Source organism: Prionailurus viverrinus, chromosome B1 (genome assembly GCF_022837055.1).
Source record: "Prionailurus viverrinus isolate Anna chromosome B1, UM_Priviv_1.0, whole genome shotgun sequence".
Lineage (NCBI taxonomy): Eukaryota > Metazoa > Chordata > Mammalia > Carnivora > Felidae > Prionailurus > Prionailurus viverrinus.
The window spans coordinates 186334596-186478200 of record NC_062564.1 but is presented as its reverse complement, the minus strand read 5'-3'; the positions used below and the strand labels follow the sequence as shown (position 1 = coordinate 186478200).

The following is a 143605-nucleotide window of genomic DNA, read 5'->3' as shown; positions in this document are numbered from 1 at the left end:
CTAGGCCTCATTAAAAGTGACATCCCGATTTCTGATCCCCTGTGGAAACCGAATGGAAGTGGCTGCCTACTTTGGGGATTTGGTGGACACAGAAGGGGAGCCCTCGCTTCCTTAAGGTCAGCTGGCAGCGGCAGTGGTGTCACCAACAGAGGGGGGGTAAAGGCACTGAATGGTGGCATGATGAAGAGGTCTGAATGGCAAAATCCGAGAGTCTGTGCCCAAGCACATGGGAGACGGCAGCCCAAGGACTGAAATAGGCGGAAAATGCTGTGATGAAATGGAGGAGTATTTTCTGCAACTAAGTAGGCAGGGTCATGGAAATAGTCCCTTGGGTCACCAGCCCAACACCTTCCTTTGATAGAATACACACATACCTCTACCCAGTCAGTGGTGATGCTCACTGTATTTAACCACTGTGCTACTGTATTGACAAGGACCAGTTCAAAAGGATGTAGCTGGCCCTGGTGCTGAAGCTTCCAACTGTAGACGAAAGTCGCCGGTGACTTGGAAAGGCTATAGAACACTTTTACAAAAGAGACAAGGGGGCAATAGGGTTGTCCGTGATTTTCCCAACAAACCACAGATTCATTCCTGAGGCCAGTAGAACTTTCAACACCAATGCTTCTGAATTCTGAATTTTGATGCTGACGTTCTTTCTAGAGAACAGAGGGAATCAGATTTTCTGGATGTTCTGCTGTGTCAGGAATTAACCCTCTAGTTGCAGGGCACCAGGGAAGTCGGTGAAGCCCCAGAGGAGGGAATGGGTAGCTGCCGGTAATAAGAGGAAAATAGAGGACTTAGGTCAATTGTCTATTTACTAAGTAGCATGAAAATACTCCAAAGTTTTGAAAACCAGGGCAGCTGGGTACTGATGCACACCAGTCTTACACACACGAAATCCATATACAACGGGCGTGTCCCCACCCTGATGTCGTTTCGTGACAGCATTTAGATAGCAAGCTGAGGCTCTGCCCGCCCCCCCGCCCCCCGAATTTAGCTGGGGATGGGATAGGTGAGCAACCATGCTTCAATTTAGGCTGCTTCCCGTGCTCGGACATGGGAGGGACATACCTTGCTCCACAGGCAGGGAAGCTACATGAGTGAGACCCTGGGCTACTGCCCCTTCCCCTTGAGTTTCCAAAGAGAAGCAGGTCCACATGCCCCAATTCCCATTTTAGGGCTGTACTCTTCCTTGCCTAAAAATAAAAGGTTGACTTATTTTTAACTTTAGCTCTTCTGCTTCTGGGCCTGCATGAATGCGAGTTGATTCGTAGCTGGCAAAATGAAACTATTTCCATGACCACAGAAACCCACTCAAGGTCCCGACAAATCCAACCCACACCCTCCTGCTCCCAATCAATAAGGCTGACTCAGTTTCCTGCTGACTCACAGCAGCCCTGGCCCTATCAGTCAGCTGGTTCCACAGGTTACAAGTGGCACGAGGCAGAACACAAGGTCCCTGGGAATCAGAACATCACACAGGGCCACTACGAGAGACTCAGAAGGAGTCCTCGGACTGCCTGCACTGTCCTCATGGCCTAGACCTCCTTGTTAGGTTGAGCATTTCCAGGGTGCACTCTGGAATGAGAGCTTGAACAAGAGTGGCAAGTGCCAGGCCAGCTGGAAGCACAGGGCTGAGATTGTTGTTGAGCCAAAGGCGTCCCAACTCCTCATCCGTTACGCGAAATCAAATACCTTGGGATTTTCATGCAACCTAATGGTCAGCTATTTAGAAAAACTGGATTCTAGATGAAATCCCCAGTCACTCTGGAAGAACATAAACTCTATTGCTGGTGATGTGGAAGGGCTCTAACGTGCTTTACATAAAGGGGAGAAGGGATAATTAGGTTGTCCATGATTTTCCCAATAAACCACGGATTCCTTACCGCGGTGACTGATAGAATTCTCAACACTAATCTCTTTTAATTCCGGGTTTTGATGCTGGGGTTCTTTCGAGAGAGCAGAAAGAATCAGATCTTCTTAAAGGAATATATTCCCGGCTTAAGATCAACCTTTTTACATCCACTCTAGTCAATCTCCTTGCACAATTAACGACACTCATTCCTGCTGACAAAAAGGGTTGATAATCTTCTAATAAAAACATCCAATGGCAAGATGATGGAACAAAATACTTTATCTTCTCATAATTCTTAATTTTAATAAAATCCGCGGGCTCTGGGAGGAAGACTTACAAATGACAAGTAAACGGTTAGTTCCTCTTGGAGGCAGCAGCCAAGGAATTTCGGTGACAATCTGTAACCATACGAGAGAAACACGCCTTCAAAGGCACACTAAACTCCTGTCTCTCCAACCTCAAGATGACGTTTTTGAGTAACCCCCAACAACTGTGAAACTGTGATGGTTAACTATATGGGTCAGCTTGGCGGGACCACAGTGGCCAAATACGTGGTCCCAACATTATTCTGGATGTTTCTGGGACAGTGTTTGTGGATGGGACTAACACTGAAACCAGTGGACCTTGAGTAAAGCAGGTCGCCTTCCCTAAAGTAGGTGGGCCTCATCCACCAAAGACACCCCTCCAAGCAAGAGGGACTTCATCAGCAGGTGGTATTTAGACTTGGACCACAGCATTGGCTCTTCCCTGGTCTCCAGCCTGCAGTCCCATCCCACAAATTTTGTCACCTCTGTAATCACATGAGCCAATTACTTAAAATAAATTTCCTTCTATGTGGATACATATCCCATTGGTTCTTGTCTGGGGAATCCTAACTAATACCAATGTGTTTTCCTATCTCCCTAATTTGATTCCCTTCTTCTAGTCTCTTCACGGTCGTGGCTGAACAGTGGAATCACCAAGGGAGCTTTGAGAGACTCAGATGCCCGTGTCCCCCGACCACAGAGCCTGATTTGATTGGCAAGGGCTGTAGCCTGGGCATCAAGGTTTTAAAAGCCTCCCAGATGATTCAAAAGTGCAATCATGGTTGAAAAACATTTTTCTATGTCCGTTGGTCAAAAAATCTAAGTAAGAACTGGGCTAAAGTCTTCAACTATCCTATTCTTAACCAGCTGAATGGATCCTTTTGCTACAAATCACATGTGTATCAGGCTATAGAGCAGGGTCACAATGTCCAGGGAATGGATGTTTTTCTCATCAACCTACTTGTGAAAGCTCTTTAGATCGCCAGGTGTGAACCACGTTACTCTGTGTTAACACAAATTCCTGCCTCCAAGAAGAAAAAAGTGCTTTAAAATTTCATCTCAAAGTTTGACATTAATTTTTTAATGCTGGCAAGTGGAGGGTTAATTTGCATCCATTTTATTCACGAGGAAACTGGGGCAAAACCAGACAGTTTCTTTGCACAGAATTCTTCCTAACACCATAACTGTCCAATGAAGGAATAAATTGCCTTTTGAGAATTTCTTCCCACAGTGAATCTCATGAAGTCATGGAACCATGTCTACGGCTATATTTGCACATGAGCAAAAATGACACACACACAAGGTTATCCATTAAAACCAGGTTTATGAAAGTAAAAGACTGGAAACAACCTAAATGTCTACCACGAGGGACTGGTTAAAAAATTATGGTGCATCCTAAAATGACATGCTATGCAGTCATAAAAGGGAATGAGGCAGTTCTTCATGCTCTGATATGGAACGATCCAGTTGTGTGTTGGAGGTAGCTTGGACCAGTTCGTAAGGGCGGATTATTAGCCTGTGTTCCTAATTCTGCAGTCAGTGACCTCACACAGCTTGACATTGGCTATGGCGGCAGTTATGTCATGGGAATCTGTACATGCTACCCCATCCAAGCCCTCCTTACCCCGTAAGCGCTGGTGCTAAACATTTATTAGCATATCACTGAAAAGATCTCCACCACTTACTGTCAAGTAAATAAAGCAAGCGGGAGTACAATGTGCCTCGTGTGCTAGCAACTGTATAACAACGGGGGACACTACATGTTAAAAACCTCTGATTCTTCAATATGTAAGTACAGAATTACCATATGACCCAGCAATTCTACTCCCAGGTATATACCCAAGAGGAATGAAGACATACGTCCATACAGAAACTTGTACACAAGTATTTGTAGCAGCATTAATCGTAATAGCCAGTAGATAAAAACAACCCAGGGGCGCCCGGGTGGCTCAGCCAGTTAAGCGTCTGACTTCGGCTCAGGTCATGATCTCGCAGCTTGTGGGTTCAAGCCCCTCATCGGACTCTGTACCGACAGCCCAGAGCCCGGAGCCTGCTTCGGATTCTGTGTCTCCCTCTCTCTCTCTGCCCCTCCCCCGCTCACACTCTGTCTCTCTCTCTCAAAAAAAATAAATAAACATTTTAAAAAAATTAAAAAAAAAACAACCCAAATGTCCATCAACGGATGAATGAATAAATAACTGTGGTATGTGTGTACAATAGAATGCTATTTAGCCGTAAAAAGGAATAAAGAACAGATACATGCCAAAACCTCGACAACATTATGCTAAGTGAAAAAAAGCCCAAAAGAAAAGGTCATATATTCTGTGTGTGATTCCTTTTATGTGATGTATCACACACGGAGGCAAATCCATAGCGATGGAAAGCACTTCAGTGGTTACCAAGGAATGCGGGAACGGGAAAATGGGGAGTAATTGTTACTTAGCGGTGATTTTTTGTGGTCTTTTTTTTCTGGGCTGATGAAAAAGCTTGGAAACTAGAGGGAGGTGGTGGCTGTACAACATTATGAATACGCTAGAGGCCAGTGAACTGTGCACTTTAAAATAGCTATATGTAAACTTCAATTTTTGAAGAAACAAAAAAGACCTCTGGGAGACTGCACATAGAAACAGGTAAACTCATCGTCTCTGGGGAGGAGAATGGGGTATTTGGGAACCAGGGCGCAAGGGTGAGTTTGCCTTGTATGCCTTTTTGTACTTTATTTATTTTTTTAATTTTTTTTTTAACATTTATTTATTTTTGAGACAGAGAGAGACAGAGCATGAACGGGGGAGGGGCAGAGAGAGGGAGACACAGAATCTGAAACAGGCTCCAGGCTCCGAGCTGTCAGCGCAGAGCCCGACGCGGGGCTCGAACTCACAGACCGCGAGATCATGACCTGAGCCGAAGTCGGCCGCTTAACCGACTGAGCCACCCAGGCGCCCCATGCCTTTTTGTACTTGAAAATGTCGAAGCCTGTGGCCAAGAGAGGCTATGAAGATGCAGCGGGCATATGCACACCCTCTACAAAGTGCAAGATAAATAAGTAAAGCATAAGTTAGTGGCAGATCACAGTTGGCTCAGAATCGACAAACTAAGGTCCTATCTCAGTTCTCCAAACACTAGCTTCCCGGGCGCCCGTTGGTTGGGTTAAATCTCCCATATTCCAGCAGGTGGGAGTATCTTCTCCAGAGGGCAACTGGACCTCTGGATTTACTCTGCCCCGTGAATGGAGGACGCAGCAGAATGCTCGGGAGGCCTGGTCATGGGGTAGGTGAGGTGGATCTGGGAAACGGCCATATGTCCTTGGGTCAGGCACATGATGTCTGTGAGCCTCAGTTTTCTCCTCTGTAGAGTGGGGATGATCAGACCCGCCTTTCAGAATTGATATGGCAGTGGTATAACTAAGATAAAATACGGGCATGTCTAGTATGTGACAGGCACTCGACGCCATCAATATTCTTTCCCAGGAAGACGGCGGTGCTGCAGGATTCTGCCGCTCAGGAGAATCTTCCTGGGGACTTACCACGAAAATTTGCTCAGCCTTCTTCGGGCAACGAGTCCAGCTGCTAGCACGACCTTTCTCCAGTATCTATGAGCCCTCCGTTTCTTTTGCCTTTACAAATCAAGACTATCGTTGAAGTAGAGAGGGAATAAAAAAGTGACAGAAGTAGGCTCCAAAGAGTAACTGGGGCTGAGATTTATTGAGTGCTTACCTTGGGCCTCGTATTTTACGTGTATTATTTGTAACACTTACAACAGCCCTAGAAGCGATAGATTTCAATTTTCATTTTACAGGACACAGAGGGTTAAGTCACCTGCTCACGGTCACCTAGTGCGAACAAAGTTCCGAGCGGAGACTGGAGCCCAGGCGTGCCTGACTTTCCGCTTTATCGCACCCCGCTATGGAACCCAACTTTCAAATTCCCAAAGTCAACACTCCTGCTCTGTGTGTGGGCTTAGAACAGAGAATGCAGACGAAAGCTGGAAGGGGCCCAAAAGAGTATGGAGCCTAACCCCCACTTGACAAGGGCCTCTGCTTAGACATCCCTGCTTCGGTGATGGGGAGCTCACCACCTCATGTGACAGCCCCTTCCATTTTTAGACAACCCTAATTACTAGGAAGACTCCTAATGTGCTATTTGCCACTCAGGTTCGCCTGCTATTTTCATTACAACCTCATACACCCTGATGAGGCCATCATTAAGACGCCCTCAACTGAAATCCGGAACCCCATTACCTCCTGGACTTGCAATAAGGCCCCTAACACCATTGCCAAATAAAGCTTCTCCAGAACATCAGCATTGCAGACAAAGTCATGAAAGGGATGTTGATTGCTGCTTCAAATGAGTCCGGGATAGGTGATTATCTCTTCCTGAGAAAAGGTTATTCTGGGTGGGATGTATTGTCACTCGGGACAGAGGTATACGTATATTGCAGGAGTTTAAAATAATCAGAGTCGTGTGTATGCGACGCAATTCCTTGGTTAATTAAAATGCCGGGAAAAGCAACGAAAGCTGATTTTTGTGTTTCTCCTTTTCCTGGTTTTCAGCTTCTCTGGCAGTTTTCTGTGAGGGCAGTCAATTTTAGATGATCAAAAATGAGCTAATGTCGCTCGCTTCCTGCACCATGAGCTTACTGTAAGATCGAACAACCAGCAATGGAGATGAAAAACGGACAGGGATTAGAACGGGGGTATCCGAGGTCTTCCGGGTGTGTGAGCCGCGCTCATCGGATTCTCCGCGGGGGGAACACAATATGTTTACGTGATTGTGTGAACCGCAGGAAGCGAAAAGATGCCAGGGTCAGAAGAGTGATGGGGCCCCTCTGGGATTTCAGGTGGCAAACAGGATTGAGAATCTTAACTTTAATGAAGACAACAAAAATCGCATAATTAACACACACTGTTAGCACCTCATTAGTCTCCCGGGGCGTAAGTTATGCGAAAAATAATCAACACGTTTTGCTTGGATAAGGTGCTCTTGCACGTGGCCACGAAGTCAGCCTTGGCCAGAGCAGAGTGAGGCCATCCCTCTAGCTTTCCTCCAAATGCTCAAGAGCAGGCTTTGCCTTCATGCCGCAGGACGGATGATTAAAAACACATGTGGGGGGCGCCTGGGTGGCGCAGTCGGTTAAGCGTCCGACTTCAGCCAGGTCACGATCTCACGGTCCGTGAGTTCGAGCCCCGCATCGGGCTCTGGGCGGATGGCTCGGAGCGTGGAGCCTGTTTCCGATTCTGTGTCTCCCTCTCTCTCTGCCCCTCCCCCGTTCATGCTCTGTCTCTCTCTGTCCCAAAAATAAATAAACGTTGGAAAAAAAAAAAACAAAACAAAATAAATAAAAACACATGTGGAACTACAGAGTGGGAATAAGTGCATTATTGAGTCTCTCTGACTCTGAGCCAGACTCCAAAATTGCACGCAACCCTATTTCACCACCCGGCCTGCCTCCTGCGTCAAGGCTGTCTTCTAAATAAACGTGACGGGGGCGGGGGCCGGGCGCTGGTGCTGGCTACGAGGCAAGTCATGAGACAGGCAAGGTTTGTTCAGCCCCTTCCCTTCCCCTCCTCGTGGAATTCAAACCCGAATGCTTTGACCAATGGCATCTGGTGCTGCTCCAGAAATTCTGAGCTCAGGGAAGCTGTGGCCATGCCTTGAGCACCTGAGGCTCAGACATCCAGCTTCGTGGCAGCCCCAGCCGCCCAGTGGTGGCAACCTCGAGAAGGAACCCAAGTTTCTAGAGGGCAGCCTCTATTCACGCTCAAGGTAACCAGCAGCAGTTAATTCACGGACCGAGACGAACCCTTCTCATCTGACCTTCTCGCTGTCTTTAGAAAAATCCTACATTACAGAACTTCCTTAGTGCCCTAAAGAACTAAAGATAAATACCTGGGCCCGTGTGGCAGACAGGGCTAGCTGCCTACCTAGTACACATCCTCCCTTCCTTCTTAATAAGGAAAACTCAATTTTGTTAGGGTAGCAACACGTTCGGCTAAGAGCACTTGCTCTGCCAAATTCTGAAGCGTCGAGGGATGCCCCGTGGCCACGAGGCATAAGCCAAAGAAGCCTGGGAAGTAGGGGGCTGCTACTCCTCCCCTTTCTTCTTCCTGCCTGAAATCAGAGTCAACATCCAGATGTGCAAAAGCCACGGCGCAGCCATGCGGCAACAGGCGTGAGGTCAGAAGTCTACACGCGGGAAAGCCCTGTGCCCTGACGGCAAAACGGAGCCACCCTGCCGGCTCTAGACTTTGTGTTCTATGTGACAAACATCTAAGTGTTTCAACAACTTTTTATCATATTTTCCGTTAGTTGCAGCCAAAAGCCCTCCTTGGCAGTCACTCTTGGGTTGAGCTAATTGCAAATTGCAGTCTGAGTTCTGGTGCCCAGAGGAGATAAGGGAAAAAACATTTTTTGTTGAACACCGCCTGCATAAAAGGCCACTTCCTTGCAGGGTACGCTGTGCTAGTTTGGGCTCCAAATAAAAGGAACCCCTGGCTTGCACTAATGTACGTAACAAATCACAGAGTGAGAAGTCCAGAGGTAAAAAAGACACAGGTGCAGAACCATCATAGCCTCAGGGACCCAGATTATTCCATCCCTCCTCTTGGCCATCCTTGGGGAACCCTGTGTGCCAGTTAAACTAGACTAATCAGAAACTTTCCCTGCTGAGCTCCTGCATCTTGTTGGGTAGAGCTGGATACCTGAACAAAAGGAAAGGAAACGCAGGGATCGATCAGCCCAGGGAACCAAAGTGGGCTCTACACACATGTTGCATCATCTGCGAATGCAGAAAACCCCAAAGTACAAAATGATGACGATGATTCTACCAGCTTACTGCCAACGTTGGTTTCAACACTGTCTGGCTGCTACTTAAAAAAGGAGGGCTTGTTTTCTTGTCCATTCAGCTAACATTTATGGTTCCAACTGAATGGTCTAATTCATTCATCCTATTTGACTGGTCTCATAACAGGAAGCAATTAAAGCTTCCCAAGGGACCAAACAGTCTACTTGTAAAAAGGGAATATTTGAAGAAAAAAACCACAATTCCTACCTTCTTTTTCCTCCCAACTGAGTCACCTTCACTCTACTAGAGCGTGCTAAAGTCGACCCAAACTCTGTTCAAGTGGAAAGAAAAAGATTCCAAAGTCTGTTTAATAACAAAGCAAAATCATGGTTGCTTATTGGAAATAGTTTTTTTTTTTTTTTTTTTTTTTAGTGTGGAGCTAATGTTCTTAGGAATTTCCAGAACTGGTGCCTCACTGGGAATGGATGTGAAAAGTGATGACAGGATCACATGATGTATAGGCAGCTTCGCAAGAGTTAATTCCTCCCCAGAATGCTAATCTGCTAACGCATAAAGCCCCATGGTATTCAGTGGAGAACCAGGGGAGAACAAGTTGTACCAGGAACCGCCTGCCAGACGGACAGAGCCAGGACAGGACAGAGAGGCACCTGTGTTTTCCTTTGGGGAACCCTGTCTTTCCCTCTCTCCCCGTGTGGTTCTGGTGTGCTGGCCCAACTCCTGGCTAGAGGGATGGGTCTATGACACAATCTCATATTCCAATCTCAGGAGTTGGTTCTGATGGGCAAACATGACCCAAATAGGTTCTGTGAGACTCAACCTGGGACTCTGTTGGAATTATCAGGGGTTGCAGAGCTACTGGAATGTAAGCTCCTGGGGTTTTCAGTTACATGAACAAATAAAACCCCAATTACTGAATTTGACATGAGTTGCATTTGTGCAATGTAAGGAGATCCAGTTAATACAAGAAACACAAAGTGCCAGTCTCTTGAGTCTTAAAGAGGAGACAGTCACCCGTGACTATATAAAAAAATTAATTTTATACTCACAACTGTCTCCTAACTCCACCCTAATGTCTTCGTCTATTTCCTAGCTCAGTGTAGAAAATGAGACATCCTCAAAAACAAGTGATAAAATTACACAATGTGGTTACCATATGCCACACACTCTCTTATCACTTTTACATCCGTATCTCCTTTAATCCCTACCCGATTCCGGTCTCTGTTCTTACGTGTGAGAACCCCAGGGTTCAGAGTGGGCAAATGCTGGGAGGGGTGCCAACTCAGTCAGCATGAGGTCAAGAGCAGTGCTCTCACCTCTCCTAAGGTCTCAGGGAGAGCGGGTCCAGCTAGCCTCAGTTGTTTTTACACCTCAACAAGACACCCAGCCCCGCAATGAAGTCTTCTCTTTTTACTCCAGAATGCTGGCTCATCAGAGGTCTGATCTCAAACGCTGCAAGACTGAATTTTAAGGACCAACAACGTATCATACAAAGTTCCATTTGAATGACTTTGCCTGGAAAGACTTTGAACTTGAGGCTATCCTCACACCAATGAGGTCAGCCCAACAGCTGCCAACCTTGTTATCAGGCCATTTACAAACGTTTCTGCTTTCCAAATGTATTAAAGTATAACTTACAAGCAATAAAATGCATGATCTTTGGCAAATGTAAACCCTCACGTAAGCATCCCACATTCAATATTCTGTATATAGAACACCTCATCACCCTAGAGAAACTTCTCAAGTCCCTCTGCAGCCAAGTCTAACACACTCATATCCAATGCCCCTGTACCCTAACCCCTTCATGATTCTGATGATAATAGATTAGTTGAGCTGTTCCAGGACTTCATGTGAACAGAATCATACAGTATGCACTATTTTGTGTCTGGCTTCTGTCACTCAGGGTTAAATAGTGTTGAGGTCCATCCACATTGTTGTATGTGCCAACAGCTTTTTATTTCTGAACAATATTCAACTGTGGAAATATAACACATATGATCTATTAACCTGCTGATGAACAATTGTGACGTTTCCAGTAGAACTTACAATTAAAGCTCTTACATATACTCTTGTGTCTTTGTATAGACATACATTTTTGTTTCCCTTGAGTAAATATCTAGGGGAAAAAATCAGATCACATGTTAAGTATGTATTTAACCCTATATGAAACTTACAGTTTTCCAAAGTGGTTGTACTGTTTTATACTCCCACCAAAATGTATGAGTTTTAGTTAATCTACGTCCTCACCAACGTTTACATTGCCAGTCTTTTTATCTTTAGCAGGCACCCTGATCAAGTGGCATTCGGTTGTGATTTTGTTTTGCATTTTCACGATGACCAATAAAGACACTTATATATCTTCTTTTGTGAAGCCACTGGTTAAATTCTTTGATCTGTTTTTAAAATTGGGTCATCTGGGGCGCCTGGGTGGCTTGGTCGGTTAAGCGTCCAACTTCGGCTCAGGTCATGATCTCAGGGTCCGTGAGTTCAAGCCCCGCGTCGGGCTCTGTGCTGACAGCTCAGAGCCTGGAGCCTGTTTCAGATTCTGTGTCTCCCTCTCTCTCTGCCCCTCCCGTGTTCATGCTCTGTCTCTCTCTGTCTCAAAAAAAAAAAAAAAAAAAAATTGGGTCATCTTTCTTCTTCTTCTTATGTTCTGAGAGTTCTTTATATATTCTGGATACAAATCCTTTGGTAGATCTACGTATTAGGAACATTTTCTCCCAGGCTGTGATTTGTTTTTTCAGTTTCACAGGGGTGTCATTTTTACTTAAGATGAAGTCCGTTTGTCCATTTCTTCTCTTATGGCTTCTGCTTGTCGTCCTCCTATTAAGCAATCGTTACCCTCTTGAGGGTCACAAAGATTTACCTCCTATTCTAAAGTCTTACAATAGTCAGGTAGTATTAGTCTGTGAACTTTTTTTTTTCAGAATTATTTTAGCAATTCTAGATCCGTTGCTTTTCTACGTACGATGTGAAGCCACTTCTTCAATTTCTACAAATAAGTCTGCTGAGATTTTGACTAGAATTACAGTCAGATAATGGACATCTTGACAATACTGAATCTTTATCATTCGTGAATATGGAACACCCGCTTTTACATCTACGTTAATATCGCTCAGAAACATTTTGCATTTGTGTGCATTTTGTACACGTTAAGTACAGAGGTCTTAGATTCTTTCCCAAATTTATCGCTGAGTATTTTCTTCTTTGGTGCTGTTATAAATAGTATCTATTCTATCTTCAATTGTTTGTTGCTAGTATATAAAGTTCCAACTGATTTTTATTTTCTGACTTTGTATTATATGACCTTAAGTTCTCTTGTTATTCATAGTAGTGTTTTTTTTAATAGCCCTTCGACTTTCCTATGCCGATAGTCGTGACGTTTGTATGTTTACTTTCTTCTCTCTCAATATCCATGCTTTTTATTATGTTTTTTTCTTGTCATATTGCCCTGGCTAGACTTTTACTACAATGTTGAATGGAGGTGGAGAAAGCAAATAACCTTGCCTTGTTCCCTAAGTGGAAAGCGGTCAAGATTTCTCCATTAAGTATGCTAGTACCTGTAAGTTTTTCATAGCTGCCTTTAATAAAATTGAGGAAGGTCCCCTCTATTTCTAGTTTGCTAACAGTTTTTTATCACGAAAATAAAATATTTTTCTTCTTTATTCTGTTAATGTGGTGAATTGCATCCGTGAGTCTTCAAATGTTAAACCAATCTTGCATTTCTGAGATAAATTGTACTTGGCCATGATATATTTTCCACATATATTTTCTGGATTTCTTTTGCTATTATTCTTCTCAGGCCCATGAGGGATATTGGTCTATCAAGATTTTGGGTTCAGGGTTATGCGAGCCTCATAAAATGAAGTGAGAAGAATTTTCTCCTTTCTTCTCTGCAAGAGTTTGTGTAAGTTTGGTATAACTTCTCAAATATTTGATAAGCGTTTGGTAGAATTCACCAGTGAATCCATGTGGACTATACTTTTCTTTGTGGGGAAAAAAAATTTTAATTAGAAAATAGACTTTAAATATATGGGGCTATGCATTTATAACCATAAATATGGGGCTATGCATTTATAACCATAAATTTGTTCAAAATATTTCCTTATCCTTTTGTTAGCTATAGGACATGAAGTGATATGCCTTTTGTATTTCTCACAATGGTAATTCAGATTTCTCTCTCTTTTAATTAGGCTTGCTAGAGCTTTATCAATTGTATAATCTTCAAAGAAGCTACTTTTGGCTTTTTTTAACTTTCGGTAATGTTTATCTGTTCTGAACTCCATTGATTTACGTTCCTATTTCTTTCCTTCTATATACATTGGGTTTAATTTGCTGCTACTTTTATAGCTTCATAACATTTAAACCTTTGTATTTTTCTAGGCATTTAAAATTATACATTTTCCTCTCAAAACTGCTTTGGCTACATCCCACAAATTTTGGTGTGTTCCTTTCATTATGACTCACTCAGAAATATCTTCTAATTTCTCTTATGGGTTCTTTGACCCACAGATTATTTAGTGTGCATGATTTAATTTCCATGCATTTGGGGATTTTCTAGATCTCTCAGTGTTACTGATTTCCATTTCTTACTTCATTGCAACCAGATAACATACTCTGTAAAGCTTTCACCTTTTCAAATTTAATGGAACAAGACAGACTAGGATACGGTCTATCTTGGTGAACATTTCGTGTAAACTTGCAAAGAACACTTATTCTGAATTCTTGGGAAAATATCATTTCAGTCATGTTGGTTGATAATGTTCAGATAATCTAAATACTATTTCTTCTATCAACTAGTAAGAGGGTATGTTAAAAATATGCAACTATGATTGTGGATTTATTTCTCTCTTTAGCTTTGTAAGTTTTTGTCTAGTGTATTTCAAGGCTTTGCTATTAGAGAGATAAACACTGAGGATTATTGTCTTTCTGATAAATGTGCCTTTATCATCATGAGCTGTCCAATTTCTGTGACCATGGCAACAGTCTTTGTCTTGAAATCTACCGTATCTGCTATTAAGACAACCATGCTCATTTTATGCTTACTGTTCACATGGTGTATCTTTTTTCCATCCTTTTACTGCCAACCTATCTGTGTCTTTATATTTCATATGTAACTCTTGTAGGCAGCAAATAACCCTAATGAACTACTTCTTAATTTTTTTTAATTAAAAAAATTTTAATGTTTATTTGTTTGAGAGAGAGAGAGAGGGCCACAGAGTGTGAGGGGGGCGGTGGGGTAGAGAGAGAGAGGGAGACACAGAATCTGAAGCATGCTCCAGGCTATGAGCTGTTAGCACAGAGCCTGATGTGGGGCTCGAACTCACGAACCGGGAGATCATGACCCGAGTGGAAGTCAGATGCTTAAGCGACTGAGTCACCCAGGTGCCCCTTAACTACTTTCTAAAAAATGAGAGGTATCACGTGGAAATCTGAATCTCTGGCGTCTCTTGAGGAGTGGAAGATCTGGCGGTAATGGGCTGCATTCCAATATGGCAACACATGGTTGGGCCGCCCCTGCCCCCAATAGACTTGGCATCTTGCGTTCTGCCCACGCACCGGGGGCTGGATTGCTATTTTTCAATGAGCTGCAAATATTTCTTCAGATAAAGATCTCCACTACAATATGAAGACACGAGGTAAATAAGAAGGCTGTGTGTTTAAAGGCAAAAAGGAAAGGGCATGCACTTGGCCTATTTTATTCATTGTATAACCTGTCTGGCCCCCACAGGCATTTGAATTTTCAATTCCTGTTACAGTAAATATTCAAGTTCCGTTTGAGATGATCTAACTTTGAGGCTTAGAATTAAGAAAAGGGAGGCTGGTTTCAGGCTATGCATAGCCATTTTCTTTTACAAATAGCTGCTCTCAGCTGCAAAAGCAATTTCAAGTCTATACTAGTGATTATATAATGAATATATGCTCACAAATGAAAAGACAACTTTATTCTGATAGATAAAACCCAACTAGAACAATGCTCTGATTATTAAGCATGTCTCCATAAGTAAAATAAAAGAGTTGAGCCAATAGTTAGATCCCATCTCTTTTGCCTTGGCTTTTGAGGGAAATAGGCCAATGAGAGATAAATGCCTGTATTTGATGTACGTTTTGTGGAGAAAGACCAACGTGAAAAGCTTCTTACACCGCGATGGACAAAAGTTGAGGGAAACACTCAAAAAGTTCCATGTCTTGGTCCCTGGTTGGAGCCACCAGTAGATCCTCTCACCTCTCCATTGTGAGCAGAATGTCATAAGACCCGACTTTATCTCTCCTGTTCTTTCCAGAGAGGGCAAGGTGGTGCCCTGTACATCTGGGCCAGGGCCCAGAAGCACTATGAGGAGGTTCATGACTTTATTAGATTGCTCCAAAATTAATTCAATTTATTAACTACTCTAACTGTCCCAATCTTCCAGATGCTGCTGCCCCCTTCAGTGGGCCTGGTGGGCGACAGTGATTTGGAAGCTCTGATGGGGGTTCCAACGCACTCCCTTTGGAACCATCACTGAAGAAGGGCCAGAACCATATTGGATTTGTTTTCTGAATGAATCACATGGCTGCTTCCCTATTTTCGTTCCCGGGCCTTGATTCTAAGGCTTTTTGAATCCTGTTAGCATGTAGATTTTCTAATTTCTCTTCTAGAACAGAAGCTGAGTCAGAGGACCTCTCTTTTCTCTATAGCTGCTTCCAGCAACAATTTTCCATAACCCTAGCAGTAGAGAATATTCTATCGCCTTTGTCTCTAGATTTCACTCTCTACATGTCGTGACCTTTGGGCTTTTTGCATAAGTTCCTGAGGAGTTTTTCTGCCCATCTTTTCTGTTAGTTTGGTCATTCTAGGGTCTTGAGTGAGGACAGTATTGCTTCTTCAGGGTGAGGTTGCAGGGTGTGTGTGTGTGTGTGTGTGTGTGTGTGTGTGACAGCATGGGAAAAGTGAAGAGATGGTGAATGGAGCCTCATAACTGGTGAGGTACAAGGTCAAGAGCCTGACAGCTCAGCCACCTGGGCATGAGTCCCTCCTCTGTACCTATAGGTATGACACTGGACAAGTCAGTTAAGTCCTGTGAGTCTATTTCCTTATCTGTAAAATATGGGAGTGACTATATCCTCCCTACAGGACTATGCTTTGGTCTCTCATATATAGGTCTCTCCGAATAGACTACAGGCTGCTTGAAGGAAGGCTCTGATTTCTACAAGTTCCTACTCATGATGCCCACCGAAGGGTCTGGCATCTAACCATATCAGTTGGGCATGAATTTGGCTGCAAATAACAGAATCTCACTAACAGGAGAACGTATTTGAGGTTTCTTTTCTCCTAGAACAAGAAGACTAGAGCTGCATGGGTGTTGGTTAAGGTGCTCAGTGGGGCACTGGGTTTCATTTAGTTTTTTTTCTTTTTTTCACCACGTTTTCCATGAGGTTTCTGAGGACCTAGATTCTTTCCATCTTTCCCCTCTGTTGGCTTCTGTTCTCACTCTTGCCGACACGTAGTCCCAACGTGGCTGCCACGTCGTTAGACGTCGCACCCACGTTCAAGGCAAGAGCAAGAGGAAAGAGGCACCAACCATTTCTGCCCCTTTTAAAATTCTGCCTTCCCCAAAGCGACATCAGGTTCTGGATCTCACTGCCGGATTCCTGGGTCCCATGAGTGCCCCTGGGTGAAAGCAAGTGTCTGACTTTCCAGCTTCTACAGTGGGGGGGGGGGGAGCAAGAAGAGGGAGGGGCAGGTGTGGTCGTCGCGCTTGGCAAGTATTTTTTTTAAAGTATGACGAGAAAGTAAGCTGAAAATGCTTCCCTTTTCCCAAGAGGAATACACTGTGCGATTATTTTGAGGAAAGAGGCACCACGCCCAATGTGCTTTTTGGTTATTCACGCTGCTATCTTGTTTTCAGACGGTAGGTAAAGCAGGAATGACCTGTTTCCTTTCGCAGATATGGGCAGGAAGGGGAACCGGAGGCAGGGTCAGGGCGTGTGCAGAGCTTCGCCTGGAAGGGTCTCACTCTGGTGCTTTCCTGAGAGTAACTTCCTTCGCACACCCTAGCCTTCTGGTCGGAAAAGGCACCGCTGTCGTGTCCTGTCATTGGTCATTCTCGTCACATGGCCAGCCAAGTGTAATTAGTTGAGAAGGTCCTGGCTCTGACTGGCTTTCATTACCTCCTGATTCGCACACATTGTCCTGACCTGTGAGCGGAAGGGTGACGCGTTCACAGGGAAGAGGAAACTTGCCAGAATGCTCCACGGACCCAGAATGCAATCTCCCTTCTTCACTGAGGAGCGGGGCTAGTCACGGGGACGCAAAGGTGCACACAAATTGTGTAACAAGTGCCCGGCACACAAGAGCCACTTTAATAAATGCTAGATGCTATTAGTTTATTGCTATCACTAAGAATGATGCTTCTTTGCCCAACCTTACTAACAAGGACCTCCTTGCCCCTGTATTACCCTGATGTGTTTGGACAAAATGACCTTAGACCCTGTCATTCCCTGACTCTGTTTCCCTCCCTCTGGGGTGTCTGGGCCAACCTGAGGCAGCCAGACACAGTTGGGAGTCTTCTCTGGCGTGTCTAAAGTACTCGGGTTGGGTTAAACTATCATCACACAGAATTTGGCCTTTTAGGGACGCCACCTGGAGACCCTAGTCACTGCTTCGAAAAGTTTTCTCCTCGTGGGAACCGCTTTATTTCCTGGTGGAATTTTGTTCTATGCGTTTTCTGAGCACAATGAAAAGGAAACTATAATCGGTGTCCCTGCACAAAGGAAGTTCAAAGTTCTCTAGCAGAGATCTCTTCTACACAGACAGGAGTACCTCGGACTGCATTTTCTAATACTGCTGCTTTTACAACACTCCCTGGATTTTTTCGGTTGTTGTATTAGACATTAACCGACGTGAAAAGAAAGAGAGGTCAGCAGTTCAGCGTCTGGCTGCAAGGCAGTCACTGATGCGAGGAGACAGCCGTGGGGGGCCGGCTCACCTGCTGTCTCTTTCTTTCATCTCTCAGCCTGCGAGGTAGTAAAGTGTAACTATTAAGGAGGCAGGCTTTAGGGATCAGAGTCTTGAGCTCTCGACTTTGCCACTTTCTAGGCTCTGCAACGTCGGGCCCCTTCCGGGTTCTTTCCGAACCTCATTTTCCTTATCTACCAAGTGGGCAAGCTAACGGCCCATCCCACACCATGAATACAAACGTTACATAGAATACCGTATGAGAAAGTGTCCCGCAAAGTGTTCAGTTGCCAGTTCGGAAAACCCAACCCAGACAACTTGAGCAAAATGAGAACGTATTGACTGACGTAAAAAAACAGAGCTTCAGGTACGGCTAGATCCAGGGGTGCAAACTCTGCCCCTGAGTCACGATTTCACTCAACTTTTATTCCGCTTCCCTCCACGTTGGCCCAGTCTTCAGCTGGGTTCTCCCCCAGTGGGGGCCAGGGGGTGGCTAGAACTCCAGTCTTTCTAAAAGTCCTGGCAGAAGGGGCATTCCATTTCACTGGCTCTGCGTGGATTATCCTGGAACCAATGCAATGTTTTGACGAGTCACAAGCCCACCTCTGGAGTGAGGGATGAAGTCAATTCCACCTGCATGGAATGCAAATGCAGAAAACTGAGGTGCCGTTGCCAAAGGAAGGGTGGGGGCGAACAGAAGATCCCAGAGCTGGCTGCCCGCCAGAATGACCACCTTGAAAAAACAAGCAAGCAAACAAACAGTTCTAGGAAGCTGGCAATTGATTCACTCAGCCTCGGGTGGGGCCCGGAATCTAAGATTCTGAACAAGCTTTCAGGCTGCCAGGACTAGTATTTGGGTCTCTAGGGGCCCTGTCCGTCCCTTTGCAGCCTCACTCCTCCGCACTCTGTACTGGGTGGATCTGTCCCTCCCGGACTACGAACCCCCAGAGGGCAGGGGCTTCTGCAGGTTTGGGCACCCAGCGTGGAGTGAGCACCCACAGAACATTGGTTGAAGGAAAGAAGGCTGGAGGGCGGACAAGCAGGCAGACAGGACTGCCTTCTCCCATGTGGGCTTTTCTGGGAGGGAAAAGCTGCTATTTCAGGAAAGTGCTGCCGTGATTGAGAAAAGATGATGGCAGCAAAGGAAGGAAGGCCACTGGGGGGGCGGGGGGGGGATGTGGAAAAGGCTCGCGGTGCCCTGGGCCGCACACGCTCCAAAGACTTCTCGAGAACTTTAATAATAAAGCGACAACAGTGATGATGATTGCTGAGGAGTTTGATTGTGTGCCAGCCGCCGGGTTGACATCATATCACCATTTTACAGATGATGAAAGGGAGGTCCCGGGGTAGCTGGTCCGGGAGCAAAGTCAGGATGTGACACAGCGGGGCCTGGGCAGCCGGAGTGCACGGCCTCCCCACCCTCCTGCCTCTCACCTCTCAAAGGCTCTGGGACGAAAACACCACGTGTATCTGCAAGGGGCCCATTCCCTTCTTGGTAGCATCGAGCAAAAATAAGTCAACAGCTGAGGAAATCAGGGAAGAGCTAAAGGCCGCTCAAGAAAGAGACCATTGTACATCTCTCCAAACAGGCTGCTTTCTGTCTCCTTCTTATCCCCCTGCTGCCGGCTGAAGGTCACTGGCTCCGTCTGGGCGCCACTCAGTGGAGTCACAGGAAGGAACAACTGGCCAGGGAGCCCGGGGGCTGGGGAGGGCGGAGGTGGAGGCGGGTGGAGTCAGAGGAGGAGGTGAGGCAATCGGACGACTAGGGACCTGGCCTACATTCCTTCGCAAAGTCAGCCCAATGGCCTTCTTTCCTTCCCGGCCGTGACCACTCCCCTGGGCCGGCTTCCCCTCGCTGCCCCCAAACAGCCCGGCCTCGGGAGCCAGCCTGCATTCCTGCGAACGCTGGGTGCAGCTCCCCGCTTCTCAGGAGGAAAGCTCTCTTGGAAGAGCGGGAAAGGTGGGTGCCAAGTTGGAGTTTGTTTCCTTCTTCCCGGAGCGCGTTTTTTGAGTCTGAAACTGGGGCGGGGCATGGGGGGGGGCGCTTCTTGGGAAAGCGACTGATCATCTAATGACAGAACCTGGCTGCTGGGGAGGGGCTGAGCGGGGAGGTGGGGAAGGGGTGAGGGAGGCCTCCGGGGAGAAAGGAACTGTTGTCCTTTGCACCGAGGAGGCCAGTCCCAGTGGACTTTAGTGTCAGGAGTGATCCCGAGTGAGGAAGGCCGCCTCTCCCAGGACCTCCTCCTGCAGAACCACCTGCTTGGTTGGCGGAGGCACAGAGCGGGGGCTCCTGGCCGGTTCAGGCTCACGTCCAGGGCTCCTTCTGGGAGTGGGCCGAGGGACCGGAACACGGGGAAGGTGTCAGAAGGGCCACCGTCTTCCCAGATCCAGACCCAGGAAGGAGGCACAGGCCTGGTGGCTTCCTTTGACCTCTTTCTCCAACGACCTGTCTCCCCTTCCAGACCAGGCACATAGCAGGGCCCCCCGAAACCACTTGGTCCTTCACAGCTCGATCTCAGGGGGACACGGTGTGTGTGTGAGAAAAGGGAGCCTCCCGGGGACCGGCCTCAGGACGTAGAAGCCCAGGTTGAGAACCAAGGAGTCCCGGCTCACCTGAGGTGGAGGAAGATGCTTTTTCTCTCAAGAGAAAAGGATCTCCTTAAAATGTTAATTATTACCCAGCCAATTCTGAAAAAAAGCTTCATCGACACACCCCGCGCCATCTGTTTTTGTTCTGTTTTTAAGGAAGAGTTTTCCAACTGGCAGAGCCCTCCTGGGGGGCAGGACGGCCAGCGGGGCTGGGGCAGGCAATGATGGTGGACAGCTTGAGGCTGAGGCCTGGGACGGTCCCCCACTTCCGCTCCTGCTCCCTGGGGCTCCAGGGCGGTAACCCCATACCAGGCCATGTCTGAGGTGGTGGTTCCCTGGACCTCACTTTCTGGGCCACTCCTCCTGGGAGCCCTTCCCGGGCATCACGTCCTCCTGTCACGGCTTCAATAGCATCTCTCACCTGATTGTCCTGAAACTTCTTTTTTTTTTTTTTTTTTTTTAATGCTTATTTATTTATTTTTGAGAGAGGGAGGGAGAGAGAGAGAGAGAGCATGAGCAGGGGAGGGAGAGAGAGAGGAAGAGAGAGAATCCCAAGCAGGCTCCAAGCTGTCAGTACAGATCCCGACAAGGAACTCGGTGCCACAAACTGTGAGATCATGACCTGAGTTGAAACTGAGAGCTGGATGCCGAACCTAGTGAGCCACCCAGGTGCCCCTGTCCCGAAACTTCTATCAGCAGCTTCCCTCTGCTCGCTACGAGTCGCCGTATACTAGGAACTTCCTACCAACCAGGCTCTATGCTAAGTGCCTTCGACTTGAGAGCCATTCGGTGTGGCGGCTAAACCTTGGCTTGGACCACACACTTTTAAATCTTGCCCTCCGCTATTCATTGTGTGACTTCGGGCGAGACACTTGCTTCTCTGTGCCTCAGTTTCCTGCCCTTTGGAATGGGGATAACAGTGACACCTACCCCATAGGGTTCATGGAAGACTTACACGAATTAACATATACAAAGTGCTTTTTAACAGCGCTTCTGTGTGTTTGATAAATGTTAACGATTCGAACTGTCTCCCTGAAGTCTCAGCCAGCCCCTGAGGTATGTATTATTATCCCCATTTGCAGATAAAAACAAAAAACAAAAAACACACTGAGGCTCAGGAAAGAGCTGGAGCCCCACCAGTTTTCAGTCCGACAGTTACTCTGCCTAACTCTGCAATAAAAATAACTAAACCCTCAGAGAGTAAGTGGCAGAGGCAGGCTTCAGACAGTGAGTTCCAGAACCACCTTCTTGTACTCACCATACTAGATTGCCTTTCTGTAACAGTTACGGAAAGAAAAAAATCCTCAACCCCAGAGTCTGCTTTTAAAATGGTACCTGCTGTGGGGCGGGAGAAGACCCTTGAAAGTGCCGCTGACCTGATCCCTGAGGATGCACTTAAAAATATGAAACTGGCCTGCCATATAATACCTCACTTAATCCTCGCCGTGATCCTCGGTGACATTACCCTATTTTACAGGTAGCTAAGACAGAGCCGGTAACTCCCCCACAATATCGCCATGAGCAAACGTCAGAACTGGGATTTGAACCTGTGTTTGACTCTCAAGCTCTGGCTGGGTCCCAGAATCTCTGACGGAGCTTTACAAAAATAATAATTCATGCCCACTGAATCAGAAGCTCTCGGGCAAGGCCTGGGCACGTGACTTTTATGAACCGGAATGTGACGTGCAGTCGACACGGAAAACCCCTCCCAGTGACGCTGCCTTTTCCAAGTGCCAGACCTGTGTTTCCAAATGTCTACCAAACACCCCACGTGCGTCACCGACCAGACTCTCACCCCCGGGGGCTCGGCTGAACTCACCCTCCCTGCTGTCCTCTCAGGGCCTCTGTCCATGGGCCCAGCCCAGTCTCCCCTGCTGGCTACTCAGTCATCGCGCCGGCTCGTGCCCCCCTCTCCCCCCCCCCCCCCACTGTCCGTGCTATCCAAGGCGTCTCTCAAGTCCATACCCCTCCAGCATTGCTGCCTCCACCTTGGTGAAGGCCTTCACTGGTTCCCATCGGGGTTGCTGCAATTGGGCAACTCCTCTCCCTCCAGCTGTCTCTATTTCTCCCACACAAAATCTCCCCCCCCCCCATCCCTTAGACATGCCGTGTCCTTTCACAGGCTGTGAACACGTCAGGGTGTGCCTCCTGCCTGAAAGCAGTCTCCAGTCTGGTTCAGCTCAAAAACGGCTTGTCTTGGGAGACCAAGCTCAGATGTCATCTCCTCTGGGGAAGCGTTCCTGGCGTTCCCCTGGCGGGATGGGTACTACTTCCTCTGTCCTTCCCCAGCCCAGAGCTCATCCATCTCCAATCACAGGATGGTGTTAGAATGACTTGATGACATGCCTGTCCCTCGGTGAAGTCCTCATTCAACAATCACATATTAAATGTCTCCTTACAGCCAGGTGTGGGCCCAGGTGCTGGGGCTGATGAGGAGGAAAACCGAGTTTCTGTCTTCAAGTCTTCTGTGCCCGGCAGAGAAGAGGGGGCAGGACACTTCGGAGAGGGCACGGCTATTCTAAGGGCCGAGAATGAGGGGTAGGAAGTCTTAACTGCTCTGTACAGGAGGATGCTTAGCGAGGGTGGCAGGGGGTGATGGGGGAGGGGAAGGTCTGGAAGGGCCATCCTTATGTGCCCTGAGACTCTCCCCCCAATGCCCCATGACTTCCTCCAAGTGATGCAGACAGGACTTGAGAGGGCCATGATCACCCTGACGGCTCGAAAAGATCCCCATGAGTTGCTTGAGACTGTGTCAAGGCCATCTTTACAAGCACAGCACCTGACCCAGGTCCCGGAGCATAGCAGGCCCAGAAAGGCACGGGGCCAAAGGCAGGAACGCGCGCTGGGCGAGGAAGCCCCTGGGGTCGGGGGTCCTCACGTTGCCAGGGACTAAGGCTCGCTCTGCTCCACCCCTGGGGGCGCCCGCAGGTGCCCGACTCCGGCCATGCTGGCGCCGGCGCTGCTGTGTGCCTACCTGCTGCTGGCGGCCCGCGCCTCGCGCGCCTGGTCCGACCCGGACCCGGAGGAGCCCGGCTCCAGCACGGCGGCGCAGATCCGCGACATGCACGAGAAAGTGACGGCGATCTGGCAGGAGATGACGCAGCGGCAGGCGGCGGGCGACCGCCCGGACGCCGCGCTCCACGCCGCCTGCCGGGTGCAGCCGTCGGCCACGCTGGACGCGGCGCAGCCCCGGGTGAGCGGCCTCGTGCTCTTCCGGCAGCAGGTGCCCGGCGCCCGGCTCGAGGCCTTCTTCGACCTGGAGGGCTTCCCGGCCGAGCCCAACAACTCCAGCCGCGCCATCCACGTGCACCAGTTCGGGGACCTGAGCCAGGGCTGCGACTCCACCGGCGCGCACTACAACCCGCGGGCCGTGCCGCACCCGCAGCACCCGGGCGACTTCGGCAACTTCGCCGTGCGCGACGGCCGCCTCTGGAAGTACCGCGGCGGCCTGGCCGCCTCGCTCTTCGGCCCGCACTCGATCGTGGGCCGCGCCGTGGTGGTCCACGCGGGCGAGGACGACCTGGGCCGCGGCGGCAACGCGGCCAGCGTGGAGAACGGCAACGCGGGCCCCCGGCTCGCCTGCTGCGTGGTGGGCGTATGCGGGCCGCTGCCCTGGGCGCGCCAGGCGCAGGAGCACGCCGAGCGCCGGAAGCGGCGGCGGGACAGCGAGTGCAAGGCCGTCTGAGCGCGCCCCCCCGCCCGGCCCACGGAGACCCCCTGCGGGCCCCGCCGCTCCTCCGCGCGCCAGGCACCTGCCCCCTGCCGGCCTTGACTTTCTCCCCCCAGCTCCCAGAGATACCTTCTCACCCGGGGTCCCAGTTCTGCGCGGCTGAGGTCTCCCCGAAAATCCCCTGCACCCTGAGGCCTCCAACCACGTCTGCGGTGACACCCCTCCGCATCCAGAGGGCAGGCCGTGCCCTCTGAGACCCCCATCTCGAGCTCTGAGGAGCCCTGGACGTATTGAAATAACCCACCTACCCTCCCGGACCCCCCACCCCCACCCCAGGTTCCTTTCTACCCTCATTCCAGGAGCCCTGAACCAATCCTGCTATGCCCTAAGGACTCAACTCCTCCCACCCCTTAGAGTCCTTCTAGGCGCTCTGAGACCCTTCCTGAGGTCACCTAGCCCCCCACCCCAACCGCCGACCCCCGACCTCTCACCCACCATGCCAGCACATGCAGCCTGCAGTTAGGCGCCCCTGCCCGGTGTCCTCGGCTGTTGCTCCCCCGCTGCCACCCACAGAGAGGCCGATTGGCAGTCTTCGTGTTGCACATTAAAACTCAGCAATTCAGTCTTGCACTGGGGCCTTGGTTACTTTGTTTGTTTGAGGCTCTGCTCCTAGGCTCAGCTACTATTTGGAAACCGCAAAGATATTTCCCAAAACCAGGCAGGATTTCTCCTTATCCTCTTCTCTCTCTGCATCTGCTGACCACGACGTGGGGTCTCTGGTTATCTTGTCCTTCCGTGTGGCTCCCAAGATGGAGGGCACCAGGATCACTCAGGAAAGTGAGAAAAGAAAAAACAAAACAACAACAACAACAACAAAACACACACACACACACACACACACACACACAAACCCCAAAATCCCTGGGCATCCTGGGCTGGAATCCAAAGGGAAAGATGGACAGCTATTTGCAACAAGCTTCCTGGTGGTTCTGATGCTGGGGCCGCCAGCGTGACATAAGGCTAATGCCACTTCACTGGGCCCTGTGTCTCCTCACACGTGCCTCTGAGGGCAGCCTGAGGTCCCAGATGGTGAGAGGGCCAGTGAAGCAGTGTGACAGAGCAGTTTGCAGGGCGGTTGGCTTTGGGATCTGAAGTTGCTGGCCTTCTCCACATTCAGGATAAGGACAAGGCTTCTCTTGACTTCTTGACACAGAGGCGGTTGGAACAATGAAGCCCATGGGCAGGCTGATATTGACTAAGACTTGGATGTTCAGCCTGTCTTTTTGAAAATGATAATCTCTACACAGACTAGATTAGAATGCGTAGCCACCTTCATTTGTGGAATAAAAGCACCCAACAACTTTTTACGCTCCTCGGGCAGACCCACTTTCTAGCTGCGACTTCCATTCCTCCCAGACTTGAGGCAGTGAGTCAAACGGAACCTTCGCCAGAAACCCATCCCCGGTGGCTATTTTTACCGCTTACTAGGACTAACTTGTTATTTACAAATCTTTCCTTGAACCCAAGTGACAACTGGAGAGAAAGGTTTTTGCCTGGTGACTTTGCTCCACCAACTGGTTCTCACTGGTTTGAAGCGTTCGCTTGAACCATGCAGATTAGCGTTGAAAGGGGACTAGCAAACTGCTTCTTTAAATATCCTGATCCCAACAGATGTGTTTGCCTATCCCCACAGTTTAAAGTGGTGAAAACGAGGCAGGAAGCACACAGGACACACAGTGGAGAGGAATGAACACCCCACGGATGGATGCCCAACACCCCATCTTCCACTCGCTGCCCGGATTATAGGTTAAATTCAGGATCATCAAGGGAGGTTTGGATTTCTTTTTTAGAAGGAGGCTGGTGCTTCTCATCACTTACCTTATGTCGTAGTCCATTTGGGCTGTCATAGAACAGTCCAGACCGGGTGGCCTATAAACAACGGAACTTCATTTCTCACAGTTCTGGAGACTGGAAGTCCAAGGTCATGGCACCCGCATGATCAGGTGAAAGCCCTCTTTGGAGTTCACACCCAGTGCCTTTCACTGTGTCCTCACATGGAGGAAGGGGTTAGGGATCTCTCTGAGCCTCTTTTATAAGGCTCCCCCCCTCATGACTTTGGGACACCTTTGGGAAAAGGTGTCACCTTCTGTTACCATCTTTGGGGGTTAGGACTTCAGTGTATGAATTGGCGGGGGGGGGGGGGAGCACAAACATTCAGATCATAGTATCTTCTGTCTTTAGTTTCTCTCTTCATGACCCTCAACCCTCCAAGACTAAAGAGGTAACCTAGCAGACCCGTTCCATGTTCTTTCGGTCCATCGGTGGGAATTGGATTGATAAGCTCTTCCACGGGGCTCCAGAGGCAAGAAACAAAGAAAGGAAATAATAGAAGGGTGAAGTGGCCTGTTTGGAACCCCCGCTCCGCCACACTTTTAGAAGCTGTGTGACCTGACTTAAGTCACTTCACCTCTCTGGGCCTGGGTTTTCTCGTCTGTAAAATAAGATCATTATATTGTATTTGTTGTGAGAATTAAATCGAGTGTTATTTGTGAGAGCTGTATAAAGGGAGGACCTAAGTATCTAATAAATGTCTACTTAATAGTGATGGCTAATGTCAGAAAAATAGCTACGTACCAACAGACTGAACGACCTTGTGTCCTAGTGAGTGCCTGCAACTAGAAAGATTCAAGTAGAGGAAACGTCGCTTCCACTTAGGTTTGAAAGAAAGTTTCTGCATCCGGTGAAGAGGCTGGCGTGCTGAACTTTGATCCCCGCTCCTGGGGGAGGGCAGGTAGAGTTCTGGGACGGAGGGAGATTGCGAGTGGTACAGGCAGGCATCTGGTTTTGGGCACAGAACTTGATGCGTGCGGCCAGACCCACCCACTGGACCCCACTTGGCCCCTGGAAGCTATTTTTACCCCTCTCATCTTACAGATCTGTTTTGTTAATCTCCTTATATTTGCTGTTTTGACTTCCCAGCCAGCTTGCTAATCAGTTTGCCTGTTTGACTCACAGGGTTTGCATTTGTCACTGAGACTTAAACACACACTTGTTTTGATTTCTTTTCGTAAAATTAGAAGCGTTTGATGTAATGACTCTACCTAGACACAGCTGGTAAAGTGAGAATAATGCTCGAGTTTGCACAGTTTAAACACAATGTAGACAATAATTAGAAATGCTATCTTTAGATGTTTAGGATAAGCTTTTTCTCAGAATTGCAGTGAATTTTTTTCCGAGTGGGGCTTTTCAGTGCATATATATATGTATATATATATATATATGCAGAAATACTAAAAACGTAAGAAAATAGAGCAAATCAGTGAGTGCTTGGGTCAACTTGAAAGACTGCAGGAAATAAACGAACTGATTTTAGATCTGGCATTTTTGACGGAATGCATAAAATCTTTACATTCTCCATAATTTTCATGACTACCATACGATCTAATAATTTTAGGTGGCAGATTGCAACTGATAAGTTGTTACAATATGTTCAGAAGGAACGCTCAGTCTATATGCCTGGCCTGTGGCGAGGGTGGAGAGGGAGAATGGGGCAAATAATAAAGATAATCATCTGTATCAGGAAAATTACTGCATGTTTATTTCAGGTAACAAAAAAAAATATATAGTTACGTTACATGATGGTCCTAGAATCCAATAACACAAAGTCTGCAAATGAATAGAAGTTACTTCTGTCTTTAAGTTAAACTACAAAATAGCAGCTGGTCTTCTCTTTTTCTTTCTTTCTTTCATTCATTCTTTCTCTTTTCTTCCTTCTTTCTCATTCCTTCTTTCTTTCTTTCCTTCCTTCTCTTTCTTTTCTCCTTCCTTTTTCTTCCTTTCTTTTTCTTTCTTTCTTCCTTTTTCTTTCTTTCCCCTTCCTTCCTTCCTTCCTTTCCTTCCTTCCTTTCTTTCTCTTTCTCTTTTCTTTCTTTCACCAATTGTTTTAAACTTAATAGACTATCACTGGCCTTGGCTAAGATCCAAAATATATTCCTGGGTTTACATAGATTCCAGAAAGTCTAACCTGTCGGTATTGTACAAACTTTCCCTATAGAAAAAAAATCCCATTCAAGAGGTGATATGAAATGTAAGGCAGCACATCTGTATCTATCATCTTAAATTGCCTTCATGCTGTATCAACTTGTTTTGTTTTGTTTTCGTGAGCAATCATAATATCGAGAGACAGGCCCTTCTTATTTTTCTGCTTCTCCTTTCTAATTAGATTCACTACTGAGCTCTCTACTGCATCTCGGAATTTCAAATTTTTCTCTGTTCAGAAAGACATCTGGAAAAAAGGAATATATTAAAGTAGTGAGTTAAGTAAGGGGAATCTTTTGGCTCTTTGACATCCTAACTGAGCTGTGTGATGCTACCCTCAGTATTATTAAGAGAGATTGTTCCAAATGGAGGCGTCCAGAATGAAAGCAGAGGGCAGAGCAAAGAGAGGGCTTTTTCAAGGAGAAGTCGGATACCAAGCCATCCCAAGGGCTACAGGAAAGTGATGGAACCAGGAGAAAAGCGTGGCAAAGGCATGCTGGAATTTTAAAGAAACAGGGACGAAAACACCAATGGGCAAGTAGCTGGTCTTTGAAATTCCTTGAGGAAGAGATTGAACCTTTCATGTCACATGGTGCATAGGGGCACAAATGCCCCAGTGGGAATAACACATCCCCAAGTTCACCCCAACATGTGAACGACTGATGCCAGTCGTTTAGAATTCCACGTCGTCACAATGGTGTGTGTTTGGGATTGAGGACACAAGAGGACCCATAGGGGAAAATGAATTTAGCGTAAGATTGCCTACTGGGAGGAGGCCCCAGCAGGGACTGAGCTGAATGCCAGTAGGAGCCTCCTAGCTAGAGAGGCTTCTGGAATAGCCACGTGAGGTGAAGACGACAGAGGGGGAGGGGAAAGCGGACAGAGGAGGCATGGAAAAAGGAGTTAAGGAAGAGAAATGCCTGATTTTAAAAAGCCAATCCGTTTCCAGGGGCCTTAATTACAAGGACAAACGCAACAAACGCTCGTATGTAAAAATCCACACCTAAAGGCTCTCAGGTACAGAGCCGTCACAAGAAATGCAGTATGTGCAAACAAGCTCTCATTAAGAGGCCTGTCAGCTCTGTTTCATTTATCCAGACTGCTCTGCATTCTGCTGGCAACCGAGCTGGAAAAATAATGGAAGGACAGACATACTCGAAGAGGTAAACAAAGGTGGGAACGTTCCAGCTGCAAAACAGAACAGATGATAAAGAAGCCAGGGAGGAGCAGAGAGAAGATGGCATTTTTCTTAACAAGCAACCACTGCCCCTCCCCCCACCTCCAAACCCATGAGTAACGCAACATTCTGGCTTTTAAAGGGAAGAAAATGAAACAAAATCAGACATGGACCTCAGAGACATTGCTGTCGGTGGTTTATTTTAAATCCATTTCTAACTTTCCTGTACTTCTTCAGACCTGGTTTTGTTTTCGTGTTCACCCTTTTAGAGTGTGCGTGTCCCGGGTCGGGCCCTTCCTAGTTCCCATGGTGATCTTAGGGAACCTAAACCCTTCGCAGGAATATTCCATCTCCCTTGCCAGGCGTTGGTGTAGACAGAGGCATGCGATAATTCTGACCTATGAAATGTGCCAAGAACTAGATTTCTTGCTCTTGCTCTTAAACACACACACATACACACACACACATACACACGGGGAGAAACTTCCTTCTGCCTTTGGACACAAATGTAAGAACAGTGACTGATGCTGGAGCTGTGGCAGCCATCTTGGCAGTTTGAGGGAGCAGCTGACACAGGTTCGGCAGAGCAGGAAGATGGGAACCCAGATACTCGATGACTTCTTGAATAAACCAGCCCAGGAATGCCCTACTTCTGAACTGCGTGTTACGTAATGTAATTCATTTCTCTATTAAGTTTCTTAAAGTGTGAGTTGTAGCTGAGAGGACTCTGACTGACACAGGGTTACCTGGTGGAGGAGAGAGAATGCTGTATGCTTTCACGACAACTCAAAAAGACAGAAGACAACCATAAATAATTGCTGAAACCTCCTCTTTAATGGCTGTGGAACAGGAGAACCATGTCGGGCTAGGACAGCAGGGGTGGGGAGTGTCATATGTGCGTATGGGGCATTGTCAAGGTTACACATGTGACAGGATCAACTCATTGGCTCCGATTCCATCCATTGACACAAAACCCTCCCAGGCCCTCGGCACACACAGTTTGGCTTATCACTCCCTCTGACCTCCGTACCCCAAACCCCCCTCTCTCTGGGACTCAGCGTTTCCCTGCCCCTGACGGAATGGGACGGAGTTTATTGTAAGCCCTGCTTTCCAGAAGGTGATTCAATGGGCCCTAAAGATGTGCACCTGGCCGACCGTGTGTCAAAACCAGAGCTTCCGAGGGGAGAGATCTTTCTTTTTATTATTATTGTATTAAATCTGGCTGTGTTTTCCTTTGGTGGCTCTGGCGGACGATGCGGTCGCGCTGAACATTTGCAGATAGTTAAGGCCTCGTGCAGCAGGAAAATTATTTCTGTGGCTGCTGGCCTGTGCAAGGTCTGCAGCTGCAGAAGCGACCTCCCTGGAGAGGGAGTTGAGGGGGTGGGTCTGGAGAGCGGGGAGGCGCTGAAGCGCAGACGGATGAAAGGGGCATCGGGGCCTGACGGGCAGGGGCAGGTGGTGTGTCCAGATCCCAGCTCCTGTGTCCAGGGGCAACAGAGCACCGACTCGGCCGTGCCACCTCTCCCACTACTGGGGTGACCTCTAAGCGAGCGGGAAGAAAGCAGCGGGAGGTCCGCCCAGGCGCCCACGCTGGACCTTCTTGCCTACACTCCGCTCTCCTGCAGGCTAAGGCAGCACACGGCACAGCAGAGTAACGCCGCAGATGAGACGTGGCAGGGAGGTATCAGGGTGGGCCGGCCCTCCCCGCCCTCCCCCTCCCCCCCTCCCCCTCCCCCCCCCCCCCACCTGGAATCACAAGCGTGCTATTGACAGCTGATACTTCCGAGGAATTTTCAACTTTCCCAGCTGGGGAGCCTCTCTTTTTCCTGCAGGAGAGTCTCTCCAAGGAGTGATTCTGGTTCTCAGGGGGTGTTTGGAGCTTTGGGATCTGGTTATCGGGCCTTTCTGGGGAAATGAACGGAGTTCAGCAGAAAGAAAGGTCTATCATTCGACGAGCCTCTAATTTCCTGTGGCTCCAGATGCCACCTGCAAGAGCTCATTTGATCCCTAAGGAAAGAACCAGGAGGGATGATATCTCCCCTGTTCCCACCCTTGGTGCTTGGCCCCACAGTCCCCCTTAAACGGGCTGTCATGAAGTTATCTTGTTTTCCTCTCTCTCTCTCCACCCTAGGGCCACCCGCTCTGTGTCTTGTCTTTAAAATCCCAGTACGTGGCGGCACAGAGGAAGCGAGGTGAAGGGTTCAAGGTTTCAGGTGGCACAGGGAACTGCTTATCTTGCCCTAACCCTACACGGCCATAAAACCCTACAGGCAGCGCAGGTTGAGTGGAGAGAACCAGCATTTCCAGGTTCTGGCTCTTATCTCATCTCAGAAACAAAAAATCAAAACACCCCTGGAGTCCCCTTCCTTGTCTTCTTATCCCCCCCCCCCGCTCCCCCTCCCCCCCCCCCCCCCCCCCAGCCCCACTCCATCAGTCCAGGTCGATTAATCCTTCAGAATTACAGGCTGGAAAACTCAGCTCTAGCAGTCAGCAAACAGGGCTCAACAGGGGCTGTGGATTTCAAACCGGAAGCCCAGCCTTCTGAGCCTGCTTAAGCCCCTTTCCACCTGCCAGTCGGGGCCGTGACAGACAGGGCTGCGGGCAGGGTGCCAAGAACACCCGTGCTGGGAGGCCTTACGGGGCCCTGACATGATGAGGCGGAGCCGTGGGCCCTCTGGACCCATTACGCTCAATTACACCTTTCTCTCCAGCCGCCTAACCATTACAAAGACAGGGGCCTGATTAAAAACCCCATCCCTTTCAAGCTCTTCCCATAATCTTGATCGACAACATTAAATGCTAATAGAAAAACATCTTATCTCTAATAAAACAAACGCCGACAGAAAGACGGATGCCAAAACCCAGCCGTGTGGGGGACACGATGCTGCGCCCGGCCGTGTTCACCGCAGCACATCTTCGGCACAAAGAGAGGACACCGGGAAGCTTGAGGACCGGCATTTAATAAATCGCACTGTGCTGGCATCATCAGCATGTTCAGTTTGCAAGAGGACCTGTGTCCCTTCTCACTTGCGGACTTGGAAGTGTTTTAGGAGAGAGTCGCCTCCGAAAGCTGCTCCGATGCTTGATTCTTTACCGTCCCCCGTGCCTCTGACGCGACATCGCGGGGATCCCTTTCCCCTTCATGTTTTCACGGGGCTCCTCCTGCCTGCACCCTCCAGGGTCTCCTTGCTGTCCTCCGCGGCGGAGGCTTCGGCCGCTGCCTGGCTGGACTCAATGGGGCCCTGGCAAGATTTGGGGGCCTCCCCCCTAGAGGTCAGGCCCAGCGTGGCTGTCCCCATCTCGTTCCTCTGAGCCTCCCCGGGACCCGCTCTTCTGGCCCCTTCTGGTTCTGCCTCTGCCTGTGCCTCTGTCAGGTTCGTGATTTCCCTTCCAAGCCTGTTCATTTCTTCTTCCTCAGAGGGTACCTGCGGTAATGAAGGATGAAAGGGGTTGCATTGGTTCCCGTGGCTCTGGTTTGCCGGGGAGCTGATGGCGGGCCTTCCCGCGTCCTCGGGTGCTGTCAATGCCTCGGTGGCGGCACGACTTTCATCTCGTTCTTGCGTCTGAATCTCCCCTGAAACAGACCCGGGACAGCATCACACCTCTGGCAGGAAGTCAGCCCTCACTCCCTCTCTCCTCTCAACCCCAGGCCCACGTCACAGGGGCTCTCAGGTAGAACATGCTGCTGGCGGGGGCCATGGGACCCACATCAGAAAAGAAAGCAGCCGCTCTGTGTCATTCACGGAGGGAAAGGGAGCCCTTGGCCACGTCCGTAACCATCATTTCCGTGTGCCGTTAAATATCTAAATCGAGGCAGGTTTTATAGATGCTGCAGCTCAGGAAAGACCTGGGACCTTTAGTAATGACAAGAGGTGCTGGCTGCCTTCAGGGCAGGAAAGAGAACAGTTGGGAGGGACTTAGGGTCCCCCATCACCCTTTCTCCATCAGCACCTCATTCTTCGATGCAGAGAGCTGATGTTTCCTCAGTTTCAACAACATGCTATGTATAAAAGAAGCTTTAAGCTCCCTACGCCTCCTAACTAAATTGTTCCACCAAACTTCTCTAAATGACAGAGATTGTCGAGTTCAACTGGAGGGGGATGGATGGCAGAGAACGGGGTCCTGAGGACTGGTACCCAGCCCCATTTTCCTATTCATCGCTTTGTGATCAGGAGGACCCATCTGGTCTCCTTTCCTCAGACACAAAATGGGGGGGGGGGCGGGACTCTGACGTCCCTTCCAGACTGCAGGATGGAGACCCACTTGGGGAGCAGCTTCTTAGCACCCGATCATGTGCGCTCCACGCCAGACTCTGAGGCCCCCAGAAGTCAAGATTTTCTTAGCTCTCAGACCAAACAGTGGTGAAACGCATGCAAGAGCCTCACAGGGCTGATTTCAGGGGCAAGGGGCCTGGGGGGAACACTTCCTGGTACCCATAAGGGGGCCCGAGAGGAGTCTTACTGCGATTGGGCTGGCATCAGACACATGCAAATATTTTCAGGCTGACAGCTGGCATTTGGGGAAACTGGGGGACAAATGAGGGCAGTTAGAGGGAGTTGACCTTTTTTTTTTTTTCTTAAGTTTATTTATTTATTTTGAGAGTGAGTAGGGGAGGGGCGGAGAGAATCCCAAGCAGGCTCCACACTCTCAGCTCGGAGGCCAACTCAGGGCTCCAACTCATGAACTGTGAGATCATGACCTGAGCCGAAATCGAGTCCAACACTCAACCGACTGAGCCACCCAGGCGCCCTGAGAGTTGAGCTGTTCTGACCATGTGCTTTCCTGCTTAGAACCTTTCACTGGAGGCTTGCTGCTTTTAGGATAAATTTTCATTCCTTTCACTTAGGTCTTTGGCAGGATCCTAACTGATGAGTTCTTGCTTCAGTCCCTAGCCTCAGTTCCCACGTTTCTTTCACTTCTGTGCATTTTATGCAGGCACCTTTGGTTTCTCCCTCTCTAAAGTGAATCGTACCGGCTAATGACCTTTAGGTGATTTTCTGTGCTGGGCTGAGTGCTCAGCGTTTTACATGTTTATCTTATTCTAGAATACAAGCAGGAGCCTCACCTGACCTGTTCACAGTGCCTGGCACATGCTAAGCACTCAAGAATGTTTATAAACAGTCCCTCACTTTCCTTTTTCTCTTTTGATGGAAGTATAACTTACATAAAAATGTGCAAATCATTATGTCTACAGTTCACTGAATTTTTACACTGTGAATGCGCCCACGGAAGCAGCGGCCGGGACAAGAAGCAAAATATGACCAACCGCAGTGCCCCTCATCTCCCCCAGCTGTGTCTGCGCCTCCGAGGGAGCTTTGTACTTTTTACTTTTTTACCCCTAACTTGTTACTTATGTATAATTAGCTCATAAAAAATCACCTGAAGTATAAAATCTTACCTGATTAATTTTTAAACTTTGTCAATTTTTTTTTTAAATTAGCATTTATTTACCTTTGAGAGAGAGACAGAGACAGAGGGTGAGCAGGGGAGGGACAGAGAGAGAGGGAGACACGGAATCTGAAGCAGCTCCAGGTTCCGAGCTGTCACCACAGAGCCTGATGCGGGGCTTGAGTCCATGAACCGTGAGATCATGACCTAAGCCGAAGTTGGGTGCTTAACCGACTGAGCCACCCAGGGGCTTCAAACTTTGCCAGTGTTCTATAGTGGGTACTCACCAGATAGCTGATTAAATGTTTGAATCCGTGGACACACATATGAATAAATGAGTATATTAGTACATATGTGTAAATGTCACACATAAATAAATGAGAGCAACCACTGAATTTACGGTATTTGTTTAGGCTGTAGTCAGGTTGCTACCCTAAAAGTTCTTAAAATGGCACTCTCAGAAAAAAAGATCTCTAACTCACGCAAACGTTTAGTGGCATCTGAGGTAGCTCAGGGAAGCAATAACATAATTTCCATACTAACGAAAAGAAAATTTTTATGGTTGTTGTACGGGGGTTATGGGAAACACCGAGTCAAAACGAGCAAGTTTCCAGCATCATGCAAGGAGCTGTATTCAAAAGGAGTAAATTACGGTCCTTTCTGCAGTTAGATTTTTCACCAACGTGAGATGAATAAACTCCGTCTGGAAATTACTCTTATGAAATTACTCCTTCCAAGACACTTAATAGTATATTCTGGTGCCCCTGAAAAATTAATTAACCTTACCCGTAACAACCTAACCCCTAAACCATTCGCGGTGTTTTTACTGTGGGTCAGGTTAATCTTCTCTACCTTAATTTACATCTAAGTGAGGGTGGTCTAAATTACATGGGGGCCTTTTGGTCGCCGGTACTTTGCCTCGTGCCATTTCTTTAGATGACATTCTGCTCATGTCCAAACGCATGAATCTTTTTTAAAATGGCAAACCTCTGAGATTACCAGGGAGAACTTTTCAACCTTTTTTTTTTGGCTGGGGATTGGGGGGGGAAGCGACATTGCTGTCATCCTTAGAGGTCAAAACACAGAGGCAAGAGGGGGATGGGCGAGGCTGTGGTTCTCCCGTTTGGTCTGATCAGGGATTTTGTTTGTTTGTTTGTTTTTCCTGAGAATGTCTGGATTTTCAGAGCCTGAGGACCATGAAAACATAGGCGCCAGGCTCTGCCCAGGATTAGATTATAGGTCAACAGCAAGATTTTTCAATCCTCTCCTCCCTTGTTATCCAAAAGATGTCTAAAAAGTATGCGCAAGTCATTGTCAGGAGACAAAGAAAAGTTCCCGAAAATGCCACAAACGCTGATCTATGTAACTAGGACCTCCGCTCCTTGCTGGAGGTGCAAAACCTGCCCTTAAGTCTGGGTTTATGGAATGTTGACTCCTAAACTGTGCCGAGTTTTGGTTTCCCCTTGAGAACAGACATGTTGCACTGCCATTTCCATGAAAGAAGGATTTTTGAACTGGTTCGGCATGGGAAGATATTATTAGAAAATAACAGTAATTATTCTGTGCTGTTTTAGCATGCAGAACTAGTATCATTAATCCTTACTAATAACAAACACGTGTCAATAACGGTGACGCAATCGACCGGTAGAATTGCTTCATGGCGTAAATAGTAAGGAAAGAAAAAATGTTTTCTCAAAAAGATGAAGAAATAGGGGCGCCTGGGTGGCGCAGTCGGTTAAGCGTCCGACTTCAGCCAGGTCACGATCTCGCGGTCCGTGAGTTCGAGCCCCGCGTCAGGCTCTGGGCTGATGGCTCGGAGCCTGGAGCCTGCTTCCGATTCTGTGTCTCCCTCTCTCTCTGCCCCTCCCCCGTTCATGCTCTGTCTCTCTCTGTCCCAAAAATATATAAAAATGTTGAAAAAAAATTTTAAAAAAAGATGAAGAAATAGTAGCTCTTTGTAGAAAGGCTGTTAGGCTCCTAAAACCGTGTCACCCTTGCACATTGGCCCAAAGGGGACATTCGTCTTCTTTTGTTAACTGATCTCTGACGGGCTTTGTCCTCCCAAGTGTGGGCTTCTTTCAGTTGGAATTAATCAGAGATGCGGTGGGGATGAGACCTTCCCAGACGCTGACAGCCGCTACGCAAATGCTTCCTTGTTCCTACCGCACTGGTGAAGGACGGGGTTGGAACAATGAGAGGTAATGATGGAACTCTGGAAGCTATCATTTTGAATCAGGCCATTACTTATGCTACCCTTGTGAAAATCAAGCCGGGTCTCATGTTCCATTTCAATTTCTCAGGCCTGGTCTACGCCATACCACCCTGAACGCGCCTGATCTCGTCAATTTCGCAGGCCTGGGCCCACCCACCCAGGGGCTAAACAAGCTCAGAGCAGATAGAGGGTTTTGGATCCAGTGTGGACACTGGACGCTGGCACGGGGTGACCATCAGCCAAGCCACGTTCCAGACTGCACCGGACCATGGTGTGTTACGGGCCAGATCTGCAAACAGCCACGTGCTGCTGGCTGGAAAGACCCGGCCTTGCCTTCTGGCCAATATGAAACCCACCCGAGTTGGGGATTCTCTCCAAGAATTCTCCCTGCGTATGCTTGGGGATCCTCTTTATTGAAATCCCAGACCTGTCCAATTCTTCCCATTCCATGCACTATTATAAGTGATTGAGACAAGCTTCAAAATACAGCTGTACCCAGTGAGCCTTGCCGAGCCCAGCTCAGATTAGCAGAACTGCTGGTCTGACCCAAAGACTCATGATTAATAATACATAGTAGTTCCTTTCAGCCCTAGGTTTTGGGGTGGCTTGTTACACAATGGTAACAACTGTTTCCAACTGGTTAGTACAGCTCAATAAAAGCACAGTTTTCAAGTCAGATAATCATCAGGTCAGAAAGACAGGGTAGGCCAGTTTGCCGGTTACGATTTCAAGTGGGAGACAGTGGGGAGCCACCGAAGATTTCAGAGCAGGGTGCGCAGGTGTAGGAGAGCAGTGCTCCAGAAGCTTTACCCTACAGCACAAGGGAGGAGGATGGGAGTGAAGTAGGGAGGGTCCAGAAGACAGGGAAACCGGATGGAAGCCCTGCAGAGGAAGAAAAGAGGGTTGAGCCAAGCCAGAGGTGGGAGGAATGGAGGTGGGAGAAGGTCTGAAGAAGAGTGGCCACAGACCAGATGCGATGAGGAAGGAAAGCTGACGGGGGTCGATGAGGACTCCAAAGGCAGCTGCAGAGCCGAGAGGGTGGCAAAAAAAGGGAGGAAGCGTGGAGAGTTGGTGACGGCATACTTGAGAAGCCCACAGAATATTCAGGTGGTAAAGTCTGGACTTTGGCAAATAAGGGACTGTAACTCTGCAGATGGGACCCAGCTGGAAAAATATTTCGAGAATATTTTCATAGCGCTGATGGTTGCAGACATGACTCAGAGCGAGAGGAGACGGAGAGAAAATACCGGAATTGGGGAGAGACCCTTGGCTCCTGCAAGCTGGGTATGTGAGTTACGTGCTACTGTGCCACAAGTTAACTCAAAACGTAGCAGCTGGAGACTCAGGAGCCTGGGAGCAATTGATCGGGGTGGCTCTCATTAGCGGTCTCTCATGAAGCTGTCACCAAAATGTTAACTGGGGTTGTTGTCATCTGAACGCTTGACTGGGGCTGTGGATTCTGCTTCACGGCTGGTGGCTGGGAGGCCTCAGTTCCAGACCGCATGAACAGCACGTAGGACTGCTTGGGTATCCTCAGCACATGGCAGCCGGCTTCCTCCAGGGAGGATGACTCAAGACAGAGACAGAAAGGAAGACCCCGTATGTCTTTTATGACCCAGCCTAGGAAGTCACATAAGGTTACTTGTGCCTTGTATTCTATTAGTCACCCAGATTAACCCTGATACGATGTGGAGGGGAATATGCGAGGGCATGAATCCCAGGAAGTGAGGATCACTGGGGGCCATCCTGGAAGCTGGCGATCACACTAGGGATAAAAAAGAAGACAGACGAAACTTGGAAAGATAGGAAGGATAGTTTAGCTGGGGAAACAAGACTGCCACTTGGGAAGATAGCTGTATCTCACATTGTGAGATGGGCCCCTCTGGCACCCTCAACGGTACCTTTAAAACTCTCTGCCTCCGGAAAGTGTGTCTGGTAGAGGAGAAGCTTTTATTCTGCATTTAAATGATTCCCAGGACACTTAACCTGTGCCAGACAATGGGCCAAGATTTCCCTGAGGTTGGCACCATCATCTCACCATTCTATGGGTAAGGAGACGTGCAGAGGTCAGAAGTCCCACTTCTCAGAGCCAACACAATATGGGGTTGGAATATGAGCCCGACCTGTTCATATCCTGAGCCCTTTCTCTTAACCTTGATGCCACTGTTCTGAGTCCAGAGGCCTGCATTCTTTGGCCGGAAGCTCCAAACAAGACAGACCCACAGAAACAACAACAGGAAATGCAAGGAATGACCCCACGGGGCCACAGAAGGGGTAGGAAGGGGAAGAACTGATGCCCACTGAGCCCCTCCTCTGTGATCAGGTAGAGACAGAGAAATCAAGGTGTGCTTACTGACCGTCCTTGGAATTCGTTTTGTTCTCAGCAGGCTGCTCGATGAACTTCAGCAGGGGAGACCTTGATCTCTGTATGGTGGGAACAGCGGGGTCGCCGAACAGTATGGTGTCCTTGCCCCCTGTCGTGGAAAAGGGGAAAATGGACACAGGATGTCACCAGTGTGGTTATAGTTACATTCACCCCACACAATGGACTGGCCGTTTGGGTGAACAAGGCACTTTCTTTAATCACAGGCCATGCCGTGGAAGGGGAATGGCTGACCGGCCCCTTCTGTAGCGTGACGACCAGGCAGGGAGGTGCAGGGTCAGCTGTCTCGTGTCCTGAGAGTCTGCTGGGACATGGCTGCCAATAAATGCCACCGTTTGTTATGTTGGCCACAAGCCGAATGGCTTTGGTCTGGGTTAGGTGAGAGCACGGATAACCACTGCGGGGTGTTCGGGAGTGCAGGCTCTGGGACTGCCACACGGTTTGTGTTCTGGACCCCGCCACTTGCTAGATGGCTGACTTCAGACAAGGGACTTAAGCCTCGGAGCCTTCCTCTGTAAACTGAGGAAGGACAGCACGCACCTCGCCGGATAGTTGTGATGAAATGAACTGACTCGTGTGAAGCACTTAAGCATTTCATTAGCGCTCAGTGAATGTCACATCTTGAAATTATTACTTTGCAGTGTAGACAGCTACATACACTCTAAACCCTTACACTAGGGGCGCCTGGGGGGCTCAGTCGGTGAAACGTTCGACTTTGGCTCAGGTCATGGTCTCACGGTTTGTGGGTTCAAGCCGCAAGTCGGGCTCTGTGCTGACGGCTCAGAGCCCGGAGCCTGCTTCGGATTCTGTGTCTCCCTCTCTCTCTGCCCCTCCCCCCCCCCCCCACTTTGTCTCGCTCTGTCTCTCAAAAATAAATAAATGTAAGCAAAATTTTTTTTAATTAAAAAAAATAAACACACTCTACTTGCCATGTACACTACATTTGATTTATTTCAATTTGATCATGTAGGCTGAGTGCTAACTCTGTCATGTGGAAGATAGTGTCAGGTCCCCCAAATTATCACAGCTAAACTTTCACTTACAACATCTAGTCCCATACTGGCCAAACTCTTTCATCTATTAGGAACTTGTAGTATGAACTCCCTAAGTGGATAGAGAAAGTTTGAGGAATGAAGAAGACCATTACAACTCTATTGTTGAGGCCATGGCAAGTTCTGGAAGTTAGGAGCAGGGAAGTGTGGCTTTGGACACAGTGCGGCTCATGGACACAGACACACAGACACAAAACACGTGGACATAAAGGGACACTGCCCAGGGGTCAGGAGGGCACGCCAAGCAGAATCTGATCCCAGACTTCTGTCCACGAGGCCTTGTGATTCTGAGGGTGGGAACTGCAGTGCCCAAAATGAAAACCCCAGGGCTATGGATCCAGCCTGCTTAGCAGTCCAACTTTGAGCAAGACCTTTCCTTTCTTTCTTTCTTTCTTTCTTTCTTTCTTTCTTTCTTTCTCTTTCTTTTCTTTCTTTCTTTCTTTCCTTTCTCTTTCTTTCTTTTCTTTCTTTCTTTCTTTCTTTCTTTCTTTCTTTCTTTCTTTCTTTTTCTTTCTTTCTTTCTTTCTTTCTTTCTTTCTTTCTTTCTCTCTTTCTTTCTTTCTTTCTTTCTCTTTCTTTTCTCTCTTTCTTTCTTTCCTTTCTCTTTCTTTCTTTTCTTTCTTTCTTTCTTTCTTTCTCTCTTTCTTTCTTTCTTTCTTTTTGGACAGTGCTAATTTTATGCCACTTTATTATTTTTTTAAATATATGAAATTTATTGTCAAATTGGTTTCCATACAACACCCAGTGCTCATCCCAAGAGGTGCCCTCCTCAATACCCATCACCCACCCTCCCCTCCCTCCCACCCCCCATCAACCCTCAGTTTGTTCTCAGTTTTTAACAGTCTCTTATGCTTTGGCTCTCTCCCACTCTAACCTCTTTTTTTTTTTCCTTCCCCTCCCCCATGGGTTTCTGTTAAGTCTCTCAGGATCCACATAAGAGTGAACACATATGGTAGCTGTCTTTCTCTGTGTGGCTTATTTCACTTAGCATCACACTCTAAGCAAGACCTTTTCTAACTCCAAGCTACTCAGTCTCTCTGGGGCTCACATCAGGGGCCCTAAAGCTCTGTGAGTTTACTCTGTTTCAGCCTCAGCAGATATAGAATGGTATTTCTATAAAGATGCTCCCTCCCTCAGAGAACCAGCTGAACCTTGGACTGCACCCCTGAGCCCTCAGTTTGTTTACAATACTGGCTTCCCAGTAGGGAACTTCATTTCCAAGACTGTAGTAGAGAGTCCGGCATATGGGAGGTGCTTAATAAATAGCTGATAAGTGTCTGGATAAATGGGTGATGGGTTCTTGGGACTTCTGATGTCTTGGTGGGCACAGGTGCCTGCTGCTGCCTCGGGCAGATGGCATATGTTGTTAGCAGCCACAGCACTCTGGTGTCTGCTGAGGGTCATCCCAGGAGAACAGAAATCTGATAGAAGCTGATCCTGAAGCTCCCCACCAGCACAGCTAGTGTCTGATGTGGAAAAAGCTCCAGAATCTTCAGGGACACAGTCTGGAGAAGTGTCCCAAAGAGAACTGTAGATGTACAGGTTGGGATATTATTAAGAGGCCCTCAGATGAAATAAACACCATCAGGTCTCCCTTTGTGCTGCAAAGATCCAATCTGGGAACACTTTGAGGGATTAGTGGTTACTATGAACCCATAGCAGATGCCTCAGGGTGAACTTCTTTTGCTTCTCTCCATCAAGGCAACAGTTACTGTCTTCAAGTTAGGAGCAGGACTGCGTTTCTTGAGCTTTCTCTAGCAGGTAGACCCGTCCTTGCAGGAAGAGACACACTCTGCCACTCTGTGTCCCAACCAGTCTTCCAAGTCCCCTCTGCCCTGGCGGCCGAAGAATCAGAATTACTGACTGAGCTGGGAGCTGGGTGCAGCCGAGTGACTAAGGTGGCCTGAGGGCCACCTCCTCCTGGCATGAGGAATTCTCTAGGGTGCAATGTCTCTGTGGCCCTCTCCAGCCACAGAACATCATCCTTTCCACAGTGGCTCCTCAAAAATGCTGGAGCCAGCACCATGAAACCTCTCCAAGAGTCTGAGCAACAAGCATTAGCAAAGGGAAACTGAAGCCATCACTCTCCATGGCCAACCAAGGTGGGGGTTGGGGAGAAGACAAATACTTCCTGAAATTCCTGCCTGGAGAGATCATTTCCTGATCTGGAGGTCAAATGCCAAGATTTTGTCATTCCTGCAGCGTTTGAAGGATTCAAAGGCTTCTCAGAAGGCAGTCCTATCGTTTCTAAGTCTGGATTCCATCTATGCTGATGAATGTGAGCTCTAATCTGATGGTCTGCTGTCTCATTGTTTCATTTTGATGCCTCCACCCGGAGGAGGAGGGGTGAGGCCAGGTGACCCACAAGGAGTCAGACCACAGGCGGTGTGGAAGGCCACAGAGGCACCTCCGTTTGCTGGGCGTGTGAATGTCTGGGAGCGCTCTTGATTCCCTGTAACACAACATCCCTCTCTCCCTTCTCCAAAGTGTGCCAAGTACTTTCAAAATGCACACTTTCCTCCTCAGGCTGATGCTTAGAGTGGAGAAGAGGGAAGTAAAATGAAAAACTCAAGGAGCCAGGCTCTGCTCTTGCCAGGTTTTTTTCTGGTTTAGTGTTTCTCTTCAGAGCAGGAGCTCGTCCAGGAAACCTCCCCTCAGAGCTCCCAAGCACCAACCCCCCTCCCTGCAGAGGCCAGCAAAGGGCTGGAGGGCTGAGGCTGGGGGTGTCATTCCCTCCTGGGGGACCAGGTCAGCATCCCTTCCTTCTCGCAGGAGCCCCATGCCTTTCTGCCCCGTAGGAACCGATTAAATAGTCTGGAGTGCCCTCTCCTATCCAGATGATTTCTCCATGCAGGCTGTACTGTTGTCGAACTTGCCTTCCCAGCAAGATCCCAAACCTTCCCCAGTTCTATCAAACGACATCAAGAACTACGTATTGTGGGCGCAGAGAGTGAGAAGGGAGGAGAAGAGACTCAGAGAAAACTCATTGCTTGCTCAAAGCCCAGCGGTGATCCTGGCGTGGAGTGAGGCGGAATTCACCACAGTCCCTCGGAGTCTCAGGGCAGACTCTTCTGGCTCTGAACGCCTCTTCTCCAATCCACTTTGCTTTGAAATCCAGTCCCCGGGTGATCTGACTCACCCCATTCTTCTCTTCTCTGAACTGCAGGTCCCCAGGACAGGTGGAAACACCTGAGTTCCAATACCGGCCTTGGTGGCTGTAGGTACCCTTGTAATTCCTGAGCCTTTGTTTCCTCATCAAAAATGGAGGGGGTTGGACTAGATCAGGAAAGGGAAATGTTTTCTCTCACATGGCAACTCGGACCAAGAGGTGGCTTCCTGGGAAGCCAGTGGGGATGTCTGTTCTGAAGGCCACATATGAGATCAGTATGGAAGAGTCATGTGATTGATTAGTAATGTCTGCCGCTGATGTGGGAATGGGTGTGTTCTAATATACACCAAGGATTTGCCATCCTTGAACCCTTTGCTCTCAGCTGTCCTTCCAGATCTGACATTTGATGACTCTTCACATCGTTCACTCACACACACTAACACCTTTGTCACTCAGCACTTAGTTATAGATCACTGCGTGCTTTCTTCTCATTGCCACATGTGTGTGCATCTTGCTGCCCTAATGGGACTATGGGTTCTTGGAAGGGGGCGAGGGGCATGTCTAGAATGCCCCGTACAGAACTGAATTCACACAGGTGCTGCTCAAAAAGGTATCAACATGCTGATGGGCTGATATATTGGAGAAGACACTGATCCTTTCAAGATGCTAGCAAATAAGAGAGAGCTAGCAATTCTCTGGAACTACCGGGACTCAGTCCCCTCCAGGTGGCTGAAACACTGATATGGCTTCACCCTGGGGAGGGGAAGAGGAGGAAGAGGTGGAGAAGAAGAAAGGAAGAGAAGGAGGTGGCGGGGGGGGGGGGTGGTGGGAAGAGGAGAGACGGAGAGAGGAAGGAGGAGAGTGACCCGTGCTCCACTGTTTGGTGTGTTAAAAGCACACCGTCAACAATGAGCAGATAGAAGGGCCTGATTGGATTCGTATTGCAAGAGGCCCTTCCCTTGTATTTCTCACCAGCGTTTAGAAATGATCGCAAGCCACGCCTCATCGTAACATCCTTCACAAGTGTACCAGAGCAGCTCTTTCCCTTACATTAAACTGTATCAGGATCTGGGGAATCCCCACCGTTTTTTGTTTTTTTGTTTTTTTCCTGTCCTCTCACTTTGTGTCTATGTGGGGGCCGGATACTAGAACGAACACGGCCATGGCATAAAATCCATTTAGCTGGGTCCCTGAAAGCTAATTTTACCGTTCAATATTTGCTTTGTACTAATTGAATTCTCTATTTCAATTGACTGCTCTAATCAGAAAAGTGCAATGATACATAGAGAATGCATTCCTATTTATTTACATGCAGGGGTGTTATTAATGCACTGCTGATACCAGACCCAAACACAGATATTTTAAATAGAACATACTCCCGAATCCTACTGAAACATTGTAGCTCAGGCCTTCAGGCAGCAAAAAAGAGGAAAGAAAGAATTGTTAGTGCATAATACAGCCATTCTAACCCAGACCAAACATCACCAGAGAGAGAGAGAGAGAGAGAGAGAGAGAGAGAGAGAGAGAGAGAGAAAATTCTCGGCATTCCTTTACTTATTCAACTTCCATCTTTTTACATAAATCGTAGAAATAAAACATTGTGAAATTTCACTAAATCACTTGGAGAAAAAAAAAAAGTCAAAACTCCAGTACAGGCACAGAAATAGCAATCTGACTGCACAAAATAAACGATAAATTTGCCTGTGTTGAAATTCAATGCGATGAAAGAAAGGCCTTCAGAGAAGATCAGGTTTTAACTGCATCAAAAGGTTCTTGTGCAAAATGGATCATTCAAATCCCCAGAATGGCACTTGCCACTAATTAGTTCTGTTAGGTCTTTTGACATCAAGTTCAAGGAATCTCTGCTAAAAATGCCAATTTATGAAACGCACTTGCAGACAAACTAAGGCAGCTATTCAGGTTTACATTAGGAAAACGTGTCGTCCACGTCCCTGTGGCAATTATCATTTCTCACACGTTACCGGGAAGCAACTGATATGATTCAAGGGTACAGGAGGCTGGTTTGTGCAGAAAGGTTAAGTAACTAAAAATATGTGTACAATGTTGCTTCTAGGGAAAGAGTGGGTGGTGGAAAATGATAAATACAAGTTTCTGGAGAGTTTAAAGCAAAGGGGAATAGCTGACGGGGGTCTCACGAAGGGGGTATTTTATCAAGACAAAGAGGATAAATATAGCTAATTAAAGTGAGGCATCAGAGTTTCCTCACACAGAGTACAATTGTGGGGGAAAATCTCCAAAGGAAATTCTGATTTTCTTTTTTTTTTTTTAATTTTTTTTAATGTTTATTTATTTTTGAGACAGAGAGAGACAGAGTGCAAGTGGGGGAGGGGCAGAGAGAGAGGGAGACACAGAATTAGAGGCAGGCTTCAGGCTCTGAGCTGTCAGCACACAGCCCGACGCGGGGCTCAAACCCACAGACCACGAGATCATGACCTGAGCCGAAGTCGGACGCTTAACTGGCTGAGCCACCCAGGGGCCCCAGGAAATTCTGATTTTCAAGCTGCACAAACAAACAGGATAGGGGAAGAGAGGGGAAGAAGGTGCAACTAACTGTTAGCTCTTATATGCATTTTTAGGAATGATAAATAGAATAAATGTTTGTCAGTTCTTATATTCAGTTTTAGACTGATGAGTAAATTGTACAAACCTTTGTACATTCTTATATTCCTTTTAGGGATCATACTTAAAACGAACAAATCTTGGGGCATCTGGGTGGCTCAGGTGGTTAAGCATCCGACTCTTGACTTCCGCTCGGGTCATGACCTCACAGTTCGTGAGATCGAGCACCATGTTGGGCTCTGCGCTGACAGCGTGGAGCCTGCTTGGGATTCTCTCTCTCCCTCTCTCTCTCTGCCCCTCCTCTGCTTGCTCTCATGTGTGCTCTCTCTCTCTCTCAAAATAAATAAACTTAAAAACATAGAATAAAATGAACAAATCTTTATAAGATACCTATGGGTAAAAAAAAAAAAAGAAAAGAAACAATTTACTACACTCACAAAGGTGAAAAATAAAGCATACACAGACACATACAATGACAATTTCTGAATTTAGGTCAGCGAAACTTTGTAAGTCCATAGATGGGAATTTGTATATTTATTGAGTTTTCCTGATTGTTTTCCAAAATTGATGGCTTCTAAGTTTAAAGTGCTTGTAGATTTCTCCACAACGATCTTCAAATAAAAGGACATTTAAAAAGTAGAATCTTCTTTGCAAATTATGTGAGGGCTTCCTTAAAAAAAAAAGGAGAGAAAAGAATTTTCATGAAGCTCTGCTTACCTGGAAGACTCCACAAACCAGAAACTTCCAGAGTTCTTAACTTTTTCTCCAATTCAGCCACACGATTCCCTAGGATTCTGGAAAATGAGAGAAAATGGCAACAGACAGATTAATGAGTATCTTATCAGCTCTCAGGGCTGTGAGCAAGCTACTTGGGAAAACGCCCTAGCGCCCTGATAGAAAATGTTTTGATATTTAAGGTATATGCAAAAAAAGTGTGTGTGTGTGTGTGTGTGTGTGTAAAGAATATATATTATATTCATATACATTCTATTGAAAGTACATATGAAAACATATAAAAACGAGTGATTAAAAAATACTAAAATGTTGCCATGCGAGTCCTCTCCCACGTGAATTATTCCATCATTGCCCAAATATTTTACACAATTTCTAGGGAATTTCTCATTGCTAGAGATTACAATTCATTTTGAATACCCTTAGTAGTTGGGGTGCCTGGGTGGCGCAGTCGGTTAAGCGTCCGACTTCAGCCAGGTCACGATCTCGCGGTCCGTGAGTTCGAGCCCCGCGTCGGGCTCTGGGCTGATGGCTCAGAGCCTGGAGCCTGTTTCCGATTCCGTGTCTCCCTCTCTCTCTGCCCCTCCCCCGTTCATGCTCTGTCTCTCTCTGTCCCAAAAATAAATAAACGTTGAAAAAAAAAATTAAAAAAAAAAAATGAATACCCTTAGTAGTATCACAGCTGATTCTCTGAGAGTGGATCTGAGTTCTGGAAACAACCAACTCTAACAAATAAGGTGGGTGAACATGCTTGGTAAAGTTGCTTTGAGTCAATAAAACAGTAAGATCTGCCTTCTTATACCTAACCTACGTCTTCCTGACGTCCCCACCCTTATTACCTAGCGTAATGCCTGGTTGATGGTAGGTGTTCGAGAAACATATTTGATTACACAAAATGCCTTCCTTTTTTCAAGGCCTGTAATTATCTGTGGACGGAATTAAGAAATAGGCATTGCAAAAGAACTTCTAGCAATTGCAGAATCACTAGAAGAATTAATTATATTGCTTTCCAAGGTGACCATTCTGGCTCATTGTGCCATATAGGTTCTAGAATGTAGATCTAAAAGATTATGCTGTTTACTTGGAGGCCAAACTTGGTCTACATGCATGGAAAGACATAAATGTGGGCATATATTCCCCATGTTTCACTCTACGTGACATTAAACACAGTTGGGAAATGATTCCATAGTCATCTAAAACTTCAATCACTTTCCATTGGCCTGGAAATTGAAAAACCAGTCTTTATATTATTTGGGGGATTTTCTTGACCCTGCTGTGCTAACATGATGCGGAAATCACCTTCAAGGTAAAGTTTCGATTCCTTTCAGCAGGAGAAATCAGAATGCCAGAATTGTTCTCCTACCTCTCTTTATATTCCAGAGATAGCTGCACACACCCACATACACACAGAGGCATGAATATGTATATATCTGCACGTATATATATGGCTTTGGATGCGTCTTTATTTTACCTGAATTGACTTGCAGCATCTTAATTAATATTCTCTTTGAGTTCACGGAAAACTCTGACGTTACTAGATGTGGTTTTCTTCATCTAGGTACCTGGAGCTTTTCTTCTTTTCCTTAAGTCTTAAATTCTGCGAGGTCTTTATCAATTACTTTCCATTTTCACCCTATTTGTTGGGTCTATTCTGCTTTCGTGTCACCGACCCTTCAATAAACACCATTCTTCGTAATCTCGCTTTCAATATTTTGCTCAGACCTTCTGATCCAAGCTCCCTTTTCACCAGTTGATGGGTTTGAGATGCAATCACGGCAGAGTTCAAGCTGATGCCTGTTTCTTAACGAGATCAGATCATCTGTGTGTGGCTGCCTCTTGGAAAACAGAAGATAAGGCTTAACTCTTCTGTGTATACTGAAGGATGCCATCAGAACAACGTCTGAAGGCGTGGTGAAGAGACATTTGGTTCTTTCTTTACTGATGTTCCCGGATAACACAGACCTGTCTCCCAGAAATGGGCTGAGGCGAATTTGCTGGTGTCCCCTACTTTGAGGGACCCTGCTTGTTTGTCAGCAGTGACTGTTCTCTTTGGCCTGACATAGGCATCTGATACAGAGCTGGAGGTAATAAAATGGACCAAGTGGAAACTGTACTGGTAGCAATGGTAGCAATAACGTCATCAATAACAATAGCAACCACACCACTGTTAACATGAACAGCAGAACTAATCTTTCCCGAGTCCTGGGTATGAGTCAGAGCCCGTGCTGAACACTTATTGAACTTACGTGATCTCAGCTGACCTGACAAAAACCCTGCGGGGTACACTGTATTATTATCTTCTTTTTACACATGGACCCTAAGGAACTTGCTCAAGGACACGCAGTTTATCTTCAAGGTGTATCTTTTGCCCACCCCCAGCGCTCTCTTCCAGCCCATCCCACTCGATTACTCCCATTGGGGGACAGAGGCGCAGAAGTTAGTTAACGTGCCTGAAAGCACAAGCAGGACTCGGCTGGTGATGAATCTGGATTTGAAGTCACAACTCGGTTTGTTGCCAAAGTGCAGGCTCTTAACCAACACCTAACAATGGCACTTTATTTTTTTATTTAAAAAAAATTTTTTTTTCAACGCTTATTTATTTTGGGGACAGAGAGAGACAGAGCATGAACGGGGGAGGGGCAGAGAGAGAGGGAGACACAGAATCGGAAATAGGCTCCAGGCTCTGAGCCATCAGCCCAGAGCCTGACACGGGGCTCGAACTCACGGACCGCGAGATCGTGACCTGGCTGAAGTTGGACGCTTAACCGACTGCACCACCCAGGCGCCCCAAACAATGGCACTTTAAAACAAGCACTCTTGCGCCAGGAACTAGTACTCTTTAAAAACTGTTCACGGAGCACCTGGGTGGCTCAGTTGGTTAAGCATCTGACTCTTGGTCTCAGCTCAGGTCATGATCTCATGGATGGTGAGATCAAGCCCTGCATCAGGCTCTGTGCTAACAGTGCGGAGCCTGCTTGGGATTCTCCGTCTCCCATTCTCTCTACCCATCCCCCACTCCCTCCCTCTCTCTCGCCCCCTCTCTCAAAAATAAATAAACATTAAAAAAACAAGTCTTAAACACTGTTCGTAATTGAAATATGGATGCAGCCGGGCTGACCCGAACAATATAACCCAAGATTCCTCAAATGACAAAAAAGGCTTTTCCTTGTTGGCTTCCCATTTAACAAATATGGCAGGGCGTCCACTGAATGTGGTGTGGTGCAGGGAGACCGGCGGCGGTATGCAGAGATGAAGACAGCAAAGTAGGAACAGGGTCCCTTGAATTCAATTAGACCGATTCAACGCACGATTATTGAGGCGGTAGGGGATGATGAAGGGAAGCAGCCTGGGTCCCTGTATTTGAGGGACTAAAAGTCTGGTGGGAGACAGACGTGTACACACAGAGACACGCGTACAGAGCCTGTGGAAGGTCTGAATCACATTTATCAATCACTTATCCTCTTCTAGGTACCCCTCTAAGCACTGCACAGATATTATCTCCCTTAGCCCTTTGCAACAACCAGCGAGGCAGCCCTTAGTAAGTTTAGTTTGTATGTGAGGGAACTGAGATTCAAAGAGGTCAGCTAACTTGTCCAGGGTGACACAGCTGGTAAGTGGAAGGTCCAGAATCAGAACCTGGCCCTGAACGTACACAAGCACTTACGGAGAACTGCAGACAAGAAGTGGAGTCAAGGAAAGACGGATCCAGAGTGGTTTTCAGGGACTCGGCTCACGAATGATCTTGTTGCCATGTTGAGAATGGTGAGACTTTTATACACTGGCAACAGGGAAAGATTGGAAGGTTTTAAGCAGAGAAGCAGCATAATGGCGTTTGGGGAAAGTATTCTTGATGTGGAGTTGAGAATGAACTGCACCAAGTATGAGCAGGAACAGAAAGACCAGTCAGAAGGGTGGTGCCCAAGTCAGCGATGGTGGGGGCCCCAAACAAGCCACTGGGGATGTGGGAAGTCAACCAAAAGGAGAAACAACATGGAGGTGGGTGAGGAATTTGAAGTGCCGACAGGATATCCATGTAGACAGCTGGCCACGTGGGAGAAGGAAAGTCTGGGAGTGCATAGAGGACCACGTAGGCTGGGGAGTAGGTCTGCTCACCAGCAGAGTGTGAGAAGCCAGAGGAATAGGAGTCTCGAGTACCTCCCACATGAGGGAAGAAGGGACTCGAGAGGCACAGGTAGACCGGGAAGAGGAGAACCAGGCAAGGTGGGACCTGCAAGCCAAGAGGAGACAGTGTTCCAGGTGGGACGGTGTGGTCAATATTGCCTCATTCTAGAAAGCGGTCACACTGGCTGAAAAAGTCCACCGAGAACATGTGCCCGACCCTTGAGAGAGATGTTTTAGGATGGTGGAGAGGGTGAAACCCAGAATCCAAGTGACAGGGTTGAGAGAAGCAGGCCAGGAGAAACTTTAGGCGGTGAATACAGATGACTCTTCAAGTAGTTTAGCAGGGAATGGAAGGAGACAGCTAGGGCAGTAGCTCGAGGCATAAACAGGCTTGAGAGAGGTGTTTTTGTGTTTTGGGGTTCTTTTTTTGTAGGATGGGGGAGATTTTAAAATAAGGTTTTTATTTAGCTATGGTTTGTTTAAGGGGGGGATTTCGGCATATGTTTGCCTAGTAGTCTAGGAAATTCCCCAAGATGCCAGGCCTCTAGACAGATTTTCAGTAGTAGTTTCTGATAGTGACAACCTCATAGGAGATCTGCAAAGACAGAACTAACTCAGGAGCTGACCACCACGGTACATCTGCTCTTGCTCTGCAGACAACACAGGGAGCAGAAATTCCAGAGTGAGGGCCCCCGGGGAGAGCCTGGTCCAAAGAGGAAGAAGGGACTATGGCTCTACACACGCCTGGCAATAACCCTGCCCCCACCTCCCCCTCAGGGAGCCTCCTTTTGAATCTCCGCTCTGATCCATGAGAGCTCACCCTGCTATAAATATCTTGAACTTCCAAGCTACTTGCCATTGGCCAGGGAAGGGGCGGCGCAATAAAAACAGTGTGAGCACAGCAGGAAGGGTAGTGAGAGACCAGCGTGTCCTTATTTATTCACCACCACCACCACCACCAGCACCCAACCACCGGCAAAGCGTTGCCTGGAAAACTGAATGTGGCGTTCAGGAAAATAGGACTTCAACACCTGCCCCTTCCACGACTGCTTTGCTACCTGTTGTTAGGTCACATGAACCTCATCCCTTCTTTGGCAAGCGTCAGACAACTGCCAGCTCTTTGGTGATAAGCACCTCAAGCCAAATTGGATTCATCAGTTCTTCAAGATGGCTCCCACTGGGCCTTCTCCAAGTGGGGGGAAACTGTCAGGCAGCGGAAGGCCAGTAGGGGGAGCACACGCTTACAGAACAGAATATTCTCACAATGCTCCACCAACACAAAACTATTTTATTACTTTAGTCACAAAGGGCCCACTCAACGGGGATAACAGCAAGCAGACCAAGTTCAGATTCTATTCCTAGTTCCCACTCCATTTGTTGTCTAAGTTCCTTTACATGCTCCCAAATAAAACATTTACTGAAAGTATGAAACTTAAGACCTTCTAAGTATTAAAAATGGCACATTAGGTACTTTATGTACTGATATGAAGCAATTTTCAAGATCTATTGTTACAGGGGAAAAAAGGCAAGGTGCAAAACAGTGAAAAAAATGCTTTTTGGTGAATACTAGCTACCATTTGTAAAAAGAAAGAAGGACGGAAAGAAAGAACAGAAAAGAAAGAATATCTCTATATAAATATACATGAGTATTCATATGTGTCTATATAAATATATTATACACTTATTTACATATGCATCCTTGGAAAGGATACGTAAGAGATAAGAAATGGTGGTTTCTTCCAGGAAAGGAGTTGGGTGGCTGAGTGATAGTAGTAACCAATAGACATATTGTTATTTAACCTTTTAAAATTTGCACCACGAGATGGCACAAAATTATTAAACAATAGTTGAAAATGAAAAGGTGCATTACAACAAAATCAAACCTGGCAAAAGGAACATGTCTGTTTTTCAACAGAGGGTGAGAGCCCACGGAGCCTGGGGGTGTGCTGGCTGTGCGGGTTATGGTAGGAACGCGTTAGGGAATCAGTCTGTCCCAACAGGTAGGAGTGTCAGGCTGATGGCTTGGGGTCCCTGAGTTTGGCAGGCAGCGGGACTCCGCTTTAAAAGTCCAGCCTTTTCCTGAAACCAATATCACACTATACGTTAATGAACTAGAATTTGAATAAAAACTTGCAACAAACAAGCAAAAAAATAAAAGTCCAGCTTTTAAGTGGAGGCTTGTGATGTGTTCAGCTGGAGGGCAGGTATGAGAGTGCTGGGGCTGGAGGTTGTGCAGGAGGAACTGGGGTCTGAGGCTGGAGGATAGATGGGAAGGTCTTCCCAGGGAACAAGTGATAGTCTGGTGGGGACAAAGCAGGGGGGCAGGGGTGACGTGTGCACTGAAGGCCCATGGCAAGGACTTGAAATACATACTGAATGCGTGAAAACCATGAAGAGTATTAAGGGAGTAGGAACAGGGGCGCCTGGGTGGCTCAGTCAGCTGGGCGTCCGACTTCAGTTTAGGTCATGATCTCGCGGTCCGTGAGTTTGAGCCCCGCGTCGGGCTCTGGGCTGATGGCTCAGAGTCTGGAGCCTGTTTCCGATTCTGTGTCTTCCTCTCTCTCTGCCCCTCCCCTGCTCATACTCTGTCTCTCTGTCTCAAAAAAAAAAAATAATAAAAATAAACCCTTAAAAATGATTTTAAAAAGGTGGGGGGGAATAGGTACAAAGGATTAGAAGATAGTTTCGTCATCCATTCATTAAATAATCATAAGCACCTACTATGGGCCCAGCACTATTCTACGTCCTGGGAGAGACCAGTGATTCTAATGGATAAACATTCTGGTCTTGGAACAGCTTCAACCTGCATGATGTGGAGGTTTGTGGAGCTGGGATGTCAGGATGGGGGGAAGACCCCATTAAATATTCTTCCAATCATGCTTTAAATGGCTGCATAATATCCTCTCTTAGTCCTAACCAGTCTCCAACATAAAAATACTTGGGTTGTTTCTGTTCTTTTTCCCTCTTATAAACAAATCCATGGTGAACACCTTATGTATGCATCTTAGGGAATCATTCTGATCTTTTTTCCCTTTGGATAAATTCTTAGATGCAGACCATGTAGGTCAAAGGGCACAAGCACTTTGAGGGTTTTTTTTTTTTTTAGTTTATTTTATTATTATTATTATTATTATTTTTTTTTTTTTTTTGAGAGAGAGAGACGGAGAGAGCAGCGGAGGGGCAGAGAGAGAGAGAGGGAGAGAGAGAATCCCAAGCAGGCTCTGCATTGTCGGCACAGAGCCCCACACGGGGCTCACACTCATGAACCGAGATCATGATCTGAGCGGAAATCAAGAGTCAGACGCTTGACTGACGGAGCCACCCAGGCACCCCTGAAGGGTCTTAAAGCGAACTAAGGAATGGACGGCCCAGAGCTGATACTTGGTGAATGTGAGGAGCTGAAGGGTATCAGGGGGAAGCTGTCAACCTAGCAGCTGGCCATGTGGGTCTTGCTCTTGATGGTGAGGTGGGGACATGACTTCTGAGAAGAGCCTGAAGAGAGCCAGAGGTAAAGATGGGGGGGGGGGGGAAGGATGCCCCCCTCCCAGGTAGGGAAGAAGAGCAGAAGACCTGGCAGAGGGAATGCCTTGGCAGCTCAGTCGGTTGAGCGACCGACTTCGGCTCAGGTCATGATCTCGTGGTCTATGAGTTCGAGCCCCACGTCGGGCTCTGTGCTGACAGCTCAGAGCCTGGAGCCTGCTTCGGATTCTGTGTCTCCCTCGCTCTCTGCCCCTCCCCCGCTCATGCTCTGTCTCTCTCTCTCTCTGTCAAAAATGAATCAACATAAAAAAAAAAATTAAAAAAAAAAAAAAAAAAAAGAAGTCCTGGCAGAGGCCTGGGGTGGAAGGGAGGAATGCGGAGCGAATCGAGGGGAAGAGGCAGTGGAGAAAGTCAGAGGAATTCTGAGAGAGCAGTGCAAGACCGGAACTGGGATGCAGAGAAACTGGAAAAGAAACAGACTCAGAAAGTGGGGCTTGGCGGGGACCGGAGACCCTGCTGTGGAAAATTCGGGAAGAAGTCTTGGGAGGTGTTGAAGCGTAGGTGGTCTTTCTTTCCCTTGCACGGCAGCCCCTCCGCCCTAGGCAGTGTGTGCTAAGATCCAGAACCCTGACACCCCCTCCTCTCCCTCCAGAATGACCCCCCCCAGCCGAATCTGCATTTCTAAACAAGTGCCTCCAGGTAATTCTGACAGAGGTGCCCCCCACCCTCCCCACACACACTTTGAGGGGGTGGCTGTTGAAGAACTAAAAGTGTCCTTATTCACAAGGACACTAGGTAAGGGGAATTTGAGGGGAGCTGCAGAGTGCGGAAAGGCTTTGGGGGTTCACGGAGCTCTGTGTGGTTGCTGGGTGAAGAGGCAGGAGCCAGAGGAGGGGCAGACGTTGAACAGGTGGGAGGAGGCGTGCACAGGAGACGACGGTGTGGACCAACAGGACGGCGGGCCAGTGTGTTTCCCAGAGATGGGGGAGAGGGTGGAAGGCACTGGTTCCATCCGAGAGTAAGTCTTGGGCTTCATGGTGAGTAGCATCTATTTTCTCGGTCAAAGAGAAGCCGAGGCTGCCTGCTGAGAATAGTCTAGGGTTTAGAAGACTTGACAAGTTTTGAAAGAGCCCCAGTGGGTGCTTTATAGGAGTCAGTGAGGACAAAGAAGGCCCATGTGGAACACTGGTGGCTGCAGGGGATTCTTCCTGAATAAAATAGACCTGGTACCTATTCTGGGGAGATTTCCATTTCTTCTCCCTCCCCTGAGAAGTATCTGAATTTTAGCACCTGACTGTTTCATTCCTTGGTTAAGATTTCTTTTAAGAGAATTTTAAAAACTTCTTCTGTCAATAAATTACCCTTGTCATCCCTCTGAGATTGCCCAGACTCCCTCCACTGCTCTCTGCCTTCTTTTATATATATCTTCATCTCCTGCGTGATCTTCCCTTCACTCCTTGCTTCCCTCTCTTTTTTTTTTTTTTTTCTATTTTGTTTTTACAATACTCTCAATCATTTTCCGGTTGCCTCTCTCCCTGTGCCCCCCCGCCCTCGCCAGGACCCTGATTCCCTCATCCCTCTCCTCCTTGCTGGAAGCCTGCTCACTTGTTCCACGCCTTCATTTTGGTTCTGTGAGTAGGTTTTATAAGCAGGACCCGCTACGTGAAAGATGGAAACGCAGGCCTCTTCGTTAGCCAGTGATGAAGGATTTCAAGATGGCGACAGGGGGGCCCTGGACCAAGTGTGGGGCCTTTCTTGAGCATGGCCGCCCGCCCTGGGAACCAGCTCTGTTTGCAATGTTTGTTGCTTTAACTTATTGTATATTCACCATCGTCTGAACACCTCCAATTCCTCATGCGTCTCTAATTGCTATTTTAACTTGCTTGATGTTGCCCCTCGTAGTCAATATGTTTGTAAAAACCAACACACTGTGTTTTGACTGTAGTTCTGTCCCACGACCGTTTTTGCTTATCTGGAAGAGTGACGCAACACTCCCTTCTGGGCCCGGCTGGCTGCCTGTGGAAATTGACGCTTGATGTTCCTCTCTGTCCGAACCCCTCAAAGTCATGCTGGAGGCTACGATGGCACTGAGGAGGTGCCTCCCCTGAAGGAAACCTTGCAGGAGAGGTAGGTTACATTCCCCAGGCAATGGCACTACCCAAATCACCCGTGTAATATGCATTTCTCAGCGAGTGGCTCAGAGTAAGTGTTCAATATGTAATGACAGGTAGTATTTCCTCACCCAAATCTGGCGAATGGCCAAGATGTTGTCATAATGCAGATGGACCGTTCCAGTTTAGTTAAGTTTCCTTCCTGACGTGAGGCCTCCCCCGCTTCCCCCAAAGGCCTGCAGACCCACCCGGCCGCCACCCACTGCTGGTAGGTAGCCAGTGTCCCCCCTCTCTCCCACCCACCGCCCACCCAAGGGTTTATCTACATACTTGCTGGTCTGCCTCTGGTGCTGGATGACCATGTTTTTCTCGTGGATTGTCTCTAGTAGGGCCGTTGCCAGAGATTTCAGATCAGAAATGGACTGTGGAGTAGCTGGGAGACTGCACCCATGATCCTCAGACAACAGATCCTGAACTAGGTGGGATTAAAGTTTACAACTCAGTGTTAAGTGCTTCTGAAACGCTGGAATGCAAACCAATGTCCATTCTTCCTGGATAACAAAGCTGGGATACGTTCCCAGCTCCTAAATGCTACGATGTTGTACTGAAGAATCCGCATCCGCAGGTGTCAAAAGTAAAACAAAATAAAATTCAGCATGAGGGGTAAACGCCAAGTGAAAGGAGGAAGTTCTCGTGGACTTTTACCAACAATGTTTTAAAAGGATAATAATAATCTTTTGTATTTGTCCAGTCTTTTGCCCTTTCAAAACATTTTCATACTAACTCATTTGAGGCTGAAAATTAAAAAAAAAAAAAAAGAAAAAAAAAACTCACCTGGGAAGTATTATGTATTCCCATTTCACGGACAGGAATGCAAGGTGGTAATGGGTTAAAAATATTAGCTAAAGGTCACACAGCCTCGCAAATGGTAATGAGTCTGGTCCTGAGCTCCTCGCTTTGTGGCAAAGTTTCCTACGATGTGGTATGCTCGGTGGGTGGGAAGATCATATAGGGCATTACTTAAAATACAAAATATATTTTGTGCATGCATGTTTTTAGGAACTAAGAGTCACCACAAAAGAGATACCACTTGGACTTGCTTACCAGACAGAAACAAATAAATCTCACTGTCTACCTTTGAGCATCACTTCCTATATGCTTTTATGCAGGTCCACAAATTCATACATTTTTCTTTGAAAATGGGAAAAAGCTCTTCTTTTTGCACTTAAGCCTATTCCTCATCATTAATATTTTTTAAAACATAAAATAGAATGGCTGCTTGCTAGCCCATATATAAAATATAGAGTACCTTCTTTAATTACTGTTGGACATTTATGTTATTTCCTATGTGGGTTTTTTTGGGGGGGGGTTGTTTTTATTTTAAGTAATGCAGGAAGAGCTTTCTTCAAGCAATACGGTTTTCATACATCTGTCATTATTTCTTGCTGCTCAAAGGGGATGAGTTCAAGGCTTTTTGATATAGGTGGCCAAAGGGTTATCTAGAAAGGCCGTGCCAGGTTTACTGCTTGGCCATGGCTGGCATTCCCCACATCAGCGCAAGGCTGGATCTCACCATTCAAACATGTTAGGCTGTCAGGGGTACCCAGGGCTAACCTCAACATGAGCCACTCCATATTTCTGTGGAGTATTGTGGTTTTCTGTTTAAAAACAATTCTAGGGTTTCCTTTTTTCAGTCAAGTGGAAAAACAAAAGTTGCTTGGACAAGTGCCTTGGTTATTAGGTGGGCTGGAGATTCAGCACTTTTTTCTTTCTTTTTTTTTTACCCCCAGCCACTGTAGCTCTGATTAAGACTGCCGCCTGATTGTTCTGGTCTGCACGGCCGGCAGCCCGAGAGTGGGCCAGTCGAGCGTGTTCAACCTGAGGCTCACGTTGAGAACTGAATTCCCAAATATTAAGTGTCAGAAGCAAGCTCTCTGCTATTTATTCCCCTGGACTGTTCCTGGAAGATCATTATTTTTCATCAGAATCGACAAGGAGGAGGAACAAAATTGCAATCAATAAAAGCTTCTTTGAAAAAGGCACATGTTCCATGATAAAATGATTTCAGCAGCTATGAGACTTTTCTATTCTGGTCACAGAGGCCAGGAAAAGGAGAAACTCGATGAGGCTGGAACATGTACTCAGTGATGCTAAACTGGTGATGAGAGGGTAGGGGGAAGCATTCTTGAAAGAAGAGCCCAGTGGAGGGGAACAGATGCAAATGGGGTCCCGTCATTAGAAAAGCATCTAATGTAGAGGTTCTCAAAGCAGGATCCCCGAACAGGCATCAGCATCACCTGGGAACACTTAAGAAATGCATATTCTCTGCACCGCCCCCCCTCCAGACCTACTAAACCAAAAACTCTGTGTGTGGAGGGGACAGTAATCTGTGATTTCACAAGCCTTCCAGGCAATGCTGATGCAGAGGCAGGTTTGGGAAGGCTGTTTTAAGAACCGCTTGGTTCCCAACCCATAAACCGAGATGTAGACCCACAGCCCCAGCACCGGATTGTCATCAGAGGTCGAACCATACCTTGCTTTGCAGACAAGACTCCAGTTAGCGCACTGCTGCTAGATTTACTCTGGCCTTTTGAGTTTTTCCGTCTCTCGAGAGCATTCTAAAGCAGCATTGGGAGAAAATACAAATCTCTATCAAAAAAAGCCAAATAATAGAAAAATACCTCCTTATAGTAGATGCATCCTCCCACCTGGCACGCAAGAACCCTGGCGAACTCCAGATGCGGACCCAACTTTTAAAATTCTGAGTCCCTGCCGAAGAGTTATGAAATGTATGGATCTGGTAAAGAGTTTTTTTTTTTTTTTAAGTTGGTGCCCAGCAGAATGACAGTAATTACCTTCTCCTATATATAAAAGGCACTCCGTGCATATTTGTTAAATTAAATCAAATCTGAAGCAAGAATTCCATCTAATGTGTGAAGTCACTAGTTATGGAAACCCCTTCTGAATAGACATGAGATGGAGAACAGGTTTACTTCCATATACCAATGCCAAAAGATCGTTATTAGTATTTGGAAGGCTTCCGTGGCTGGGCTGGAAGAAGACACGATCAAAGAATGACATCGGTCACGGACACGAGATTAGGAAGTGTGAATGTGAACCAGAGTGTCATTCTGACAACAGACCCTTACGTTAAAATTGATATGCACTGTCTAGCCAATGCTTAGCACGTAGAAGAACCGAATAAAGGCTGTTAAATGAATGCATACACACATTTTTTAAATGTATGTATTAATTATACAACTTTAAAAGCTGTATTCTTCTTTGGCTCCATGCGTACATATAGACTGACGTAAAGTGTGGCCCCCACCGCATGGAAGAGGACGAACAGTGTAGAGACTTCTGAGGAAAAAAGCTAACGTCAAAAGCCAGGAAAACGAGAAGGTTCTCCCAAGCATCGAGACTGCTGTAAAACTTCACCCTCAGGAAGAGAAATCAATCTATTTTCAAAGCAGAGAAGCCCAGGAGACGTTTCTAATTATAACGCTCACAACGAACATCTGCAGAAATAGATATTATCAAGCTAATGGTGCCGGAATTAGTCTAAACAACAGTGGGAGAATTTAAACATTCTGTCCTTTTAGTGTGACGTGAACATTGTCTCTCGGATCGTGATTTCCCAATCTCTGTTTCTTTCTCGCTCAGAAACCATTTTCTTAGGGATGATTATGCGACAAATAGCGTCTGATGGCAGCATATTGCACAGAAAAGCTGCGGAAAAAAAGCTAATTCTACGTGCACCGAGGCCGTAACGTGGCCGTGTCCAGATTCGGGTGGTCTCTGTGTGCCCTGTCCCAGTAACGGCAACAGAAGGGACTCTTGCAAGAGCTGTTTCTGTTGTGTTTGTCGTTTGGGGTATAATTCTTCCTGGTTACCTCAGTTAAAGCTCTTATTCTGTCTGGGAGGGCAGGCAAGTACTCAAACGTCTTTGGCACATAAAAGGGAATTAAAATAGAATGGCATTTAGATGCGCGATAATGAATCATCACTAGTGTCACCATGACTTTCTACCTTGTACTTGGCAATGTTTGATTTCAAGAGGTTGACCTCTTCATGAAGTTGCTTTAGTCTCTCTTGAAGGTACCTAGAAAAGAAAACATTCAACTAGGGAGTGTTTGGGGACAAGATAAAAAAAATACACTCAAGTAGGAGAGGGGAAAAAAAAGAAAAGGACACATCCCAAGAGCCATCTTTTACATATAATGCCTTCTCACCACCAAAAGGAGGAGAAAAATGCATCTTTGTGACCTCTTCTTAAATGGATGCGATCAAGGTCAAATATGCCCAAATCACAGAAACCCCACTTTAGAACAGCCTTCTGCGGAGATCCCCTACGGGATATCAACACAGTTTCCACATAATTCTCATTAAGATGATTCCGCTGGGAAGGCAGGCAGGAAGAGGCGACACAAGACATAACGTGAAGTTAGACACACACACGCACACGCACAAACACACACGCACACACACGCGCGCGCACTGAAACTTGCCTCGGGGAAGAGAAACAGCTACGGGAATTTCTCAATTTATTTTCTTATTCGTTTCCCCCTCCTTGCTAGCAATACGGAGCAGCTCTTGCTGGCTCCCTACCCCTCCTGCCCAACTGGGGAGTGGGGAGGGCAGGGGGAGAGAGAGGAGAGAGAGAAGGGGGTTCGTATGTAGCCATATAGGTATGCGGAGCTTTCTTTCTGACTTTCAGAACTCATCCATGACCCTGACGTCACCATTTTAGCGCTGAGACTTCCCTTCCATTGTAAGGCAATTCCCTCAAACGTCACTAGGGCTGCAGATGGCCCCCAGAGCACCCGCGGGGGCATGGCCACTTACCTATTCTCCATGCAGAGGGCATCCACGTCGATGAGACGGTTCTCGTGCCCGCCCAGGATACGGTTTAGCTCCTGGTTGAGCCTCTCCACTTTGTCCTGGTAGGAAGACCGTTCCTCTTTCACATCCTGAAGCTCATCCACAGAGGCCTGTAGGTCATGCTCCAGAGACTCAATCTGAAACCAATAAAAGCTTAAGGGAAGGGACAGACTTCCTGCCCGACACTCATGATGTCTGAGATAGGATGAGTGCCACCTGGAAGCAGAACCCACCCCCTCCCAGCGGCAGGTCGCCCCCAAGCCGGGGGCTCCGAGAGGGCAAATCCAGACGCTGAGAAGGGCAGCCGGTGTCTTACACACGCATACTTTTTCAAGCTTCTCGAGACGCAGAAATCTTGTCCTGTTCTTCGAAACCAATGAGCAAAAGAAGGAAGGGAAGTCTAGGCTGTCTTCCTCGTTCCCTAAATAGGGCTCTGTACCCTTTGAGATTCTACCTGAAAAGCATCGCTCGGCATTTCAGGAAACTTGCAGATTAAGGTCAGGGGGTCACGTTTTGTCCCTGTCTATACGGAGTGTGTGCGTGTGTGTGTGTGGGGGGGGGGGAGGGTGCGTTTCTTTCGTTCAGAACAATGGCATCCAAAGTAGGAGGGCACACGTGCAGGAAGCCCGGACCCCAAGAGGGAGGCTTGGAACTCGCAGAGCACAGAGGAAGTAAAAGCACGCATTACACCCTCTTCCGCCTCTGACTAGCATCCCAGGCACGTCACCCTCTCTGAGGAACAGGGGACAGAGTCCGACCGTACAAACTCATCCCCCACTCGTGACAGATGTTAGCAATAACCTGCTCCTTGGCTCTCTCCAGCTGCTGAACCAAGTCTTCACGCTCATGAGCTGCGAAGTGTCGCACGCCAATTTCTTCGTCTCCGAGCCTCTGTTTGGCAATTGTCATTCTCAAGAGCTGCATTTTCCATTGGTAGCAAAGGAAAGGAGAGAGAGAGAGAGAGAGAGGGAGAGAGAGAGACAGAATGGGTGTATGTGTGTTAAAATGAATAGATCCAAACAAATACTCAAGCATATTGGGCAGAAAATTTTGGAAGGTAAGACTTTTCAAGATATACTAAGGAAGGGCACAAGACAAAGAAACTTCTTGACAGTATCATGAATTTAAAAAACCAAATATAATATATATTATACTTTGTACACACATGCATGTGCATGCGTACACAGTATAAGTCTAACAGGAACACAGTCCTGGGCATTTGAAGGTGAACGTCCTTTACAGCACTGCCACAGTGAGGAAAAAACTCTGGGTCAGAGATCAAAGATTAAAAAATGGTAACACAAGGTTAAGAAGGGTCTGGTGAGTCGGGCATACTCCCATGCTCTGAACACTGAGGCTACATCATCAAGGGCCTTAAGAATGCCCCCACTAATGACCCAGTAACCCTGCTTCTGAAAACCTGGGCTAACAGCAATCCCAGACATGCCCTAGGAAAAGAGAAAAAGTAGATGGCACTGTCCTTCACAGAAAGAGCTAAAAATGAGAAACAGAGTCTAACAAGAGTGGAATGGCTAGCAATCAATCAATGGGCTAGTTTGCAGCTGTTTGACACAAGGGTGATGAACTGTGTAATAACGCAGAACATGCTTATGATAGCATGCTAAGCGGGGAACCAAAAGCAGACGACTAACTTCCATTTGCAGCATAATTGAAATTACACTAAGAACCCAGGCACAAAAGAAAAAAATGACCAAATACATCAACATTTTTAAATGTGCACGTTTAGGTAATGGTGAAGCTTGCATGGTCTCTGTTTGGATCTCTGTTTTCCAACTTTTCAAGTAAGCACACACAACTTTCATAACAGGCTTTTCTTTAAAAATCCCTACAGATAAAATTCCAGTCTTCAAAATGTCTCTTTCCAAAGGGTCCCTGGAGCATCTAGAGCTGCCCCAGACTCTAGAACCTAGCTCTACGCACAGCCGCAAACCTTCCGGTAGAGCCGCGATGGGAACTGTGACCCCAGGATGATCCCACGGTGCCACAACATCCCTTAAGTGCCTATCTCAGTGCCATACAGGTTGCCATTAGAGCAAATTTTTCAAGTTATGGCACTTCTTCCTGATGCTTCCTCTGAAAAGGTTGTCAGCCTGACTCCCCCACCTCCCTGTAGGGTGTGAGTGGATGGGCTTTGTAGACCGATGAGATCCTGGAGACAGGTTTTCACAACCCAGCCATTAGGGTCTGCTTGGGGCATGCTCTTCCTTGTTCCAGCACGGATCTTAAGGGCTTCGCTGCTGGTAAAGAAATGGGTTTTCAAGTCTCTAAAGGATTTGGGGGCAGGTGAGAGATAGAAAGTTAAAAGCCAACGTAGAATATTAACAAGACTGAAACAAGATTATACCAGCAGTGAACGCTGAAAGTAATGATGCCCAAAGAAAAGCAAAGAGCATTGTCTTTTTTGTTTTTAATGTTCATTTATTTTTCAGAGAGAGAACATAAGCAGGGGAGGGGCAGAGAGAGAGGGAGACAGAGAATCCAAAGCAGGCTCTGCACTGTCAGTGCAAAGCCCAGCATGGGGCTTCAACCCATGAACCATGAGATCATGACCTGAGCCGAAGTCGGACGCTGAATCCACTGAGCCACCCAGGTGCCCCGCAAAGAGCATTTTCAGGTGACATCTACTTGGGGTCCTTATTTGAAAACCACTCAATTGAATGTGACAGACATTAATTGTGCACCTACTACGAGCCAAAGCATCACTGATACTGAGCAGACAATGTTCCAGGAAGTCTGCACACAGAGCTGGCGGAGGACGTATGGCACGTAGGTATCCAGATGGCTGTGCTTAATGGAACCCGCTTCCGGTTGATCCTCATTACTGGAGGATTCTGTATTTGTGAATTTGCCTACTGCCAATGTGTCTGTAATCTCAAAATCAACATGCATGGTGCTTTTGCATCATGGGCAGACATGTGCAGAGAAGTACAGAGGTGCAAAAAAGTGTGAATCATCCAACAGGCGCATTCCCAGTTGAGGTAGAACAGGGCAACGCGTGTTGCCTTATTTCAGTTCTGGTACCGTGAATAAATACCCCTTTCGTGGTCTATTTAGTGCCATGACTGTTCATCCTTTCGTGTTTTTTGTTGGTGTTTTGCTACGTAAAATACCTAGTGCTGAAGTGCTATCTAGTGTTCCCAGATAGGCTGTGAGGTGCCTTACAGAGAATATGTGTCGGGCATGAGTTACAGCACGACAGGCCCAGAGTTCAATGTCACAGAACCAACACTATAAACTAAATAAGGTGGCTTTAACCAGAATCACACATAAAGCAAAGTTGGGTGTTAATTGATAAAAACGTTGTGGCCAGAGGCTCCAAGGAACCTGGTCTTGGGCTTCTCCTAGGAGCGATGGGTCAGTATTTGCTAATTCACTGTTCGTAGAGAATTTAGAGAGCAGAACTACAGCAAATAATGAGAATCGTCTGTATTAGGGGAAGCAGGAGTTTACGGCAGAACTGGTTAACTCAGCTGAAAGCTGACACGTGAAACCATCTTTTATATCACACAGCTTCTCGGTTCAGAACTTTTGGAACCCCAAGAGGGCATACAGAAAGACAAACAGCTAACCAAATGAGAAACATTTCTCGGAGCAAAGGGTCTAGGAGCAAGAAGGCTTGTGCCTTTTTTTGGCATGAGGCAACAGGTGGCCTTTGACCCGGCTTTGAACGGAGGGCACTTCTCTTGATCTGTGAAAAGCCAGACTGACAGCCTGAACTTTAAGTAATAAAACACTATGGTGGTTTTCCATTCGAAGTATGCTTCACTGAACACCTAATTTAGAATCACGCAATTATGTTTGCTTAATGCCAATTAATTATTAAACATGTTTATTGAGGTCTGACAGCCATATAAGAGAGTCATCTTTTATATGCCGGATGCCTGTTAAGCCTCAATAAATATGTTAACAATCATTTGGTGTTTAATATGCATACAATATTGTCTATTAAATTGCAGGGCTGGACTGGTTGAAACATTTGTGTTTTTTTTTTTTAAAGTGAGGTCCAAACTGGTAATAGCTGGATCATTAGTTGGTCTGAAATTCAAGTGCAAGCAGCCCAAGTGCAAGTCAAGTCAAGTGCAAGGGGCCAAGGAGGGGGTTGCGACAGGGATGCCGAAGGCAGAGTTCACCCGCCTTCCAGGGCACCAGCCTCGCAGGCTCTGGAGCCTATCTTGGCTGGGGTCTGTGTCCTGGCTCCACAGTCTGTTAGCTGTGCAACCTTGGCACACGCCGGAACTTCCCTGGGCTGCAGTATCTTGCACTGAAACAACACAAGGGTAATGGTATAGCTTCCTTGGAGGGTTGCTGTAAGCATGCAGTGAGAAGGAATGGGATTGCTCTAAGTGAACATTTCACTTAGGGGCTCAAGCATACATGCTTGGCGAAAAGATGAGGGAAAGAAAAAAAAAAGAGGAGGAAGAGAGGGTGAGAGAGAGAGAGAAGGTTTTTTAAGTTGGGTGACTACCCACTTCCTGCGTTCAATGCCCCGGACAGAGGGGTGTGGGGGCGTGGCTGGTAACACATTCAGGCACGATCGCATTGTTCATACGAATGCATCATGCCGTGTTCGGGAACATAAATGCCATGTGCCCTGAACTTGATGGACAATTTCAGGGACCATCGCGGGGGGGATGGGAGGGGACCTGTGGCTAGACACAAGTTTTTACCGCTCACATGCTGACTTCAGAACGTAATCCTAAGAGAAGATGGGTTTCTCTGTGATCCTTAGCACAGCCCCCGGAACAACAGAAGTGTGCAGGAAGTGTTAGCTGCTATTACGATTATTGTTACGAGTGTCATCATTGTCGTCCTCCACGTGAGTTTCCCCCCACACTCGCCCGCTGCGGAAGTCCAATCTTCCCTTCAAGCTGGAGGAAGCAGGGCTCCAGTGCCAACCTTATCTGCAGACTGCAGGCGATGATGTTGATTTCCCACCTTGGAAATGGCTATTGCTACAACTGCTCCGGGCACTTAATTCCCCCAAACAGGGCGGGCAAAACTCCGCGGCCAGCCTCCCTGCTCCAGCCCCAGAAGTGGATCATTGCCCCGCGAGGCACTTGCCTGCCACCAATGGATGTATTCATTTGCTGATTTAGATGGAAATAAACGTTTATGAATGAATTACGGGTGTGAGTCGTCAGCTTATGGACGAGGAACGGCTGCAGCTGGGATGTGGCTGGGGGATGTGGCCACAAAACCATGCGGCTAAATGACTCTTGGGTGCCCTTCCCCCACCCTGCCCCCTGAGTCGATTCCTCTGCCGAGGGCCCCTGCAAACTCTGGTCCTCCTTCCCCCAGTCGGAATGACTCACTCCTTTCTACCATCTCCTCTCAGGCTTCTGCCGTCATGGCCCGCCATATCCTCTCCTCACCTGGCTTCCACTTGCCCGAATCCGTTTTCCCCACGAGACAGGAAGAGGAAGCCAGAGGCAGGAGTGGTTGCTGTTCCCCGGGTGTCACCTGTTCAGACCCTGATGCTGCTATTGCCTGTCATGCATCCTGGGAAAGTCACCCAGCCCTTGCTGGGCCCCAGGGGACATCCGTCCTTTTGGAAATGGGGATTGTCTTAGGGCATCCAGGCTGCTGTAACAGACTGCCATGCACTGGTGGCTTATAAGCAACAAACATTGATTTCTTGCGGTTCTAGAGACCACGAGTCCTAGATCAAGGTGGTGGCAGGCTTGGTGTCTGCTTCCTGGTTCCCAGAAGGCCATCTTCTTGCTGTGTCCTCACATGGTGGTGGCGAAGACAGAGCTGCTGGGGCCTCTTTTATAAGGACACTGATCCCAGGCATGAGGGCTCCACCCTCATGACCCAATAATGTTGCAAAGGCCCCACCTCCCAATACCATCCCGTTGGGGGTTAGAATCTCAACACATAAATTTAGGAGGGGGAGGGGACACAATATTCCACCCCTGACCCCTTAAAATTCACAGTCTTCTCACATACATAATACATTCATTCCATGTCAACAGCCCCCAAAGTCTTAACCCATTCTGGCATGAACTCTAAAGTCCAAAGCCTCACTGAAATAGCGTCTAAATCAGATATGGGTGAGACTCTAGGTATGATTTGACCTGAGGTAAACTCCTCCAGCTCTGAACCCATGAAACCAGACAAGCTATGTGCTTCCACCATACAAAGGAGGGACAGGCACAGGATAGACATTCCCATTCCAAAAAGGAGAACTAGGAAAGAAGAAAGAGGTGACAGGTCCCAGGTGACCTAACAGAGCAAACAATGTTAAACCTTAAGGCTCAAGGATAATCCTCTCTGGCTTGATGCTCTGCCTTTGGACTCACTGGGATGGCAATGTCACTTCTGTGACCCCATGACTTGGCAGGACAGCCCCACAGTGGCTCTCTGCTGGCCTTGCAGTTCTGGGAGGCCCCATCCTCTATAACCAGGTGTAGGCTGCCGTGACCTCCAGGCCCATGCACACCAGGCAGACTTGGTGACCTCAGATGTGCCTTCACGGGCATTCTTCCACTGTCGTGAAAAACAGCACCTGGCTTCTGTCTGAGACGGTTGATCAGGACAAATCTCCTTATCAAATGGTCACCTGGCCACACGCTTGATGATTTTTTTTTTTTTTTTTTTTTTTTTTTTTTTGCAATACAGATAGCCTGAGGACTATCCATATCCTTAAGTTCTGGTTCCTTTTTGCTTAACAATTCCATCTTCAAATCATTTCTCTCTTCTTGTAATTGATAAGCAATCAGGAGGAACCAAGCCGTGTCTCCAACACTTTGCTTAGAGATCTCCTCAGCTAAATATCAAATTTCATTGCTCGCAAGTTCTACCTTTCATAAAACAACGGATTCGAACACAGTTCAGCCAAGTTCTTGGCTACTTCATAACAAAGAAGGCCCTCCCCCCGCCCCCAGTTTCCCATACATCATCCATGACCTTCACTGTCTACATTTCCACCGATATTCTGCTCAGGATTACTTCGGTTTTCTCCAAGAAGATGTAGGCTTTCTCTGCAGCTCGCCTCTTTTCTTCCTGAGCCCTCACCAGAATCGCCCGTGATGGTCCATTCACAGCAACGTAGGTTTTATCTAACACGCACCTTCGAACTCTCCCAGCCCTACCAATTACACAGTTCCAAATTCACTTCCACATTTCTAGGTATTTGTTATAGCAACTTCCTACTTCTTGGTACCAATTCCTGCCTTGGTCTGTTTGGGATGCTATAATAGGATGCCATCGTCTGGGTGGCTTCTGAACAACAGAAATGCATTTCTCATCGTTCTGGAGGCTAGGAAGTCCAAGCTCAAGGCTCTAGAGGATTTAGTTTCTGGTGGGAGCCTGCTTCCTCATTCACAGACAACCATCTTCTTGCTGTATCCACACGAGGCAGAAGAGGCAAAAGAGCTCTTTGGGGTCTATGTATATCAGCCTCTCCCAGTTAACCAGCACCCAACTTGAGCACCCAAAAACGTGCTAGAAGCTCTTCTTACACATATCGTCAGTGGCTTTTCATTGCACTGGCATCAATGCCCAAGTTTTCAGCGGGGCTGATGAGGCACAACATGAGGACGTGAGCTGCTCCCATCTGCCTCCTGATTCCATCTCCAGCCGCTTGCGTTTTCTCTGTTCTCTGGCCTGGCTGGCTTCCTTTCAATGCCTCAGACACACAGGCTTGTGCCTGCCTCTGGGCCTTTGCACATCCTCTTGGTATGTCCAGAACCCATTTCTTTCAACTCTTTCAGGTTTCAGATCAAAGGTCACTCCCCTCTGTGAAGTCTTCCATGGATACCACTGCTGGAGCCGTGGCCTAGGTGCTTACACACATGAACCCAGGTAATTCCAACAAGCACCCGGGGAGGTGCTGTGATATCCCCATCTTCAGAGAAGGTGAAGCGACCTGCCCACGTTGCCAACCTTGTCAATGGCAGGGCTGGGAGGTCGACCCTGACTGGCAGTCTAGGGTTCTGGAGTTTATGCGGTGCTGGCTCTCTCCACGACGACTATGACAGCCATTGCACAGCATTCCCCCGACGGAGCGAGTTCTGTGTTAACCGTTTGTATAAGTTTTCATATGTGATTCTCCTAAGAGGTCCAATGGCCTCCCTGCCACGACTTTATCATCCCAAGCTTGTTCCTGCCTCGGGGTTCTGCACCTCGTCCCTCGGTTACCTGACCACCTCCCACCACACGCCCTTCAGCTTCAGGGCAAAGGGCACATGAACAGATACGCCTTCCCCGACCACCCGATATAAACGGTGCTCTCCCTGCCCCCCCCCCACTCCACCAACCCGTCTGCCCGGGCTGCACTCCACAGTGCTCTGAGTAATTTTCTCCTGAGGCGCTAAAACACCCTCCGACATCTCATGCTGTGCTTCATCAAATATAAAACTCCATCAACGTTGAAGACCCACCATGACGTGTCTCTAAAAAGAATAAAAATCGGCAATCGTAACAACATGATACCACTGACTGTAGGTCAGAGATGTTTGAATGTGAAAAACTGCATCTCCGGATCTGTGAAATAAAATGTATTTATTTATTTGGTTACTGTTCATCTCCCCTTACTAGAGTGGAAGCCCTGTGAAGGCAGGGACTCACTATTTCCTGCCCTATCCAGAGAGCACGTGGTTGGGTCCTCAATAACGATGTGGTGAAATGATTTGAACCGAACCATCCGCTGTACTGCTGACATCTCCACTGTACCGATGAGAATAACGGTGACACAGAGAACTCAAGCGACTGGCCCAAGATCACACAGTCAGGAAGCCCCCGAATCACCTTCGGACAGTTCGGTACACATTGACCGCGGAGCCACAATCTTTATAGGGTCCCACCGAGCAGTTTTAAGGCTGCTTCAATTTCTTGGTAGTTTAGTGTAGTTTGGATACGGTGGGCTGAAAAATGAGATCGCTTTCAGAGCCTGCTCTCTACTAAAAAGTAACTACAAGCACACGGTCTATGGGATGACTGTTCAAAACCACCGGTCTCATGGGCCACCCAAGCTACACGCTTAAATAAGGCAGCATGGACTCAAATACAGTCTCTGAGACCAAATGTGTCCAATTCATCTGACAGCAAAACATTAGGGAATCCTGAACATTAGGGAATCAGCTGCTGGCTGAACTGAGCGTTGCCTCTAGTTCACAATCAAGATCCCAGTTAGAGCAGGATACGCTGGGGCTGAAGCAGGTGAGGGGCTCTTATCCTTCATTTTAATTCTTTGTAATTAATTTCTATAATGCCCCAAGGTAAGAGCTTTTCATTAGTGCGCTCTCTTCATTTGGGTTTCCTACAGACTAGGACATCTCTCTGCTCCTCTGAAGCATAAAGAGGAACTGTTTACAAAGAGCTCTCTGATTCCTCATCCTGGACCATTACAAACAGCCACAGCTGAGCACTCATTTGTTGTTATCTTTTTTTTTGAAACAAAGTATACTTTAATTAGTCACCTGCATGCTCATTGGTCTGTCTTTATTGGCTCATGGCTTTGACTTAATTGGTTTGCGCTCCGAATCCATCCACAAGTCCCACGTCAATAGAGGTATGTTCACAGAAGGGCTCCATCGTTTTATGGTGCCAACACCAGATAAAACAGAGGTGCTTAAAGACCGTCAGCTGGTGTAACATAAAGCTCATTATTAAGGGCAAAACCTCGTGTCTACGCGATATGACAAACAGCTACGTTTAAAGTGGCCAGCGGGGGCCCAGGAAATGTGGACGTGGAACACCGCTGGGAGCAGCTGTCCACCTGAACTTCCTTGCTTTTGAATACTTGCATTTTGTGACTGTTCTTCTGCACCCAAGTGCCAAAATCTGTAAAATGAAGAAAAATAAAACCAAGTGGACAAGAAAACCAAGTTCTCAATGGGAACCTGAGTTCCTGTTCCTGGCACATTCTGTTAGGTGGTTACCCTGCAAGGGGCACACAAAATGCAAGGAAGCTTCCAGAAGCTCTGTACCAAAGCAACAATGCTTGGTGCTGGCAAAGTCTGGGGTGGCCACAAGGAGTGCTGAGTTTGGGGGATCCATCCTGCAGGTGCCACGCTCTTTACCACAGTTTCTGTCTCTATTGGGAGGCACGTACCCAGCGCGCTGGAAACAGTTGATCAACAGAAAGAAAGACCTTGAGCTTCCTGGTGGCATACCTGCACAAAAAGACGGTAAGCCAATCTGGCCCCAGGTCACGCCAAAATACCAGCAACACTTAACCCTTTATGGAACACTTACTGGGTGCCACATCCTTACAAACACGTGCATACACGCACACACGTTAAATCTCATTGTCCTGCTTTCTTCCCAGCACTAACCACTGTCTGATGATCTTACATATTTTGTTTTCTTACCGTGTGTCTCCCCAACTAGAATATACGCTCTTTGAGAATGAGCACCTTGTCTTTCTTATTCCTGGATGTATCCACGGCTGCTAGAGCATTAAGCGGGATGTAGCCATTCCCCAGCCATGCACTCATGAATACCTGATAAAACCTAACAACAAATCTAGGAGAGGTGTGGTTACTCCCATTTTCCAGATGAGGCAACTGAGGCCAGGAGAGAAAGCCAACTTGCTCACGCCCATTAAACAGTAACTGGTGGACCCAGAATATAAACCTGGGGCCTCCTGATTTCCAAAGTTGGACCCCTTGGACTGTATTTCCTGACGCCACTTGACAGGGGCAAGGCTGCAGCTGGCCTCTCCAGGAGTGCCCATCTTTCCAACTCCCAGGTCAGTGCCTTCACTTCGGTGGCCTCCTTGTTTGTCATGGAAGTTGGCAAGGCACTATCAGCCCGGCTTCCTCCTTTAGAGAGCTGGTCTACCAGCTGACCTCTGGCCATCGGATCCAAATGCGCTCTGCTAGTTTTCTTGACTGCCTCTTACCACTCCTTAAATTTCTCGGAGAACCCCTTCTTCCTCCCGGTCCCCTCTGCCTGAATCCACTCTTTTCTTAGTGGCCAGAAGATTCGGAGCAGGCAGACCTCTGAGGTAAGAAGGAAAGCTACGGTTCTCTCTCAGCGGGCTGCTTTTTGAGACTGGAGGCCCCAGCCTCATCTGGGTCTTTCCTCATCATTGGTCCTTATGCCTCACAGACGGACTCACTGAGAGCCCAGGGCAATCTACCACCCATGAAAAGCTTTCCCCAGAGTGATCTGTAAAAGTGTGAGTCCTTGCTTCCCCACGTGCCTCCTCTTTCCTCATTAACCTTTCAGAACTAGAATTATCAGGGAAACGGAGGGTGTCCACTAGGCTTCCCTTTTCACACCTCTCTTCAAGCTCGGATGAGGGGTTTGCATCCCTCCAGGAGCCCCGAGAAATTCTTGGGCACAGTTCAGAGAGATGGCAGGTGGTATTTGATCATGGGACACCCCCCCCCCACCCTATCACGGAAACCCCCACCCTCTCCACCCCATGGGAGGGCTAAGCTGCTTATAAGCCAGGGTGGCAACAAATCTTTCAAGAGGCTGTTTGAAAATGCTTTATGGCACATAGGGTTACAAGGCTCTAGCTGAACAAATGGAAAAATTAGTCTACCTTAAAATATCCAAGGCAAGTAATTTCCTATCACCTTGTTTCTTAAATGTACTTAACATCTAGAATCTGGGCTTCCCAAAATACGGATAAGGGTCATCAGTTAAAATGGCAACTTGGAGATAAAAATCCTGTACTTTAACAGTTGCTCATAAAATGATGCCACCGGCGCTTCTGTTTGGAACGAGGGGGCGGGGGGAGGAGTCAGGAGCCCAACAACAGCAGTTATTGAGTGTTCTTGATTTTGACAGGCTTGAGCCAACCTCTGAGCCGGAATCTCACCCTGAGCCCACCATGGCTCAGTCTCAGACCCTCTGCTCTCTCCACAAGGGCTTCCCAAGGTCTCATACCTGGGGTTTGGTTTGCTTTTGCTTTTACTTGCATGAAGCGGTTTGCTTTTCTCCAAATTTCTAAACTATTCTCACCCCACAAACAGAGTTACTGATGACGACCAGGGCTTGTTTTCTCAGTCTGCGTATTTTCTTGTATGCTTTTTCCTTTTCATCTCCCTTTTCCTCTTCCTTGAACGTTTTTGCTCTCCTTTTCATTCCCTTCATTTGTTTTATTCCTTCACTCATTCATTTGTTCCACTCCATGTCTTCAATAAAGACTTATTAAATAATGTTCACGTATCAGGAACTAAGAGCTCCAATTCTTAGCAATACTGCAGTATACCAGTCAGGAATTCAGCCTGCAAAGAGCTTACTCTTGGGGGTGAGGGTGCCACACGTGTAAGCAGAGGGGAAAGAGCAGAGCAGTGTGGGCCCCTAAGAGTTGAAGAAGGCTCCATTTGACCTAAGACTTGAACGATGAGCAGGAGTTTGTGAGCAGAGTAAAAGGGAAGAGAGTCCCAGACAGAGCAAACAGCAGGTGCAAAGGCCCTGAGGCACAAGGCAGTATAGCTCAACCAAGGGGCTGAAATTAGTGCTGCTGAGCTGAAGCATGAGGTGACCAGTGGCGAGAGATGTGGCTGGAGAAATCAGTAGGGGCCAAATACAGGAGGGCCTAGCCCGCCATGGCAAGGAGGTTGGACTGGATTTGGAAGGCAATGGAAAGGTTGGAGCAGCCAGTGACACGATGAATTAGAAAAAAATAAATGAAGGGCTAACCATTCTACACCACACACCTAGGAACAGGGGCCTCTGAGTTTCCCAAGATGCCTGGTGTCATGATCGAATGAGTAATCTGGCTTTCGTGTTGACAACTGGGGGTGGGGGTGGGGGGAGGGTGGCTACGATTCACGGGGATCTGAAACAAATCAGCCCTATACCTTTAGATGCAAATGAGAATAAATGGAACCTCTGGGGCTCACTGAAGCTGGTGTTTTTCTGAGGAGGAGAGGCTGGATACTGAGACAGGGGGTCTGCTGAACATTATGACCTCTTTCCTGTACCTTTTGGCGGGCGAATTACTTCATAGGCCATGAATAGGAGTCACTAGATTCCAAACCTTGAGCAAGAAAACAAAGTCTGATCAATGTGTCCAGCTACTGGAATAAAGACCCAGGGCGCAAACAAATCACGAAGTTCAGACTGTGCCAATGCAAAAGGAGGCCCGGACCTGTGCTTAGTGGTGCACATGCACGCACATCCCCGCGCTGAGTCCTGCACCTACTCACACGTGCATGCATACACAGTCACGTTCACACGCACCCTCTTTTCCCTTGAAATACCAGTTGCAAACATCGATCCCTAAAATACCACGTGTCTAAAAGGTGACAGAATTAAAAGCGACCAAAACAAGAAGCAGAAGGTATATTTAGGAACGTTGGGGGGTGGGGGTAGCTAATGTAAGGGCGGGGGAAAGAAAGAAAGAAAAAAAGATCAATCAGGAAGGGCTATAAATCCAAAAATACCATCTTCAAAATGTTTTAGTATTCCGTGGATTTATTATGTCTCCAAAATTCCTGTAGTATTTTCATGGGTTTAAAGGAAACTCATAAACACATCTCATTTTATTCTCTAGAAAACCTTGTCCTCCTGTTACCACTTAAGGAAGTGACTAAGAAGGTCTGGCCCTTAATTATGGACCAAACACCTAGGTTACAGAACTTAAATCCTTTTAGTGGTGAATAAAGCCACACCAGAGATCTGATTAGCTTGCCCAGTGTTAATTAGAACCCTTCTTTAGGCATTCTCTCCCACCCCCAATTTCATGACCCAGAATAATAAAGCCTAATTTTTCAAATACACATGTTATATCCAAGAGGTTTCAAACAACACTTAAAGGCAGGTTAAGTGGAGAAGACGCTACAGAGGAAGACTTCCCACTTGGCCCTCAGACTGAGCCTCTCAAGCCAGCAGGAGCATAAAACCCTCTCTGTTTTGTTACGAAGAAGTCTCTGGAAAACTCAAGACACTTCGTGCATTTTTTTTTTTTTTTTTTTTTTTTTTTTTTATGAGCCAGCGTCTTTCAAAATGGCGCCTTCCAATAACCAACAGCTCCCAGAAACAGTGAATGCCACCACCATTTGTCAAGGAAATTTGGTAACATTTAAAAGGCATTTCCCAAGAAAGGACCTCCTCCCTGCCATGCAGTTTTCTTGCGTGAAACTCCAGTGGCCATCTCTATCAGGAGAGCTGCTTCTGGCAAGGGGCTGAACATCAATCTATCGTGGCCAAACAGAAAATTATTTGGGGGGACAGAATTAAACTTTGATAGTTTCTCTTCCTTTCTCTCAATTGTACTTTTGTTCATAGCTTCAGCTGGGAGAGAGAGCGCACACATTCAGTTTGGAGTTTATGAGTTCATATTTTATAATTAACGTTGCCAACAGGGGAGTTTGATTAATACCACGCAGCGGATTTTGAGCAATGTTCCATACAAATTGCCAAATTTAGCAATAAAATAAATTGGTTATGTGAACATAATTAGTAGGATGACTACTTAAAATTCAAAACTGAATGTGAATAATTCCAAATCATCTGAGCCACAAATCCATTATTTGTATAGAAGGGGGAAAGTATAGCGTTTGGGGTTTTATTTTGCCCTCAACCGCAATGTTATTCACCACCAAGCTGAACATAATGAAACTTCTATAATGGGTTGTGGCAATATTTTAGAGCAACCCAGAAGCACGCACATACGCGTGCGTGCACACACAAAGGCAATGTAATAAAGATAAGAAACGCTAAACTGTGAATTTTCATTGCAAATGTAAAAATCTATAACAAATTTTTCAGCAAATGCTGCATTACATTTTTCTGATGTGCTCTACATAAACCTCTAGTGCACAATTACATGGCAAAGCTTTTTCCCTTTAAATATTCACGGTACCTTATTGTCACCCTGGACTTCTGCAAGCCTTTGCTGAAGTTCTTTAATTTCTTCTCCCAGATGTGTATTTCGGTCCTGAGAATCTCTCAGTAGCTGTGCAAGATTAGCCTGGAAATATCAACATATTATGAAATACGTTCAGAAACGCAGGAGTGGATAAAAAGTGGGGCTCTGCGAGGCTCACTGAGGCTGGCGTCCAGGCCCAGCACAACCACACAAAGCCCATTAGAATAAACGCATACACGAATGTAGCAAGTGTGCAAATCACGCCTCTACAGCTGCATGGAGGCAAACGACGTTGGCCGTGAACCTCGGTGCGGGGACGTGCTCCGTCTCCAGGAGAGCTTCACAGACAAGCAACGGGGGGAGTCTGCCACATTCGACTTTTTAGAAAACGATTTTAAGGGCTCTGCACTAAAAATCTTGCAATGGCCATAGAGGTCAGTTCTAAATGTTGAGCCAACGATACAGGAAAAGCTTTATTTCCTTGTTTAGGTAGTTTTCTTCCCCTTCAAAGAGAACTGGTTGAAAGAGCTTTTCTGTGCTACCTCAGGGTCTAGAATTTCAGTCACAAAATGAGGCAGCCAGAGAGGGGACGAGGGGTGAGCGACCACTGCCGGAATCGGGGCCCAGAGGCAATCCACCAGTCTCCTGGGCTGGTTTTCTCACCTCCTTATTCTCCTCTTCTAGTCCTGCAGTACCAGCATGAGGATGTCACCCCTTCCCTAGGATGTGTCTCCAGCTCAGACTCAAATCCCTCTGGCCCATGTGGATGGCTCTCCATTCACCAGCCTCCCGCTCTCAAGCCAGCTTCCTGTCACACCATCACTGCCTGCTTTCCCGGAGCACGTGAGCACCTCTTACCGGGCCCACCCCCCTTTCACGGGTGGCCCGAACCTGGAGATGCCGTCACGTGGCTGCTCGTCCTACAGCACGGTTTGTATTTTGCTGGTTGCAACTTGCTCTGAATCTCGCCTTGCTTAGAGCTTCTTACCTAAGCTCAGCAAGGAGACCTCAGGCTATTTTGAACGAGAGACTTTGTTCTCCACTTCCTCAGCATCCAGGGAGGGCTCGTGTTCCAGCAAATGTTTTAAGTACTCACGATGAGTAAATGAATAAAGTAAGGAGGGAAAGAAGCAAGCAATGAGAACATGACTCCTGGAAAGGAATCACTCAGCAATAGTCGTACAGGGGCTTCTGAAGATTATCTAGAAGATTCCTTTCATATTATAGCTGATGAAACCCACATCCAGAGACATTAGGGGACTAGTACAACTGCAGTGGCCAAATCTCCAAAAAGCTCAGTGCTAATACTTTGGAGGGGCGTCTGGCTGGCTCAGTCAGTACATGCAACTTGATCTCAGGGTCAGGAGTTCAAGACCCACATTGGGTATGGAGCCTACTTAAAAAAGAAAGAAAGTGGGGTGGGGGGAGAGAGACAGAGAGAGAAAAGGGAAAAGGGAAAAGGAAAAAGGGAAGGAAAGAAGGAAAGAAAGAAAGAAAGAAAGAAAGAAAGAAAGAGGAAGGAAGGAAGGAAGGTTGCTTTAAAAAAGTGTGAATACTTTTGAGAATACTCAATTACAACAGATACTTTTATAAAAAGGGAATGAAGGTGAGAGAATAGGAAGAATAAACCCTGGCTTGGCTCACCCCTGACCCCACACTCTAGCTCATCTCCCATGTCCCATCTGTTGGGGTATCAGGTTGTCTCTACCCTCAGGGTCTCCCCCACTCCAATTCAGCTCCCTCCAAGCTTCCCTCCTCGCTGTTCCCCAAGCATATCAGGCATGCTCCCATCCCTGCACTGTTGCTCTGTACTCTCTGATGGGAACGCTCTCCCTCCAGAACACCTCTTGGTTCCCTCCCTCTCTCACCTTCTTCAGGCCTTTGTTCAAAAGCCACCTGGACCACTCGATCTAACAGTGCAACCTGCCTGCCTCCACCCTGATCTTCCAAGCCCCCTCTCCTACACTAATTTTTTCATTCATAGCCCATGCTACCTTTTAACACACCATGTAATTTAGTTCATGGATTGTTGCTGACTACTTATTTACCCCCTCTTTCTCCCTACAAAAATAGAAGTTCCATGAAGGGCAGGGAACTTGGTCCTCTCGATGGATCTACCCCGAGCACCTAGTAGGTGCTCCATAAATATTTTCTAAATGAGAGACAATATGCTGAGTCTGGAGTTTGTGGTCTCAGCCTAGGGGGGAATTTGGAATAACAACAATACGTACCAACACTGAAGCCAGTGCTAAGCACAGAGTCCTACGTGAAAACTGGACTCATCCCCACTGGCTAGATTTAACCAAGTCCGTGTGACTCAACAACGCCATCTAATTTTCAACCGCATGCGTGCAAAGTTCGTATTTTATTTAAAAAAAAATTTTTTTTTTCAACGTTTATTTATTTTTGGGACAGAGAGAGACAGAGCATGAACGGGGCAGGGGCAGAGAGAGAGGGAGACACAGAATCGGAAACAGGCTCCAGGCTCTGAGCCATCAGCCCAGAGCCTGACGCGGGGCTCGAACTCACAAACCGCGAGATCGTGACCTGGCTGAAGTCCGACGCTTAACCGACTGCGCCACCCAGGCGCCCCTTAAAGTTCGTATTTTATACTCACTGCATTCTGATTTCCCCAGCTCGCTGTTCTTAACCAGGAAAATTAATGCCCATCTTACAGGTAAAAAAGCAAAAAGACAAGAGATACTATGGCCAATTGACTATTCTGGGAAATTTGTGGAAACCGGATGGATTAAGCTGAATCGCACCTTCTGCCATTTACCGGGCTGGGTGGCCGTGTGGGAATTCCTCAACCTCTGGGGTTTCCCTGTCTGTAAATGCGGCTAACCATACATGCTTCATGTGATCTCTAAGCTGAATAATGAACACAGGGCACCTACCGCAGTGCTTGGTAAAGTAGGTGCTGGTTAAAGGGTGGTTAGCTCCCCTTGACTGTGCCTGGCCAGTGGCTCCAACTCAACCGCTGGGCAGACAGTTGGATAGACGTGGCCGAATGGGACCTTGGACACAACTGGCTCCTTTGCGATCCTGCCCCTTCACTGTTCCCTGTTCGTCCATTTACTTATACGGCAAGTATTTATTGAGCACCTAGCATGCATCACGCACTGTTTTGGACTCTGGGGATACAGCAGCGAGCAGGAGCGACAAAACCCCTTGCCCTTGCAAACGTACATTTGAATAGATGATGTTAAATTAATTATATTATCTTGCCATAAAATACATAAGGACCCAGGGGTTGGATGATGAGTGCTATGGAGAAAAATGAGGTAGGCAGACGGAACAGACTGTGTCCGAGGAAAGGGCCACATTTAAATCAAGACTAAAAGAGCAAAAAGAGTAAGTGTGAGCCTTGTGGGTGGGAAGGGAAAAGTCTCAGATGGGGGGAATGGCATTGGCTTCCCTCTCTCCCTCTCCCGTTACATCAAAGATCTCCATTAAAAAATTTTTCTTTGGGGCGCCTGGGTGGCGCAGTCGGTTAAGCGTCCGACTTCAGCCAGGTCACGATCTCGCGGTCCGTGAGTTCGAGCCCCGTGTCGGGCTCTGGGCTGATGGCTCAGAGCCTGGAGCCTGCTTCGGATTCTGTGTCTCCGTCTCTCTCTGCCCCTCCCCCATTCATGCTCTGTCTCTCTCTGTCCCAAAAATAAATAAACGTTGAAAAAAAAAAGTTTTTTTTTTCTTTAATGTTTAGTTTTGAGAAAGAGTGAGAGCGACTGGGGGAGGGACAGAGGGAGAGAGGGACACACAGAATCCGAAGCAAGCTCCAGGCTCTGAACTGTCAGCACGGAGCCCGACGCCGGGCTCGAACTCACCAACCGTGAGCTCATGACCTGAGCTGAAGTTGCATGCTTAAATCGACTGAGCCACCCAGGTGCCCCAAAGATTTCCATTTTGCTGGGCAGTTCAAGGCCACAAGAGCAGGCTGACCCCCAAGGACGGGCGGTGAAGTGATGATTCAGTCGTTGCTTTTCCTTTCCCTGCCCCTCCCCTCCGGCCGCAGCTCTCCTTCCTTAGCGAAGCTATCCCCGAGGGGGCCACCCCCACTTCCCCTCCACGGAACCCCAGAACGTCTTCCAGACATTAGCTCAGCAAGCATGATCCCTCCGCCACAGGCAGGGGAGCTGCCCGAGGAGGGGCGGGGAAGTGGCGTCTCACACCCCCTCTGCAGGAGACACAGCAAAATTCACCTTCCAGGGACCTGCCTCCTCTTAGGCGGCGGAAGAGGTTCTCGGAGAGAAACGCTTGTAAGAGGACCGGTGGGGGAGATCAGGACGCCAACTGTTATCACGACGAACAGGTTGTAATGTATGGAATGGTTGAATCACCACTGTACGCCCGAAACTAATGTCACAGTCCGTGTTAATTATAATGGCGTTAGAAGTTTTAAAAATTAAAATTAAAATAAAAGTGCCAGTGGAAACTTAATAAAAGGCTACCCCCACCCCTCCAAAAATAAATAATAAATAAATAAATAAATAAATAAATAAATAAATAAATAAATCCCAGACAACAAAACAAACAAAAAAAACCCCTTTCCTTTTTGGATCAACAGTGGCTTGAGAGCCCCCGGTAGTGGGCGGCCTGGTGTTCACTCGGAAGCCTGACGTAGCAGCTACAGGGATACAAGTCCATCTGTCAGTGGTGAACCGCCTGCTCTCAGCCTCCAACCCGACCCAGACCAGAACTTTTGTAAAGTACGATAATCGATTACTAGAAAAATGAACTTAAGACGAAAGGATCAAACCCCAAGTGTTCGTTAGATTCAACGGACATAAAATCATGCTGGCAAATTGCCCTAAGAGTTTCTGAACACTTTCTCCACCTCTGTGCTTATCCCGCCCCCTGGCATGGTCCCTGGGCCTCACTTTGGAAAGCACTGAGCTTAACGAGCTCTCCTCAGCACAGGGCAGGGACCCCGTACCCCCGTCAGAGGTTCCAGTGCCACATGAAGCAGAGGACAGGGCTGCTTTAGCAAACAGTGACTTGCAGAACCGGTGATGGGACAGTTATTGACTCTGTAGGCAGCCGAAAAGCAATCCACTAAAGCGAAGTCAGGCATTTCTATGGTAGCTGCAGAATTAGGAGCACACAGCCTACAAGCTAGGTTTTTAAGTTTTAATTTATTTTTTTTTATTTTTGAGAGAGAGAGAGACAGAGAGAGAAAGCAGGGGAGAGGGGCAGAGGGAGAGGGGGAGGAAGGGAGAGAGACAGAGAGAGCGAGAGTGAGAGCAAGAAAGTCTCAAGCAATCTCTGTGCCCACCATGGAGCCTGATGCTGCTCAATCTCACAACCCTGGGATCGTGACCTGATCGGAAATCAAGAGTCGGAAGCTCAAGTGACTGAGCCACCCAGGCGCCCCCAAGCTAGGTTCTAGTGAATCTCCCCCAGCTTTGAAACTGACCACTCTGGGAGGGCCAGGTGGGGGAGGCACCCTGCTTCAAAGCCGGGAGAGTGTAATTTTATATTTCACAGGCTGAGTTTCCTGTCAACACATTTCTTTTTTCCTGTTCAGTCTGTTGAGTCCTTCTGCCTCTTCAACTCCAAAACAGTAACTTTGGGAACCAGAACATGACTGTTCTGATATGGTACCTAATCCCTTGCCGTATACCTTAAAGGGGGGGTGGGCGAAATAAAGAGAGAAAAGAAAAGAAAGTAGTACATTTCATCAAAGCACTCAAAATAGAGGAGAAAAGTTCACACAATTCTTTTGACCAAAAATAACACCCATGACTCACACACACTCACTATAACAATCCATCAAGCTAACACGTGGCTCCTGCTTATAATTTATCAGCTATGCAGAGCATTCTGTCTCTGTGTTATTGAGAAGGACTCTGTGACCATCAGTTTGCAACAGCAGCACTATAGAAAGGAAATGTCAGAGAAAGCGTGGCAGACAGGCTAACACTGGGAAGGAAAACCAAACTGAGAAATTATTTCCTCTAAGTCTCTGGGGCAGGAGGTAGCTTAAACAGCAAAACATAAAAAGGTTTAAAGAGAAGCCTCTTTTAAATATTCAGATCTAGCCAGGGCTGATGTGAAAGGGTGACATTTTAGCTCTGATAATAGGGGAATGAATACAGTGGAATGTATCATAGGACCCATATATATCGCAATCACTCTTTCTGGCTGGAAGTTCAGTAAAATTGTGATGGGGAAGAGAGGAGAGGGAGATTTGATGAGGACATAGCTGGAACATTCTGGCACACCTTCATCAATGAACAATTCAACCCCCGATTATAAGCGATGTCTGCAGAAGAGTGCTTCCAAAGCCAGTCCTTGGTGTGGGCACCATGGCGCTCATGGAAATTCTCTCTGCACAGAGGTGAGGGCCACAGATCCCGATAGTTATGTGAAGGCAAAGATCTGGAAGTTGAGAGAGCAGTGTGGATCTCACACCCCAACCTTTCTGCCTTTGGGGGCAGAAATTCTCACTGAGGCAGAGTCCCATGGGCAGGGGGCGTCATTTTTCCAGCTTTCTTCAAGTCCCACTGTATCCTAAACTCTAGCTTAGCTTAGTACCTCTGCCACTAGGTCTCAATTCCCCTCTACGTGCCATAAAATATGTCAGAAAAGTTTACATTCTAGATGCAATACAGTTTTTTTTTTTTTTTAAACTTACCAGAAGTGATGGGAGGGAGATTTTTTAAAAAGTAAATGATATATAACTTGGCAATGACAATTACTGTTAAGGACTCTTGCTTTCAATGATCAAGTGATCGACACTCATGCACAAGGAAGGTTTTCAGGATACTAGTTGTAAGAAACAGCCCTGGATCTTTTATACGGGAGGGGAAAAAAAGGGTCCACTACATACCATTCTCCTTGACGTAAGAAAAGATGGATATGAAGGGGATCAGAACATGCCATTCCAAAATATTCCACTTGGCCATAAGGATATTTTGAGCTGAAGGCAATTGAGAGTCCATAGATAGAGAGAGACAGTTTCCTTCCGTCCTCCCCATGTCTGCCTAAATGCAGAGCATAAATTTCCCTTTGTGAAGTGTTCCATCTTCTTCCATACCAGGAAGAAGCAAGAGACTCATCACCAGAGAGCAGCCCCTGACACCCATGAGTCTGCATAAACAAACCTTACTAAAATAACCCTTAGCTTCCCATTAGCTTCCTCGTACATTTCCTAGTCACTTTCCCACAGTTTATCATCCCTTGAAGCCCAGACGTCCTTTCTTTTATTAAAACGGTATATAAGCCCCGAGTCAACGACTTCTTTGAGTCTCACTTCATCTGTGAACTTTCCCATTCATGTAAAATATTCACAAAATTGTATACTTTTGTTCTTCTGTCTTTTGTCGATTAAATTTGCAGGCCCTTGTGTACTGAACCTAACAGGATAGAGGAAAAGCAACGCAAAATAAAAGAAAGCGATAAAAAGCTTAAGGTTAACCTTCTAACCTTGCACTAGCCCAGACGCTGGGGAGAGCAGAAAAAGGGGAGGAGCCACATGTTGCCAACGAAGTCCTTAAATGATTCAGATCAGCAACAAGGGGGCAGGGGCAACATTCCAGGAACAATCTCTCACACCATCCTCAATCTCGGTAATTTGTTAGCTGTACGGTGTTGCAATAACCTAGCCAGGGAAAAGTTAGCCTCCATCATAGTGTAGAAATGATGTATACCAAAAACTCCGAAAACTTACTTCTCAGTTGACTGACATATCAAAACGACAATTTAAAAGCGGGAGGGAAAAAAAAAAATAAGTAAAAGAGAAGTAAAACCTTGACCTATGCATTTCCCGGAGAACACTAAGGAAAAGAGAGGGTGAGTGGGAAAGAGACAGAGACCAGACTTACAACAGGCTGCTCGACAAGGTGTTAAAAAGTCCGAGGCTCTGGACTCCTTACACCCACACCTTTCATAGGGGAAAGTGCTAGGTTAAACAAGAATGTTAAAAAAAAAAAAAAAGTTTGATGAAACATCAAGTATACTTGAGCGGTGTGATTGATAGCAAATTTAATGGCAATTTCTACTCTGCTGCTTTGGTCTATGGCGGCAACTGTGTTAATAGTAACAGACTGAAGCTCGCTTTGCTGAGCAAGGAACCCCCTATTCATAGCAACTGCCAAGATGACGACCTCTGCTACAGTGACAGTTTTCTTATTTACAAAGAAAAAAACAAAAAAACCCCACCCAGCCAAAGCTCACTCCATACATAGTTTTTGGCTGTGCAAACGGGGCCCTCAGCAGCCTACTCCGACCTCATCATCTCGAAGCACACGCTTGCGAAGGAACCCATTTCCAGGCCCACAGGCAAACAACACTCTTCAATAGATCTGAGAGGCTGCTGTTACGATGAATGTTTGCTTCATCTTGGCCATTAGGATTCTGCGCCTACCCCTTCGCGTCCCCCGCCCCCCTTAGTAACTCTCAAGTTGTCTGGACTTGTCGAGCCTACATTTCCTCATCTATAAACTGGGGGATGGGGGTGGGGTGCTCTCACCTTCCTCCCAAACCCCTCGCAAGGATTCACAGAACCGATAGCAAGATGCACTGGTGCTCAGAACAGAGTTGCTGCTGTCACGGAGATGTGGGAGGGCTCCCACAGGCTGGACCTGCACTTCTTCCCAGTGTCCCTGGTGGGACAGGAAAGTCGTGCTATTCAAAGAGTCATGAAAAGAAGCATCTCAAAGCACTTAAGATCTTTGAAGGAAGTTTTAGGTTCTGAGCATCAAACCAGGGCGCGTATACAAAGTTGCTTTGATTTGCAGTCACTGGGGAAGAAAAAAAGGTTGACCAAGAAGACTTTTCTACTGAAATAAAAGGCTCCCTCCCATCCCCCAAAGGGCCCCTGCATGCTCTGATTTCTCCAGGGTCAGCATTCTGGCACATGTCACCGTCTAAAGAAGCCATCACTCTACAAGGGAAGAAAGCAGAGACTCCCGCTTAAGCCAGGAGGAATTATCTCCCGTAATGTGTCAGCTCAAAATCAAAACAGGGGAAAACAAAGATGCGTTTGATTGTTTACTCAAGGAGGAGTCTGAATGGGGAAAATGTGCTGCTGTGACCCCAAAGAGTCCCATCTTCTAAGAATATTAACCCAAGATAATTTAAATTCCCTTTGTCTCCTTTGGAGGAACTGCTTGCTTAACAGAAGAAAAAGATTTCAAAGGTTGTTTGAGATCTTCTGGTGATCTCTCAGTGCAGTGCAGAGAGGTACCCTGTGTGCGGATGTGCTGGGGGCGCCAAGAACAAATTTTCATTTCGACATCCCAGGAGAAGCGATTAGGCCATCGCTGTTGTCACCATTTCTTCACAGCTTCTGGAATGGATGGCTCGACATTGGAAATTGAGTTGTTTTAAAAAGGAGTCTAAGTTCTAAGGCTTTCTTTAGCCTCGACAACTATATTTCTCGAACTACAAACACGAAAGTTCTGGTCTGTCCTCTGTGGAGGAGACGAAGCAGGAAAGTTATCTATGGCCACACACTGGTTGCCACAAGAAAGAACACTGGCTTCCCAGGTAGAAATTCCTAGCTGCTTCTGGTTCTCCACCACTTCTAAGGAGAGGGCTTTGATTAAAGCACCTGAATGTCTGGACTTCCAAAATGGGTTGGATTCAATGTTGACTATGCTTCCTCCCCACTCAGTCTAAGAGTCGAATCTAGAACAAAAAAACCTGAACGAGAGCACTGAACTACGAGTTAGCTGACGTGGATTTTAGTTCTACTCTGTTAACTGGTTGTGTGACCTTGGACGAGTCACAGGAAACATGAAAAACATTCACCAAGCACTCACTAAGTACCAGGCAATGAGCATTACAAGCATTATCATACCAATGCCTCACAAGAGCTTTGTGCATACGCCTCGTTATGATGTTCACCTTGGAGAGGAGGAATTTGAGTCTCAGAAAGGTCAGGCAGCTCCCCTGTACTCCCCCAGGCTGCAAGTGGAAGGAAGGGTGAAATTCGAATCAGTGCGACTGGACACCAGAACCCAGCCTCTTACCACCTACTGCTACCCAACGATGCGACCTTGCGACTTTGCGGAAGACCTAACTTGCCCGTGTGACTTCAGGAGAGAGTTGGGAGATCACGTGTGTACAAACGCGTGTGCCTCTACGGTCTCTGAAGAGCACAAAGCACTACAAAGGCTGGGGATGTGGTACTGGTTCCACCTACATTCGAGAAGAACCCTCAAATACGTTTATAGTCAGCTCAAGATGCGATAACAAAGTGCCACAGTCTGGGTGGCTTGCAAATAACAGAAATTTAGTTTTGCAGAGTTCCACAGGCTGACAAGCTGACGCTGGGGTGCCAGCATGGTCAGGTTCTGGTGAGGGCCCGCTTCGGTTGTGACTCCTTATTGTATCCTCGCAACGCGGGGAGCAGAGCAGAGAGAGCGAGCTTTGTCATGACTCCCGTAAGGGCACTAATCCCGTTTGTGACGCCTCCACCTCCAGGACCTCATCTCATCCCAACTACCTTTCAGGGGCTCCAGCTTCTAATACCGTCACACTGGGGAGGAGCATTTCAATATATGAAAGGGCGGGGGGATACAAACATCCAGTCCGTAATAGAATGATCAAGCCATCTGTCCCTCTGAGCAATCAACGGGGGAAGGGGGCAGTAAGTAGAGACCAGAGAGATTCTTCCTCCTAAATCAAGAAACAAGGCTGATGGGCAATGAGATGCTCAATGTGGCCTCTCCTCCTTTTCCAAGAGGTGGATCTCTTGACCTCCATGTCCCATCCATTAACCCGACAGCTCGTTCTTGTTCCAGTGCCTTCTGCTTATATAAGATGTACTTGCTTTGCAGGGAGAGGGGTAAATACGTCACCCACTGGTTTGCTTTTGGGATAAGCATGTAATGTGATATAGGAGGCATTAGGTCAGAGTGCATGCTTCTAACCCCTTCTTGCCAGAGGAAAAAGTTAAGGAAATCATTGTGCTTCTCCCTTCCAATCCTGTCACATGTATGCCAAAGCTGTTTGCTTCTGGCTAAATGGAAAGTTTCATTGTCACCAGTGACTAAGCGTTTAATGGTGCATTTTCTTCCCCACAAGGAGCTAAGGAAGAAGGCATCTTAACACCAACTCCCCAAAGACCAGTCACATGCTTTCATAAATAAAATAACCAAAAGTAAATAAAATCGACAAAATATATTTTGAATGGGTAAAATTCTTTATTTTTCCAAATAATGGAACTATTCTCCATCCCCCCCCCCCCCCACCAATATTTACCAAGACGTTTCCTGGCAAAACTAAGCCAGAATTCTCTCTCTTGCATCAGGTTCTACATTTCTCCCCATCGCACCAGTGGCCATTGACATCCAATATATTTTAATTATTTTCTGTATTGTTTGTTCATAGCATCTGTACTAGAATTAGGGTGATGATATTACTTATTGTCTAAACCAAGAGATTTTGGAGAGAGGAAAGGAGCACTAATAGAGATTATGCCATGAAAAACTGGAAACATTCCTGGAAAAACGAAGGTATGGTCACTCTAACTACAATGCAAGTTCTATAAGCTCAGGGAGTTGGCTCTGACTTTTTCACACCTGTGTCTCCACTGTCTAAATTAGCACAAGACACCCATGAGATGCTCAATAAATAGGTACTGAGTCACCGTGGCTCTGAGCACCTGCTCTGAGTAAACTGCAGGGGTTCAAACTCTGCTCCAACACCAGTTAATTACCAACCCCTCTGAGGTCCTACGAGCCAGGAACCTCCTCTGTGGCCCGAGCTACTTCAAGCTGTCAGAGGCAAACAAAAGGGTCCCGACAAGGGCAGTGGTAGACAGATTCGACACACTAATATACAATTGATTAAAAAAGAGGATAAGGCGGAGGAAAGGATGATAAATATTTATTGGTGCTCACCCAGTGCCAGGCACCATGGTGAGGACTCTGCCTGCACTCTCTCGTTTGTTCCTTACAGCCACACCCGTATGGTGGGTACCATGTGGATTCCCATTTTATGGATGAGAAAGCTGAGAATTGGACACTGAAAGGAACCTTCCCGAGGCCACACAATTAGTTTCGTGGGTGTTACGGCCGGCTTCATAGCAGCCCTTCTATCCTGGGTGATTAATCTAAGCCAATTAACATATGATATTCTCAGGGCAACTGGGTGGCTCAGCCTGTTAAGCGTCCAACTCTTGGTTTCAGCTCAGGTCCTGGTCTCACGGTTCGTGAACTTGAGCCCCGCATCGGGCTCTGTGCTGACAGTGTGGAGCCTGCTTGGGATTCTGTTTCTCCCTCTCTCTCTGCCCCTCCCCTGCTCGCATTCTCTGTCTCTCTCTCTCAAAAAATAAATTAAAAAAAAAAAAAATTAAACAAACTAACGAACCAAAAAAAACATACGAGACTCTCCTAGTGAATGTTAGTAGACCAGAAATGGTAGCATGTCCTACACTCGCCCAGTCAGACTGGAGAGAAGGACTTCTATTCCACGCCTGGGGTTTCTACCTCTCTTGCTTAGGGAAACCTGCCTGAGAAGAAAGCTGATACTCAGGTCTAGAGAAAGCTGATGTTAAAATCGGCACAGTGGTAGAGTGATCAGACAAAACATAGGAGCCCTGTTCGATTTGAATTTTAGATAAATGATGAACAACGTTTGGTATAAATTTGTCCCAAATACCGCATCGGTCATACTTTTATACTAAAAAAGTACCAACTGTCCATCTGAAATTCAAATTTCCCAGGTGTCCTGTATTTTTATTTGTATTTTTGTTCGCTAAGTGTGGCACAATGGAGAGAAGGTGTCCACGCGATGGAGAAGAAACAGCACGTGCTACCTCTGAGCTTCTGGTTATGTGAGGTCATCGATTTCTTCACTGTCTGAACACTTTGGAATTTCTGTCACCTGTGCCCCAACGCATTCTATCCCATGCAGCAAGTCAGAGGTTCTAAGCCAGGCGGGAAGGACGCAGTGCCAGTCACACCATCACACAAATCCTAAAGGGACAGAAACTGAACGCCATATGCAAATCTAAAAAAGCCAGTGCTTAGGACCTGAACTGGTTTTTTTTCAGAGCCGTAAGAATGCAGCTTGACAGACTTACTGGAATTCATCAGATTCTCCTCAGTCAATGTAAATTTTGTATTATAAAGTCACGGAACGTGAATTCACTTAAACTGTAAAACCCCTTCATGAATACTAACAAACTCTTAAAATTTCAACAAAGATAACTGTTCGTAGACACCAAAAACACAAACACATGTAGCAATTCCAGACTGAGGATCCCAAATTTAAACCGTTCATGACAAATCTCCTTGTAATTTTGTTTGGGAAAAAAAGTCAATTAGCTCCATAGCAAAATTTGCCTTTAGATCAAACCTGGAGCATTGCAGAATAATCAAATTAAAGTAGGAAGAGAGTATAGGAATGAGCAGAACCGAATAACCAAATGGGTAACCATAGGACTGAGCTGGTGTTTAAGAGTAAATGCCCCGTATGTGTGCGTGTGTGTGTGTGTGTGTGTGCGCGCGCGCGCCTTGGGCATACTATTTACTCAGCATCAAAAATCTCAGGGTTGGGGGGGCGCCTTGGTGGCTCAGTCGGTTGAGCGTCCGACTTCAGCTCAGGTCATGATCTCGCGGTCTGTGAGTTCGAGCCCTCAGTCGGGCTCTGTGCTGACAGCTTGGAGCCTGGAGCCTGCTTTGGATTCTGTGTCCCCCTCTCTCTCTGCCCCTCCCCCGCTCTTGCTCTGTCTCTCTCTGTCAAAAATAAACATTAAAAAAAATTTAAAAAAAAATCTCAGGGAAAAGGACCCAACACGTTTATATGTGATGCCAGGTATATCACCAATGAACAAAACAGGACGTTTGGGAAACAACAACATATATATATATATATGGGTGTATACAACTGGATTAAAAGAAATGTGATTTATAATATTCCTGAACATAATGTTATGAAAATCCTTTTTTTTAAATTTTGTTTTTAACGTTTACTTTTGAGAGAGAGACAGAGTGTGAGCGAGGGAGAGGCAGAGAGAGAGGGAGACAGAATCTGAAGCAGACTCCAGGCTCTGCACCATCAGCACAGAGCCCAACGCGGGGCTTGAACCTACAAACCGCGAGATCCTGACCCAAGCCGAAGTCGGACGCTTAACCGACTGAGCCACCCAGGCGCCCCTAATGTTATGAATATCTTAACTGTCCCCAAATTAATCTATAAATTTAACAAAGCCCCAATCAAAATACCCATAGGTCTGTTTATTTGGGTGGGATCAGAGGAAGGTGTGATAAAATGTAAGTTTTATCTGGAAAAAGTAACAAGAAAGTTGTGAAAAGCAAAAAGCAAAGGGAAGGAGACTAACCTAAACAGATGTCTCAAGTATTATAAAGCCAAAACAGCTAGAGCAGTGTGGTACAACCCCGGAACTACCCAGGAAGCTCAAGAGAACAGAACAGAAAGTTCATAAACAGATCCACAAATATCTAAGGATTTGCTCAGTGACAAAAGTAAGCACCTAAAATGTGTGGGGGGCGGGGGAATGGATTCATCAGTAAACAACATTAACTACCATTTAGGAGAAAAGAACATAAATGGCGTGGGAGTTTTGCTGGTAGGGAAGCTCTCTACACATTTTGGGATTCCCTGATCCCCCAGTCATTGTAAGGCGTCAGTGTGAATAATCCAAGAGTTACCAAGCTTCAGGAATAAGTCTTACCTGTTTCCTTTTTTCAGGGGGAAGTGATGGATCTCCATCCTACAAAGAAACAAATATTACATTTTACTTAAAAACAATATATGTGCTTGGATTCAAAAAACCAAACCAAACTATGAACTAAATTCAGACCCACCCACCTGCAATTAATAGTGTCCTGAGAATTTATCCAAGGGATACAGGAGTACTGATGCATAGGGGCACTTGTACCCCAATGTTCATAGCAGCACTCTCAACAATAGCCAAATTATGGAAAGAGCCTAAATGTCCATCAATTGATGAATGGATAAAGAAATTGTGGTTTATATACACAATGGAATACTATGTGGCAATGAGAAAAAATGAAATATGGCCTTTTGTAGCAACGTGGATGGAACTGGAGAGTGTGATGCTAAGTGAAATAAGCCATACAGAGAAAGACAGATACCATATGGTTTCACTCTCATGTGGATCCTGAGAAACTTAACAGAAACCCATGGAGGAGGGGAAGGGAAAAAAAAAAAAAAAAAGAGGTTAGAGTGGGAGAGAGCCAAAGCATAAGAGACTCTTAAAAACTGAGAACAAACTGAGGGTTGATGGGGGGTGGGAGGGAGGGGAGGGTGGGTGATGGGTATTGAGGAGGGCACCTTTTGGGATGAGCACTGGGTGTTGTATGGAAACCAATTTGACAATAAATTTCATATATTAAAAAAAAAAATAGTGTCCTGAGCCAAATTCAAATATAGTTTAAGAAAAAAGTATAAACTGAACCAGTTATTTTGGAAAAAACTCTAGGAAATCAGTTCCAACGAAACATATATATTTTCTTTTTTTAATGTTTTTATTATTTTTATTTTTCACAGAGAGAGAGAGAGAGAGACAGACAGACAGACAGAGCATAATCGGGGGACAGGCAGAGAGAGAGAGAGAGAGACAAAGAATACGAAGCAGGCTCTAGGCTCTGAGCTGTCAGCACAGAGCCCAACATGGGGCTCAAACTCATGACCTGTGAGATCACGACCTGAGCCGAAGTCAGACATTCAACCAACGAAGCCATCCAGCCATCCCTATACTTTCTAAAACTATGTGAAACAAACAAATAAACTAGATTTATCACAATTATTTTTGAACAGAGCCAAAACTAAGATAATATTTCATTTGGGTTGAGTTGAATTCGTCTTTTAAATAGTTAGATCCAAAGGAATAATAGTGGACCCACACATGCTTGAGTTTGCTCTACTGGCGGAACACTTTCAGCGGGTAGGGAAGAAGGGATACGCTCAAAATAAGCAAGAATTAACTGAGCTCTTCCAGTCCACAGGCTTTCTGTCTTAAAAGGATCTGATTCCTCGCCCTCTTGTGCCACCTGGGAATAAAGAGAATTCAGGTTCAGGTGAATGTGTAAATGTTCAGTAAACTCTTCTATCTGATGCTGCCCGTGTGTAAGTCGACATTATTTTAACCTGCAGAATCTTTCTATTCTATTTCTGTTCCAGGACAATGATCCCAGTGCAGACAGCTAAACGTTAGCCATAGCGTTAGCACCCCAAAACAGAGACGGTATCTGCGAGAGGAAAAAGTAGGAAGCAAACTAGGACTCTGCAGTTGGTATCTTCCATTTCAGTGTGATCTGTATCCTTAAAAATCCTGCCACACGAAGACCCAGAGAGAATCTAAATGCTCAGGATAAAGGAAAGCTTAAAGAAATTATGGGAAACCTACTCTGCAACTGTTTTTTAAAAATGAATTGAATCCGTACGTGTGGCCTAGAGAGATGTCCCAAATAAAGTACTGAGTGAAAAGAGCAAATGTTGGAACAATATTCACACAACGCTGTTCAACAGCACTCTGCAATGATGGAAATGTCCCAGATCTAACTGTCCAATACAGTGGCCACCATGGAAATCTATACCAACATAATCCAATATGGCAGCCATCAGCCAGCCTCCGATGGTGACTGGCCCCGTGAAGTGTGATGACTGAGCCTAATGAAGGGAGTTTTCAATTCTACTGGATTCTAATTAATGTGAAATGAGATTTAAATAATCCCATGTTACCAGTGGCTTCTAGTGCAGCTTTATAATATGCATCCTATTTTAAAAGCCCCATAAAAGGGTGCCTGGCTGGCTCAGTCGGTAGAGCATGCCACTATTGATCTCCAGTTGGTGAGTTTAAGCCTTACCTTGGGTATAGAGATTACTGAAGAAAAAAAAAACCACAAAGATAAAAAGTCCAATACAAATAAATTAATAAGTAAGCACATATAAACACACATAAACACATAGGTATATATGCCTATTTCACGGGTGCCAAAGCAGGTGGTCTGGAACCACATATACATCAGCTAGCGACTAGGGCTGGGCTGTGGAGGAAACGGGTGACAACTTTCACATCTGAATATTTCCACTTTGGAACTATTTGAATGCAATCCTTTTTTTTTTTTTCCTTTTTTTTAAAGAAATGGCATGTCAAAATCCCTGCTTTATTTATTTTTTAAAATTTTAATTCCAGTGTAACCCACTTTGTGTCATAAGGGGACAAGGACGTCACCGTGACGTAACACGTACGATCAACTCTCGGTATTTCTTCTTCAGGGATTGGTGGCGCTCTCGAAGCTGATTGGCCATGAGTTTGTACTGGTCCCTTTCTTGCTGGCATGTGTCCAGCTCCTTGGACAGGATCAGCAGAGCTTCCTTTTTACTCTCCAGCTTTCTTTTACACACTAGGTACTGCAAAACAAACAAATCCAAGCCGTTGGTCAAAAACATCAATGGACCTCCGTTTGCCACACGAGGTATTTAATAGACCCCGTGGGACTGGTTTCGTTTTGTCGCCTTTTTTATTTTTAGAGGTCATATACCCAGAGACATCAGTGAATGACATGTGCACCTAAAGAGGGCTACGGTACATGATGTATTCCTCTCGTGACAGAACCAAAAAGCCTTATATGTTTGTGAACTTTGGCAAACTGGGATAAATAGATAAAATCATTTAACCGACGTATAACGCAAAAAGCAAAATATTTTTTTAAAAAATGACACAGATAGATAGTCGGAACCAAATTTTGTTTTAAAAGGACGTATATATCCAGATAAGATTATGTAAAATCGCATTAAAATGTAATGGAATGATATACACAGAAAGACTATTCAATACAAATTTTGAAAAAAAATGTTATTAACAACTCTTGGTAACAAAAGTATTTGCAGGTGTTTTTAAAGATTTTATTCTTTATGCTTTTCTGTGTTCTCTAGAATAAGCCCTTATGACTATTCTATAATTAAAAAAATACAAAAATGGTTATTAAAAATAACTTAATTGAATTATATATCATCGCAATAGATTTCACTTGTCCATTCAGCCCAGCAGACATTTTCTCACCTGAGAACATTTGTTCACTAACTCCACCAAGATATGTACAACTTCCATGGTTCCAATGCAGGCACCCACCCCCAGAGACCCACTCCCCAGAGACCCACTCCCCAGAGATCCACTCTGTGAGCTAAGTATTTTAGCCACACTTTGAATTACCCCCAAACAGTTGAGTGTACCTAGCTGAAACTCTTCTTCAGAGATACAGGATATCTTTGTCCCTCCTTCTCCCCATCACCACGCCCCCCCCTGCCCCGCCCCTGACCATGAACTACCCTCACCTGATAATCATCCACCACCCGGGCCACTGTGAGCCCGACTGGGACTCTTTTACTTTTATTGGATATATTGCACCGTCTGGCGTTATTCACATATGTGAAATGTGGCATTAAATACCTTTTGAATTTGCCCCGTAAAAGACCAAATTCAGAGCATTCATGAAAACAATTTATAGTTTCATTATACACTCTGACATGAGCACTTTGTCATTATGGACGCTCACACAAAGCAGAGAGAGAATCAGCGCTCCCGTACCATTGGAGTCAATGCTCTTTTATGGACAAAAAGCATTACTCATATATAGTGCTTGCTTGGAACTGACTTTGTTAAGTTCAATTTCAAATAAATGAAAGGGGAAAAAGAGAGTTTTGTGCATTAGCACAATTTTTTTTTTCCTTAAAAAAAAAAAAAAAGTAATTGCTTAGCTTTAAAAACAAAGGGGAAAGAAAAGCCATTCTGAGACGGATTTGCGTTCTAAGGGAGGACACTTCCACCTTGGGTGAATCTTATTCCTGGCAGTAATGAGGTTGGAATCCTGCCTTAAAACGTCCTGGATTTTTAAGACTTTGACATCGCCTTCATGGAAGCAAAATGGTTGTACTGCCACTGTGATTTTTCAAGAGTAAAATCCCCAGTGAGTAAATATCAGAGGAGAGTGGCTCAAAAACCCTAAACTGCAACATCCTAAAAGAGGTATTGAGATTTCACAGGAAAAATCCCATTTCCACACAATTTAGCCGATCTGCCCTTGTGCCTCCGGTCCTGCGGCCGAGATCAGAGGCCTGGGTTGTCAGTGCTGTTAGTCCTGGTGGCAGAAAGATGGCCACCCTTGTCCCTCCAATTGATCAGATCCAAATCTGAGGCCCCAAAGATACTTAGTCTCCCAACTTTGGGGAAGAAAACCCCAGTTGCATGGAGACGCGGTAAGGTGCTGTAGGCAAGATTGGCTGTAACAGCCGGTCTACTGAAGGAGAACAGGGAAGGGCCACCACCTAAGGGCAAAGTGGAAATTCAAGTTTCCTGACCTCGAACTGCAGTCTGATGGGATCAGAGAGAGAAGCTGTTTCTCTCCCAAGGCAAGGTCCAAATCAGGCCTCGGAAGCTGTGAGTAAGAGGACTCCCTTCCCTTGGGTCCAAGGTGCCCGGCAGGAAACAGGCACAGAGGCCTTTGCCAAGGCCCCGTGACCTGGGATTTGATGAGTGCAGTCCTGCAGTTCTAGTCCCTTCAGGGCATGGAAAACAGGACAGTTATTCCTTCACCAAAGGGGAAGAAAGCAAACTCATTCTGTACGGAACCTAGAGCCCCAGCAACAAAAGGGTGGTCTCGAGGAAGCCACTGCTGGACTGCTCTTCCTTCTACTATGGTCTAGAACAGCCAACTGCAAAAACTGCATTGTGTCACTTATTTTTATCAGCAGAACCCTCAGGCTGAAGCCTCATTGCTGCAGCAGCTCAAAGCGGTGCTGCCCTGGCGAAGGTGGGGACACCTCCCCCACAGCGCCCTGACCCCGGTGTGGCAGCACCAAGAAGGAACACTAGAAAACGCTGCTCTATGTCCCCCTGGGATGCTCATGAAAATGTGGGTTCCCGGCCCCAGCTCAGGGAACCCACTGACTTGGAATCTGGAACTGGCTCAGGAATCTGCATCGTTAGCACACGGCACGGGTGATTCTGACTTCATCTACACTTGGAAAACACAGGCTCCGGGGACCTCCAGCCTCGTGGCATCTTGGAAGTTAGAACCCCAACTACAGTAGTCTGGAGAACCTGAGAAGCCAGCGGCAGCCCACGGGTCCAAGGGCGAGGCAGGCTCTCAGGACTCTTCCGGGGATATCTGAGCCACTTTGTGTAGAAGAGAAGGGTTCTGAATAGGTACAAGCAAGGACTATGTTTTATTGCATCCGATCAAAGAGCTTACATGTATTATTAAAATAACAATAGAGGGGCGCCTGGGTGGCTCGGCTGGTGAAGCATCCGACTTCGGCTCAGGTCATGATCCTGCCGTTCCTGAGTTCGGGCCCCGCATCCAGCTCTGTGCTGACAGCTCAGAGCCTGCAGCCCGCTTAGGATTCTGTCTCCCTCTCTCTCTCTGACCCCCCTGCCACTTGCGCTCTGTCTCTCTCAAAAATAAATAAACACTTAAGAAAAAATAACAACAGAAAACTCTGGAAGGGTTATGTGTGTGGAGGGGATGATACTGGGGAATGGGATGGAATTTCTTCTACTCGTTCTAAAATGGTGATAGTTTAGTCCCTATGGCAGCTGTTAACATGACCCATTTCGTATCCCTCCAATTGGAAACAAACAACAACAACAATAACAAAAACTGCAAGGAAAGGAAAAGGTCCCCAAGAGCCTCCTTGTTGGCAGCTGTGAACAACCAGCAAGTGCATGACTCCAGCCCCAGCCCTGGTGGCGGGGTGGGGGGGGGGGGGAGGGCAGAGGGAAGGGGGGGGAGCAAAAATAGAACAGAAAGCCAGACAAGCCAAGTGACCGTACTTGAGACATTTCAGCTCCTAAAGGAGGATGATGGAGGAGGTGGACAGCAGAAAATCACCAGGCAGAGCCAGAAGGCCTCCATCCAGAAGCAGGTCTAGTGAGGAGCTAATCATGAACTTTGGGGACCCTGGGAGAGCCACAGAACAAACACACACTGCCTGGTCCTCGGTTTCCTCCCTTGGAAAATGAGAGGGGTTCCCAGGTGCCCTGTAACTTGAGCAACCCACGATTTTAACACCACCATCCAATAGCACTGGGGGTAAAGGGTGAGAAAACACTGGGGGTGAGGGGCTCCTGCCCAAGAAGTATGACTCACTTCAAGCACCCAGAAATCTCTTCTTCTGCCTTCTCTAGGATGGAGCTGGCTCAACGATTTCCAGAGACAGGCCAGGACAGTGGCAGTTCCAGAATCTCTAGGTAGCAGAGGCTAAGGACACTACCTGGTTGCAAAGGGTGCTGGGCTGAAGCTGTGTTTGCAATAACGATGTACGATAAAACGAGAAAAGGCCAATGTCTATGTGATCGACGTTAGTGTCTCCCTCTGACATGTCCAGTTCTCCTTTCCTTCCAGGCACATGGCAGGACTGTCCCTCGTCATGCTCTGGAGTGAGATAGAGCCATGTAACTTGCTTTATCCAGTAAAGTGGGCCTGGAAGGGACACGAGGGACTCCCAGGGTGAAAGCACTGAAGAGCCAAGGTAAGAATCCCCAAGCCTCCTCCTCCCCTGCCACAACACATATTGCTATGGAGACGTCACAAGAACAAAAGAGCCTGCAGTGTGGTACCCACATGGCAGACAACTGCCCTGATGAGTCATCTGGGTCCACGGAGAAATTTACATGATCCAGAAGTAAAACTTTGTGGTTGTTAAGGCACAGAGATTTGGGGGAGGTGTTGGTTACCGCAGCATAACTTAGCCCATCCTGGCTCATACAGTCCATGTCAAAGAAAAGGAGCACAGGGAGCCTGGTGGAGATTATATTTGTGCACCCCACCCCTCACTGTGCTGCTGCTGAATCACCACAACGATGAAGACACACAAGTATTATTATCATCACTATTAACAAAAACCAAAGTTTTTGTGACAAATGCTTTCCATGTATGCGTGCCTTTGATCCTCACAGCAATCCCGTGAGGTTACTCTGCTGTCATCACATTCATTGTCTAACGAGGAAATGAACTTGAAATAAAAGAGTTCATGTAATGTGCCCAGGGATGGACAGAGTCAGAATTTGAACTTAGATCTTTGTAGGGCCAACCCCTTGAAACCCCAAATCCTGAAAAACTAAGCATTCTGTGAAAAAGAAAGAGAGAAAAAGAAAGAAAGAAAGAGAGAGAGAGAAAGAGAAAGAAAGAAAAGAAAGAGAGAAAAAGAAAGAAAGAAAGAGAGAGAGAGAAAGAAAGAAAAGAAAGAAAGAAAGAAAGAAAGAAAGAAAGAAAGAAAGAAAGAAAGAAAAATCCTCAGAATATTCACGGAGTTGGTCACTACGTTGAGTCAGTATTCCCAGCACAAGGAGCTATGGGAGGGCAGTTCTGAATTTGGCTACGTTTTAGACCTAGAACAAATGAGTGAAACCTTTATCTTTTCGCCCCCTCCCCTCTAGATCTAGGGGGCCTGCCTCTTCTTTCCTCAGATTCTAGGCCTGAAGGAAGAAGGAAAAAAAAACAAAAACCCAAACCAAGAGGATCCACAAGCATCTCTCCCCTGTGCTTTTTGGGAGGGAGCCAAGTGGAAGCAATAAGTTTTCTATCCACTTACAGGAAATGGGATAAACTAAGGGTGTCAGAAAAGAACCAGAGGGCTGTTTCCTCCAAAGAGGCTTGGTCGGAACAGTCTTGTGTAAGCTGTAGCTGGTCTCAGCCACTCATTCAACAAATATTTTCTAGGTGCCTTCTCTGTGGGAGGCACTGAGCCAAACACCGGTCTCCCCAAGGGATAAATGGTCCTGTTGATTTTGAAAATGAAAAACATGATACCTGGATAACAAATCCAGGATTATTTCCACAATCCCTTATGGGTTTTTCTGAATCTCCCGACGTTCGGAAAACTGAAGACATGTTCACATCCCATTAGTGACCTCAGCTGACGTGAGGGTGTTTATTCTTTTTTTTTTAGTTTTATTTATTTTGAGAGGGAGAGAGAGAGCACATGTATACAAGAGGTGGGGGGGAGGGGAGAGAGAAGGAGAGGGAGAGGGAGAGGGGGAGAGAGAGAGAGAAAGAGAGGGAGAGAGAGAAAATCCAAAGCAGGCTCCACACTGTCAGCGTGGGACCTGATGTGGGGCTCAAACTCATGAACCGTGAGATCATGACCTGAGCCAAAATTAAGAGTTGGATGCTTAATCGACTGAGCCACCCACGTACCCTAGATGTGAAGGTGTTTATGGTCTCTATGCCACTAAATGTCAATATTCATACATTTGCTGAAGACAAATCAATGTGTTTGATTATTGACTAGTCACTGCCCTGGAGTTTGCTGGGGCCAATACACAATGTACCATATGCTTAAGGCATTTCCTCTCAGATTCCAATAACTTCAGGAACTGAAACGCCTCTGGGGCCCAAGGAGTTTAGACACAGGGAACCTGACTTTTATTTGAAAGTCACCCTTGCAAATCTCTACATAGTCTTGATGACATGTATGTGACTAAAGTCCAATCTTTCTTGGACAAGAATTGTCCCACACCTAAGCATTTATTGGATATTGACTTCCTCACATAGGCCAGGAAAAACTAAAAGTACATTACATGCAGAAAATCTTCAAGCTGCCTTAAATGCTATGTGTCTATTCCCATAGCCTCCTATTTTCTTTATTATTTAGAATTAGCATTGAATGCTGGAGCTGGGATAAACCTCACAGGTAACCCAAGTGACTTGCCCGACTGCAAAGAACAAGGTTTCTGGCCTAATAGTGTTTTCCAAGTGGTGGGTCATGACACATTAGTCTGGGTAGTGAAATTAATTCACCTGCAATGTCATTTTCTTTAAAAAGAAGAAAAAAAGATGCAGAACAGAAGATATCCGTGTGCATCCCATGAAGGTAAGCATTGTTTCACCAAGCTTTTCTTTTGGAGCATGTGTGTAGGAATAAACACACGTATCTGCATATCTTCACACATTTAGTGTGGACTGTCACTCTAAAAGCCTATAAACCACTATTCTGTAAAAAGCCACCCTGCACATGTATTCATTCATTCGATGGATGTTTCATGAAGGCCTCCAAGGGAGGCAAGAGTGGGATGGAGGTTGGCTTTATGGGCAGGGGAGGAAAACTACATACAGGAGATGGCACTTGATGCATTTTGAGAGTTGAGTGGGCATCATGGCACCCAAATAAAGGCCATTATGTCATGGAGATAATTAGTTCTTTGGGACTGAGGCACAACCCAGATTAATTAATACCTGCTCTGCCCCCCTCACTGGGCTTCAAACGGAAGGTGCCATGCTAAAATTGGACTTTGTAAACTTTTTCAAAATTCAAGGTACTACGTTCACGGCACTTAAAGCGAACGAAACACTTTCACAGACATTCTTTCATTTGATGGTCAACATTGTATGACAAGTGGGACAAAAACTGTTTTCCTCATTTTAAAAAAGAGCTGAGATTGTCTTCCTCAGAGTAACAGAACTAACTACTGTCAGCTCAAACCAGGACTCTGACGTACAAATTCCAGGCTCTTTTTAGTATGTTATATTGGTCCCAAATACATTAGTAGCAGGTCCACACATTACCTCTCTTAGATCTAACCATATTTTAAAAAAATGTCTATTTATTTTTGAGAGAGACAGAGACAGAGAGAGAGCAGGGGAGGGGCAGCAGAGAGAGACAGAGAGGGAGACAGAGAATCTTCTACACTGACAGTGTAGAGCCCAGCGTGGGGCTTGAACTCTTGAACTGTGAGATCTTGACCTGAGTTAAAACAGGAGTCGGACCCTCAACCGACTGAGCCTCCCAGGGTCTAACTACATTTTTAACCAAACGCTCTCAGACATAACTGTGTACTCGGAGTGGTGCATTTTGACTCATAGTGTGTTGAGGCCTTGTTTGGAAGACAGGTGGCCCTCCTGGGACCCTTTTCAATCATATTCCACGGGGAAGGACTGAGGCACAAGAGGCCACCTAGCCATCTGCTCGGTCACCAACCAACTCCGTCCCGGAGAGTTCTGGCCGCCTGTGTACTGATGAACACACTGGGCTCTTCACTGGCTGAGTCACGTGGATGAGACTCATAGTTTTTCAAAGGGCACTTACACACGGTTACATAAGCTGTGACTCAGGCCCCGGACCCTCTTCTCTTCATTCACTCAAAACCTTACCCCCCTCAACCAAGAGGATCGCCTTCAGTCCAATGGGCTTTCCCGTCATCTCTTGCTGGTTTCATCCAAGTTGGTGTCACCAGCTCAGCCTCTCACCTGCGTTCACTCTCGTCTCTAACTCTGTGTCTCCATCTGAACATCTGAGAGGCAGCTTCAACTGAACCCTCACTATCCCCTTGAACTTGCCCTGCCCTGAATCTTCCCCATTGGGAAGTGGTACAAACCATGTTTGGTTTTCCATTAAACCTTGGAGTCCTCCTTGCCTCTTGTCTTTTGCTCACAGCCCTCATTTACTTCATCAGCTAATGCCATGGCTCTACCTTCACAGGGTATATTGAATCAGGTACTGCTCACCCACTTCCCCCACTCTCACTCTTGTTCCAGCCACCATCATCTTTAAGTTTATTTATTTTCAGAGAGAGAGAGAGAGAGAGAGAGAGAGAGAGAGAGAGAGCGCACAAGTGGGGGAAGGGAATAGAGAGAAGGAGAAAGAGAGAATCCCAAGCAGTCTGCACTGTCAGCACGGAGCCCCATGTGGGGCTCGAACTCATGAGCCATGAGATCATGACCTGAGCCAAAATCAAGAGCCAGACACTTAACCGACCGAGTCACCCAGGCGCCCCCGTCATCATCTCTTGATTAGACCGTGGCCCCAGCCTCTTGCTTCACACTGTCTGCTTCTACCCACCTACAGTCCCTGCTCCGTGTCATAATGAGAATGATGCTTCTTAACGGAAAGCAGATGGTGACATGTAGTGACTCAAAGTCCCCCATGGCCTCCCATCACATTTAAAACAAAACCCAAAGTCCTCCCACTTACCCTTGCTCACTGCTCTCCAACCTCACTGGCCTCCTTGCTGGTCTATGACCACATCAAGCCCACCCCAACCTCAGGGCCTTGGCCTTGCTGCTTCCTCTGCTTGGATTGCAGACTTGTTCCCTGGCTTCCTTCAGATCTGTTGTTAACGTCTCCTTCTCAGGAAGTTCGTCCCTGTCTGTAAATACCCAGACTCTCAATCCTCTTACATGGTGTTACTTTCCTTCATTGCACTTAATACTTGATCTTGAGTTATGTAACTGATGACTATTGGTTTATTTTCAACATCTCCCTCTCCATGGCCACGAGTGCTTTGCTTTTTTCATTCTAGGTGCCCCACATTCAGAATGATGCACGGTATATAGCTGGTGCTCAATACATACATATAACGAATGAGAAAATGTCATGCATTATCTTACTATATCTCACTATAGCCTCAAGGGTGTGTGTGACACGTGTGGTTTTATCCCCATTTTATGGATTCTCAAACTCGCAGCTGGTAAAGACCAGAAGAATCACCTAAACCAGACCCCTAATCATACACGTGTGGAAACTGGAACCCAGACTGTGCACTGACTTACCCAGGGCTGACTAGTAGGACCCAGAGCTGGACCTAAGCTGAGGGTTCCTCTCAGCCCAGTGCGTTTCTCTCCACACACCAAATTAAGGCACGCATCCCTGGCGAGACATAAGTGCCTATAAACGTAGAATGGTGCCTGGTACTTTTTATAACAATAAAAATTATTAATAAAATAAAAGAGAGAGTAATAGATGATAATAAGTAGCCTGATCATCATTCATTAATAGTCACGAACTATAGCATGCTAAATGCTATAAAGACATACAAAGTTCCCAGAAACACAGGAAAGGCAGCTTAAAGCAATGGTTGAGAGCATGGCAGAAGGAACTGGGACACTGCAGTCAGATCTTGACTTTACCGCTCACTAGCTATGTGATCAATTACTTAGCCTCTCCGTGCCTCAGTCTCTCCATCCGTTCAGTGGGTATGATTATAGTATCTTCATAGGGCTAGTGTGAGAATTAAAAGAATTAGTATGTGTGAAACATCTACAATAGTAAGTGCCGTATGTGCATTGCTATTCTATTTTTCATCACGAGGAGAGGATCACAGCTCGGCAAAGAAGGTGCTCAGAGAGTCAGAGGAAGATGTGAATGTTTGAAACGGATCCCAAAGGCCAGGTGGAAGGATTGTTTTGCTGGGGGGGTAGCTGCGGTTGTGACAGGTAGTGGTGATGGGAAAACCGTACTCCTGGCAGGGAAACGGTCCCAGCAAAGCTCAGAGGTGAGATGCCTGAAGACAGGCTGTCCTCATGGCAAGCTGCATGCTGGGCTGTCTTGGGGGGAGGAGTGGGAATGAAAGCTACCTAAGATAAAGCTGGAAAGAGAGACAGATGGGTGGTCAGGTCAGAAAGGGCCTGGAAGTGGTGTTGAGGAGTTCAGATTTGATTCTTCCAGCAAGCAGGAGCCCCGAGGGTCTCTGAATAGGGGAGTGACATTTAGAATCCTTTGAGGAAGACAATTTCGGCCTGACATCAATGCGGTGTAAATTATCTTTGACTATACAGCTTGGGTAAAATTTGCTGCCAAGCTCGCAGGGGGAGGGGAAGGCAGCTGGGGTTCAGGGCCCCGCTTTGCAGACACACCTTTGGATCCTGCAGTTTGATCTGATCTGTCAGGCCGACAAAGAACACACTGGCTTTGCTGTCTCTTAATGTGGATTCTGTTATCGCCTTGTCTAACGCAGTTCTGTTAGGCGGGGTGCTACCCAGGCAACCGGCTGCAGGCACGGGGTTAGCCTCAGCCACGGCGGCTGCTATCAGAATCTTATCAGTGGGCGGCCGGGTCACGTGGCTGCCCAATCGCAGGTCAAAGGGCGTAGACGAGCAGGGCAAACCTCATGAAACGGGCCGCTCTGGCCAGGGGATACACACTTGGTTCTCCCTATCTTCCATCGTTGCTCCCCAGTCAAGGCGTAGTTCTGCCTGTTAAGTTCATGTGTGGCGTGGGGGCCACGCCCCCTCTTCATGTGTGGCGTGGGGGATATTTGCTCTCTTCTCGGCCCAAGAAAAGGAGGGTTTGGGTTTGTTTTCAGTAAAGGAGAAGGAGAAAACAAATCAGTATTTTTTGAACGTCTACTATGTGTCAGGCACTGTTAGGAGTAATAATGATGAGAAGCGTAGACTTTTATTTCATTAACAATAGTAATTAGTGGCATAGTGACCACTATTTAGTGAACATTTTGTTCCAAACTGTATGCAGTGATCAACTTGAAACATTATATTCAATCCATACAGCTGCTCTATGACGTAGGTTGTATGATTAGCCCCATTTTAGGCAGGAGAACACTGAAGCCCAATGAGGTCAATTTATCCTTCATTCCTAAAGTAGTAGTCAGTAGCAAAGCCAGACTGTTCTCTGCGTTGGGTTCTAAGCAACAGGACCCTTTAGCTGTAAGTGACAGTAACTGATACTCTAACGCAGGAATGTACTGGAAGGATATTGGCACTCATAGAATTGGCAGAAGGACAGAGAAGTCGACTTGGAAACAAGTAAGCAGCGAGGTGACTCTGGTGGCTGCAGGCAGGACGAGGAACCACCAGGTCTCAGTGCAGGAAAGATGAGGTTAGAGGCCACCGATCGGGGCAGAACGGGGTAAAGTTTCAGCTTCTTTATCTCTCACCTCAAGGGGTGGCCTAAAGTAGATCATGTGCCATCCTTCGCCTGGGGGAGCACAGGACACCCACATTATAGTCTTGTGCTCTGTCCCTGCAGATTATATCCAGGGGTAATGCCCTCCCACCCGGGGTGTTGATGCAAAGAGAAATGAATGCTGGGCAGTGAGAAAACAACGACTGTTCACCACACTAACCTGGGTAGATCCATTCTATTGAGCTTATTCCTCAACTTTGCTAAGGTCCTCCTTCTGGTGGCTTATGAATAAAGGTTGAAAAAGAAACAGTGCACATTTAATAACAATTCCTTTTATTCTGATTAACCTCTGAGACTCTATCAATCACACCCAGAAACACATACACAGTGGTGAAGTCTACACGCTGCCGTGGGGTATACACCTACCACCTGGAGAAAGGAGAAAACCACACACCAAGTACACGGGGTAATCAGTGAACGTGAATGCAACAAACGGTAAAATATGCCCGGTTTTCGGCACGTGTGCTAGACCTCGTGAAACACTTTTATTATCCTCTCCAAGATAGACTTCTTTTGAACTGCATTTCAATCGTATTTTTAAAGTACAACTCACAAGTCATTTGCCGATGTCAATCCCTACCTGCACACAAACGCCACGTAGGTAGCCTTGTGCTCTCATCCTAAGAACCGAGACCTACAGTTTTCACCACTGAGTGGCTTTTATCTACCCACTTACTGTTATCTGCAATAAAGCAAATCATAATTTGCTATAAGGAAGATCATAATAATTAAACGACTATCTGAAATACCACATTACTGTTTAGATGGCTTTACAGCTAGACAAATGCAATGAGAGATAAAGGTGGCCAGGCTGTCAGGGAGGGCGCCTCTCCACCGAGTGACTCTCTCCCTCGAACAGTGACTCGTGGTCCTTGGCGATTTTTACGGATGGGGTCAGGCTAGCTCTCGTTAGCCGCTGCGAGAATATTACCTGCTAATCCCCAAAGGCTTCACAACGTGCTGATAAACTCGTGTGGCTGAAGGGTTCGTGTTCAGGAATAATTTAGAAACTTCTCAACTATAGGCTCCCTCTTTTCTGAGGGGTATTTCCCCCTCTGGTCCTCCTCTACTTCCTACTTTCTCACTGCCCTCTTCTTATCCTATTCTCCCTCCTCCACCCAGGAATACCTCCTTTCTCACCCAATATGCGGCTTCGGGCAAACAGTATCCGGCAATCGACATAACTTCAACTTCCAATAAGCCACTCCCTCCATTCTCAGAAGCCCTACTCTGCCCTGCCCAGTGATGTCTGGCCGGGACCATCACGACAGCCTCCTCTTGCCTCCTTACCTGTCTGGCCCAGGTACGAATCCCTTTGAAAACCATACATCAGGTCCTGCCACTCACTCACTTTTAAAAATATCCCTGTTACGGAGATTGGCAAACAAGAGCTCTGCGGTACCTGGCTGCAGTCCGCTTCGGACTCCTCCTGCCCTCTCCCTGACTCCTGGTAACCATGTGACATTCCAGGTACACCTGAAGTAGGGCATCACAGCCACCAGCCCATCCATCTGCCTCCCCACCGACTGAGGCCTCCCTGCAGCCAAGGTCCAACTCATTCACCTTTGCATCTCCAGAGCCAAGCTCCCGACCAAGAGTTGAGTGCTCAATACACTTTACATTTGAGATGTAAATGAATTTTGATTCCCGCTAAGCTGAAATATATTTACCTATTTGTAATATATTTTTTAGGAAGCTAATCAATTATTATTTATTATTAAGCTTAACTCTCGAAAGTCCATTTTTAGCATCATTTAGAAAAAGAAATCTGGTGGGGCGCCGGGGTGGCTCAGTCAGTTAAGCGTCCAACTTTAGCTCAGGTCATGGTCTCACAGATTGTGGGTTCGAACCCTGCGTCAGGTTCTGTGCTGACAGCTCAGAGCCTGGAGCCTGCTTCAGATTCTGTGTCTCCCTCTCTCTCTGCCCCTCCCCTGCTTGCACTCTGTCTCTCTCTCTCTCTCTCTCAAAAATAAAAAATAAACATTTTTTAAAAAATGTAGAGAAAGAAATCTGGTTGCAAAAACTTGATATGTATGGAGAGGTCACAAGACAGTTCCTACAGAATTGCCATAATGGCATTTGTAATTTCACCTCATTTTTATTCCTTAAAACGAGCGCTTCCCCATATCACAGGGGCATAAACTTCCTTTACACCTTCATTCTCTGAAATCTTGCAGACTGACCACTCCAGATATACAGGACTGTCACTTAGGGACACACTGAACCTTGCCAGGCAGAGTTTGGGCATCTATGGAGTAAGATGCTAAGTGGGGCCAACCCCACGTGGACAGTCATCTCACGGAGGTCCTCCAGCCTGCGGCCATCGTGACCACACCACACTGACTCACCCGTGGGAGCAGCCTTTGCCAGCCACGATCACACCCCAGTCTCCTAAGCACGTCCACAGCCCTGTTCCAAATCTGTGTTCGCCTTTGTAATTTTTAGATAACATTTCAGCAATTTCAGGTTGGTAACAATGATTCTAATGCCATTCTCTAAGATGACTTTTTTTTTTTTTTTATGATCTAGCTTTCTCTGAGTCACCATGGCGGCCTCCCCCTCTTCAGTATTACTTTCGACAGGCAAACTTTGATGATTTGAATGCCCCAGGGGATGTGCTGGAAATTTAAGTTAAGTGAGATTTCAGGTAATTGGAAGAGTTTATAATGTGAACTATGGTAGCTGGGGGGTATGTGAAATTCACTGACAGTCTTGGTTAAGTGAAGTTAGGAATAACGAGGGTTTGCCTGAATATCTATTTCAATCCTTCCCTCCTGTTATTCCTTCCTTACTCCCTGTCCCCACCTTCTCAGTCTCTGTGCTGTCTGAGTGCACCCCTGTTCTTTTCAGGCCAATAAAAATTAGGAGGAAATGCAAGGAAAAAAGACTGCTTTCCTTCTAGTTGGCCATAAATGGGCTAGGAAATCCCTCTCATTTGCTGAAGACGGCATATATTTTTAAAGACCATTGCTTGCCTAGAGCGACTTTGCTCTCTCCCCAGCGCTAGGCTGATCTGACCTTGCCTCCGGCCGAGATGCTGATGGCAAGGCGTGCAATTCAGGTTTGTTTCACAGAGATCCAGGATTCGGGATGGGGCACTAAAATCGCCCACGCATCTGAGGTTCACCCTTTTCCATCCAGGCTGCCAGGGGCCTGGGGTACGCTAGCTGTAGCCGACAGCCCACATCACAAACACTCACATATACAATGACATATTAAAACATGTAACAGTCACACATGGAATGTAATGAGAGATTCACTAGGCACTTCATTATGGGATAATAATTCAATTCCATTGCAGAAAGCTTTTCTTGTGGGCTGGGTAGCAATAAAAAGCCAACAAAGCATGGACAACATTTTGGTCAAACTGTCTTTGAAAGCTATACAATTGCTGTGGCTCATCTTCCCCCTGTCTCAAAAATAAATCATAAAAAAAAAAAAAAAAAAAAAAAAACCCAACCCTGGGGCACTTGGGTGGCTCCATCGGTTAAGCTTTCCACTTTAGCTCAGGTCATGATCCCGTGGTTCATGAGTTCGAGCCCCGCGTGGGGGTCTGTGCTAATGGCTCGGAGACTGAAGCCTGCTTCGGATTCTGTGTCTCCCTCTCTCTCTGCCCCTCCCCTGCTCACACTCTGTCTCTCCCTCTCAAAAATAAACATTAAAAAAAATAATAAGAAAAAAAAACCCTAAAATCCTTACTACTGTTGAGCCACAGTGACCGCTGTATATCTATCTGCCCCTGACTTCTCAGATCTGCCCTCAAACACCGTGAGGCAGTGCCTCCACTTCCCAGATGAGGCTCAAGTCGTTTGCAGAACTCCAACTGATTCCAGGACTATCCTTTAACAAAAGGGAATTTGGGAGGCACAGAGACAAAGGCACTATTGATAGACACAACATGGCACCTGGGATTTAGAGTGAAATTATGTGGCTTCCATGGCCATCACCTACCACTCACCCCTGCTGTATCTCAGTTTCCTCTTACATAAATGCTGGGTGAACGACCATCACCATAGTGGACTCTACTCAGTGCCCAAAGGTGATTCAGTATTTCCCATATATAAGTCATTAATCCTTATCACAACCCCAAAAAGTAGACATTCTCCCCTTTTACAGATGAAGAAACTGAGGACCTAGGAGATTTTTCTTTTTTTAAGTCACACAACTTGTGGGGCATCTGGGTGGCTCAGTCTGTTAAGCGTCCAACTCTTGATGTCAGCTCATGTCAGGATCTCACATTTTGTGGGTTCAAGTCCCGTGTCGGGCTCTGTGCTGAGAGCACGGAGCCTGCTTGGGATTTTCTCTCTCCCTCTCTCTCTGCCCCTGCCCAACTCGTGCTATCTCTGTTTCTCTCAAAATAAATAAATAAACTTAAGAACAAAGTCACACAACTTGCCAGTGGCAACGGTGGGATTTATTTTTTTTAATGTTTATTTATTTTGAGAAAGAGAGAGAGAGAGAGCAGGGCAGGGGCAGAGAGAGAGAGGGAGAGAGAATCCCAAGCAGGCTCTGTGATCTCAGCGCAGAGCCCAATGCAGGGCTCAAACCCATGAAACGTGAGAACACGACATGAGCTGAAATCAAGAGTTGGACGCTTAACTGACTGAGCTACCCAGGCACCCTGGAAATGGTGGGATTTAAACCCAGGCCTGCCCCACCTCTCCCACAGGAGAGTCATAAGGGCTCTATAAGACAATGCATGTTTTTTTTTTTTTTTAAAGCACTCAATAAATTCTAAAGGCACCAATCTTATTAATAATCACAATAATCCAAAGAACTGCGTTCATCCTATTCAAAGAAAGAAAACCAATCTCCATTCCTAAGTTTGTCAGCAGACCTTGCCTTTGGGAAAAATATCATCTCCCTGCTGGGATGAAGTGTTCCAGAAGAGGTCAGAGTGCTCCAGATGAAGACTCAACTCAAGATGGAGCATTTGTGGGAGTATTCCCTGGCTTCCATCTCTTCCATACTAGAGTCAGGTGCAGATACTCCAAGGCAAGGAGGTGTTCCGTCCCTGTCTGCCCCCGAAAGGCAGTCATCTGCAGACTAGAGATCTTGAAATCAGACATGCAAATCCATCACTATTTTAATTATCCAAGGAAGCAGAGCTCTTACCACCATCTGCCAAGATGCCAGCCAATCGTGATCATCACGGCTCCCCCCAGCGGTTCTCTCTGCATGAGAATCACGGAGTCATCATTAAAGGGCCACTTGGGCCCCAATTTCCACCTACAGGATGAAGGTGTCCCCAGCGGAAGCTTGTGAGTGGGAGCTGTTTTTGCCTTCTCTCTATGCCTAGCTCATATTTTCCTGAGCACTGTTAATTTGCTCCTGAGCTTGTCATTATCAGTTTCTTACCACCACCTCCAGGCAGTACTGATTAGTGAGAAATGTTCCTCAACAAGAACTGTCAGTTCAGAACTCGGCCCCACGGCAACAAGTTAGGTGGAGATTCATTCTGGAACATGGGTGGATGTGCAGTTCTGCTGATTCAAATCGCAGGCTTATTCAGAGGGCAGACTAAACTATAAACACTAATTAAGGCGAGGGCTCTGTCCAGGTCTGTTTCCCTGGCTGGTAATGGTGCAACTGGGTCGATTATGCTAGCAAAGGGCTCCTATGGATGATCTCAATTTAGTATGGCTTTCAGGGAGGATGGCAAAGTCCTCATTGTCTCCACATCACCAACAAGCCAACAGCCAACACTGGGCATAATTTTATGGCTTCTCTTGACAGCCCATTTGTCCACCACAATCACGGTTCATCAGAAGAGCATTGAAATGACAGTAACATGGGTTGCTTCAGTTTGTTCCTCTGCAAGTACAGACACAAGACCTGGCGCTTCAAGGATTCCTTTGGAGGGGCGCCTGGGTGGCGCAGTCGGTTAAGCGTCCGACTTCAGCCAGGTCACGATCTCGCGGTCCGTGAGTTCGAGCCCCGCGTCAGGCTCTGGGCTGATGGCTCGGAGCCTGGAGCCTGTTTCCGATTCTGTGTCTCCCTCTCTCTCTGCCCCTCCCCCGTTCATGCTCTGTCTCTCTCTGTCCCAAAAATAAATAAACGTTGAAAAAAAAAATTAAAAAAAAAAAAAAAAAAGGATTCCTTTGGAGAAGACATCACTGATGCAGGTAGCATCAAGGCGTGGGCATTTCTCTTTCAGTAAGGAAAGTCACTGATAATCAAGGTCACTACAGACAGCAGCGTCAATAGGACTGACTAAATATGTGACCAGGCTAACCATTCCAAAAGGAGATGAAATTTTAGAGGCAGAGAGACCTAAAAGCTCATGGAAGGCAGTGGATATCCCAAGTACGTTTTGGGGGGGGGGGGGCAGACTTTCTTGGATTCCAGTCCCTGCCCTGCACCTGTAGCTGAATGACCTTGAGCAAGTTAATCCATCTCTTGCTGAGCCAAAGACCCCTTACTTGTAAAAGGGGGACCATGACAGTGTGTCCTTCGTAGGGTCTGCGACATAAAGGAGGCAATGGAACAAGGTATCTAGTCCAGTCACTGGTGTGAAGCTGGCATTTGCTAAGAGGTTATTATTTTTTTTATCTTTATAATCCTCCTCCTCCTCCTCCTCCTCATCAGTCATCATCATCATGTTCATGCTATATCATTAGGACTGTTGCTGTCCGTACTGTGTAGGAGGGTGCAAAGACCAAAGTAGTTAAAACAAGTCTTTGGGAAAGACCTATCAAGCCTGATGGGCCTAGACCCCACATATGGCCATGGAGGCATCAGACAAAACACTAAGGGCAGACCCTCCTCCACCACTGACCGTGTGCCAGGTACTGTTCTGGGCACTTCACACACATTAGTTCATTTGGTCCTCACGATGAGGCCCTAGGAGGTAGGAGTTACTATGATCCCCTACATCTCCTATAAAGTGCTGGCCAAGAAGAGGGAAGCAGAAGTGTTCCAGGAGACTTCTGGGAAGTTTCCTTAAAGGAAGGAGCATATTCTTCTTCATGTTTTCTTCCTCCTGCAAAATATTCATCCCGAAAATGGAAAGCTCCACTGTCGGAACGGTGGATAAAAGAAACAGAAGGTGCCTGGGTCCCTGAAAAACTGTAAGCTGCCATATCAGCCTTAAACGGTCTTCCTCTAAAGTCACTGTACTTGAGAGAGAAATACAGATAACTCTATCTTATCCAAACCACTGCTGTTTCTGGTATTACGTTAAAACTAATCCTAAATAATATGCCAACACACCCAAGCAACTGATACTGAGGAAATTTGGCACCTTTTAATGTAAGATATGTAACTGAGTTCATACGAGAGCCCTATGTCACCCCTGACAGGTGTCACTGGATACCCATGATACAAAACTGTGTAAGTACTATACTGAGGTTTTCATAGAGTTTAAATGAAAGAATACTTCCTTCTTGGCTTGATAATTCAAAATACACACCTCCTAAAAATGAGCACCACACTAGAATGTTTTTTCATTCGTTCACTCACTCATCCATTTGGTGAGGCTACGGTAGACCAGGGGAAACACAGACTTTGGAATAAAAAGAACCCGAGTTCAAATCCCAGCTCTTGTATTGCCGGCATATTCTCTTATGTTTACTTATCAACTCTTAGCCATATTGATCACAGCAAATGAAATGGTGGTAACTCTAGCTGCCTCTCAAGGCTGTTGTGAGGTACAAATGAAATGCATATATAAAGCGTTCAGGACTGGGCACATTAAATAGCACCCAATAAACATATCCTTTTTCCTTCAAATATGTGCCTGCACCAAACCTTAGATGAACCTTATATGTATGGCACACAGGGCTTAATAAATGGACACATTGGTAAGAATAACTTCACTGGGGCGCCTGGGTGGCTCAATCAGTGAAACATCTGACTCCTGATCTCAGCTTAGGTCGTGATCTTAAGATTGAGAGTTCAAGCCCCGCGCTGGGCTCCCTGCTGGGTGGGGAGCCTACTTAAAAGCAAAACAGAATGAAAAGAATAACTTTACTGCAGTTAATAATCGTAATGATACTGAGAGAGTAGTGGCAATCATAGCAGTGGTCGCAGAAACAGCGGTAGTAAAATAATCAAAAGCTAAACAGAGAGGGTGAAAATAAGGAAGGTCCCCAAATGTGTGCGGCTGATACCTACATGATCAAAACTTAACTGTTCAGCACGAGGTCGGAGACTGTTTCTGGAGAAGTGTGGAATTTTTCTCATGAATCCTCACCAATGTTTCCAGTAACCAAAGCAGTGATTTTCCTTGCTCACCAAGCAATCTTATAATCTTAAAAGAACGTCTCTCTAAAACCCAGGTGTTTAAATTGTCCAATGAATTCCTCTCCTTTTTCAAAAATGAATTTTTAAAAAGAAGTTGACGGACAGGATGAACGCACACCCTAGAATCTGCTCTCCTGTACGAACCTTTACACCGAGTGGTAAGATGCCAGATACCCTTGCCCCAGAGCACAGGGGTAGTTATTAGGTCGTTCGGCCTAACTCACGTGCATTCACAGAAACTAAGTAAGCAAGGGAAGATATAAGCCGGCGGTGCAAAAAACCACGGGAAAACCTTAAAGTCACTGTCCCTGCAGCCTATTCGAGAGTTTAACAGAACTCTGATGGCAGACATCTGGGTGTTCCGACAGTGGGAAACAATGCAGTTAAGAATTTCTAAGACATAGGCTCAAAGTCCAGCAAATGTATAGTTTGTCGACACGGTGTAATCCTGTGCTGCCACAGAGACTGATGTCGATGGGGATGAGTTAGTGACGTGGAAACTGTTCACGACTTATTGCTGAGCAAGAAAAAGAACACCTTATCAAACAGCATACAGTGACAGAATTCAAAAAAAATGCTTAATGGGTGCAGGAGGGGTGGGTGGGTAGAGTCGACTAGGAAAGGCATGCAGAGCCTTCTGGGGAGCTGAGAATGTTCTATATCTTGACCTGGGTGGTGCACATGCAAAAATGCATTGAGCATTCACCGTGTGCATTCACTGTATGTGCGTAGCATGTGATATAAACTCATTTTTAGAAATAAAGGCCTGGAAAAATATCTGAATGATTAAACACTAAAATATTAACAGTAGTCATCTCTGGGTACTGGAATTATAGTTATTTTCTTTTAAACATACGTATATTTTCTCGGGACAGTTGGCTGAGCGTCTGACTCCTGATTTTGGCTCAGGTCATGATCTCATGGTTCATGGGATCGAGTCCTGCATTTAGGCTCTGTGCTGACAGCACGGAGCCTACTTGGGATTCTCTCTCTCCCTTTCCCCTGCTCTCTCTCTCTCTCTCCCTGAAAATAAAAATAAATAAACTTTAAAAAATGAATAAACATACGTACATTTTCTAAATTTGGGGACCGCTTAAGTTTATTCAGATATTGAAAGTCAAATCCATCATGATCCAAAGTTTTACCATCTCTAGGTAATACCTTCAGTCACTCACCTCTCTTCGCCACCCTTTCTCCATTCACAGATTCAGGCTGACAAGGGTAGGGCCCCCACAGCTGCCCAAGGAAACTCTCTGTGATGGGGGCAGGTAGGATCCAGGGGACGTGGATCCGTGGCATTATTAGATTCTAGTACTTCTGCGGAGCCCCTGCTCAGACAGCACTGGGTCACCCGGAGCACCTGCCTGCAGCCTCCACAGCAGAGGTGGCATCCTGACCGTCCTCCAGTTATGGCCACATCTGCAGGTGTCCCTGACGCCACTTTTGCTCAACTTCCAGCCTCTACTGAAGTCTGGGCAGGGATTTGGAACCCGACCCCAGAAGTCTCTATCTCAGCTCAAGTTCTTGGGCTCAGATCTAGGTCAGCTGGCACGAGCATGCAGAGGATAGGAACCCAAGCCTTCCGGTGGGAGAAACATCTGACTTGAACTTAAAAGGCCTGCCTCCACATACTTGCTTCTTGCCAAGTGACCATCAATAAGGACTCCGAATTTCCATTTCTTCACACTACCCCCTGCTCATTCTAACTGACGAGGTGGTTATGAGGATAAGGGAATGGAGAAGAAGGTGACAGCATCCCATTGGCTTCTGCACCCTAACTTTTAGCAAGGTGCCTGAGGCTGGGTTAATCCTCTTAAGCATCAGTAGAAGAAAGACAGATGTAAGGTACTGTTTTTATGTATTATGTCCTGTGATGAGGTGACCGCAGAGGCCAAAGCAATCGCATAGCTTCTTTGCATGAGAGTCAAAGGTGGGTGCGAACAACCTTGGCACAAACCCTTCTAGTCCAGGGTGAAGGCAGAGGCTGGGTACGACACACGATAGCACAGGTCAGAGCCCGTTACAGAAAGTAGCTCTTTATAACCAAATGATTTCCCACCTGCAGCTTCTGCCTCTTGTCAAGCAATATATCTGATACGATAAAATTTCAGTTTGGAAGAAAAGAAAGAAAGAAGGGGAGGTTGGGATGGAGAGAGAGAGAGAGAGAGGAAATGACTTCTAGTGAATTCATAAATCCCTTGGAGCTTATTAAAAGGAGATTTGACTTACTACCTTTAACAGATCACAGTCTGTATTTGGAAAGTCAGAAGGTCTGTGAGATCAAATGGATACAAGGGGACTTTGGGGAGAGAAACACACGAGAATGTTGTTCTGACGAGCAAACAAATGGATGTCCTTGTTTTAATTCAGCAGGTTTTCAATGCAAGTATTAACTGAGAGCCGGATAGGCTTGTCACCTCTTTCAGATTTGTCTACAAGCAGGACTTTGTGCTGGGTATAATGGCAGATTCAAAAAACACCCACCCCTTCCCACTCTGAGTAACTCCAGGCTGGAGACAAGGCACGTACGTAAATAATTCCGACCTGGTCACGGAGGTGCACCTGGATGCTATACGATCGCAGGAGGCCAAAGACCTTCCAGTTGGAGGTTAAGGTGGTTATGACTGAGCCTCGAAGGAGGAGTGAGAAGAAGTAAGAGAACCAGGGTTCCTGCCAGAGGGCACAGCCTGAGCAAACCCCAGGTGGGTGGAAACGCTGGCTTCCTGCAAACACTCAGCGTGCTTCTGTTTACCGAGAACACAGGACATGTGAAACGGAGATGTGCAAAGTAAGGCCGGATCATTTGGTTTGGATGAAAGTAAGAAAGGCCTTAAACGACAATAAAGTCTGAGACAAAGTGAGAGCCAGCGGGAGCTATGGAGGCTTTTGACCAAGGAAGGGTCAGACCCCAGTTTTGCTTCCAGGCACTTGACCAGGCAGTGAGGGAGAGGGCGGAAGGGCAGAAACAGGTGCAGGAGGCAGGGAGGCATGTTCTCCAGGGAGGAGGTTACTGTTAGTTCTTTGTGAGCAAGTGCTGTGTCCTGAGAACTGATGTCAGCCTACTAAGGGGCTTATTCAGGACCCCACCAAACGTGGGAAGGAGTTAGCAATGGCTCCGAAGACCAGGGCACCATTTCCTAAAGCACAGGACCACCACCTCGGCTGCAGAGGGTCGGGGACTTGGAAACATACTTTCATATATATCACCTCACTCTAGCCTCATCTCAGGTGAGGGATACAAGACGGATATTGTTATCCTCGTTGCATAAAGTCCAGAGAAACTTGAGGTCTTGGGGAAGTCATGAGATTGGCCCAACACTAAGTAGCTACCTACCGACGGAGCTTGAAGACTTACGTGACCCAGCTGGTGAGGATACCGGTCATGGGCTGGTGCCACGTGGACACTCACTCCCAGCTTCTTTGGGGCCATGAGCAGTCTGGGGGAGAGGCTGGAAGTGGGGCACACCAGCAGCTGAGCAGGGCTGGCTTCAAAGACAGTATCAGAAATGGCAACGTGAACTCTTTCCTTCCTTCTTTCCTTCCCGTTATTCCCTTCCTTCCTCCCTTCTTTCCTTCCTTCCATGAGTACCTGCCAAGGACCATGTGCCTGGAATTGTACTAGATATTATTGCCCCCCCCCCCACCTCTCTGAGGGCTCCCATTTTCAGGAACCCCATTACCTTGCCTTATTATGCTGCCAACAATTCTCCACACCATCTCCCCAACTGAAACGTACCATCAACTTCCCAAGTAAAACATACCAGGCCCAGGGGAGGTAGGACGCTCATGTGATGTGACATTTGACCATGGCCTTTAAGTATGCAAAGGAGGTCACCTTGGACACAAGCAAAGACCTAGAGATGCCTCAGGGCCTGGAACGATCTGGTATCTGTTAGGAGTTCTGTGGAGAGTGGGGGAGTGGATAGGCAGAAGGGGCCTAGGGGAGTCATTGGAGGTGAGGGGGGAGCAGGGCCCCTGGAGGCCAACTGAGGGACTGGCCTTGACTCTGCAGGCCCCTGAGGGCCATCAGAGAGCTTGAGGCAAAGGAGTGGTAAAGCATTTCAGTGCTTATAAGGACAACTCCAGCTGGATGACAGGACACAGAAGAAAGGTCTTACAGGATGTAGCAGATAATTCTGAGGACAGTGAATGAGAATCTGAGCCGTGGTGGGACGGTGGAAATGGCGACACAGAGCCCTTATTAAAGACTTGTTCAAGAGCAGAAGATATGGGCCTTGATTAATAATTAGATTGGGTTCAGCTGTAGCGACATCATCACTCGAGATGGGATGGAAGAAGGGAAGACAGATAGGAAAGGCAGAAGCCAGAGGGAGGATGGATTCGGGTTAGGGCACATTGAGTGTAGGGTGCCTGGAGACATGTCCAGCGGCCATGTGCAGGGATGCAGAAGCCCAGCAGGTGGGGAAGGAAGAGTGGAGTGTCAGAGGCTGCACAGCCAGGACCACATAGGCTGAAACCTGAGGACAAACCACTGTGCATGGCAGAGAGGAGTCTGGTCTTGGATGGGCTTGGCAAGGGCACTGCAGGAGAAAAGAAGGGGCAGAAGGCAGACTCAGGTGGATCGAGAGTGGATGAGAGCAAGGGGACAAGGAAGAGGCTCAGGTGGGCTCCTGTGTCCTTCTCGACCCTCATCCCTATCACACTGACTCCTGGCAGATCAGCTACCTTCCCACCGCACCCAGGTAATTTCTCCCCTGCTCAGAGGGTATAATCATGTCATCAGTAACATTCTGTGTGTCGACCATTAATAAAGCTATAGGTGGGCAGGCACATTGATGAGTCACTTTTCCATGAGTGAAGACCTCAAAGTAGAGGTCCTGTATATGGGTCAGAACTGGGTTGGTTCTTGGGTATTATTCAGTATCCCCACTCAGTTCTGCTCCTCTTGAGTCATAGCATGAAATTCATTCCTATCTCCTACCCACCCAACATAGCTTGTCACAGTCCCTTCTCTTAGGAGCTCACTAACTTGTGTAGGAGTTGAGATCCACACACAGAGAAGGTCCCTATATTTCTCTGGGAGCATTTAAGTGCTATATGAGTGGCTTGGAGTCTAAGCTATGTAACGCAACAGGCTGAAGAGTTCACTTCAAGCTTGGGTGGTCATGGACGATTTTATGAGGGATATGGGCTTCTATTCCACTTTGGAGGACTAGTAAAGGCTGTGGTCTGGGAGGAAGTAGAAGGCCCACCCAGATGAGATCAGGATGTGGGAATGAGGTAGGAACCAGAATGCAGGATGGATCAGTTTGTCTGGAACACTCAGTTTCTGAGGGGACCAATGAGACATAAAGTTGGAAAGCTCAAGGCCAGTTTGAGGGGAGCCTTTGAATACCAGATAATGGGGAGCCAAGAAGGTTTCTGAGTAAGAAGACTTAGTGAAAAGTGCTTTTCTTCTTAAGGTGGCATAATAGATTAGTTGTACAGAGGACAGACTGTCTTGAAGGAGATCTGATATCCTGGACATAAATGAGATGTCACAATAAAACAGCACAAGGTGATAGAGTAGATTATTGAACAAACTTATACAGAAAATGAAAATGGGAAGACTTCAAAACAAAAACCAACCAAGGTTTACGTTCCTTGGGAACCAGTTATCCCCTCCCACGGGCACCATGTCACCTGATGGGCCACAGAGAGATGCAGACTCTCCACTAAGCAAAGATCTCCACCATGAGGTACCCAAAGCCCCAGTGTGGTTCTATTAGTGGAAAACCAGGCGGTGAGTAAGAAATGTCATTCACTCTGGTCATTTTCATTCAGGGACTAGCCAAAGTCCTCTTCTAATCTTCAGCCAATGTATTTTATTCAATGTGAAAGTCACTAAATTAATTTTTTAACATAATAAGAGTAGAAATTGTCAATTTTAGAAGCGCATATGCGAATTTCCCTGCACAGGAGAGAACATGAATCCTATTAGTTAAAAATAGCAGTTGTGCTCACTTTCCCCCACATGCTAATTTTAATAAACTTACTCTGAAATTAGCCTGCCACTATGCAGATAGCTGCTCATCCAAAATGCTCCCAGTAAGCACTAAGCTTGCCTTGCAAGAGTTCAAGTACTCCCAGGAAACTCTGAACAATGCAGAGTTCTAAATGGAACTCATCTCTTCTCACCAACTTGGCCACTCCCAATCCTCTATCATGCCCAGCCCGGCCTCTCTCTAGCCACCCATCACGGGTCATCTTGGACCCATTCCATTTCATCTTCCCAATCCAGTTGGCTATGAAATCCTGTCGGGGTCATTAAAAACAAAATCTGTCTCTTAGCCATCCCTTCTCCTCTATTCCCACGGACGCTGTTATCTCCTTACCACTTCATTTATTCAAACATCCAGATTCATATATCCTACAATTACTTAATTCCTATAAAGGGCAAAGCACAGTGCAAAGAGAGCGAAGGCCACAAATTAACAACACATGGTCCCTGCTCTCAAGGAGTTCAAGATCATTTGGGTTCAGCGGAGAGATAGACACGTTATAGGTTAGTTAGAAAACCATGTAAGTGGCATGGCTTCGGTGCCAAAGGAGTAATCGGAAATGCTGATGATGACAGAAAACACTAGATTGCTAGTCCCTCATCTTGTCTTTCCCCGATTCCTGGCAAAGTTACCAAATTTGTCTGCACATCCCCGCTGCCTGGCATAGTGCCTCGCAGACTCTGTTAGAGGCTCAGTGATCACTGAGTTCGGTGGAAACAGATCTATCCCAGATAGTTTCATCGACTTGTACCCCAGCAAAAAAGTGTCCAGCACCTCTCCATTACCAGCTATGTTAGAGCACGCCCTCTGTCTTGCTTTTGAGGTCATTCACCATCTGGGCCACCCTGGCTCTTCCAACCTTCATGTCGGCTATACCTCAACCCACTAGTTCCAGCCTTTCCTCAAAGGTCAGAAGCATTTCCTCAAAGGTCAGCTGCCAGCCCAGTGTTCATGCCTGCTTCTATCATGATCACCCATGGCCTCTTCAACCAAAGGGGAGGGACCCAGTTCAAGTTCCACTGCCTCTAGGAAGCTTTTTCCCACCTCTCAAGCCTGACCAAGTGTCTATATATGTGCCTGCTATTCTGTACTGTTTTTTTTTTTAATTTAATACTATTATTAATACGAATAATACTTTGAAATATTAACTGATGTCCTATCTACCCACCTTGCCTCCATTTCCTATAATTCCTACCCTGTTTCTCCCTGCACATCCCTCTGCCTTTTTAAGAAACCAGACATTCTGCCTTTGTGTTCCAAGGAAGGGAGCACCCAGCAAAACACAGGTAGCAAAGTGATTGGCTCTTCAGTGTTGGAAGTCTGGTCCTTAAGACATCAGGGCATGGAACAGCCTCCCCAGGAGCTCCCTCCCCCATGGCTTCCCAAAAGACTAGAAAGATCTCCAAAGTTGAGGAAAGGGCAGAATCAGAGGGCAAAGAAAGAGAGTTTGGCTATCAGTGAGTCTCTAAGAATGAGCACGGAGCCTCTGCCTAATCCGCCTGGGTGAGGGCAGTGGAGGGGGAACCCCGGGACCAGGGTGGGGAGCACGGCTAGTCGTGCTGGAAACCTGATGAAGTGGGATGTGAAGAGGTAAGGAATAAAGCTCTCCAGAGCAATGTCTATCTCAAATATCCATCTCTCCCCTTTAAAAAAATTAGATTTCGGGGTACCCAGGTGGTTCAGTCAGTTACACGTCCAACTTCAGCTTGGGTCATGATCTTGCGGTTCATGAGTTCAAGCCCTGCGTCTGACTCTGTGCTGACAGCTCAGAGCCCGGAGCCTGCTTCGGAGTCTGTGTCTCCCTCTCTCTCTCTCTGTCTCTCTCTCTCAAAAATAAATATTAAAAAAGATCTTGAAAAAATTCGATTTCTTGAGGCACAACTCACACAGAGAAAGGTTCATCTTTTTTGGGTGTACCGCTCTATGAATTTCACTACACTTGTACAATCACATAGCCGTCACCACGGCTGAGGCACAGAATACGTCCATCACTCCACAAAGTTCCCTTGTGCCCTCCTGCCGTCAATCTGCTCACCCTGTTCCCAAGCTCTGGCAACCACTGATCTGTTTCCTGTCCTTGTAGCTGCGCCTCCCCAGAAATTTCGTATTAATGGAATCTTACAGTAGGTACGCTTGGCTCGAGCCTCTGGTTTCCATCACTTGCCAATTTTTTTTTCTTTTTTTAGTATAGTTGGCACACAATGTTACGCTAGCTTCAGGTGTACCAAATGTTTTGGAGGCTCATTCATGTTTCTGCACGGATCAGTAACCTGTCCCCTCGTTAACACTGAGCAGGATTTCATTACATGGACGCACGACAGTTATCCGCTCGTCAGTTCACGGACACTGGGGCTGTTTCCATTCTCAGTGATTATAAAAAAAAAAAAAGGGCTATAAACATTCACATACAGGCTTTGGTGTTGACGTGCATCCTCACTTCTCTTGGGTAAACACCCAGGGGCAGGGCGGCTGGGCTGTTCGGTTAAGCGTATGTTTGACTGTATGAGAAATTGCACAACTGTTTTCAAAAGTGGCCGTAACCACTTTCTATTCCTCCGGCAACGCATGGGGCTTCCAGTGCTCTGCATCCTTGGCGGCATTCGGTTTATCCATTTTTTATCTGTTTGTTTTTCCCTCCTGACAGGTTGTGTTGTGGAACCTTATTGCGATCTCAATGTACATTTCTCTAATGACTGACACTGTTTAGTATATATTCATGTGCTTATTTTCCATCCAAATCTCTTTTTTAAAATTTTTAAGTTTATTTTATTTATTTTGAAAGAGACAGAGATAGTGTGAGTCGGGGGGGGTGGGCAGAGAGAAAGGGAGAGGGAGAGAATCCCAAGCAGGCTCTGAGCCCGATGTGGGGCTCGAACTCATGAAACCATGAGATCATGATCTGAGCTGAAACCAACAGTTGGATGCTTAACCGACTGAGCCACCCAGGTGCCCCACCATCCAAGTCTCTTCAGTGTAGAATCTATTTAACTGTTTTGCCATTTTCTTTTTTTTTTAAAGTTTATTTGTTTACTTTGAGAGAGAGAATCCCACACTGCCAGCGTGGAGCTCAAACTAATGAACCATGAACTTGACTTGAGCCAAAATCTAGAGTCTGATGCTTAACTGACTGAGCCACCCAGGCACCCCTCTTTTGCCATTTTAAAAATTAGGCTGCTTGTTTTCTTATTATTGAGTTGTGAGAGTCCTTTATATATTCTAGATATGAGACTTCTGTTCTGCACAAATTTTCTCCCAGTCTGTGGCTTATCTTTTCATTTTCCTAAAGGAGTTTTTCAAAGAGCAGAAGTTTTAAGTTTTGGTAAAATACAATTTATTCTTTTTTCCTTTTGTGGTTATGTTTTTCATGTCCTATGTAACCTTCTTACTCTTGAACCTCCCAAACTGTGAAAAACCATCTCAGTGGTGATAAGAGAACCTTCCCAAGTACAAGCTGGGCACAGATAAGGTTCCATTCCCTAGGCTCCCTAGCCTCCATGGCTAGGTGTGGCCATGTGACTATGCTCAGACTAATGGGATGTGAGAAGAAGTCATCCCTAATTTTAAAAAGCCCCTCACCCTGGACTCCCCCTGCCCTTTTTTTCCCCCCATTCTCATGGGTTGGGACAAAAACATGGCAACAACCAGCTTCATACATACAGTTGGGGACCACCCCCTCAGACACACTGGAGTAAGAAGGTGTAAAAAAAACCTGAGTTCTTAGATGACTCACGGAGCAGGGCCTCCCAGACTGGACCACCACACACTGTAACATGAAAGAGACCAACATATCCACCTTATTTAAAACAACATATTTTGAGGGTAGGTATCTTTGTTAAAGCAGCTTAAACTTAACCCAAAAAATTCACCCTTCTTTCTGGGGAAGTAGACAATAACCTCAAGGGTCTTGGACCCACCCGGTGTCATGTGGTGTATGTATGCAGACAACTGCACAATAGTTTCCAAAAGTTTCCGTCAGCTCAGGAGTGATTTGGGGGCAGCGGAATATGAATCCCTTGCCTTTCCCCTGGGCAAGAGAGCAGGGTCCCCCTTGCTCAGCAAGGTCCTCTGAGCAAGGCTCAGAGCCGCGAAGGAACAAATGATCAACTTGTTCTTCGTTCACCCAAAGTAGCGCGGGTGGGGTACAAGCCATTGCTGAGAGGGGGACAAGGAGAGACACAACCGTGACCTATGACTAGATACTCGATGAAACATGAGGAGATTGTAACTATATGAAAGTAGCCCAGACGGGATGCGTAACCCCTACCCCGTCACCCCTGCCAGCGGCTGAGAACCACTTAAGCCCCCTACAACTTAAATACAGGCTGGGGGAAAGGGAGACACAGGACTCCGACCCAAAGTACATTTCCATCCCTGGGAATGTGTAATCAGAATTCACATGCTGTAGCAAAATATAGACGTTTTCATTTCATGAATGCCCAAGTTTCTGTCCTGAGGTTCATGCTCATTGTACTAACGTTCACTAAGCACCACCTGCCAGGCAGAGGGCCAAGGACTAACAAGCCCCTCACACACCTACGGGGTATGTACTCATTACCCATCTGCAGATTAGGAAAACGAGGCTCAGAGAAGCTGCACAGTGCAGGGACTTTTCCAGTCCATTCTGCTTCGGGCAAATAGCCCCTGCTGCCTGCCCGCTCTCAGGCCACGTGGCCTTCCTGGGCAGGGCCCGCTCTCAGGCCACGTGGCCTTCCTGGGCAGGGCCCACAACCAGATTAACACACTCCTGAGCCACTGTCTTCCAGGCCAGGTGAGTGATCTAAGTGGGTTCAAATGGAGGGACGCCTGCGGTTTTATGGGACATACTACATAAGAGTTGCTGTCTTCCTCTCGGAACTTGAAAAGGACGGGAGGCTGAGACTCAAGACAAACAGCAAGGAGACTCACGGATAGAGAGAAAGTGCCCATTTAAGTGTGGGATCCAGCTGGGGCCCAAACCACTCCTCTCTTGGAATTACTAGACAGGTCAGCTATATTGGTTTGTTGCAGCTGCTGTCACAAACTGCCATAAACTGGGCAGCTTGAAACAACAGAAATTAATTCTCTTCTACTCCTGGGGGTTCAAAGTCCAAAATTAACGTGTCAGCAGGGCCATGCTCCCTAATAAGGCTCCAGGGGAGGACTGTTCCTTGCCTCTTCCTAGCTTCTGGTAGTTTCCAGTAATCTCTGGAACTCCTTAGCTGCATAACTCCTGGTCTCTGCCTCTGTCATCACATGGCCTTCTTTCCTCTGTGACTTCACCCAGTGTCTTCTCCCTGTGCATCCCTACATCCAAATTTTCCTCTCCTTGTAAGGACACTAGTCATTGGATTAAGAACCCACTCTAATGACTTTGCCTTAACTTGATTACATCTTCAAAGATCCTATTTCCAAACAAGGTTGCGTTCACAGCTTTGGGAGGTTAGGATTTGAACATATGTTTTTGGGAAGCACAATTCAACCCACATCAGCCGATAAATTCCCTGAGCTGAACCGCTTTGGGTTAGGTTTTTGATCATTTGCACCCAGAGAGAAGTAGAGCCAAGATTCACCCGCAGAGCTCAGTCAACAACGCAGACCCAAAGGCACACCATTAACCATAGGGCCTATTCAGTCTCTGTCTTTCCAATGTCAGTGGCTCTATTCTGGGTAGAGGTGCAGGGTTACACAACACACTCAAAGAATATGACGCTGACTGCTATCTAATTAATTAACCAAAAGTCAAACGGTGAAAATAGTGAAACTGAACTAGGCATGGGTTATCATAAGGCAGCGGGCCAAGAGGTGGCCAGCATTTTTATTTTAGAAATAAAAAATTACTGACTGTCTGCATGGCTGCATTTCAAGATCTCTCCCTGAGAGAGAGCGAGATCTTTTGGAAGATCACTTCAGGTGGTGCTAGGAAGAACATTTCCCCCTCCCCAGACATTCAATTTCTAAAAGAGAACATCAGCCAGGCTTCTTTCACATGCATGGCCGTGTTTACTTTGGGGCCTACGAGTGGGCTGCAACTTCAGCTAGTTATACTAAAAATATGAAAATAAAACTGATCTCTGTAGGATCATTTTAAGTGAAGACGGCTTGGTAGAGGCGAGCCGCGGAAGCAGACCGATGGAAAGGCAGCACAGGGCTCTGGGCAGGAAGGGCAATGGAGTGCGTGTCCAGGGCGGGAGGCAGAAACCAGGTCCTCTGCAGAAATCGACGTGAGCCGCCAAAAGGCCCACTCAGCTCAGGTCAGATGTCTGGTGACTGTCTTCCCCAGTTCTTCTGGCTGGATTCCAAAATCACTTTGAAACACCACCAGCCACTGACCACTCTCTCCCTTGGATCCTATTGGCTACGTAGCAGGCATCTCCACGCCAGGCCCAGTCCGTACCCGACCAGCTAAACTTGAGTGGGGCAGGGGAATCCCCTGGGTAGCTCAGTGTCTGAGAAGAGCAGATGTTAGGCTATACCCCTGGGCATTTTCATGCCATCGGTGTATCAGTTTCTTGTGGCTGCCATAACCAGTTACCGCAAACTGGGTGGCTTAAAACACAGAAATGTGTTCTCTCACAGCTGTGGAGACCAGATGTCCACAGTCAAGAGGTGTCAGAAGAATTGATTCCTTCTGGAGGCTCTAAGGGAGAATCTGTTCCATGCCTCTTCCAGCTTCTGGTGGCAGCTGGCAAACCTTGACATTCCAGGACTTTTGATGTGCAACTCTGATCTCGATCTCCATCTTCATACGGCCTCCCTCTCTGTGCCTTCCCATTGTCTTCTCCCTTGTATCTCTGTGTCTGAAATCTATCTTTACTTTCTTTTGTAAGGACACCAGTCATTAGATTCAGGGCTCACCCTAAATCCAGGATGATTTCATCTCACAGTCTTTAACGTAATTACATCTGCAAAGACCCGATCTCAAAATAAGGTCCCATTCACAGCTACTGGGGGGTTAAGACTTAGATGGATCCACGGTGAAGAGGGGGAAATGCACAACGGATCCGGGGAGAGACCTTAAAACTTGCACTTTTCCCCAAAACGCAGAGTGACTCTGCGTTCTTTGTTCCCCAAATGACTGGGGTGCAGGTGATCTGTAGATCGTACTCTGAGGGACACTGATTTAGTCACTGGGGACTCAAAGGTGAATAAAACATGGTCCTCTCTCTTGGAGAACCTGCTGTCTAGCTGAAGATACACAGAGATGAACCAATGATTAATATACAAAGTATGGCCTAATGATTCCAAGCTCTGGAGTCAGATCAGGGTTCAAATTCTGCCTGCTCCAGCTGTAAGGCTCTGGCAAGCTCCTTAACCTACCTGAGCCACAGTGTCCTTACTTGCAAAATGAGAAATAATTCCTACTTTATAACGTTATGAGAATGAGGCTATGTAAAAAATTTAACACTGATGAAGGACTCAAGAAACAGCCATGAGGTATTAGGAGAGGGGCAAGCATAGCTCCTTGCTGTGTGCCTTCCACGCCCTAGAGCCTTTACTGAGTGTTTGTGGAAGGCACGAATGCACTACCCTGAAGAAATCCAGCTGGGATAGGCAAGGCAACTCCTAAAAGGCACATGTCAGGATCTTGATTTATTCTATAAGCATTTTTTGAGCACCCGCTGTGTATGGAGCTCGGTGTGTAGGCCCCTGGATCAAAGCCAAGTAAAACACACATCCCGGTGGGGAGACCACCAGGCCGCAGTAGCGTGGTCAGCGCAAGGCAGAAGGAAGGCCACCTCGGGGAGGCATATTCGGATGCAATGAAGCACTTCCTTCCTCTGGTTTTCCACCCTTTAGCATTCTCTTCATGTTTATCGCGTAACTCTCCCGAACTGTAGCATAGGTTCCAGAAATTCTTTGAGAGCAGAAGGGGTTGTCTGCCTTCTTTGCCGCTGAATCCCAAGCACCTAGCGAGGTACCTGGCTGCTAATAGACCTTCGATACATATTTGTTGGAGTAGAGAACATTTTGCTGCCATTTCAGAGCCTAACCCTGGACTCTTATGAAGACGCACCCCCAGCCTCCTTGACTACTGGGTATGATTCTTGATTCTTGAAAGTTCCCTGGAGGATCTGTCCCTTGACATACAGCCAGAGAGTCAGAGGAGACGGGAGGGCGCAGGCCGCAAAACAATGCGTCCAAACGCTGTCTAGTTAGGAGTTTTCAGCTACTAGACCAAGAGTAAACAAACTAAACCAGGAAGAACTTAAGACATCTTATCCCTCTTCAGAAATACAACGCTTTGCACACACCAGACGTTAAGTACTGTTATCCGCCTGACCTGGAGGCCCTGGAAATGATTACAGGAGAAAGTATAAGGGTTTCCCTTCTAACATCCCACAGGGGAAGGAAGAGAGCAAATCACTACACCCTGCATTATGTGCACAGGAGTAAAGTCAAAGAGGCCCCAAGTTGGCTTTGGGCAAAGGGATGGTTCTCGGGGACGGAGAGAATGGAAAACTGGGGGGGGGGGGGGGGGGGGGGGTGCTCAGCAAGGCTAGGTAGCACCGGGAACTGCCATCACATATGGCGGTAAGTCAGGACGAATGACCTACCTGTGACAGGGAGACATCAGCCCTCATTGTCACCTGCAGAAGCCGGACAGCCCCTCCCAGGCCAAAAATCTCAGGCTGGGTTGAAGAGGCAATAACTCAGGAGACTAAAAGCCAACCCCGGGGTGGTTGTGACAAATGGGGTTTGGGGGGAAGAGGGCTGCTGTTTTCTGCTTGCACGAATCGAGTGCCTTCCGCACCTGTCGTTCGCTCCTTTGATAAATGGCTCTCCACCTTACCCAGAGTAGGCCCGCAAGACACACGTGTTGACAGAAGTAAGTGACTGAATGAAGGCTACGGAGGACCCCGAACTCCCCCCACCCAAACCTCCACCGCAGGTAATTCCACCTGGCCCGGGGGGGGGGGGAACCCCAGGTCCCGGATCTCCCCCCCCCCCCCCCCCCCCCCCCCGCCCCACTCCCCGGCACCACCTTTCCGCTTCAGCGCGGGCCGTCCAATCGCTGGGCTCCACAACGGTGGTGACCGGGAAGGCAGGTGGGGCTTGGCTCCTCTCCTGCCGGGTCCCCCGCGCTCCGCTCTCCAATCCAGGGCCGAGCCCCGCGGGAGGGGGAAGGCCCCTCCCCTGAAGCCGGCACCAGATGGCGTGGAAGCGGCGCCCGGCCGGCCCGGGAGGCGCGCGAGGAGCGGCGCACCTGGCGGGGGCGGGGAGCAGCGCGTCCCCCGCCCCCCCGCGCGTCCCCGCCGCGCTCGGCCATCCAGGGGGGCGCGGGCCGGGGGAAGGGGACGTGCTGCGGGCGCGGGGCGGGGACGCGCGGCCCGGCCCTTCCCGCCTGGCCGGCGCCTCGGCCTCACCTCGCTCACCAGCCCCTGCCAGTCGCTCTCGGTCCGGTCGCCGTTCATGGCCTCCTCCTGCGGGCGCGGGCCGGCCTCGTGGACGCCGCCCGCCTCCGCCTCCGCCTCCGCCTCCTCCCGCCGCGCCGCCGCCGCCGCCGCCACCCGCGCCCCGCGCCCCGCGCGGCCCCGAGAGGGCCGGGCGCCTCCGAGCCGCCGCGCCGCCGCCTGCGGCCGCCCGCGCTGTTGACTCAACGTCCGCCTCCGCGGGAGGAAGGGGAGGAGGAGCCGCGGCCTCCCGGCCCGCAGCCAGGGCCCCGCCGGCCCCGGCCCGCCCCGCGCCGCCGGGCCTCCTGACCCCCCCACCCCCCACCTCCGCGCCGGGACTCCTGACCCCTGCCCCGGCTCCCGACCACTGACCTCCACGCCGGGACCCCTGACCCCTGCGCCGGCCCCGGCCCCCGACCCTCGACCCTCGACCCTCGTGCGGGGCCTCGAAGGGAAGGGACAGACGGCAGCGGGTGGTCTCAACCTGCAGGTGACTCCTGTGTCCTGGATGCCTGCTCTCCCTGGGCCGGAGGCGGGCTCAACAGACACCTGCGTGTCCCCTGCAAGAACCAACCCCCCCCCCCCCAACTGTTTAACCAGCCCCTGACCCACTTCCAGAAAGTAAGCATCACCGGGACAGGGTGGTGGCCTTGTTCTCTAATGAATGTTAGGTGTAGGGCCTGGCACATAGTAGGTGCTCTACAAATATGTGTTGGTCACATGAATGAGCGAACCTCCTGTTATTATATATTTAACATTGTTTTTAAAGCTTCCAATGTTTACTTATATTTATTTCTCAAATTATCAGCTGTCATAAATAGGAAGCAAACGAAAATATTGGAAATAAAACAATATTGAATTCTAAATAGGACTAAAAGCTCTGAGCACGATGCTGCACATGTGTCAGGAGAGGTGTTTAAGACCTACTGGCATCATGGGGCGCCTGGGTGGCTCTGTCACTTAAGCCTCAGACTCAGTTTTTGGCTCAGGTCATGATCTCTCACAGTTAGTGGGTTCGAGCCCCACGAGGGGCTCTGCGCTGACAGTGCAGAGCCTGCTTGGGATTCTCTCTTTCTCCCTTTCTGTCTGCACTTTCTCTCGTTCTCTCTCAAATAAGCTTTAAAAAAAAACCAAAACACCCTACTGGCATCAAATGAGACTTTCCCCTGAGAGGAAGGACCGAAGAGAGTTACAGAGGGCAGGAAATCTTCAACATATGAATCATTATTATTTAAGATGGTTTTCCGAGGTCTCCTAAACTCCTCTCACAGACCACCACCAATGGTGAGCTTTCCAGTCGCGGAAGCGCGACCTGTGCAAATGATCAGGTAGGTTGAGAAGGAGTTGTGAACCTATTGCACAGTTGTGGAAGCCTGACTGCCGACGTTGCTTTATGATTTCTAGCCCCCTGTGGATCCTGGATCAACCCTGTGAGATGGCTGTCTTCTTCATTTATCAGATGTGGCTACCGAGATCTGAAACGTGGAGAAACAGAGACTCAACTAGGACTTCTGGCTCCCAGAGGGCCTCTTCAGCATCTTGGAAGCCTGAAAAAGAAGTACCACACCTGGGAGATGGAAATACTGCGTTTTATTGTCGGCCTTGTTTTGTTGGCACGGTACATTGTTCAGAAAACGGCATTAATAATTCCCTGCCGGTGTCCCAGCCACTGTCTATAACTCTGACTCCAGGCTCAGTTACGTGACCTGCTTTAGCTACTGCAGTGTTTCCAACTGTGCACACAAAGAAGCTCGTGAAGAAGCGCTTGTGTAGTGGGGCTCCTTGCTTAAGCTCTTGGGAACCTGTGATCACTACCGTGGAAACGAGCCCGGAAGAGCTTGCTGGATGATGGACTCACGACCAACAACCGGCCAGCTGCCACAGCTGTGAGTGAAGCCAGTGACCCCCAGGTGCCACAGATGAGAGGTTCACGCAGGAGCCCAGCTGAGACCAGCGGACCAACTACCCAGCTGAGCCTTGCCCAATTTGCTGACCCACAGACCACATGGTGAAACACATGGCTGTTGTGTGTGAAGCCACTAGGGTTTGGGGTGGTTTGCCACCCATGCATCACCAGATAACTGATGTGGATGGTGATACTCCTGACGAGGAGCCTGAATGGTCTGAACTCTCCCTGGTGGCCCCGTAGAAGGCAACAGCCTCTGGCATCATGACCTGTTGGGCCTTCATCTAGAAAAGATTCTGCAACAGATTCTGGCAGGCCAGGGGCTATGACAAGGAGCCAGTCTGCCAGGTCGCACATTTATCCAGTGCCTTTTATGTGCAAATACCGTACACATCCTGGGAATGTTCAACGACATCGTAGACCATGGGCCCTGTCCTGGAGGGTTTGCAAGCCTTACCATCAAGGCTTTGCAAGCGGATGTTCTAGGGAACAAGAAGAGAAAATAGAGGCTGGAAGGCAGCCTAAGGCTTCCGGTTTTCTGACCATGCTGGGACCACCTAACCCACTCTCTTTTTAATCCAAAGGGATAGAAAGAAGGTTCGTCCCTGAGCTGAATGTCTAGGGTTAGCTCGGTGCCAGACACTTGTTCCTAACAGCCTTGATCAATGCCTTACGCTACGAATCAAGGCACCGTCTGCCAATATATTGCCCTCTGGCAAACCATCTGGGTTTCATCCGACCTGTCGATGAAACGAACTGTAGGAAGAGCAGGCAGAACGTGGTCCATCTGCCTTCCGCTGCTTCCTGGTCTGTGCATTCAGGTAGGAAAGCAGCCCTTCCTTTCCAGTTACCATGTATAGCTGAGGTTCACGGTATTGAACCTCAGCTGCTTTGGAGACTCAGCTGGTATTTCAGGCGGCGGGATAATCAGTGAGCAGTTGGGAGCCCAGGGATCTTCACAGGAGAGACCAGGTACCTTTAAGACAAGTACTCTGTTTCCCCTATGTGCTTTCCTTCCCTGCAGAAAGTCAGCCAGTTATTGAGGTATTGAGGTATTGGGGAGGAAAATCAAAGAGTGGCAAGCCTCTACCGTCCCCAGCGCGTGGAGAAACTTCCGACCCGGTTGAAATGGCATCCACAGTTGCCTGGCTTTTCCTTAGAGGTTTTATGCCCCAAGTGCCAGCTCGAACCTGCTTAGCTTGTGAGATGTGATGAAATCACCAACCAAGGCAATGTAGCTGCAAGCGATTCTTTTTTATCTCTTTTCATTTATGTAGCCTGACATTGAGTAATAATAATAATTAAATGCAGTTTAAGCTGTTAGGCACCTATTCCAGAAGGCCTCTAGATACCTCATCAACAGCAGCCCAGGCTGACAAAAACAAAGCTAATTATATTGTGGTTAACTTTTTTCAAAGAAAAAAATAAGACCGCTCACCAACGATCCTCATATCTGATAAAAAGCGGTACATTAAATGTTCCGCCCCACAGTCCATTTGCACGGGACCAATTTAAAACCAGGTGCCCTTGTCTTAAATTTGCCACCCTGGCACTAAAGTAATGAAATGATGGCTTTAGCCTCTATTTCCACACCCACCCCTAGCGCTCTGAAGTCTCCAGGGTCTCAATTTTTCCATATTTATTCATAGCCCCAGGGCCAGTTGTATTTATTTATTTATATGTACGTGGAGTGTTAGAAGAGCATGCTTTGGATGCTTTTGAGTGATGCTTCTCACTTTCAAAAGTTTGGGAGGGATTTAGATGTGGCAATCCAGAATAGCTTCATCTGAGAACCGGAGCCAGCAGATTCTGATGCAAACAAAACAAAAAAAATCTCTGGAGAGACCTGGAAAGAAAGGACGACTGGAACTTATTGTTAGAAACCTAGCCTCTTGTCACAGCATCTCTACTGACTCGCAAGATGACTTTGGCCAAGTCCCAACAGCCCCAGACACATGGGAAGGCCCTAAAGCTTTTGATCCCACTTCTCCAGACAGTATTTCCAATTCAAATTCTGGCTGCCCAAGCAAAAATGTCAGTGTTCTCATTAAAGGAAACTTAGCAGCAAATCTCCAGTTGAGATTTTTGGCTCAGCTATTCTCTGAACTACACAACTGGGGCAACATTCACGACCACTCCTTTCCCCCAGTGACTCTTCTCTGGCCTGAGTTAGGAAACCCAGTCTGATGAGCCTGGGAAGAAAATGATTCAGAACGATAGTGATTTACAGTGACGCATTTGACATATACATATACATATACATACATATATATATATATATGCATTATATATTTATATCATTTTTAAAAATTAACTCCATATGAGCCAGGGTCCCCGATTCTCACCTTTGTCAAAGGAGGGCCGTTTGGACAGATCCTGCCAGGAGTCCCCCTGGCCTGGTTGCTAAGTGCATTCCTTTGTTCTTGATTTTCGTGGGAGAGGACAGAGGTCTGCAGGTCCTGGTGTCTACAGCAGTCAGGCCTCCTACGGAGTCTTGAGACCTGAGGTCCCCTGGGCCACTGGCCTCAATTCTATAAAAGATAAGCTTCCTCTCTTCCCCCTACCTGGGGATGCTTTGCAAAGCCCCTCATCCATCATTTCCCTACCAGGGCCGGGAGCCAGACAACAGACAGACCTGGACTCTGTCCGGGGGTTCCTGACTCAGAGCATCCTCTGTCTGTTAGCCTCCTGAGCTCCTGGGCCCTCTCTCTGCCACCACTAAGCCCTGCTCGCCCAGCAGCAAACAATCAGATGCTCCTGCTCCCCTCCCCCTTCCAGCCCCGCTGGCTGCCAATCAGCCGGGCAGCAGGGGGTGGAAGGAAGTTCCACTCCCCGCTGAACCACCGCTGAGGTGCTCAAATGACTGAGTGGGGCTGATGATGGCCTGGCAGGCCGGGACCCCGCAATTGCCATCCTGGAGGGACGCGGGCGCGGGCGTGATTGGCTGGGGCGCTGCGGGGCAGGGGGTGGGGATGAGCCGAGGCAGAGGGGCAGCTTCTGCGAGGGAGGAGTTCTGAGAAGGGGGACTGAGAAGTCGGTCCAGGGAAGGGGCCAAGGAGGGCTGGAGGAGGAAAGGGAGGAAAGGAGGGGCAAAGGGAGATGCAGGGCCCAGTGGGGCTCCTGATGGGAGGCCAGAAAATCAGGAAGGTGGGGGAGAGAAGGGCGGAAAACCGTGGGGCAGGGCTGAGTAGGGAGAAAAACGCCCCGGGCTGGTGGGGGAAGTGGTGTGAGAGGTGGCCCAAGGAAGGAGTTAAATAGAAAAGATACAGGGAGAGGCACTCTGCTCTCAGATTATTCAAATTTGTTTTACTTATTGATAATGTAGTTCATTTCTTCTGCGTGGGGGGATATGACTCAGCACAAATTTGATGTAAATTTATGGAAATATAAATGCAGAGAGGCTGCGGGCCTGAGCCACGGGCGGGTTGGCTGCGTGGCCCTCAGCACACTGGAGGTTAGCGCTCTCCGGACTTGGGGATCTGAAAATAGAAACGTCTGATTTGGGGGCCACTGGCCTCTCCTGCAGGCCAAGACAGGCACTGACCTTGTCGCTCTGCAAGGCTTATTAAAAAAAAAAAAAGAAAGAAAAAAAAAAGTCTGATGATGGTCTAAAATAGGATCACCTACATTGTCCTCGGGTCCGATTTTTCTCTTAGGGTTCGGGGAGGGGGGGACAGTTTTTACCCAGTAGAGATGGGCAGGCTTATTTCAATGAAAAGGGACACCAAAGGAAGAGAACTAACATTATCTAGGACCTACTGTGTGTACAGAATTCACTAGTGAAGTGACAACAATGTTGTTTTTCCTTCCCCACTCTGGAAAAGTAATGGGACTTGGGGGAGGGGGGGGGGACCCACAAAGGAAACAATTTGACAGGGTGAAAAGGTGGCCTTCCCTATAAATGGCCGGAGCTAGTAAAATATTTATTGCCCATTAGGCTGTCCTTCAGAACCCTGGATGTTGATTTTTATCTTTTCCCTTCATACGGGGTCATGACATTTATCTAATGATGTGCCTTCTCCCAGTTGGTAGCAGCCTCTCCAGCCTGGCCATGACCGTGACCGCAAAGAGAACCCTTCCCAGTGTGAGAATAGCTTCTCTGAGCCCGGCCTTCCTCTGCAACTTGCAGCGGCAGTGAGACAAGGAGATTCAAGACCCCAAGATACAAGGCCAACCAAAGGGTTTTACTGCCGTTTCATTCCCGTCAGAGACAGATAGTACCAGCCCTTCTTCCTGTTTTCCACCAAAGCTGTGATTCTTTTCAGAGTCCAAACGGTTGAGCTGCTGCACCTCCCTGGTCTGGGGGCACAAAGAGGTGTTTGCCTGCAGTCCCACAGCCATGGTGTGTGGGTGTACTTGAGCAAATGTTTCCAAGAATGGCAGCGATCTGCTCACTTTTATTACATCCGCGGGGCAGAAGCTGTCATCCCTTGGTGACACTGATTATAATGCTTTGACCTCATTCAGTCACCAAAGGGCAGATTTCTCTTTGTTCTCTAGCAGAAACACAACTTGGCAAGGAGACGCGATTTCTAAAGCGAGACTGTCAACAAGGGTATTTATGAGCTTACCATGTCCCTGCTATTCCATTGAGTAGCTGACCTTTGGGGGAAAAGGCACATGCATGCACACATGTGACACGACAGTTGCCATTTATTAACCTGTTTGTTCCCATGAGACAGGAAAAGCAATCTTAAGGTAGTATAAGAGATCTGAGGAGGGTCTTCTAACAGCCAGGTTAAGACCCTGTCTTCTGTCCTCAAGGCTCTTAGTCTAGTGGCCAAGTCCCCCAAGCAGCTGAACACTGCAGAACCATGGAGGAATGTTCCAGAATCGTCCTTCACGGCTATGTTATGTCATATAGTCACCCTTTTCAGGAATCGGGAATGAATCGTGAAAACTAGATCCATTTGGTACACTTAAAAATGGTTAATACAGCAAATTTTATGTTCTATATATTCTACCATAATAAAAAAAAGTGGAAAAAAAAAGACTAAAAACACACAAAAAAGAAAAACTAGGTCCATTTGGAAAGCTGTGAGAGGGCAGGATCAAAGACTACAAAAATACAGAAAACATGAGTGGGTGAGTTGACTCACCAAATCCCAGATCATTTTGAAAAAGATAAAGCGATGACTCCTTTTCAAGGTGAAGGAAGTAGTAATGGGACAAAAGCAGGAGAACGGAAGCAGTGAGTGTGGGAGCTGGAACACTTTCACCATTCTGTGAACTGGTGTCCTCATCTATACAATGAGCAGATTGAGCCAGATGACCTTGAGGGTCTATAGTTCTATGAGATGAAGCAGAATTTTACATTTGGGTGGAACTCTGTCCAAAAGGTTAGTGAAGGTGCTGTTAAGCATCATTCCAGAAAGATCACAGCACCATAGAGTGTTAGAGATATGAGGAATCTCAGAGATCTGGACCCTTTATTTTACAGGGGAAGAAATAGAGACCCAAAGTGATAAAGCACCTTGTCCAAGGTAACAGAGCTTGTTAGGGACAGAGCTGTGCCCGCAGCCCAGCTTCCGGTTCCAATGCTCCGACTTCTTCACAATGCTTTGAAGTTGAGAATATTTGAAGTTCATGAAGACTGAAATTCTGGTCATCTATTGCCTTGCAACAAAACACCCCAAACCCAGTGGTTCCAACATTGATTTATTATTGTCTCCTGGGGTTTTGTGGGTTGACTGGGCTCATCTGGGTCGTTCTCATGTGGAGCCTCCTGTGTGGAGGTCAGATGGAGGCTGGGACTGTGGTTCCCTGAAGGCTCAACGGGATTGGACGTCCAAGACAGCTCATTAACATGGCCGGCAGTCGATGTTGGCAGTCAATGCTGCCTGTCAGCCGAGAACTCAGCTGAAGCTGGCAAGTTGAACACCTACTCCTGTCTCTCCATGTTGGGCTTTTCATTACATGGAAGCCAGGTTCCCAGAAGGAGCTTCTCAAGAGCAGGTGCTTCAAGGAAGAACTATGTCTTAGTTCATCTAGGAGGCTATAATGGAATACCATAAACTGAGTAGCTTAAAAACCACAGACATTTATTTCTCACACTTCTGGAAGCTGGGAAGTCCAAGGCCATGGTGCAGACAGATTCAGTGTCTGGAGAGGGCCACCTCTTAGATGACCATCTTTTCACTGTTATCTTAATGCCATGGGGCATTGGGTCTCTGGGGTCTCTTGTATAAGAACATTAATCCCAGTCATTAGAGCTGAGTGTTCATGGTCTAATCACCTCCCAAATGGCCCCACCTCCTAATACCATCACCTTGGGGTGACTTTTGAGGAGGCAGAAGCATCCAGACCATAGCAAAGTGGAAACTGCTGGTCCTCTAAAGGCCAGTCCTGGAACTGGCAGAGAATCACTTCCCCCACAACCTTTTGGTCAAAGGAGTCACAAATCAGCCCAGTTTCAAGAGAGGAGAGTCATAGACCTCACCTCTAGATAAAGACGGGATGGAGCCATCCATGTGCCTAATGGGACAGAAGGATTCCAAAGAATTCCATCGTCTTTGGAAACAAACTACCACAGGAGCAATTCTGATTTTTATCACAAACGATCCTTTGATGCCCTCTTTGAAACAACAATACTGGGCGCATATCAACCAAGCTTGACGTTTTTCTTTTTACCTTAATGGAAATGAAATCAATTGAGTTCAGGCACCTCAGTATACATTTTTTGTTTTGTTTTGTTTAGGTTCTATCAGTTCAGGAATCCCCTAAGCCAAACCATGGCATAGGAGAGTCCCTAAGGAAATACTCTCATGATGAAGGTATGAGTACATCTTGTGCGGAAAGGGCAGTGGAACCTACGAAGACCGGTACTAAAACATTGAAAGACTCCATTTCCCTTCATTATGAAGATCAGGGAAGTAGCAAAGAATAAAATAAAATTCCTTGAGAGGCACCTGGGTGGCTCAGTGAGTTCAGCATCCATCTCTTTGTTTCGGCTCAGCATCCACCTCTTTGAACCATGATCCCACGGTTTGCGAGTTCAAGCCCCACATCAGGCTTGACTGTGCTGACTGTGTGAAGCCAGCTTGGGATCCTCTCCCTCTCTCTCTTTGCCCCTCCCCTGCTCATGCTCTCTTCCACTCTCTCAAAATAAGTTAACAAACATGTTTTAAACCCTTTAGAAAAATAAAAATAAATTCCTTGAGGACAGGGACTGGACCACATTCATCTCTGTATTTCTGGTGCCCAGAACAGAACACAGCACATGGTAGGTGCTAAGTAAACGTTCCTTGAGTTCTACTTGAATGCCATCCTTCTCAATAATAATGTAAACTAGCATTTATTGAGCATTTGCCATATGCCAGGCACTTTGCTGAGCACTTGATGTGTGTCACTTCGCCTAACGTTCACAAAACCATGTAATATCTGTAATTATCCTCGACCTGATATGCAGCAGGTAAAAGCCAGGGAGGTTCCTGAAATTGTAAAATACTTCCATGCAGGTGGGTAAATAACAGATGCCTTGTGTCCCTGGGATGAACCTCATACCTTACACTTCTCCCTCACCTGATAGCCCAGCCCAGCAGAGACCCAGGTGGGCACTTCCAGGGAGCTGTTATCGTGTTCTGAGAGCCCTGTGTGGTTCCCCACAGTGGCTCGATCCCCGTGGGTTTTCCTGGCCAGAGTTGACCATGGGTAGACAGAGCCCGGGTGGCGCTAAGTGCTTGGTGCCCATCTAGCTGTCCAAGGCTGTAATGAGTCTTCAAGAGTGAATGCATCCACAGTGGCTCTCCCGTGGCTGCCTGTGTGAGTGGTAGCCTCTGTATTGTACCTTCTGGGTTGTTGGATGTTTTGACTATCATTCCCGATTATGTACATTTGAAAGAAGAGGAAGCTGAGAATTTTAAAGAGTTTTTAAATGATTGACCAAGGCCATATAGCTAGTAAGGGTGGATGCAGGACCTTCTCTGAGCTCCGCGCACTCTGCTATGGAGCTTTGCTGCTACATTTGCCAGGGATGCTGTAACCAAGGACCACAGAACGGGTGGTCTTAACGACAGAAATTTACTGCCTCACAGTTGCAGAGGCTGGAGGTATGAAGTCAAAATTGACCGTGAAGGATCTGTTCCAGACTTCTCTCTAGGGCTTGCAGGTGACCAGCTTCTCTCTGTGTCTCCTTCTACACGTATCTGTCACTACGTCCAAGTTTCTCCCTTCAACAGGACACCAGTCATATTGGATTAGGGAGCCACCCTGCTCCAGAATGACCTCATTTTAACTAATTACTTCTGCAATGACCCTATTTCCAAATAAGGTCCCATTCTGAGATACTGACGGTTAGGACTCCCGCATATGCTTTGGGGGGCGGGGTGCAGTTCAGCTCATAACAACTATTTTTGTTGTTGTTGAGACTTCCCCCATGTCTTCCCCCATGTTCTTCCTTCATGTAGAACAAAGTTAATTAGGTGTCTACATAAATTATCTGGAGAAAGTTCATGATGTATATAGGTCTACCAGCTCTCCCATTAATGCTTAACCAGCCCCGAGGCTTTCCCCCCTCACTTCAGTCAGAAGCGGGTTGAATTGGTGCCACTTGGCAACGTTTGCCCTTGCTCAGTGCCACCTGTATCTTTCCATTGTGCCAATCCATTTTAGCATCTAGTTGAAAGATCTGAGAAGAAATGGGTTTTTTTACTGATTTTTATTATTTTTTGTGCGACTTCAGCGTCCTTAAGTTCACTGCTGGTTCTGTCGCCACTACGTGGCACGTGAAGTCAACTCTTGTCCTTCAACAGTTGTGTGAACTCTACAGCTCAGGAGATTCTGGAACCGCTGTTCACGGATGATGAATTCCTTCTCAGTCTCAAGGAGATACTGCCAGGGCCTTTCCCAGGAAGTGTGGTGGGCAGCATTGCCTTTGAACTTTTCTCTCACTGAGAGCTTCAGCCATATTCTGTGTATACGAGATGGTTGTCCAGTGTTCTTGCACACCCCTTCGAAATAGACAGTAACCTTGGTCTCAGATGCGGCGTCCTCGGACTTGGAAACTCATTGGACCAAAAATGTCTACAACTTATTTTTCCCCTTAGATTTTCTTTTTTTTATTGATTTTCCATTTTTAGCACAAGATTGATCACCAGCAAAATACCAATTTACATACAGATTCTGCTAAACTCAGCATCCTATATACTTGGGACTTTTTCATCCATAAACCAATTTTTTAAAGAGAGAGATTCTATTATCCGAAGTGTCCCCGATGACACTCAAGATAGCCCATAGGGAACACACTCAGGAGGCCCGCAGCCCGATAGGGTGAGCTCAGCTGATTTGTGAGCATAATAACTGTGAAGTCAAGGTTGTAGGTTGCTCCCAGTATGGGCAGGTTCATCTTTTGCTTACTTCTACGGCCACAAGCAGCCTATCCTGTAAACTTTGGTCAGCTGTCTGACAAGTTCATTCAGTAAAATTCAATAAATACTCTTTGAGTAGCGACTGTGTGCCAGGCACTGTTTGGGTACTGGGAACAGAGCCGGAAACAGGGACAGGAGCCTTGTCCCCATAATATCTCCAGTGGAGTGGTGCAGCAGGTGTCAGTTATGCAAATGATTATTTCATCACCAAAGGGATAAGCACCACGAAAGAAAAATACAGGGTCACTATAAGAGTACATTGTAGGGGAATCCATGTTAAGTGTCATTTAACATCAAAGACTTGGTGAACTAGCCAAGAGGACAAGCTGAGAAGCCGGGCCACCCGGGTAGAAAGAACTGCACAAAAACAAAGAAACTTCATGGAGACTAGCTGAACCCGAGCACAGAGAGGAGGGAAAGAGTGTGACAGGAGATCAGGCTAGAAGGAGGCCACATTCTGGAAGCGGGAATTTATCATACAAGTACCGGCAGCCTTTGAAGGGTGTATTAGGATTAAAGCTGAGCTTGAGTAATCGAGAGCCAAATATACGGGGACTCAAATAAGAAGGAATTTAATTCCTCCTTCCCGTGGCAGCCTGGCCGGGCAGAAAGGGCATGACAGGGGTAGCTGGTTTCTGGCAGGTCTGGTTCCTCAGCTGGAAATACTGGAAGGTCTGGAGAAGTTTCATGACTGAGAGTTTGAATCATCCGAAGGCTTCTTCAATCATCTGTCCGGCACGTGGGCTTCAAGAACTCAAAGACCAGGACTTTGAAAAAAAATTTGTTTATGTGAGTATAGTTGACAGACAATGTCACATTAGTTTCAGGGGTGCAACAGAGTGATCCAACTTCTCTGTGCATTCCACTATGCTCACCCCAAGCGTACCTACCCTCTGTCACTATCCAACACTCTCACAATATCATTGACTATAGTCCCTATGCTGTGCCTTTTAGCCCCATGCTTTGTGCATTTCGTGCACAAAAGCCCCATGCTTCTTTTGTGCACAAAAGCCCCATGCTTTTGTGCATTTTGTAAGCCTGTGTCTCCTGCTCCCCTTCACCCATTTTGCCCATCCCCCCGACTCCCCTCTCCTCTGGTAACCACCTGTTTATTCTCTTTACTCATTGGTCTGATGCCACCCTCTGTTTGTTTCTTCATTTGTTTTGTTTTTTACATTCTATACACGAGTGAAATTATACGGTGTTTCTCTTTCTCAAAGACCAGGACTCTGTTCAAGTTTTTTTTTTTTTTAATGTTTATTCATTTTTGACAGAGGGACAGACAGAGCACGAGTGGGGGAGGGGCAGGGAGAGAGGGACACAGGATCTGAAGCACACTCCGGGCTGACAGCAGAGATCCGGATGCCAGGCTCAAACTCACGAACTGCGAGATCATGACCTGAGCCAAAGTTGGACGCTTAACCAACTGAGGCACCCAGGCGCCCCTTAAGTTTTTATTTTAACTCCAGTTAGTTAACATACGGTGTTATATTAGTTTCAGGGGTACAATGTAGTGATTCCACGCTTCCAAATATCGCCCATTGACGACCAGGACTTTTGGCTGGAGTGCCTGTCCGTGCCACTACACATTGCTTGCCTTCTCCACAGCATAGTGACCTCAGGAGAGGCCAACTTCTCCCCTGGCCGCCCAGCTCCTCATGCTCCCGTTCTAGAAATGAGGCAGAGGCTGCGCTGTCTTTTATGACCCAGCCTCGGAAGGGACACGTGATGGTCACTTCCGTGGCATTCTTTTGGTTACAGGGAAATGGCAAGCCCATTTGGACCGTAGAGACAGGGACACAGACCCACAGATGTGAGACTTAGGGGCCAGCTTTGGAAAATATAACGTGCCCATTCAGGAAGGTCATTCCGGATACAGCAGGACTGAAACTCAGTTGCTTTTATGCCCAGGCCCCTCTTCTTTTCACTCTGCCATGCTGATGAGTCAACAGCATCATTGGCATGAAGAAAGGATCTTATGTTATTAAAAAGCAAAGTTGAAACATAAGGCAAGAAGCCGCATCCACTCTCAATTGAACATTCTCTGTATTACAAATGCAGCATAAATATATGTTTTCCCTTGCTCTCACAGAGCAAACAGCTGCATTTATTTGCGTCCAAAACCATGGAAAAGTTCCAAACTATAAGCAAAAGGAAGGAACTCAGGAAAACTACTCAAACTTCTATAAGTATAAATCTTCATAAAAATAGTTTTAAGGTTGATTAAAGCAGGTGCTGAAATCTTCTCCAAGCCTCAAGTATTCCACTCACAGACAATCCCCTTCCCCTATAATGATGTCATTCTCTAGGTACTTATATGTTTGGCTAAGCAGTCAAATGCGGATTAAATTTCCTTATGTTAACTTGATCCACCACACCCTCCCCTCTTCAACATACCCAAATTCAAGCTTGTTCACACTTGTGCTCTCTCTCTCTCTCTCTCTCTCTCTCTCTCCCCCTGTCTCTCTCTCTCACCGCACACTCACAGTCACACACACATGCACACACAGACTATCCTCTATCTCCCTGGAGTTCTTTAGAGTTCCTTACATTCTTTTCAGGGCAGGTATGTTTTCCTTAGGTAAGACTTGACTTGGACAAAAGTCAGGGCATGCACACCTGTGCACATCCATGCGCTGTAAGTGAATTCTTTCCTTTTGCATCACAAATAAAGATATAGTCTGAAAGAAAGATGGGACAAAAGAACCTTTATAAAACCGCTCACCCCTATTCCCCGCTTTATCATATTCTATCTCTGGTCTGGGAGTCCAAAAATGTCAGGAAATGCATCGTTCCCCACGATTTAGCATTAGCAAGAGAGCTCTTTGAAAGGATTCTATTGCACCTTTGTGTCTTTGCACATAAACCAGATCTTCTCTAAAAACTCAGTTCAAATTTGATTTGCAGTGAAAACCCCTAACGTTGTGGTAAGGATTTTAAGAGATAAAGGGGAAACGCCACTCAGTGCTTGCTGTGTCCAAAGCAGCATGCTAGGTGCTTTCCTGGAGATAATGTGCATTGGATGTTTTGGCATCAAAGAGGTCAAGATTAGCAGTGTGTGCCTCGACGGAGTAGATGCCCAGGAAGGAGGAGGCAGTGGTGGAGGAAGAACCAAAGAAAGTGGGTACAGATTGATTTTGAAGGATGCCTAGGAATGCCAACAGAGTGGATGGTGGACTCAGTGGAAGAAGGGTTGGCATTGACCTCCTGTATTTCTCCTACTTTCTGAAGGGCCATCATACAGCCTATGCACCTTCCCACCCCAGAGCCTTAGCAATTCTTGTGTCTTCCATTTTGAACGCCCTTCCAAGACGGCGAGGGAATAAGTTGCTTTTGTTTTCAGCCCCCAAGTTTGCGGTACATTGTTGTGGCAGCCTGACCTAGCAAACTAGCAGACAGGTGTCCCGTGGTCTGCGTCGAATAGAGCCATTTTCCTGTCATCCCCTAATGTATCTGGGAGCTGCCTTGAGTCCAGAAAGGAAGGCAGGCGGGGGCAAGAGGGGCAGGCTGCACTCCACAGAACAGGCTGGGAAGTACACACCCCCCTTTTATTTTCATTGACATCTGTGATCCACTGAAATGATTTGAATTATTGCTCAACTCCATCTGCCAGGTTGCTACTGTGTCATGCACTTAGCTGGTCCGTCTGCCTAAAGGAAGAATAAGCACCCTGATTAGCACAGTACTCTACCTCTATCCATGGGTGTTTTTCTGAAAGGCTGAGGGTGGGGAAAACTAGTCACGACGCCCATGGTTTTCAGTCTCATGGTCTGGGGAAGCTGTTGGGGCCCATTCAGAGGTGGCCTAGATGTGCTGCTCTGTGACTTCTCTGTTCTCCAAAGTGATTGCCAAGATG

General features: G+C 47.1%; 2 protein-coding genes across 12 annotated transcripts; one reads left to right on the top strand and one right to left on the bottom strand.

Annotated features, from left to right (window-relative positions):
• The first annotated feature begins 19664 nt into the window (after window positions 1-19664).
• Window positions 19665-24785, top strand: SOD3 (superoxide dismutase 3). Of its 5 annotated transcripts, none has more exons than XM_047857313.1 (3): window positions 19665-19856; window positions 23414-24174; window positions 24209-24785. In XM_047857313.1, exon 2 carries the CDS (start codon window positions 23430-23432, stop codon window positions 24168-24170), a length of 741 nt encoding a protein of 246 aa, XP_047713269.1. In that variant the 5' UTR covers window positions 19665-19856; window positions 23414-23429; the 3' UTR covers window positions 24171-24174; window positions 24209-24785. The 5 variants fall into 5 exon arrangements, with proteins under 5 accessions (XP_047713269.1, XP_047713268.1, XP_047713267.1 ...); XM_047857312.1 differs by having other exon boundaries at window positions 23414-24177; window positions 24210-24785; XM_047857311.1 differs by having other exon boundaries at window positions 22887-24785.
• Window positions 24786-32313: 7528 nt separating this feature from the next.
• Window positions 32314-129079, bottom strand: CCDC149 (coiled-coil domain containing 149). 7 transcript variants are annotated; one of them, XM_047855853.1, is made up of 13 exons: window positions 128851-129079; window positions 93414-93575; window positions 92066-92212; window positions 90871-90909; window positions 76215-76322; window positions 62222-62338; window positions 61385-61557; window positions 60569-60641; window positions 59073-59157; window positions 56870-57014; window positions 46812-46888; window positions 39328-39444; window positions 32314-32944 (listed from the first exon to the last, which is right to left on the bottom strand). In XM_047855853.1, the coding sequence occupies exons 2-13, from the start codon at window positions 93471-93473 to the stop codon at window positions 32511-32513; spliced, it is 1575 nt and encodes a 524-aa protein (XP_047711809.1). In that variant the 5' UTR covers window positions 93474-93575; window positions 128851-129079; the 3' UTR covers window positions 32314-32510. The 7 variants fall into 7 exon arrangements, with proteins under 7 accessions (XP_047711809.1, XP_047711805.1, XP_047711808.1 ...); XM_047855849.1 differs by lacking the exon at window positions 128851-129079 and adding an exon at window positions 128452-128575; XM_047855852.1 differs by lacking the exon at window positions 128851-129079 and adding an exon at window positions 128070-128186.
• Window positions 129080-143605: the final 14526 nt, after the last annotated feature.

What these genes read in the sequence shown, in the direction of transcription:
- SOD3 (XM_047857313.1), top strand. Translation starts at nt 23,430, where the DNA reads ATGCTGGCGCCGGCGCTGCTGTGTGCCTACCTGCTGCTGGCGGCCCGC.
- CCDC149 (XM_047855849.1), bottom strand. Translation starts at nt 128,499, where the DNA reads ATGAACGGCGACCGGACCGAGAGCGACTGGCAGGGGCTGGTGAGCGAG. An exon ending in GCCCTCTGCATGGAGAATAG is followed by an intron (nt 60,642 to 61,384) that starts GTAAGTGGCCAT and finishes TTTCTTTTCTAG; the next exon opens with GTACCTTCAAGAGAGACTAA. An exon ending in TGGTTTGTGGAGTCTTCCAG is followed by an intron (nt 39,445 to 46,811) that starts GTAAGCAGAGCT and finishes TTTCCACGACAG; the next exon opens with GGGGCAAGGACACCATACTG.